The sequence below is a fragment of the Scyliorhinus canicula genome, chromosome 1, assembly GCF_902713615.1.
Source record: "Scyliorhinus canicula chromosome 1, sScyCan1.1, whole genome shotgun sequence".
In the NCBI taxonomy this organism is placed as follows: Eukaryota; Metazoa; Chordata; class Chondrichthyes; order Carcharhiniformes; family Scyliorhinidae; genus Scyliorhinus; species Scyliorhinus canicula.
In genome coordinates, this window is record NC_052146.1 from 126,551,204 (window position 1) to 126,685,993 (window position 134,790).

Consider the following 134,790-nt stretch of genomic DNA (forward strand, 5'->3'; position numbering starts at 1 on the left):
GCAGCAAGGTTCGGCTCCTGGCACCAGTCGCGACTCAGGTCTGAGAAGAAGCCCAACGAACGAGCAAAGGGGCCTGATATTTATACTGTGAAGTAAATAAGTCTAATAGATAAGATAAGCAGATAGGAAAGTCAACAAGATACATAAGAATGCCTGAGTCTGGACATCTGGTGCCTCATGTTCCAGTAAACATCCTGGCCCTGGAAGGCTGCCAAGTATCCTCACAGCAAGCAGAATTAACCCAGCCCTAGGGCAGCACGGTGGCGCAGTGGGCTAGCCCTGCTGCCTCACGGCGCCGAGGTCCCAGGTTCAATCCCGGCTCTGGGTCACTGTCTGTGTGGAGTTTGCACATTCTCCCCGTGTTTGCGTGGGTTTTGAAAATGAAAATGAAATGAAAATCGCTTATTGTCATGAGTAGGCTTCAATGAAGTTACTGTGAAAAGCCCCTAGTCGCCAAATTCCGGCACCTGTCCGGGGAGGCTGGTACGGGAATCGAACCGTGCTGCTGGCCTGCTTGGTCTGCTCTAAAAGCCAGCGATTTAGCCGAGTGAGCTAAACCAGCCCCTGGTCTCAAATGTCTAATTCTTTGGCTCTGTTACCAGTCTGTCTCTGCTATCCTTTACCTGCGCTATTTCCCTCGTGGCTCCCTGCTTTCTCAGCTGGTGAGCCAGTAGGTAACCAACCTTGTCTCCAAGTTCGTAAAAGGTAGTCACTGCACACATAATTCATCTTCACACGGACGTAAAACCCCCAATGTCATTCTACGCATTCTTGAACCGTTTGTGATCTTATCAAAGGTCTCAAAGTTGTTGCTTATCTCTCCACGTATGGTCTTGATGCCTTGGGTGGTGGCCAGAGTATCAGACTTAAATAAAAGCATAGGCAGAACACAAGCATTACCGAGAAAGTATATCAATTTACTAGTCCCCTCTCGACTTTCTCTTTCATATTAATGCCAGATTAAAATATTCAATTGAATTGCACCCAATATTCCAATTCCCATTTCCTGTTTTGATTTCCTGTTTCAATTGTCTCCCCTCAATTACTTAATCCTACCCAACCATAAACCCTGGAGAACTCTTGCAGTCCAATAAAATTTCTTCATGTTTAAACCCAAAACCAAACATTTCCATTTGATTCCAGGCAGTAACATTGTGATCGCTTGTTCTTTGTCTTAAATTACATCATTTGTAATGTAACTTGCTAAATTTCATTTGCTGTCTAGCATTGTCCCAAATTCAAACAACAGTGTTGTTGGCTTTCAAATTTTTATTAATGTCCAGTTCATCTCTTCTTTGTCTTAAGTTGTAGAATCTCTTCTTCAAAAGAGGCTTTGTCCTTATGTCCATAGATACCAGCTAAGTCCACTTGCTTAGTAAAGCACAAAAGACCCATTCTGCTTGGGGCAAAATGGGTTAATTAATCAGTCCATATCTGACAATTCAAACTTAAAATTTGTAATTCCCAATTCCTGTTAAAAATATGAATACATCTTCAGCTGTTAACAGGCAAGGATTAACTCTCTGCTCGTTTGAAATAGCGGGAAGTAAAAGTTTTCAACTGGATGCCATTATGTCACCACCTCTCTTTGTTTTGGCCTAAGAGAAAACATGATCCTTCCTTAACAATCACTACTTTACACTCTGATCTCCGAATTTTATGTCTTTCTTCTTGTGTCAGTTATGTCAGGAATAATAATTTTTTTGAACCTGACAAGAAGTTTTAACTCAAGATCAATCCAACAGAGGATTGGCTACGATCGTTTTAGACATCCCAAATTCCAATAAACCCCATTAAATTAAAATTATCTCTCTCTTAAATGTGTGAATTTGTATTTGGATTAAAATTCCCACATGTTGATCAAAATTATCCAGGAATCATGCCCCTGTTCTGAAAAACATCACTCCAGTTTTTTTTAGCTGTTTGCTCAAAGATTTCAATTTCGACAGACAACATCAACACTTGAAACAGACACACATGAATCTAATTCACAAACAAGCAGCGAAACATATGATCCTTAATGATAATGTGACTGTACAATACCCACATATTCATTTGCACGTAACGTTCAAACAGTTAATCATTTCTGCTTTAACTGCCGTCATTGAGTTCCTCTCAAGCAACACTTAAACCTGATATCAAGTAATTGAGACACACATTTCTGGGCAATTTAAAAATCAATTAATTTCATGCTGAAATAGTTAACTTCTGTGCTCAAATTTTATTTTCCGAACAGAAGTCTTAACATTTCACATGTAACTTATTTTGGGAGAATTCAAATTGAATCACTGCCAAACTGCATCCTGACAATGACCAGACAACACAAGATGATTTCTCTGTCAGGATCTGTTTGCGTATTATTTTCAGTTCCCAGACGCTTTTAATATTTTTCAAGGGTTTCCCACCTGATTTCTACTCCTAAATAATATTTCTAACCCCCAGACCTGGCGGTCGCAGATCACTTCATAAAGAGAACTAGGGAGTCACGGTCACAGATCTGCAGGTCTATCATCCCGCTACTACCAATCCATTCTTTCCTGAGCTTTCATCATGGTCTCTGCTAATGTTAGCTTTTGTTGTTCTACCTACAAGGACAGTGACCTGTGTCAACATATTAGCTATTAGCCGAGACCTGAGACCACCACGTTCCAACCTGGAACACAGTAGGTCTCAGGTTCAGGCTCCTTAGGTGTCTGTCCATTTCTGTTAAACATTGCTACTAAATCCTGCCAACTACGACAAATATGTCTTGGGTTACTCCAAGGGTTCTTTATGAATTGGACACAATGTAACAAAGAGAACAGCAACAGAAGTTTGTCTACTCTACTATATAAGCAAAGAATAATACAAATAAGAATGTAATATAAAAATAATATAAAATAAGAAGATAATTCAAAAATCTCACACCCATCTGTTCGCCGGGGACCCCGGGGTCGATGGCAGCTGCAAGATTCGGCTCCTGGCAGCTGTTGAGACTCAGGTCTGAGGTGAAGTCCAACGAATGAGCAAAGGGTCCTGAAATTTATACAGTGAAGTAAATAAGTCTAATAGATAAGCAAACAGTTTAGAAAGTCAGCAAGATACATGAGAACACCTGAGTTTGGACATCCTGGCCCTGAAAGGCTGCCAAGTATCCTCACAGTGAGCAAAATTAACCCATCCCTTACAGGTATCACATTGAAAGAAAATGCATACAAAGTGGCAAAGATTAGTGGGAAACTAAAGGATTGGGAAATCTTTAAAGGTCACCAGAACCAGGGGCTGGTTTAGCTCACTCAGCTAAATCGCTGGCTTTTAAAGCAGACCAAGCAGGCCAGCAGCATGGTTCGATTCCCGTACCAGCCTCCCCGGACAGGCGCCGGAATGTGGCGACTAGGGGCTTTTCACAGTAACTTCATTGAAGCCTACTCGTGACAATAAAGCGATTTTCATTTCAGAAAGCCGCGAAAAAAGCTATAAAGAAAAGTAAGATAGATTATGAGAGTAAACTAGTTCAGAATATAAAAACAGACAGCAAATGTTTCTACAAATATATAAAATGAAAAAGAGTAGCTAAGGTAAACATTCGTCCTTTAGTGGATGAGATGGGGGATTTAATAATGGGAAATGAGGAAATAGCCAAGGCATTGAACAGGTATTTTGTGTCAGTCTGCACAGTGGAGGACACAAAATGGTGGCAGTGGAAATAGCAAATTACTCTGGGTAATTTACCAAAATTCTCTGGACTCTGTGGCTGTTCAGGCAGATTGGAAAACAGCAAACGTGATGCCACTCTTAAAAGAGGAGGTGAACAAAAGGCAGGTAACTATAGGCTGGTTAGCTTAACTTCTGTGGTGGGGAAAATGCTTGCATCTATCATTAAGGAAGAAATAGCGAGACATCTGGTTAGAAATTGTCCCATTGGGCAGATGCAGCATGGGTTCATGAAAGGCAGGTCATATTTGACTAATGTAGTATAATATAGTGGACTAATTTAGTGGCATTCTTTGAGGACATTTCGAGCATGGTGGACACCAGGGAACTGGTGGATGTGATGTATCTGAATTTCCAGAAGGCATTCGACAAGGTGCCACAAAAGGCTGCCGCATCAGATAAAGGTGCATGGCATTACGGGTAATGAATTAGCATGGGTAGAGGATTGGTTAACTGACAAAAAGTAAGAGTGGGGATAAATGGATGTTTTTCTGTTTGGCGATCAATGGCTTGAGATGTTCCTCAGTCATCAGTGTTGGAGTTGGGGACCAAGTGTAATGTGATAAAATTTGCACATGATATTAAGATAAGTGGGAGAGCCAAGTGTGCAAGGACACTGAAAGTCTGAAGAGGGATATAGATAGTTTAAGTGAGTGGGCAAGGATCTAGTAGATGGAGTACAATGTTGGTAAATGTGAGGGCATCTATTTTGGTAGGAACAGCAAAAGGGACTATTATTTAAATGGTAAAAAATTGCAGCATGCTGCTGTGCAGAGGGACCTGGGTGCCCTTGTGCATGAATCACAAAAGTTTGGTTTGTAGGTGCAGCAAGTAATTAAGAAGGCAAATGGAATTTTGTCCTTCATTGCTAATGGGATGGAGTTTGAAAGAAGGGAGATTATGTTGCAGCTGTATAGGGTGATGGTGGAGCCATAGCTGGTGTACTGTGTTCAGTTTTGGTCTCCTTACTTGAGAAAGAATGTACTGGCACTGGACGGTGTGCAGAGGAGATTCATTAGGTTGATTCTGGACTTGCGATGATTAGTTTATGAGGAGAGACTAATCAGACTGGAATTATACGCATTGGAATTTAGAAGAATGAGGGGGAGATCTGATAGAAACATATAAAATTCTGAAGAGAATAGGTAGAAGCAGGGAGGTTGTTTCCACTGGCGGGTGAAACTAGGGGCTTAGCCTCAAAATAAGGGGGAGTAGATTTAGGACTGAATTGAGGAGGAATTTCTTCACCCAAAGGGTCGTGAATCTATGGAATTCTCTGCCCAGGTGAGGCTACCTCGTTAAATGTCTTTAAGGCAAAGGTAGATAGGTTTTGAACGGTAAAGGAATAAAAGGTTACAGTGAGTGGGCGGGTAAGTGGAGCTGAGTCCACAAAAAGATCAGCCATGATTTTATTGAATGGCGAGGCAGGCTCGAGGGGTCAGAAGGCCTACTCCTGCTTCTAGTTCTTATGTTCTTCTGTGAGGGGTTACGAGCCGGGTAGATCCCGGGAGCAGGATCTCCCGCCTTTCAACAGCCACGCTGTGCCACACTGAGCTGCTTTTCGGGCACAGCGTGGCCATTGGATCGTGCTCTATACTTCTGCAGAAATACTGGAACATTTACTTTATGCCAACAAAGGTTTTGTGAGTCAAACGTCAGGTGAACCTGGACTAGTCTTGACCCTGGGCTGCCATTGCCCTTGACTCAACACTACAACATCGTTGTCAGCGGTATGCAAGCTCACTTGCAGTCTGTTCACTCCATAATGCTATTTAACTATTGAAAAGATCAGGGGATGCGATGTTTAACAATGAGTTACGATCGGAAATGCACAACCTGAAAGGGTGTGTGGAGGAAAATTCAGCAGTAACTATCAAAAGAGAATGAGCTGTGCTCTTGATATTCACTTGAAAATGAAAATGAAAATGAAAATTTCAAGGCTTTTGGGAAAAGAGCAGGGGTGTGGAACAAATTGAAAGCTCTTTCAAATTGCTCCTTTAAATGAGCCAGCAAAGGCATATTGGGCCAAATGGCCTCTTTCTGTGTTGAAATATTCGATGAAATGACAATGCAGGCTAACACAGTGCTGCATTGGGTAAAATGATTGAGGTGGTCAGATGCATTTGAAAATATTCTCGGCTCAAGCCAACAGTAACACGAATAATAAAATTCAAATTTATCTGCAAACGGTCGCCTTTTGGTCAAAGTTCATTTGTTAGAGCTTGAAGCTCTATAAATGAAGAACAAGTTTCGCCCACAATGCCGTTAAAGCAAACAAGCGGTATGATTGATCTTTTTCTGGGTATCTTCTGCTTCACTATTTATATTGAGTATTTCTTTTGAGGGGACATCGTTCGTAGATCTGAAGCGATGCGTACAAAAGCTTTTCAGAACTTCAGAAACTTGAGAATAATATTTTTTAATGTACTGTGCAGTAGGAGTCGTAGACTAGTGAATTAGACAATATGTACCCTGTGGTGAACGCTGTGGTTGTACAAAAATACCTTCTCTGATAAATAAGGGTGTTTCCTTACTAATTTTCCATTTCTGTGTTCTTGTTCATTTACGATTGGAATGATTTGTAATTTTAATACAATTTTAATTCAACATTATTGTTCCTTAAGTATCTTATCCACCTGCTGAATTTACTTATCTATTTTTGTTACTATATGAGTATAACATATTTGCATACTTTTAACCTTGATTATTTAGTCTACATATGAATTTCTTGATGTATATGGCACTGCAATTCAACCTTCGGGTTTTGACTGTAAAGCAACTTAAATGATCTGAGCTGTGTGGGACTCAGATCCACAGAAATGTGGTTGACTCTCTTTGAAGTAGCCAGCAAGTCAATCAATTTTAGCAAAACTTCCATAAAGTATACTAAGAATAAAAGCATTCCTGGATTGATCTGGCTTCTTTCAGAGGGTCAGTAATATAATTCTCTTCTCCAGTGAGCAGTGGAGGCTGGGTCACTCTGTATATTTAAGGCTGAATTAGACAGATTTTTGATTGGCAAGGAAGTCAAGGGTTATTGAGGGCAGGCAGGAAAGTAAAGCGAAGGCCACAATCAAATCAGCCAAGATCTTATTGAATGGTGGAACAGGCTCAAGGGGCTGAGTGGCCTACTCCTGCTCCTCTTTCTTATGTTCTCAGGTTCTAATGCACATAGCAGAAAGCTCATCTCTAAGAGCCTAAGACATAAGAGCCATTCAGCCTATCGAATCTTCTCCGACATTCAGTGAGTTCCTGACTGATCTAGCCATCCCTGTTAAGTCCCCCTTGCAAACATCTGGTGACTTATGCAAAAACTGGGAGAAATGTCCCTGCTATTTAAGCTACAGGTTAAAATAGTCATACCCACAGATTCATGCCTTTCATCTAATGTCTCAAACTCCTCTGTTACTATCTCTGGCTATGTTCTGCCCCACAGGCAGGACAGATCCACAGAGGTGGAAGCTCACTGTTGTACGGTGCAGCAGAGTAGTTCTAGGCACCGTCCACATTGACTCTGGACCCCATGAAATATAGCATCAGAACAAATATGTGTAGAAAACCTTCTGATAGTTAATAAAGATGTGTTGTGAACATACAGAAGACTGCAAAGACGTATTCAACAGGCACGTTCTGCAACATACATCATCTCAACATGATGGCAGCAGTGAGATCCAAATGCATGCTTCCACGGAAACTGGAAGACAAGAAAAAGGACATCTTCACAGATTCTGAACTGAAAGAAGTTTCCAACTGAAGCTACAGATGCTGAGAAAATTCATCAGAAAGAACGCCAGAGAGAAAAACATGTCAGCTAAGCCAGAGGTTTTACTGCAGCAGGCGATGTTATATAAATTCCCTTGGAAGTTCAGATTTAGCATGCAGAGTTTATAGCCTGCAAGGGTGAGCTAAATTCTTTGTATTTCCAGGCTGCAGTCAGTCCTGAGAAGTCCTTCTCGAATTCAGCCAGAAGCGCCTTTTGAATGAAACCTGCCACTAATCCTGATTCCCCAACTCCAACCTCAAAACATGGCCTCGAACTTGAACAGAAAAAAACAAATTAATAATGAACTTAATCAACTCCCAGGAACCTCATGACCATCCCAAATCATAAACAGCAAACCTACGGTTCATTCAAACATCTCACTACTTATAATAATAATCTTTATTGTCACAAGTACGCTTACATAAACACTGCAATGAAGTTACTGTGAAAATCCCCCAGTCGCCACATTCCGGCGCCTGTTCGGGTACACAGAGGGAGAATTCAGAATGTCCAAATTACCTAACAGCACGTCTTTTGGGACTTGTGGGAGGAAACCGGAACACCCAGAGGAAACCCACACAGACACGGGGAGAACATGCAGACTCCGCACAGACAGTGACCCAAGCCAGGAATCGAGTTGTGAAACAACGCACTACCCACTTTGCTACCGTGCTGTCCTTATGTACTTGCAACATCGTATCACTGATTAAGTCAAGTTCACGGACCCTTGCAGCGACTGTTGAAAATCTTTATTCCTTTAGTACACTGCCACCATTTTACTGGCAAGCATGGGAAATCCATTGTTCTGCATTGAATGGCCACGCCACCTTGGAAGCGTATAAGCTCTTAAAGCTGTACTCACACTTTTAAAATCTTCAACATGGATCACAACTCCACACTTGCAACTCTACTGGGACTCAATGAAGGCCCAGGCCAGCTATAAAATTCAAGTCTTTGAATGGATTTTCTTAATGTGACAGCATTGCCTGACTTAGCAAAACATCTGCAGACGTACCCAAAACAAGGCAATTCAGCAACATGCACACACAAGGCAATCCTAAAGGAAGAGAATACAACATGGGTCAGAAACCAAACCATAGTCGATCATATCAGGTCACAAAGGTGCAGGGACATTCCAAATCAGGGAAAGAAATTACCAAACTGCCCAGCAGAGAAACCTTGCCAATGCTGTGGTTCAAAGCGCCCTCATAGAAGAGATCAGAGTACAGCCCAATGCTTCATCAGGGATCAGGGGTTTTGAGAGAAGGCAGGAGAATGGAGATGAAAAAAATATCAGCCATGATTGAATGGCGGAGCAGACTCGATGGACCAAGTGGCCTAATTTTGCTCCTATGACTTATGGTCTTCCACTGCAATAGACAGGGACATTTTGGCAAACTGCGGAAATCAAAATCCCAGCATTGCACATATAGCCCAAAGGTAATCTGCAAAGTCGAAACTGAATACCCAGAAGACTTCTTGGGTGAGATCAAAGATTGTCGTTCTTCATTTTGGAATGCTTAAGTCCTGGCAAATGGTCAAATAACAAATTTGATATTAGATTCAGGTGCCAGCATGACAGTCCTGTAACGAAGGGGAATCATGGCTCAAAGGCCTCTGGCTTCGAACAACGGATACTCCATTGTATGGAGCAGGGGGAGTTCGACTCCCAGTCATCAGCATGATCCTGCAACTACTGAGGATCGGAAGCAAACAAACCTTTGAGCTGATGTACATCATCCATAATCAGCCTTTCTCTCATATGAGCAGGGATGCAAGTGTAACCCGAGAACTCCTCAAGACGGCAGAGCATGTAAAGACGTCCGCTGTTGTTAGCCAGCCAGAACAGCACAGTTCTGAGCGCTCAAATACAGAAAACCATTCATATTGGGATTTCACCTTCAATTTCTCTGCAGAGCAGATTTGTCTATTATCATTTCAGGTCCAGGGTGGCACTGCTGCCTCACGACACCGAGGACCCGGGTTCTATCCCGGCCACAGATCACTGTCCATGTGGAGTGTGTGCATGGGTCTCACTCACACAACCCAAAGATGTGCCGGGTAGGTGGATTGACCACGCTAAATTGCCCTTTATGGGGAAAAAAAGAATTATCATTCCAGTTCCTAGAAAATTATCAATGGTCAGACCAACCTACCATCCATGAGATTACTATGGCACTTCTGGTGGAAGTCGTAAGAGAATGATCAGCAGCCTGAAGTGAGGGACTAAGACCTCACACTGTATGTATATATTTATAAATATGTAGAGATATGCTCTTTGCTATCTCTGGATCTATGTCTGTCTGTGATCTCGAACAAAAGAAGCTCCTTGGAAGTATCAGGGAAATTTGTATCTTGTTATCCCTGAAGAGCTACTAATGACCCCCTGCGGGATGCACAGACTACATTCAAAGAAAGCCCTTTAAAGACCACCTGCATATCATAACCCAGGCTGACCAACAGGAGTCTGCTCGTCTGCTAAGCCAAAGAACCCTACAAACTCCCTTTCAATTCTTAATGGTTAAACATTTAACAGCATTGGGAAACCTTTTGAGGGATACCCATCCTTTGTCAAGGACAGTGTGAAGAGGTGGGAGTCATGTGAAATGGGCCTCTGGCTTGTGGAGACAGCCATGTTGCCTTGCTGAACTGCAAAGATGCAGTCTGATTTTGTAATCATCTGATCAATAGCCTCATAGACAGGAACTCTGGCCCAGGTTGCACACCAGGCCAGGGCTAACCTGCTTTTGCTGGAAATTCAGTATCGTCACCAATAAGATTGCTTAATCGCTGTATGCTTACTCATTATATGAAGTCAACATCACTGGAAAAGTGAATTATCCAGCATCAGTTTTCAGATTACTGACTTTCGTGATGGAATATCTCAATGGTCTTGATCCTGAACTCTGGAACGCACGTGAAACAGTATTATGTTTCTCTGTGGTCTCTGCAATGTGAAGCTTTCTTTTCTCTATCCCTCTTTTGCTGTATGAGTGCAAACAAAGCAAAGTTGCCACCCCCTCCCCCCTGCATTTTGAGTGTATGAAAATACACTAACCCTTTGAGTTGATCCTATCTCAAGTTTGCTGTGGGCCTATTAATAGAATATTGGATCACACCCAATTTCACTGGCTATTGGGTTGGGAAATGTGCCATTGCTTAGAAATGGGGAAGCAAGTCAAAAACATCTTTTTGTTTATGGGTGGATAATGAGAGGAGAAATTAGTGCTGTTTAAATTAACCTCTTTCCTGTCCATTACACTGAGGAGACTTTACCACCAATGCTCCAGCTGTTTGATACATCAGCTACAGCACATGCACTGCAACTTCCAGCAAGCATGCCACAACCACATGGTTTGCAGAAACCGGATAGCAGTCTATCACCATCAACAACATAAAGCAGTGCTAAGCATTCCACTCAATCTTATTCTCATCACAAGAACACTCTTCCTCAGTCTCAGAGAACTTCCAGTTGGCCCACAGGGAAGAAAATGAAGAAAAAGCAGTGCCGAGAGGACGACTACCATCTTTGTCTGCCTCACAGGAAAGAATGGAGAGTGACAGCAACAATGGCTCAATGCAACAGCTGAAACAACCAGGCATGGTTCAACTATAAAGCAATGGAAGAAAAGAATGAAAGCTTACCCAAATACCAGTCCAACCTCCAAGCCAACAACACAAACTAGAAGCAACAGAATCTGACACTCCTAACAGACGGTGAGATGTGGAGGAGTTATAAGGCCTCCAGATCTGAACCTCTAACTTCAAGAACTTGAAGGGGGCATAAGGTACTGAGAATGTTGTCAATGTTAATACTGTATCGCAATAATGTTGAAATAGCATTAACGTTGTACCAATAAGAGAAATACATGAGGTTTATAACATCATAATACTTACAGTAAACTAAAATAATTATATCCTTTGGATAAATGCACGAGGGAGGTATAGTAGAAGGGTCTGGTACATACAGGGTTACTGTGGGCCTAAATACAGTACTGCCCACATGACCTAGACCGAGGGTTAGTAAGGTTTTGGCCAGAGATGTGTTAAGGCCCAGTATAGAGATAGATCCTTGCCTGTACTTTTCACTGTATATTTTCATATATCGTTAAAAGTAGTTCATAAAGACCTGCTGTTAACATACAGAAGATTACGAAGACTTCTTTCCCAGACACATTGTGCAACCAACACCATTCCAATAAGTGGTACCCATTACTAACTGAGCCCTGAAAGACATATCTACCAGACTGGAACGGCACAGGCGATAAGTGAGCCAACATGAGGGGAAATTTACTTGATCACTTGGATATCAAGTCCTGTATTTATACTGAAGACACACTGCACTGAGTTGTGTGCCACTGCCACTGCATTAAATCGGATTGATTCGGAACAGAACAAATCCACAAGGTGCTGAGGGTCATCAGTAGAGGCAGATCTTTTATTTCACCACAAGCTGTAATCTCATCCCTTACCACCAAGTGCAGGAATCAACTACCCCAATGAGGGGTGCCGGAGAGCATCCATACCTAAAAATAAGGTGCCCCCTTTGGGGAAGTTATAACAAAAGATATCAACCAGCATTTGTTCAAGGGTGACATCAAGAATCCCAAGTAAAATGGAAGTCAGTGGAAATCAGGGGTAACTCTCCACAGGCTGGCATCATACCTTGCACAAAGGAAACTGGTCCAGATTGTTGAAGGCCAATCACTGCAGTCTCAGGAGATCACTGCATGTGTTCCGCTGGACACTGTCTTCGGCACAATCATCTTCAATTAATGACATCCCCTCCATCATCAGATTAAATGTAGGGATGTTCACTGATGATGAGACAGTGTTCAGTACCATTTGCAACTCCTCAGATACTGAAACAGCCCATGACCACTTACAGCAAGGCTTTGACAGCATTCTTGCTTGCTAATAAGTGGCAGGTAACATTGGCACCTCACAAATGACTATCCTCAAAAGAAGGAAGTCTAACCTTCTACTGTCTCATGCAATGGCATTACAATCATCAAAACCCCCACTATCAATGTCCTGTGGGGTTATCATTCACCAGAAGATGAACTGGACCACCCATAAAAATGCTGTGGCTACTAGAACAGGTCAACAGCTGGGTATTCTGCAGTGAGTAACTTGCTTCCTCATTCCCTACTCCAGTCCATCGTCTACAAGATACAAGCCAGAAGTGTTATGTTATGCTCTCTATTGCCTGAATGACTGTAGTTTCGACAATACTCATGGAACTTGACATCTTAAGCATTCACTCCCTCCACTGCAATTGCATTGGGCTGAATTAGACAGGGATTCATAGAATTTACAGTGCAGAAGGAGGCCATTCGGCCCATCGAGTCAGCACCGGCTCTTGGAAAGAGCACCCTACCCAAGGTCAACAGCTCCACCCTATCCCCATAACCCAGTAACCCCACCCAACACTAAGGGCAATTTTGGACACTAAGGGCAATTTATCATGGCCAATCCACCGAACCTGCAGATCTTTGGACTGTGGGAGGAAACCGGAGCACCCGGAGGAAACCCACGCACACACGGGGAGGATGTGCAGACTCCGCACAGACAGTGACCCAAGCCGGAATCGAACCTGGAACCCTGGAGCTGTGAAGCCATTGTACTATCCACAATGCGTGAGAAATGGCATACCACTTGCCCCCGCCAGAAACTATGTTGGCTCTGCACCAGCCCACCCACAGTCATAAAGCGCCGCAGGGCAGATTAATGAGTCTGAGAGGGACTCACGTCCTCTGTAGCGAGAGAATACCGCCCTCTGCAGTTGCTGGCCAATCGGATTGGAGCTGCTGCCGGGACTTCAGCAGACGAAGAAGATCAAGGTTCAGAGCAGCTCAGCCTAGGGTCTTAGGCCAGATGAGTTTGGGTAGGTTAGGGAAAAGGGTGAAGTCTGTGAAGGCCTCATCTTGAATTCAAGTGGTTATCTCTGTATTCTGAGGATTGCAATGCCACATTTTAACTTGAAGGTAGTCTTGAAGAACATAAAGTACAGAATGAGGAATGGATTTTTGGTCCGTCAAGTCCACTCTTTCAACAAGTCATTTACAAATTCTATATCATGGACTCTACCCAATGCAGCCATTGGCGCCGGCAAGCCAATGTGTATCCGTGCCGATACTCAGTCTGGATAAATGCGATGGGTGAGCAGCAGGAACGGCTGTAAATTCACCTGTCAAATCCAAAAATTATGATTGATATGAAGATGATCAGTTTACATTGTGGCGACTCACTGGGTGGTATGGGGAAATGTGAAACAGGAACCAATTAACCACATATCATGGACTCTACCCAAATAATTTCATTTGGGTATTTTTGAATTCAATTTTTGAAGGGCAGCAGGGTAGCATGGTGGTTAGCATAAATGCTTCACAGCTCCAGGGTCCCAGGTTCGATTCCCGGCTGGGTCACTGTCTGTGTGGAGTCTGCACGTCCTCCCCAAGTGTGCGTGGGTTTCCCCCGGGTGCTCCGGTTTCCTCCCACAGTCCAAAGATGTGCGGGTTAGGTGGATTGGCCATGCTAAATTGCCCGTAGTGTCCTAATAAAAAGTAAGGTTAAGGGGGGGTTGTTGGGTTACGGGTATAGGGTGGATACGTGGGTTTGAGCAGGGTGATCATGGCTCGGCACAACATTGAGGGCCGAAGGGCCTGTTCTGTGCTGTACTGTTCTATGTTCTATGTTCTATGATGTCACATCAGGGATTGTTCCAAAATCCCTAAACCTCGAAATCGTTGTTGTAAAACACACTTTAACGGGTGATGACTCAAATACATCAGTAACTATACAGAATCCTTTTTCTGAGGCTTAGAATATATCTGCCTTGCCTTTAAATGGTGAGAGAATACAGCCATTTTGTCAGCCGAAAACAAAATATCACTTTGTCATTTAAGATGACAGATTGGAATAATGCAGTATTTTTATTTTCAAGGCATCAATTGTAGAATGGTGTCTTAACTTTCCACTGCTTCCAGCACCATTTGCATGCCAATAATGGCTTTGAAAATAGATGGGGAGCTCTTGGTAGAGTTCAACAATAATGGTCATCTTCAATAGGAACAATGGACGCTTTTTAAAGGAATTGTTTCTGTACCATCAAGGTGAATTCCTATGAGCGGGAAAGGTTGGACAAACAAAACCAGAACTCCCTGGAATATGAAAGAGATAGATGGCGGAATTGTCTGCTCAATACGCCGTGTGTTTTGCAGTGGTGAAGGTGGTCCACCATTGGCTGGTAGAGGAATCACCTGGTCCCGCCGTTGTCAACACGGTTTCCCGGCCAGAGAGTAAGATGAAGCAGAAAAAGGATGTGAATGAAAGGTTGGTGATACACATGAGAACCGGGCTGAATGTAAAACGTTCAGAGGGGGAAAGTGCAACAAGAGGAGCAAAGAGAAAGAATGATAAGAGATTAGCAGCTAACTTAAAAGGAATCCAAAAGTCTTCGATTGGTACATAAATAGCAAAACGGACAGTAAGAGGAGAGATGGGGCTGGTAGGAATCAAAAAAGAATTTGCAGATGCAGGCAGAGGACATGGCTGAGGTACTAAATGAGTATTTCACATTTGTCTTTACCGAACGAGACAATGCTGCCAAATTCATAATGAAAGTGGAGATAGTTGAGACACTGGATGGTTAAAAATTGACAAAGAGGAAGTACTGGAAAGAATGCCTCTACTTAATACTGCTAAATTACCAGGATTGGATGAGATCCATCAGGGATACTTTTTTCTTATTTATTTGTTCACAGGATGTGACATTGCAGGCTAGGCCAGCATTATTGCCCAACCCTTATTGCCCTTGAGAAGGTAGCGATGAGCTACCTTCTTGAACTGCCACAGTATGTGTGATGTAAGTACACCCACAGTGTTGTTAGGAAGGGAGTTCCAGGAATTTGACCCAGTAGCAGTGAAGGAGTAGCAAAACAACTCCAAGTCAGGATGGTGTGCAGTTTGGAGGGAAATTTGCAGGTAGTGGTGTTTCCGTGCATCTGCTTAATTTTGGTAGAAGTCAGTATGGAAATTACATTAGTGGTAGTAACAATCTCCAATCCTTGTTAGATAGAGGGCTGGTGCTAGAAGACCGGCCAATTGCACATTAAAAAAAAGATAGAAGGGTAAGTCCAGCAACCCAGGCTGGTCAGATTAAGCACAGTCATGGGAAATGTTTCAGAAACAATAATTCAGGACAAAATTGACAGTCACCTGGAGATTTTTTAAGGAAAGGCAGCAAAAATTGGTTAAAGGCACATTGTTAAATTTAATTTGTTAAAGACTTTTCTAGATCTCTATTAATCACTTAGGGTTGGATTTTTCCGGCCGTTCTTGCCAGCGGGATCATCTGGTCCTCCTGCTGACGTTCTCTATCGAGGGTCCTCCAGCGGTGGGGGTTTGCAAAGGACAGGGAACCCCGTTGACAGCAGCAGGACCGCAAGATCTTGCCACTACCCGATGGCAGGCTGCCTCTGCAAAATGTGCCATGTTGGTGGGGGGGGCAAAGTCCCACCATTACACTTGGGTGTGCAGGGCACAATTTCAAAATTTGCACATGGTATCCTGACCTTTATAAATGGAAACATATAGCTTGAAAGTTACAAAGCAACTAGTTCAGATCTGGAATGTGTTGTCTGCGATTTTGGTGGAGGGCGAGTCAATCATGTTTTCAAAAGGGAATTGAATAATTGTTAAAAGCCAAAAGAAATTGCAGGGCTGCAAAGAAAGGGCACGGAAATGGAACTAGCTGAGTTGCTCTTGTAGAGAGCTGGCAGGGACAAAAAGGGCTGAACGGCCTTTAAATTCAAGATGATTCTATGATTAAACAAGCCACATTATTTCCTAAAAAGGAAAGATATGTGTTTCATATATTATGTTTATGAATTTGCTTTAACTCGACATACCTTTCAAAATTAATCAGGATTTTCTTGTTTCTCTTTTAGTTAGTGTAAGCATGTAGACCACATGTGGGCGAATCTGAGCCAAACAAATGGAGAACTACTGCCTCTGAGAAGGCAAAAGTTCTGGATTCGAACACGAGTCATTTGACTGCTGCGACGTGAAGTTGTGGGGGTGGAATGATGTTGTTGTCTCCATAGAAGAATAATTGGATGGGTTGAAAGTCTCCTTCACCTTCATTGATTTTGGTGGCAACATCTGAAAGCATAGCATTAGTCATTAATTTTCACCTATGTTGGTGATACTCCGTTCTACCCCACCAATATGTCTCTTCCATTGTCACTAAATTATCAGACAACTTGTCCGACATGTAGGACTGGAGCAGAAATTTCCTCCAATTAAGTATTGGGAAGACTGAGGCAACCCCCTTGAGCAACCCCCCCACCTCTCCAAACACAGATTCCTAGCCACTGACTCCATCCTTCACCTTGCAACCATCTGAGACTACATTTGACTGTTTGCAACCTTGGTGCCATTCTTGACCCTCAGAGGTGCTTCTGCCCACATAACTGCCTCATGTATTGAGACCGCCTATTTTCACGTCCCAATAAACATCTGAGTTTGCCTCTGCCTCATCTGTTGCTGAATTCCTCGTTCATTGTTACCTCTAAACTTGACTATTCCACTAACACCTGGCTGATGTTTTTGCATTCTACATCCATAAACTTGAAGTCATTCAGAACCCTGCAGCCTTATTCGTACCAAGTCCATTCCCCTTTCACCCTTGAGTTCGCTGACCCACACTGGCTCTGGTCAAGAATCTATAGAATCCATAGAATTCCTACAGTTCAGAAGGAGGTCACTTGGCCCATCATGTCTGCACCAACCCTCTGAAAGAGCACCCTACCTAGGGGCCACTTCCCCCACCTTATCCCCAAAACCTCACCCAGTCTGCAGAATTTGGACATTAAGGGACAATTTTAACATGTCAAATCCACCTAACCTGCACATCTTTGGTCTGTGGGAGGAAACCGGAGCACCTAGAGGAAGCCCACACAGACAGGGGGAGAACGTGAAAACTCCACAGTCAACCAAGGCCGGAATGGAATCCCTGTCACTCTGATACAGCAGTGCTAACCACAGTGCCACCATAGCACCCCTCAAGCAACACCTCAATTGTAAAATTTGCATCCATGGTTCCAATCCCTCCTTGGCCTTGCCCCTTCCTTACCTTCGTAATCTCCTCGACCCCCACAACTCTAGGAGATATCTGTCTTCATATGATTCTGGCCCTTATGTGGATCCCTGATTTTAATTGTTCAGCATTGGTGACAATGTCTTCAGCTTCAAGGTCTAAGCTTTGGAATTGCCTTTCTAAACCTTTCAGCCTCTCTACTTCTTTTAAGAGATTTCTTAAAGCCTAACCTTTTGATTAATTTTTGGATCATCTCTAATATCTCCTGATTTTATGTCTAACTTTGCTTTATAACACTCCTGTGCAGCACCTTGGGGTGTTTTGGGGACAACCTTGAGCCCACACTCCCAGCCCGTGAGAAACTGGGCATGGGCTCAAAATCTGGAGAAAGTTGAAAAACACCATTCCCTCCGGCATGATTGGGTTTTGAAATTATCATCCTCCAGTGGAGTCATGTGAATTGTACTGCCGGAGTCCGGCAACCCCTTTTTAATACATTAGCAGGTCATTAGCGAGAACCCTCTCCAGACCTACCCCTCACGGAATATTCACCGGCGCTGGTGTGGCGTCATACCAGCATAATCTATTTGGCCAACCGTGAGGTAGTCGAGGGTATCCCTCCAGGTTGCTGTGGTAAGTATAGCCTCCGAAGGGCAGCACGGTGGCGCAGTGGTAGCACTGCAGTCTCACGGCGCCGAGGTCCCAGGTTCGATCCCGGCTCTGGGTCACTGTCCGCGTGGAGTTTGCACATTCTCCCTGTGTTTGCGTGGGTTTCACCCCCACAGCCCAAAGATGTGCAAGGTAGGTGGATTGAACACACTAAATTGCCCCTTAATTGGAAAAAATTAACTGGGTACTCTAAATTTATTTTTTAAAAGTATAGCCTCCAAGGTGTTAGAAGTACATGCCTGGGCAATGCCAGCATGGGGTGGAGCGTGGACATTGAGGGAGCATGGAGGCGTGTTGTATATATGTATAGTGGGTGGGGGAGAGGGGTGTGTGGAGAGTGGACATTGAGGAGAGGGGGATGCCTGTGTTCAATGTCGGTGGTGGGGGGGGGGGGGTTTCCCACGATGAATGTTTGGAGGAGAGTCTCCGAGACCTCCGTGATGTGGGTTGGGGCCGTTAGACTGCTGCGCTGGTCTGGTTGGCATTCAAAGAGTTTCCATGAGAAATCGCACCACTTTCCTCACCGGTGCTTACACATTGCCATTTTGTGTTAACGCTCAGCCCCAGATAAATATAACCAGTTGTTGTTGATGATCTTTGTGAACAGCATGAAGTTTCTCGAACTGAACCAGTTCATGTCACCAGCAGAAAATCTGTTCATAACATTTTCTGGAGAACTTTGCAATGTGTTAGGCGTCTGCAGGTTTGTTTCTTATTGTAACCAAATGATTGAAGCGTCGAAAGCAATCTACATAAAAGCATATTTGATTCAAACATATCACAGATCCCGGGCTGGATTCTCTGCACCCTGATTCCGGAGCGGCGCCGGGGCGGAAAATACATTTCGCCGCACAAAATCGGGACCGGCACCAGTTCCCCTATTCTCCGGGCCCCGAAAAATGGCATGCTCTAAAAGTACGTTGCGCCGCATATCACCTTCCTGCGGCTATTGCTGGAGGCCCGCCCCGCCATTCTCCATGCCTGAATGGCCAAAATCTCGCCGGCGTGGATTTAGCATGGTCCTGACGGTCGGACACTAGCGTGGCAGCTGTGGACTCAGTCTGTGGCCATCCTGGTCGGGTGGGGGCCGATTGGAGGGCAGCAGGAGCCTTTTATGCGGCCGGGGAATGGGCGGGCGGTTAGGGCAGGGGCCCGGCCGATCCGGTGCACTATGTTCAGGGTCCAGCTCCGCGGTCTCAGTCCGCCATGGAGCATGGTGCGGTGCCCATGCGCAGCCTCCTCTCTGGAAGTGCAGGAGCCCGTATCTGCAGCAAAAGCTGCTAGATTTACGCTGGTTCCCTTCTAGCCCTCTGCAGGGCTCGGAATATGTGGCCCTTGCATGGCCATTTTTCTGGCAGGCATGTCCACAGTTTTGACAATGGCGTGGGTCATTGTCCCAAAAACAGAGAATCCAGCACCCCATTCCTTCATTTTCATTCTGTAGAATACCGAAGTCAAGAAGAACATTCACCTTCAAACTTCCGGTCCATACAGTGAAAGATTCCCCACAAATCATTTTTAATATTCTTCAATTAACTGCAATAAATCAACTTGTGCCATCTTGTTGTCCCATATTCTGCAAGTTTAAAAATGGTACTGTTGAACGTTTTTGGCTTAAATTCCATTGCCAAATGAATGATTAAATAACTGTGGTACAATACAAAGATTTCAATATTGATTATTCTTTTCTTACATTTTGAATAAAGCCAACTCAAGTATTCATTGCCAAGATATTCCAATTTTATTTTTTAAATTGTGATGTATTATTTTCCATACAATATGTTTCAGCAATTTCCTTCAAATTTCCAACTCTTTCCTCCTGATAGATGACTGCCAGTTTTCTAGTACCTTGTGCAAGTGACCATTCTTCACATTTAAGCCTGCATAGTGAGCTCCAGCAGACCTGAACCATAGGAGAGAGGGGGCATCAATTCTGCTGACTTTATGTCCATGTTTTTCAGACAGGATTCACTGAATGAGAAATAGAAAAAGGTGTCTGCTATGGAAATAAGAACAGGAGGAGAACATTCGGATCCCCAAACCTGTTTCACTATTCAATTAGATAATAGCTGATCTGTATGCTCACTTATTATCTTTCTTGGCTCTATATTCTTTTACCCACTTGTCCAGTTAAAAATTATCAATATGCGTTTTAAGATTATTAATTGAGCTAATATCTACTGCATTCTGTGGGAGAGAGATCCTCACTTGTGTGGGGAAGTGTTTGGTTTATTTCTCCTTCCCTTCATAAATTGTAGAAAACTTGAACATTTGATGAGCACTAGAAATGCCATAGCATACAATGCTGCGGATCAAAAGCTGGAAAATGGGGTTAGAATAGATAGGTGCTTGATGGCTGGCACAGTACAATAACCCACAATTTTCTCATGAATTCGCTCACCGCCCTCAATCTGGTCGTGAATAGGGATTCTCCGGCCAATCGCCAAACGTGATTTCGTCGTCAGCAACCGGAGAATCCCGCCCAATGGATCACTTGAATCATCTTATGCATTCCCTGACAAGTTTAAATCTGAATGGGACCACATGACTCAGCCAGGTGTGAGTGTATCCCTTGGAGTCCGGGCTAACAGCATTTTACTTCAGTCTGTTTAACCCTTACATTGTCTGCTGCACATTGGACCCCATTTCTGGACCCAAGTTTCTAATATCTCCCACATCTTGACATTACAATGACTTATTGTCATGCAATAAATGTGTTGGTTCAGCATTCTCAGTTTATGATATGGCTTACAATGATGGTAACAGTACTTCATCAGAACTTGGAAACAACAGTAAATGGTGGTCCGATCCAGTTACTTATAGCCAAGCAGTGGTTTGTAAACAGTCGTGTGATGTGCACACATGGATGTTCGTCAGGCATACCCGGAGGAGCACCTAAGACAGCCTTTAGGCCTATCACTTTTCCTAGTCTTGTGACACCAGCTCCCATCTGACCCTAGTTTGGACCTCCTGAATGCTATTGTCTGTTTGCTGGATTTTTGGTGAGTGGAGATGGTAATCACCACCTTATTATTTCCTATCAATCATTCTCCCTAAGTGTGGGGGTGCTGTAGGTCACCACCCATTTGGTCAATACATTATTTATCATGAGATCTTCCTCGAGTTCTGTAAAGTAGACTGTCCATTTTCTGCTCAGTTAGAATGCAATTCCTAATCCCCACATTGAGCATACCTGTGATTTTGTATTAAAGACATGCAGTTGCTTTGGTTAAGGTGTTGAACTATGATTATTATGTATGCGTTCTGGTTCATTGATCAACATGCATGCCGAATGTCATAATTAAAAAACATTGCAATCCCATGTCCTTGCTCATATGGTGAATATGGTCCAATCTACAGATGTCTATGTGGAAATCATTGAACTACTAGTAAATGTGGTTAAGCTAGAGAGACAGAGACCAATGGTAACTTCTGAGCTGTCAAAAAGACTCATGCAAAGAGTAAACAGGATAAGGGCAGCTCCCTCCACATTTCCTGAGATATGCAAGGTGAGGGGAACTGACTATAAAGTCAGATGGACAATAGCAGATTGGTCCTGAATTCCTGAGCTTCAATATAGTGATATGCATCACGTAGCCCACCAACAGAAAAATAGGGAGACACGTCAAAATAGCGATTAATAGTTTCAATTAATTTACAGCTTGAGACTGTGACACACACTACATATTATTCCTTAATATTCTGAGAAGGATCTAAGACTGAAAGGTCTGAGCAAACTTTTCCTACTCTCGAACCAGCGACTTTATTCATTTTGGCAATTTGGAAAACTATTTTGGTGGTATGAAACTAGTGGTAGATTTTAGTCAACTGCTAGATTTTTGAAAGCCCTGAAATCATTGTATTGGCTAACATTTCTCGTGGTTTACTCTGAATTTGATCTTATGACTGTCTATACTCATACGGAAATGTTCCCAGGGGGTTGGTGATTCAATCTCAGCTGACATCAACCATGTGACCACAGTGAAGGGAGTTTGAGGGGAGGGGAAGGGTTGGTGTTTAATCCACAAGTTCCCTTTCCTGGTTTAATTGGGTGCAAAATACTAATATATGTCCCCTCTGTGCCGTGACTGGGTTTGATAGATTGCTAAAAATTAATGGAAGTGAATGTATGGGCTGATCCTCCTCATTGTGACAGACTTTCAATGTACAGAACCTCCACTCATCACTTATTCACTCACTCCTGGTCCAGGCTCATCCTGCAAGGCAGGATCCTAGTGAGATTTGTGCTGTCGACAAGGAGCTTACTGGTGCAAAGGCTGATAATCCCCTTCATGCAGCATACATCAAAAGAAACAAGCCTTGGAGCAGAATCATTCCAAAGATTTGATTGAAGACTCTGCCTCTTGAAACCCTCAGGTAAATCCAAAGTACTCAGCAGGTAAGCCTCTGAGCTCTGCAAACTATAGAGTGTAAGTTACCAAGGCTTTCAGGGGAGATCCAAGACTTTACTGTTGCTTTCTAAGGCCTGCTGCAATGTTCCGCATGGCAACCCAAGGAAATGGCCGGAATAGAAAAGGCAGGGCACCCTGACCTCAGATTGCACCATTACTTGTATGTGGCAGACTGGATGGTGTGACCAGCAGCAGTTCAGGAGTGGAAGGCCTCAACTCCCAAATTCTTACACCATTTTCCAACATGATCCCATCCAACATCAGCTGGGAGTTTTCCCTTGACAACGGAAACAGTAAGAAATAAAACTTACACCTTTATAATATATGTCTAATAGTCATTTGAGGTGAAATTGCCAGTGATTAGTGTTATGATTAGTACCAGATTCAAGTCTCAGTGGCCAAAACTTGAACACACTATCTAGGTTGGAACCCCAGTGGAATACTGAGGGTATGCTTCATTGATTCAGATAAAACATTAAACCAAGCTTCATTTGTCTTTTCAAGTACCAAAGTGTAATTTGAAGAGAGGGGAGTATCTTAGTCAACAATCTTCCCTTAACCTAGATCACAAAAGTGTATTAACTGGTCATTCAACGCATGAGCTGTTTACAAAAGCCTTTCCCTGCAGACGTTTGGTCCCATATTGGGAAAACTGGAATGGTGACAACCATTAATAAGTGAGGTGGAATAACCCCTAGAATCTTACTGTCAGATTGGATTTTAACTGGCTGTTCTCAGAAAGCGCACAGGACATTGGTGGGAGCATGATGAGCAGGAACGCACTTCTGGGCCTGCCCTTCCCCATGCTGCACACACTCACTAGCCAGCCCATCAACAATTGCTGACTAATCTCTGATCCACAGTACTTGGAACTATTCCAGTGTCCTGCCACCCAAAATCCATTCCTGCCCACCAGCCAGGCAGTGGCTCTGACCAGATGATCGACTAACAGTTAAGGCCAGCTGGCCTATTGCGCTGATAACAGCAGACAAGGCCACCAGCCACCTCGGATCCTCCTTCTCAACGATCCCGCAAATGGATTTATGATTGAACCCCCTCTGTATTGGAATTCCCATGCATACTGTGCATTATTTTGCAAACCATTATAAGATTTTCTTAGTGTGTGCTAAACATCAGAGAATTATATCTCACAAGTAATTCATTGGCTTTGAAGCAATTTGAAACTGCACAGTAATGTGAAGGTGCTATATCAATGCATCGCTCATGTCATGTAAAGATGATGTCAAAATTCAAAGTAAGTTGCTTGATGCTGCATCATACTAAACCACCTCCACTGGGTCACCCATGGAAAACTCGGGTTTTAATGGAGTCTCAAACACCTGCTACTATCCTTTGTATATGGGTGTATGTGGGGGGGGGGGGGGGCAGTGGAGACAGGCAGGTTGGTGTGAGAGGCAGGAACTTCCAACCCTCTGTCAGATCACTGTGCTGGGTGAAGGAATGGCTTCTCTCCTTTAAAAGGAGGACTCAACATCTGCTCCAGATTCACTGGTCCCAGCAGTGCCCCCATCTCTCACACATATTAACATTCTTCATGTATGAGCCCAAGCTGAGATGGCCTGCCTTGCTAAAGAGCTAATATGAAAGAAAGACAGAGCTTGTATTTGATTAGTGCCTTTCATGGCCTCTGAATATCCTAAAGTACTTTACAGCCATTGCAGTATTTTTGAAATGTGTTGTAAGGTCAATTTGTGTACAGTCAGTTCCCACAAGCAACAATGATAATTAATCTGTTTTAGTTATCCGGGTCAAGGAATAAATATTAGCCAGGATGCTGGGAGAATGCCTTTGCTCTTCTACAAATAGTTCCATTTGATCTTTTATCTCTACCCGATGTAGTTTAATGTCTCTTTGAAAGGAGGCATTTCCAAGAGTGCTGTACTCTCTCAGTGTCAGCCTAGATTATGTGGTTAAGTCTCTGGTGTGGAACCTGGAACCACAGCCTCTGACTCAGGTAAGAGTGCTGCCAATTGAGTCACAGAAATTGGCATGGTGGCCTCCATTTGCCTGACCAGGCCGCTGCATACCATGAGAACATTTTCAGGGTTCAGATTGAGTTCACAGGAAAGGACCCATGTCGGGCAACCAGTCTTGAAGGGGAGTGGCGAGAGGAAAATGGCAGCTGATACAACAATGCTGGACACTAGTACCTTGTTAATATCCCTTGCATTCTGTGTTGCCATGACAGTAATTACACAATTTCATCCCATCAGAACGGTCCATTATGTGTAGACTGGTCCATATTTTTATAAATGTATTTATTATTCAGTGTTGCATCCAACAGAAAAACGTGACAACCTTGCCAATAACTTTCTGTCCGTCTCCATTTGAGATTCTCCCCAAATCAAGTGAAAAGTCAGAGGGATATCAGGCAAAGTTTCAGGAGGGATACCTGACTGTGAAGGGAATTGCAGCTGAGCTCAATTCTATCACTCGCTGCTGGGTCACTAGATAGTCATCAACTAGAAGAGCCAAGCTGCTTTTTAAGCAGTGGTCTTCTCCACTGCTGAGCAACCCATCTGGTGAGCAGAGATTGGACCTGCTCTACACATGTCACCACTACTTCAGTGGCCGTAAAATGCTTTGGGAGAAGTCCTAAGATTGTAAAAGGTGCCTTGTAAATGCAAGTCTTTCTTTTTTTTTCTTTGTCAAATAATGCATTTAATTACTAAATTGTCAGAGAGTTCTTCAGTTCCCAGTCAAAGTAGATTTTAGTGAGAACTGATATGCAAATAACCAGCTTGGATTACTCATTTATTAAGTACACCCCCCTTCTGTCTTTGTTGCCTGTGGCTTATGTGGTGATGCTGTTTATTGAATATTTTTGGCATCTATTATGTTCACTGCTCCAGTCGTTGGCTTAATCATAGGTTATTCTCCTGGTTTCACAAATAGTTCCCTGTAAATGCTTTAAAAAGAAACTAGTGTGCGGGGGGTGGGTGGGGGGATTGGATAAGGCCTGAAATTGGTGTAAAATTTGTGCTGCCTGTTAACTAAATGGTACTGACATGCAGGCCAATGTTCAATGTGTTGCTGAATGACTGCATGCCTCAGCAGGGGTCCCAGGTAATGTAAGGCTAGTGTCAGTTAAAGCTCACCTGAATGACTTAAAGTCACCTTTCAAAGGCATTTTGACATAATCAGGCATCGAACGTGACAGGCGAAAACAGTCGGACCTGCAAAAGAGTGGAAATGGCGAAGTGTGTGTGTGTCACAAACGGGTTAACATCGGGAGCACAGGATGCTAATGTAGTGATGGTGTACCACCACATGACTCAGTAACAGATCTGGAGGCAGCAAGCCTTCTCATCTCGTGCAGAAATCCCAACAGTAGCTGAAAATAAAGTGTAATGGTTTTAACAAACTACAGTCCCGAGCAGTTTACTTTGGGAGAATAGACAAACCCCAAAGAACCCCATTTATACCTCAAAAACAGGACAAAACAGCTCACTGTTCTCTGATACAGCACTGGAGGCCATGGTGAAGACGGTGAAATAGGAAAGATATGTCCTTTTTCTACGAGGGGCGAGGAGACCCTCTGGGCAGACATGAGAAAGCAGTGAAAAGCCATCACTGTCAATGCCAGCAGCATAGTCCCGAGGGCATGGATGCAATGCAGAAAACAGAATTTCCTCAGGTGAGGGGATCAAGGACAGAGAATACATAAAACGCCGTACCCTCACAAATCAGTCAAGAGCTTCAAACATTGTTCTGTTCACCCAACAATATTCTCTATCAAATATGACTCATACGAAACATGCTTAGTTTTAACTCACTCTCACATAGTTGGCTTTGCTGCAATCCCCACATCGACTTCTCACGCTTTAATGCACTGCCAGCTATTCAACTAACAGGCACATTACCGAGGTACATAGCACCACACTCACTGACATTCTTCCCTCCCTCTCACAGGACAGGATGGTACATAACTGCAGCCAACAGAACTGTACCAGCGGGGGACAGGCTTGGCTGCAATTCCTTACCCTGATGGCAAAGACTATGATTTTTTTTTCCAATCTTTTTATTGGCATTTTCAACATTATGTACATTGACGTTCGTGTTAATTTATTGCACAGTGCGACGCAAAAAGGCTTTTGTCTTACTTTACTTTATTTGCAGATTGCTGCCGTCTAGTTTGGCGTGTCCTGCCCCCCCCCCCCCCCCCCCCCCCCCCCCCCCCCCGCCCCGGCCCCCTTCCCTAATCCCTCCCCATCTTCCCCTCCCACCCCCCTTGCTATCCTCCTTGGTCGATAAGGGCGGATTTCCCCTCTCTTTTGGTTGGTGAGAGGGATAGCGGATTCCCCCCTCCACCTGTGATGTCCCTCTTTGCCCATCTCAGACTCTCTGCCCCTTCCCCCCCCCTCCCCCCCATTCCCACTGGGTTGTGCATCCCTCGTGTTGCTCCTTGTCTTTTTTTCCCCCTCTCTACTCCTTCCAGTTCTCCCTCTATTGGTTGTTGTTGGCCTCAAACAGGTTTTGGAACAGACTGCCAAATTGCCCCCATGCAGTAAGGAAGCCTTCCTCCAACCGTTGGATGACGTATTTTATCTTCTCCAGGTGGAGAAATTCCGAGAGGTCAGTGAGCCAGTTTGCAGCTGTGGGTGGTGCTGCCGATCGCCAGCCGAGCAGGATTCTCTGGCGTGCGATGAGGGAAACAAAATCAAGTTTGTCGGCCCTCTTCCCCATGTGTAGCTCTGGCTGCTCCAATACCCCGAAGGTTGCCACTATTGGGCATTGCTTCACCCTCACCCCACAATCTTGGACATTGCCTCGGAGAAGGCTGTCCAGAATCCAGCAAGTTTAGGACATGCCCAGAACATGTGGGTGTGGTTGGCCGGGCCCGTCTGGCACCGTTCTCATTTATCCTCCACCTCCGGGAAGAACCTGCTCATTCGGGTTCTGGTCAGGTGCGCTCTGTGCACCACTTTGAACTGCATTAGGCTTAGCCTTGCGCAGGAGGAGGTGGTGCTCACCCTGCTCAGTGCTTCGCTCCAGAGTCCCCACCCCACTTCTGTCCCCAGTTTGTCCTTCCATTTCCATCTAGTGTCGTCCAGTGGTATTCGAGCTCTGTCCAGTAGTTGTCCGTATATTTTCCCACAGAATCTTCTGTCCGTGGTCATCAGGTCCTCTAATAGTGTAGTCTCCGGGGCCCTGGGGTACCTACTGTCTCTTTGCAGAGAAAATGTTTTATTTGTAACTGTCTCATTTCCTGTCCTGTTGGCAATTCCCATTCCTCCAACAGTTCGTTCAGCGTCGCTAGTCTGTGCCCTACGTAGAAGTCCCGAACTGTCAGTGTTCCCCCATCCTGTCTCCATTTTTTAAACGTTGCGTCTAGCATGGCTGGTGGGAACTGTGGTTACCGCAGATGAGAGTGGACATCACGGTTAGCCCGAAATGTTGTCTTAGTTTTCAGTGTGGCCATTACCACTGGGTTTGATGTGTATTTTGCTGAGGGGGATGGGAGTGCTGCCGTGGCCAGGGCCCGGAGGGTCGTTCCCTTGCAGGAGGCCTCCTCCATCTGTACCGAGTTGGGCTCGTGCACCCATCCCCACACCCTTTCTGCTGCAGCTGCCCAGTGGTACTATTGCAGGTTTGGCAGGACCAGGCCTCCTTTAATGTTCCTCCTTTGCAGTGTTACTTTGGGGACTCTTGGATTCTTGACCACCCCCTCCCCTCCCCACCCCCACCCCCACCCCCACCCCCACACACACAGACACACCCAAACACCATAATTAAACTATCTAGGTTCTGGAAGAAGGTTTTGGGCATGAAAATTGGTATGGTCCTAAACAGGAAGAGGAACCTCGGCAGCACATTCATTTTGATCAACTGCACTCTCCCCGCCAGGGAGAATGGGAGTGGGTCCCACCTCTGTAGGTCCTTTTTGACTTCCTCACCAGGCTGGTCAGGTTACATTTGTGGATCTGAGTCCAGTCTCTGGGTATTTGGATCCCCAGGTATCGGAATTTGTTTTGGACTACTTTGAATGGGAATCCCTCCAGCTCTGTCCCTCCCCCGTTTGGATTCACTGGGAATGCCTCACCTTTGCCCAGGTTGAGTTTATAACCTGAGAAGGTTCCGAACTCTTTCAGGATCCGCATGATTGCTTTCAGTCCTTCCTGTGGCTTTGAGACATACAGGAGCAGGTCATCCGCATAGAGCGAGACTCTGTCTCCTCTTTGGAGCCCTTCCAGTTTTACACACCCTGTAGGGCTATCGGCAGGGGTTCAATTGCTAATACAAACAGGAGCGGGGACAGTGGGCATCCTTGCCTTGTGCCTCTTTGTAGCTGGAAGTATTCAGAGCTGGTGGTGTTAGTTTGGACGCTCGCTTTGGGAGCGTTGTACAGCAGTCTCATCCAGGTGGTGAATCCTGCTCTTAGCCCAAACTGTTCCAGTACCTCGAGGAGGTACTTCCATTCGACTCTGTCAAAGGCCTTTTCTGCGTCCAGGGAGACGATCACCTGTGGTGTTCTCTCCACAGAGGGGGTCATTACTGCACCCATCAGCCGCCTGATGTTCGTAGTGAGTTGTCTACCCTTGACAAAGCCCGTCTGGTCCTCTGTGACCACCTCCGGTACAGCGTTCTTCGACCTTTTGGCCAGGACCTTTGCAAGTATTCTCGCATCCACGTTCAGCAGTGAAATGGGTCTGTATGATCCACATTCCATCGGCTCTTTGTCTTTTTTGGCTATCAGTGAGATTGTGGCCTGCGCTAGCGTAGGAGACAAAGTGCTCCTTGCCAGCGAGTCTGTAACCATGTCCCTTAGATGTGGGGCCAGGGTCGGTGCAAATGTTTTGTAGAAGTCCGCTGGGAACCCTTCAGATCCTGGCACCTTCCCCGTCTCCATGGAACTGATGCTCTCTATGATTTCTCCCAGATCTATTGGTGCCTCCAGCTCGCCTCATCTGTCCTCCCCCACAACCGGTATTTCCAATCCGTCGATAAACTGTTTAATCCCCACATGTCCATCGGAGGGTTCGGAGGTGTACAATCCTCGGTACAAAGTCTGCAATGCTTGATTCACCTCTTTTGGTTCCTCTACCAGTCTGCCTCTGCTATTCTTTGCCTGGGCTATTTCCCTCGTGGCTGCCTGCTTTCTCAGCTGGTGGCCAGTAGACGGCCAGCCTTTCACTGTCTTCGTAAAAGGTGACCCGTGTCTGGCGGAGTTGGTACTCTGCTTTCCTGGTGGACAGCAGGTTAAACTCCATTTGTAGCTTTTTCCTTCCCGCCAGCAGCTCTACGGTCGAGGCCTTGGATATGCGAAGACTATGATTGACCATTATTGGAGCAGTCACCACTGAGGCCATAGCCAGCAGCGGGGCTGGGACCATAAAAGATGATGGTATGTGTAATGACATGCATGTGACATGGTTGAGGTTCATCCAGCTGGGGATGATTGTTTCCTTGTCCTGATTGGACCGGAAATTAACCAGCATTTGTATAACAGGTCGGCTTCTGTAGTCGCCGACAGAAAAGGAGTAAGGACCCGGTAATGTGTAACCGGGCCCTATGTATTTGCTGCTGTAAAGCTGAATAAACATCTCCCTGTGAACTCGCCAGACGCCTCTTGTACCAGCCTCCCCGAACAGGTGCCGGAATGTGGCGACTAGGGGCTTTTCACAGTAACTTCATTGAAGCCTACTCGTGACAATAAGCGATTTTCATTTTCATTTCGTTACTATAGTGTACTTATACCTAATTCACCCTTTTAAATCCCACTTCCCTCTCACCTTGTAATGAAATCTTATTTATAAGCCATAGATGGTTTGAGCATGCACTTCTTACTTTCTCCCCATTCCCTCACTACAACACAACCCTTGGGCGGGATTCTCCCCTACCCGGCGGGGCGGAGGGTCCCGGCGTAGCGGAGTGGCACCAACCACTCCGGCGTCGCGCCTCCCCAAAGGTGCGGAATTCTCCGCACCTTTGGGGGCCAAGTCCTCACATTGAGGGGCAGCCCACGCCGGAGTGGTTGGCGCCAAGCCGACTGGCGCCAAAACCGGCACCAATGGCCTCTGACGCCCATCGCCCAGCGTCGGGGCTGGCCGAAAGGCCTTTGCCGGTTCGCGCATGCGCCGGTGCGTCAGCAGCCGCTGACGTCACCAGCCGCTGACGTCACCACCGGCGCATGCGCGGTAGGGGGGGTAGGAGTGCCCCCACGGCACTGGCCTGCCCGCCGATCGGTGGGCCCTGATCGCGGCCAGGCCACCGTGGGGGCACCCCCCGGGGTCTGATCATCCCCCCCCCAGGACCTCGGGAGCCCGCTCGCGCCGCCAATCCGCCGCCACCAGAGGTGGTTGAAACCACATCGGCGGGATTGGCCTCTCAGTGGCGGGGCTTTGGCCCATCGCGGGCCGGAGAATCACCCCGGGGGTCACGCCGATCGGCGCGGCGTGATTCCCGCTCACGCTGATTCCCGGGTGGCGGAGAATTCCGGCCACGGCGGGGGCGGGATTTACGCCGGCCCCGGGCGATTCTCCGACCCTGCCGGGGGGGGGGGGGGGGGGGGGGGGGGGGGTCGTAGAATTCCGCCCCTTGTGTCTTTTCCCTATTAGGTAGAAAATCTGCAGTCACGGTTGGCAACATTGTGAGAAGCAAGAGATTGATGATAATGAAACAGCATCACTTAATCATATATTCGCAGCCACCTGCTCCAACGCTGGCACCATGCGTACCTTGGAGAGTAAGTAGAGGCTGTGGTTCAGTGGGGCAGCGTAGGGAGAAACGCTGATGGATATGCAAAATAAAATGCCTGGGTCATTGGCAGGCCTGGCAGAAAGCCTGTGGCCAATGTCAAGGAGCAGGAAGGAATACAGCATCAATTTGGCACAGGGCTTTATGTAGAATGTGGAGCCCATTCTTTCCAACCTGTGAGTGGTGACAAGTCCCAAGAGAACACTTGATGACACAATCATGAGCATCTGATGCCCAATCTCTCTGCTTCCATTTCAGTTCCAATAGAAATATCTCACTCTTTGAGAGTAGCAGTGGGACCTCATAAAGAGGTCATGTAATCTTAGCTTATGCCACGCAGGCTCAAGTGGCAGCCATCATGGCTATGGAGCTTGGTAGGCAATAATGCTTGCAAAATCTCACAGCATTCTTGCAAGCTGACCTCCAGCAGATCACTAAAATTGATCAAGTGCTGTTCCAGGGGAATAATAATGTCTCGGTGGAGCATGAGCCTGCTGTCCACCCTTGGGATGACAGTATTCGCCCTCTCATCACAGTTGCACTGCCTGTGACCTTGCTTGTCAGTCAGTCAATTCGGACTGTTGCCACCCATGCCAAGATGGAGCCATCTGAAACGAGGCCTTCGAATGTCAGAGCTGCTCTAGATAAACCTCCAGGGCCACCTGCTGTTTCAGCAGCCTTCCACCAGCCATGCTGCAGCCACAGGAGGAGCACTACATCGGAACACTAGGCCATACAAAGACACTTGCAAGACCGGCACAAAGTGAATACACAAGGTAAATAGTTGGATATTATGCCACGCTCAGTGAAGGCATGTCATATTCATAAATATGACATGTAATTCTTTGTATTCAGTATATCCTGTATTCATAGTATTCAGTAACGCATTTTTCTGAGACTGCCTTTTATTTTTAACATGGGCATTAAAAGGCTGCTCAGGTGTCTGCTGAGGGTCAGGTGCACCTCGCAATTTCTGCATATACTCAGAAGTATCTCAACTCTCCAAGAAGTTCCTAACCTAATGCCCATGAAGGTGGAGTGCCGCCCCATCCCCCACCACTGAATGGACATTCCACGATGAAGTAATTTGTGGAATCTACACCTCCTATTGTTTGTGGACTTATCAAACATTTAAAATCTATGAACTCATTCTGCAAACAAAACAGAAATAAACAGTAGCCACAGCAATGGCTTAAAACAGAAGGCTGCAACATTGCAATGTCTAAAGCCTATTTCTTTTCCAGTCCAAGAGAACACAAACTAGTCATTTAGTGATAAGACTCCAATCAACCAACTGTGAGACCTTCTCAAAATCCACCTCTGTAAGGGAAACTGTAATGACTTTGATACATGATTTTGTTTATTGAATTCACCTAGCTACACTTCAAGAATGGAAAATATTGATTTCTCACCAGGCCTGTACTGAAACAGGCCAATATGACTTACAAAATGTTCCTTTGTTTGTAACTTGTAAAAGTGCACTATCCTCGTTAACTGTATTTTCCTCTTGATGGCTAGCTAAGGCCCAAAACCAAACTGTAAATAAATGCCAATAAACATGTGCCTCGGCCATATTGGGGAATGTAAAATATGTATGCTGGCTAAAGGGGGGAGGCCACAGTTATTATTACGAAGATGCTTACCTGTAAATATATATGTTAATTTTTGCGTGTTCTTTTTCTTTTCTCTCTCTCTCTAACAATTTGTAATTTGTTCAATATAAAACATGAAAACTGAATAAAGAACATTTATTAAAAAAAAACTGTATTTTCCTCGAGTGTGCATGTGTGAATGGTGAGCGAGTGATATAGCGTTAGATTTATGGAATGAACGAGTCAATAAATACCCCTCATTATTTGAACTAATGAAAGATTGCTGCTGGCTAATCAAATTGACCATACAATCAGGATTAAGAAACGCATACATCTTCCTTTCCAAAATGCACACATATTACAGGAGATTCAGTTCCCTCTCATCCCTGCCTGTAATAATTGTATGATACAACAGATGCTTTGTTGGATTAAAAATGATTTGGAATGGTTGTTTTGAGGTGGCTTTTACTTCAGCACTGTGGTGAAGAGGACACAGAAATGGTCAGTGACAGAGGGAAGGTAAATTGTGAGATTATTAGTGAGTGGGAAATTAGAATTGTTTGCAATGGAAATGCAGTTGAATGAGGCTTCACATACAGCCCGGCTGGAAGGGGGATATGTAGGTTGCCTTCTTCCTTTTGCTTGCTCCTCGCTTTTCTCCGTATCCTTGGTGGCAGTGGCTGTGCCTTCATGGTTGTAAGGTTATGTAGGGCTCAGCAGAGCAGGAGGAATTGGGACACAGACCCTGGAGTGTTTTCCATGGCTCCTCTAGATTGGTCTAGGCAGAGGAGTACCCCAGTGGTCTACTTGGTGATGTTTTGTGTGGCAACATGGGTCTCATTATAGAGCCACGAGCAGGATGTTAAATGGAGAGGCTTGTCACGCTTTGGTTGGATATTGTGGCTCAATTACAGAGGGAACAGTGGACTGTCACAAAATGAAGGCATCATGACTGCTTTCACGAGAGTCAACTTCCATCTATATAATATGTTGAGCATGTCTCGATAAAGCCGGATACACACTCTGCTTCCTTCTCATTGGTCAAAGAGAACACAGTGTACTCATCTATCCTGGCATAAAACGTGTCAGTCACCTATCTCATGTCTTTGAATCTTTGAATTTGTCTATATAAATGTTTCTGGAATATACCTCTTCATTCCCCTGAGGAAGGAGCAGTGCTCCAAAAGCTACTGTTTGAAACAAACATGTTGGACTTTAACCTGGTGTTGTAAGACTTCTCACTGTACACATCTCATGCAGCAGTGGTTGGCGAACTGGTGTATTTCACGAGCATCACCTACTTCAACCTGGAAGGACCGCAATGTGAAGAAATTAATGGCTGCGGTCACCTACACAGTCGCTGGTAACCCAGTCCTCGCCTTGTTCTGAGGCTGCGAGTCTACCTGCAAGACCTAGCAAATTTCAAAGAGCATAGCCCTCAAAAGGTTGAAATGTCACACACTCTGTTCCTGGCTTAGATTGAGTTAAGAAGCGTGGATGATATCTCTTGCTGAGACCCCCTTCTTCCCCTCCTCCTTCTTCCTTTGTGAGCAGCTTGATCTTTTCTGTGCTTTCTCGCTCTTTCATGCTGCGGCCGAAGATGGATGGCAACACTACAGCACAATGACTGGAAGCTAGTGCCCTGATCAGACCACTGAAGTCAGAACTAGGGCCTTCACCACCATGTGTAGCACCACTTCATTTAACTTCGAAAAGCATTAGAAAACTCACAACACTTCTACAAACCCAGACTCAGCCAGTTCCTCAGTGTTGTTGGGTCAAAATCCTGGAACTGTCTCCCAAACAGCGCTGTGGGCGTACCTATGCCACTTGGCCTGAAGCAGTTCAAGAATGAAGATCCCCACCGCCTTCTCCAGGGAAATTAATTCTGGCCCAGCCAATTACATCAACATCTCAAGAGTTAATTTTGAAAAAGTAAAAATCAATCAGCAACTAACCTGAAAGTAATTGGTCTCTTTAAATAGTGCTGGTGAGGGATCCTCCTGCTGCTGACCTCATGTTTAGCTGTGGGTGTTTAAGAGAGGGGATTGGCTGGAATGCTAATGTTAAAACATGGCAGGGCTGGTGTGCAATCTGTATTACCGGCTGGAATGGCATCATGATCTGTTACCTTGGGTACTTCCAGCACATGCTCCCAATGCCCAAGCTGATGTCCCCCACCAAAATGGAATCTGCTATAGGTTGTGATTGAGGTACACATCAACATCTTGATCACTACATTAATGTCTGGGTTTTCCTGTAATGATAATCATAGAATTTACAGTGCAGAAGGAGGCCATTCGGCCCATCGAGTCTGCACCGGCTCTTGGAAAGAGCACCTTACCCAAGCCCACACCTCCATATCCCTATAACCCAGTAACCCCACCTAACACTAAGGGAAATTTTGGTCACTAAGGGCAATTTAGCATGGCCAATCCACCTAACCTGCACATCTTTGGACTGTGGGAGGAAACCGGAGCATCCGGAGAAAACCCACGCGCACACGGGGAGAACGTGCAGACTCCACACAGACAGTGACCCAAGCCGGGAATTGAACCTGTGACCCTGGAGCTGTGAATCAACTGTGCTAACCACTATGCTACCGTGCTGAGAACTACTGAAGCTCTCAGAGTTCATCATTATTACAGGGTAAATATGACAGAAGCTTCCGACATCTGCACACATGCAGACAAGCACAACAATCCCAAAGCCCTTTTCAGAGATACCTTGTTCCTGCATTGGGTGCACTTTTGCACTCCTCTCCAACAGCTCCAGTATAGAAATCAATACAATGGTGTGAACTTGGGCTAGCCACCCACTAATTCCACAATGCATATGGTTAAAATGGTTAAAGCTGGTCCATTTAGGAGGGAGTGAGCTTTCAATGGTGTAAGGAGTGATAATTACTATTGAGCAACCTCTCTACTCCTGATTAGTTAATTTTATAAAGTGTGAAGTCTTCCGAAGAATATTAATGTTGGAGATTTACAAAACAAAAGATATTAGAACATTTATTTTTAAATGTTATTGACTCTCTTTTATCTCTCTCTCTTATTCCCATCTGTATTTCCACATCTTTATTTTACTTCCTGTACGGTATTTAAATGTAATTTATACTTCCTCTTTTTTACTTCCTGGTTTAGTCTCCATGCTGTTCAGTGAAGATTCGTCAATCTGATTGGTTGAAGAGCTTGACTTTTGCTTGTCCTATATATAGACACCACAGCCCCCCTGTAGAGGGAGCCAAGCTGAAATGGATGATGGGAAATTGGCATTGACAACTAAAGGAAAAGTCTCAAGGCATTTACAGATGAAATGAAAGGCAAAAGCCATTCCTTCGCCACTGAGAGGAAAATTTGAGCTATTATCAATAATATATTTTCAAGTTGTTGAGAAATGGCTGCAGTAGTGGTTAACCAGTCTGGGGATAATTTAATTCACCATCAGCCACACATTTGGTCACAGATGCATTGAATATTTTTCTTTCCACAAGTTTTCTGTGAGGAACACAGAAGTTCATCACGGTGAGGTATGAATTCTTTTCTTTTCCATTTTGTAGTCACCGATCTTCAAATGCCACATAGAAATCTTGAGGTAGCACACAGGTGGAACCAATGGAGATTCAATTTTACCTTCAGATAGAAGAATCTTAAAAATAAATCCATCAAAAGCATCTTCTCTTGCAGATGTCTGAAGGAGGCCTAACATAAAATTGTTTACGTAGCTTTGCCTCATGGGAATGAGCAGGAGCAAATTATTAACAAGTAGTGCTAATCTTGGGTTCTGAATGATGCATGCACTGAACAGAATTATCCATTCATGCCAACATGTACTCAGTTTTGCAATTGAGTGGCATCAAAACCACACAGGGTGCTTCTATACCTCCCCTTGCACAAATCCTCCTCATCCATTAAAACGCAGGCATGAACTACATTTATATGTGTCTGTATTTAGGTTATGATGAAATGCCAATTCTGCCTTCCACCTCTGAGTATTAATAACTGCTGGGGAGTTTTGATCGAATGATTTTATGTAGTTCTCCTGCATTATGATGAATTTTGACAGGAGCTTGGTTTTTGCATTGTATTCTTTGCATGGGCTCCATATTTGGTGATAAGGGTGATATGATAATTTGCCCCTGCTCATTCCCATGAGGCAAAGCGACGTAAACTATTTTACGTTAGGCCTCCTTCAGACATCTGCAAGAGAAGATTTTAATTTTGTTGGTTATTATCAACTTCTAGCTTAGTCCCAGAGATGAAAAAAAACAATTTGATAATCATCAAATCACCTCATCCTTCCCAAGTAAGTCCATTAATTTTTTTCTATTCATTCGAAGATTGGGGCTTTGCTGGCTGGGCCATCATTTATTGCCCATACCAAAATGATCTTGAGAAAGTGATGTTGAACTGCCTTCTTGAACCGTTGCAGTCCATGTGGTGTAGGTACATCCACTGTGCTGTTAGGGAGAGAATGCAAAGTTTTTGACCCAGCAACAGTGAAGGAATGGCAATATATTTCTGAGTCAGGATGGTGAGTGATCTGGAGGGGTACATCAAGTTGGTGGTGTTTCTGTATACCTTCTGCCCTTGTCCTTCTAGATGGTAGCAGTTGTAAGTTTGGAAGGTGCTGTCTAAGTATTACGATCCTGGACCAGACCCCAACAGTGGCTAGGTTAGTAGATCGAAAGCCTAATGTCTTGGTTTATTTAGACAGTGGTGAAAGAATGATTCTCTCCGAGAGCAGGAAAAATAGGGCGCAGTTACTTTTAATTTATTAGTTTATTAACTTTATTAAGTAAATTAAACTTCTTAACTTCACCCCTGAAAAGAACAGCTTGCAATGACCCCTTGAACATTACTGCTCAATTTCCCATTAAACATCAAGAAAAGAAATATAACAGTCCTCAATCTATCTTACTCTGGGAAAACTGTGGACTCAGCATCAGGCAGATCAGAATTCAACTCCTCTCTCCAAAGATTTCTCCAAACACTGCCTCTCTAAAGCTTCTCAAAATGTCTTGCTGCATTCCCTGGCTCCACCCAGGAATGACAAATTACCTCTGCAGGCTGCAATGCATATAACTCAGCAGGGACTTCCCTGTCAAATTACATACTATTAGTCCAGAATGAAAAACACACTCCTTTGTTAATTTCACCTTCTGCTGCGAAACGCACCCAGGCTCTACAAAACAGAATTATTTTTTGAAAAAAACATGACCACTTCAGTCAAGCACGCTCAAACCCCAGGCTTTTAACCTTTAAATTGTCCAATACGTATAGTCTAATATTCCTAACGTCTTCCAGTTGTCAGACAAGTCATCAATGATCTTCCTTCCATCAAAAGATCAGAAGTGGAGATGTCTGCTGATTATTATGCAATGTTCATTCATGATTCCTCAGACACTGGAGCAGTCATGGCCTTGGAGAGTTCCTGAACTGTAGCTTGCAGATGGTAGATACTGCAGCTTGCAGATGGTAGATACTGCAGCTACTATGTTTCAGTTGTGGAGGGAGTGAATGTTTGTGGAAGGAATGTCAATCAAGTGGGCTGCTTTGTCCTGGATGGTATAAATCATCTTGAGTGTCATTGGATCTGTACTCATCCTGGTAAGTGAAGAGTATTCCATCACACTCCTGATTTGTGCCTTATAGATTGTGGACAGACTTTGTGGGATCAGGAGGTGAGCCATGGATTCCTAGCTTCTGACTTTCTCTTGTAGCTACAGTATTTATATGGCTAGTCCAGTTGAGTTTCTGGTCAATGATAATCCCCAGGATGTTAATTGTGGGGGATTCAGCGATGCTAATGATATTGAATGGCAAGGGTCAATGATTAGATTCTCTCTTATTGGAGATGGTGTTGTCTCACACTTGTGTGGTGCACATTACCTGCCACTTGTCAGCCCAAGCCTGGATATTGTCCAAGTCCTGTTGCATTTGGGCATGACTGCTTCAGTGTCTGGGGAGTCATAAATATTGCTGAACATCGTGTAATCATCAGCAAACATCCCCACTTCTGATAGAAGGAATCTTATTGATGAAGTAGCTGAAAATAATTGGGCCCAGGACACTTTCCTGAGGAACTCCTGGAGTGGTGTTATGGAACTGTGATGACTAACTCCAATCAACCACAAACATCTTCCTTTGTGTCAGACATGACACCAACCAGCAGAGAGTTTTCCCCCTGATTCCCATTGACACCAGTTTTGCTAAGGCTCTTTGGTATCACACTCGGTCAAATTCAGCCTTGATATTAAGGGCAGTCACTCTCACCACATCTCTGGAGTTCAGCTATTTAGCTGTTTGAACCAAGCTGCAATGAGGTCAGGAACTGAGTGGCCCTGGTGGAATCCAAACAGAGTGTCAGTGAGCAGGTTACTACTAAGCAAGTACCACTTGATTGCACTGTTGAAGACCCTTTCCATCACTTGAGAGTAGACAGATGGTGAGGTAATTGGGTTTGTCTTGCTATTTGCTTACAGGTCATACCTGGGAAATTTTCTACATTGCTGGGTTGATGTCAGTATTGCAGCTGTACTGGGACAGCTTGACTATGGGCATTTCATGTTCTGGAGTGCAATTCTTCAGTACTTTTTCCAGAATATAGTCAGGGTCCATAGATTTGCAGTATCTACTGTTTTCAGCCATATCTTGATGCAATGTGGAGTGAATCAAATTGGCTGAAGACTAACACCTGTGATGCTGGAGACCTTGGGAGGAGACCAAGATGGATCATCCATTCGACATTTCCAGCTGAAGCGTGTCGCAGAAGCCTCAGCCTTAATCTTGGCGCTGATTTGCTGGGCTCCCCGATCATTGACGATTGGGATATTTGTGGAGCCTCCTCCTCCAGTGAGTTCTTTAATTGTCCACCACCATTCATGCCAGAGTTTAGATCGGATCCATTTGGTTTTTATGAAAAATGAAAAATGAAAATCGCTTATTGTCACGAGTAGGCTTCAAATGAAGTTACTGTGAAAAGCCCCTAGTCGCCAAATTCCGGCGCCTGTTCGGTTTAGATCACTTACTTCTGTCTATCCCTTGCTGCTTATGCTGTTGGCACACATGTAATTGTATGTTGTAACATCACCAGGTTGTCATTTTATTTTTAGGTATCCCTGGTGATCCCCTGGCTTGGTGGTAATGGTAGGGTAGGGGAATACACCAGACCATGAGGTTACAAATTGTGGTTGAGTACAATTCTATTGCTGCTAATGGCTCACAGCACCTCATGGATGCCCAGTTTTGAGTTGCTAGATCTGTTTGAAATCTATCCATTTATTATGGTGGTAATGTCACACAACACAATGTGACGATGAGACTTTATTTCCACAAGGACTGTGCAATGGTCACTCTTACCAATACTGTCATGGACAGAGGCAGACAGGTTGGTGAGGATCAGGTCAAGTATGTTTTTCCCTCTTATTGGTTCTCTCATCACCTGCCGCAGACTCATCTAGTAGCTATGTCCTTTAGGACCCAGCCAACTTGGTATGTAGCGGTGCTAACAAGCCAGTCTTGATGATGGACATTGAAGTCCCCCACCTAGAGTACATCCTTGCCACCCTCAGTGCTTCCTCCAAGTGGTGTTCAACATGGAGGAGTACTGATTCATCAGCTGAGGGTAGATGATAAATGGTAACCAGCAGGAGGTTTCCTTGCCTCATGTTTGATCTGATGCCAGAGACTTCATGGGATTCAGAGTTGATGTTGAGGATTCCCAAGGCATTTCCCTTCCAACTGTATACCACTGTACCACCACCTCTGCTATGTCTGTCCTGCTGGTGAGACAGGACATTCCCAGGAATGGTGATGGTGGTGTCTGGGACACTGTCTCTAAGGTATGATTCAGTCAGCCAGGCTGTATCTTGACTAGTCTGTGAGACAGCTCTCCCAATTTTGGCACAAGCTCCCAAATGTTAGGAAGGAGGATTTTGCCGGGTTGACAGAGCTGGATTTGCTGTTGTCCTTTCTCGTGCCTCGGTTGATGCTGAGTGGCCCGTATGGTTTAGCTTTCTTTTGTAGACTTGGTAGTGATTGGATACAACTGAGTGGCTTGCTAGGTCATTTCAGAGGGTATTTTAGTCAACCACTTTGCTATGGGTCTGGAGTCACATGTAGGTCAGACCAGGTAAGGATGGCAGATGTCCTTTCCTAAAGGACATTAGTGAACCAGTTGGGTTTTTACAACAATCAAAAATGGTTTCATGGTCATCAGAGTTCTGTGATGATAGATATACAGACAACTTAGTGTCACAACATGTTGGCATTCTCACATTTGAGGCACAGAGTGGCTTGGCTAGGTTTGTATTCGCATTTCTTATGTCATAAATTCCCCTAGCCTCAGTGATGTGGTAAACTCAATCCCTTGAGGAAACAAGGAAAAATAAGATCCGAGAGGAGATGAGTGTTTGTCTTGTACATCTTCTAAGACCAGCTGCGGAGTGGCTTTGGTGGAAGTTTGTTATTGGCCATTTACTCAGGAGGTGAAATGGCATGCAGGATATTTTGTATGTGAGAAGAAAATAGATGGGAGGAGACCGAAGATCCTAAGAGCTCTTCTAAAAGTGGTATGTCTGTTTCGATCTGTCAATCTGCTACACTAAACTGCTGAGCTGCTCTCGTAGTTTCAGCTGATGAGGTGACTTGAGTAGAACAGACCCTGATGGTAACAAAATGCATGTTTCTGACTGTTGCCTCCAAATTAGCTGATTAAAAATATTCTGACATTTAAAAAAAATCAGTATTGTCACTTATAATTAGTGACTTAAAAATTAGAACCGTTCCCTCAAATGTTTTCATTTAGGTTCACACTTTTTTCAACATCCTTTCTCACGCATTGATATTAGTCTGCAGCACGGTCATGGCGATGTGAGAGAAGTTGAAAACCACTCTGATGGCCATCAAAAACCAATGACTTCCTTATCCCCATTAGACACTTCCGTTTCAGCAGCAGAATAGACGCTTTTGGCTTTCGAAAGCCTCCTTTACGTGAGAACTACTCTGATTTCTGAAAGTTCTTGCCTGCTCTCTGCTCCCAAGAAAAGTGGAGCTTGCAGCTAAAAAAAAATTCTTACTTCTGCAGTTCACATGAGGAAGAGATGTTCTCTAGTGCCCTTGAACTAAGTTAACCAAAAAAGGAACTGTTTGTACAGGAACTGTTTGTATAACAGATGAGTTTTCTGATGGTGAACAACTTAAAAACAAAACGTGTACAAATTAAGAGCAGCTGTGCTGGTAAAGGTGCGTCTTCCTCATAATGATTCCAGAATGTACTTTTTCCTGACCTAGCAATTCTGTTGCAATTACTCCACTGATAAGTCTTAAAGTATATCTAGTTTATGATTTATTTTCTCATAGGGACATATTTTGCTCATTCATTTTCTGGGCCATTGTTCGATTCAATGGCGAATATTTTACAATATTCAAGTTGCAATGTTTTAGATCATAGCAGCCCATTATGTTTGCTTTGTCCACAATGCTTAATATTAAAGAGCTGTACTGCACAGAAAATGATCTTGTGGTTAAGGATGATGAATCTCATTCTGCATCATAACTGCTAATTGAACCTGTGAGTCACACAAAATGGGTTTTATCAGTTCCTTGGTGGGCTGTCTTATGGAAGTGGTTCTTCTATTGGGATGAAGCCAGCTTTATCTACCTGGCCCGCAAAGGAGTGTTTTCTCATCAGCTGAAGACAGAACTACACAGAAGTCTGAATTATAAAGGATCATGTCATCTGTCCAAATGAGGGGGGATATAAATGTATAAATGTGAATATATTGTGTCCAGGATTGCAAGCAGCTGCATTCGGAGAAGGACGTCTCCTGAATTTTGAGACTTAGCTTGGAGAGCGGTGAGCTAGAGGGGTAAGGGGCGTGATGGGAGGTTAATGAGTGTTTCAGCACAGAGATGGAGGGAAACACATGGTGAGTCATTACAAGGTCCAATGTGTAACCAACAAACAAATTGCTGCAGAGACTTAGATCTGCAATGAAATTCCTATCTAGCCTCTCAAACACTGCTTAAACGTGGGAAAAGTCAACTACCCTTCCACACTGAAAATGTAACTCAAAATAATAAAACAAATTGGAAAAGAAAATTAAATTATCTTGCCTCTCTTGTTTTAATCAAATGGGCCCGAGAATCACCGCAACCGCGACACGACGCACCGACGCCACGTGCAATTCTTCGAGGTGCGGAGAATCTGTGCCATTTGCGCTGGCGCGTTTGACGCGGCGCCGGCCGCGGGCCGCTTGAATCGGCAGGGCCGCCGATTCTCTGGCCCAGATGGGCTGAGCGGCCGCGTGGATACAGCAGAATCCCGCTGGCGCCGTTCACCCCTGGTTGCTACCGCCGGGAACTCTGCACGAAGGGTCGGGGGGGGCGGCCTGTGGGGTGGGGAAAAGCGCTTCTTTGCCGGGGAGGGGGCTCTGATGGGGTCTGGCCCGTGATCGGGGCCCAACGTTCGGTGGGCCGGCCTCTTCCCCCCCTCCCCGGGCCAACTTTGTTGCGCGGCCGGCCCCTGAACCCTGATGCCATGTTGAGTCGGGCCAACATGCTGAACCAACGAACCAACTGCGCATGCACGGGTTGGTGCGGCACCCATTTGGGCCGGGAAGGGAGGCTGGAGCGGCGTAAACCATTCCAGCGCTGTGCTGGCCCCCTGTGGGGGATAGAATCAGTCATCCCAGTGCCTGTTTCGCGTCGTCGTGAAACGCGACGGTGTTCATGACGGCGCGAACACTTGGCCTCCATTTTGGAGAATCGCCCCCACTAAGTTATGAAATTTTGAAGAAGAGTCTCACGGATTCAAAATATTAACTCTATTTCTCTCTCCAGAGATGCTGCCAGACCTGTTGAGTTTTTCCAGTATTTTCTGCTTTTGTTATGAAGTATGAGGTTTTATTGAACCAGAAGGATTGAATGAGCTGAACTGGTCTTCTCCATAATAATCATCAGTGCTACTCCCTGAAACACTTTACCTTTAAAATATTTGTAAACAATTTCTTCTGAAATTTACCATATTTTAGAGACAGTCTCAGTCCATTTCTTTCAAAAAGTTTAACTACTGAAAGAGAACATTCCAACGAACACATTTGTATTCAAAGTGCATTTGTGCACAACTATCTAATAGCAAAATTAGAATGCTCTCATTTCTTCCTCTTTCAGGATGATGCATTTGTAAAAAAACTTCATCTTTCAGTCTTCATATAAACTGACAATGTTCAATCCTAACAGTGCCTTGGACTTTATCATGGGCATTCTGCTTGAGACACAGGTCTCCTGTAGTCTCTTAAAAATGATCCTGTTCAAAATAATGGATCATTGCCTGAACATTCTCAGAGATGTGACATTGAAAAAGGAGCCTGTAAGGTGCTGTTCACATTTTGCATTGCTCCTATCATAGTACATAGTTATAAGTTCCCCAATGTAATGTTCATCAGTTACAGTTTTATTTGTGACTGCTACCAGCTTATTGAAGTACAGTTTGTGTGTACGACAGTTAAAGACAGCATCAAATTAAGATATGATGGTCGCAGCTAGTGAAAATCCCACTGGTTCTTAGAGTCCATATGTCCAGTTCAACAATGGCTATTGATATCCATGGATTTGTACCCCCGGATGAGTCACTGTGGTAGATCTTGACTTTGTGTGATAGTGTAAACCAGATTATAGGAAGTTGGGAACCTGTTTACATCTCTTTTGACTTTTATTTTCACCGGTTTAAATGGAAAAGACAAAATCTACATTGTTGACTTCAGGAAGAGAAATTGTGTGACCATTGGAGGACAAAGTTAGAAGTGGCCAAGTATCGAACTCATCACTTCCCTACAGCCTAATTGTAATATAGCTGCGAAGATAGCAATTAATCTCAGTTTTTCAAAGATTGTGGTGAATTTATATATTCTTGTTTCAATTGTTATGTCCATTCCAGGCAGACCCAATATACTATTTTAATCATTTGTATTGTGAAGAAAACATCAACTAAATAATTTAGAAAAGCAACTCCTAACTTTTCTGGGGAAGTACCATATGTAACTCCAGGGAGTATGTCACATGCACCTATTCTGAATGATTACATTATTTGGCACAATTAGAATTCAACTTGACCAATCAACAGTATTATGAGAGGAGTATATGATTTGTTATGTGGTCCAATTTTAAAAACATTAAAATATATTAAAATATTGTACACACTATGCATTTCCTGTAAGTGTCACACTTTCTCCCAACACACTTTGTTGATAACACCCTATCTTCCCACTCATGATGAGCAACCCATGGATGATCTTCTAATATGTTTTTTTATTGCCTTTTTGGTGCTGCAAAGAGAATAAATAAGAAATTGGTTCTTCTCTTAATGTTAAAACTGACTGCCAATCTTGAATAACCTGCTCCTTCAATAATTCAAGCCCCCCAGCTCGAGAGAATACCAATGCTACAAATGGAATAAATTAAACACATTCTTTCTCCATGGTCTCTTGTATTTGTGTGGCCAGACACAGAACGAGAGAAATCAATAAAAAAAAGTAATTAAACAGCAGGATGGACCCTTGTTACAGATTTCTGTATGGGCTTGCAGATGATCTGAAGGGAAGCATATTGTAGTATGGCTAGGTGGAAGGTGATGTGAGAATGGGTTGGGGTTGAGGGTTGGAATGAAGAACTGAAAATACAAATGCAAAAACTGATAGCATCTTTCACAAGAAGTACCCTCATACTCTATCCGATCGCATGATCTGCTCAATGATATATCAGAAATATCAGTAAGAGACATTTTTTTAACACAGATTTTTAAATATCTCTGGGGGGGAAAATTCCTAGCCTTTGAAGAACAGAAAAACCAAGTCTGCTGGTAAATTGCTTGAACGTACTTCTGAAACCACATCCTTATTTCAGCTTAAAAGCAACATTGACAGCATGTGAGTAACTCTGTGAAAAAAGAACCTAAAGTGAACAAATTCCTTTAGAACAAACAGAAATGATCGTAAAATCTGGGTCTTAGATATTTCCTGTTCTCCTAACTAAGTCTCAAGCGCTTTTTTTTTGTTGATCCTTTTATGAAACTTCATCTGTAGTGGAAGCCAATTTGATATAAATGCTTTAGTCTCTGAAGTTATATTGGGCTAAACACAGATCATAAAATTGGTAGATCAAAGAGCCATTAGTCTTTTCTTCGTAGTACTAGTAAATCAACAGGGGTGTTGATTATAGTTAGCCATGGACACGAAGTACAGCCATCAAATCTGAGCTGATATCGCCTTCTCCTTTGTCTAAGTCTTACCTCTTTAGGCTTTACTTTTCTATCAAGAAGATTTGAGGGCGAAGACCGTAAGTCTGTGGACTGAAGACTGACTGGTTTTACTGATGTTGCTTAATTCTTGGGCAGCTTCAACAAAAGATCTGATGAGAAAAACCATCCAAAAATGCCAATTTACGTTCCACTTCAGATATTTATAGAACATGGAATACAGTGCAGAAGGAGGCCATTCGGCCCATTGTGTCTGATTCGCCCCACTTAAGCCCTCACTTCCACCCTATCCCCGTAACCCAATAACCTCTCCTAACCTTTTTGGTCTCTAAAGACAATTTATCATGGCCAATCCGCCTAACCTGCATGTCTTTGGACTGTGGGAGGAAACCGGAGCATCCAGAGGAAACCCATGCAGACACGGGGAGAAGATGCAGGCTCCGCACAGACAGTGACCCAGCGGGGAATCGAATCTGTGACCCTGGCGCTGTGAAGCCACAGTGATATCCACTTGTGCTACCGTGCTACCCATTAATAGACCCACTCTACAATTTCAGTTTTTAATTTTAAACTTCCAACATCTACAAGGGTTCCTCTTTTTTCTTTCACCTTTAAATTTTATTTCTTGTTTCTGATATTAGGGAGGGATTCTCCGGCAGTTCGCTGATGGCGGGATTTTCTGGTCCTGCCGGCAGCACATCCCTTCCGAGGGTTTCCTGGCAACGTGAGGTGATGTCAATGGGAAATCCCATTGGCAAGCGGCAGAAGTAGAGAATCCTGCCGCCAGGGAATGGCACGGCCAAATTCGCCTTCCTCTCTAGCAGCGGTAGCAGGGTGGACTCAGAACGGAGAATCCAGCCCATAGACTATGAGTGCAGCACACAGAACAGGAATATCAGCTGTAAATCACTATACATTTTGGGACCAAAATGAGTCTCCTGCCTTTCTTAAAATGGGGAGTTGAGTAATTTGATCATGGAAATGTTACTGGTATCACACAATATGATTTCAACCTGTTTGTGCTTCGGCATGGATGTCAGCTCCCTCATTGGTGACCAATCAGATTGCAGGAACAGAAGGAAAACAGCAATGACAGTGCAGGTAATTGTAACAGTTGGCTTGGTTAGTAATGGCTGAGTTTCTATGCTGTGACTCCAAAGTGAGAGGCAGGTTAATCACAGAATTGTGTAGAAAGAGACCGTTCAAACCATCGTGTCTGCACTAGCTTTTCAATTGAACATTATGACTTAATGCCATTCTCCTTCCTGCCTTTCTCCTGTACCCATGCGCATTGTTTCTACTCAAATAATTATCTAGTGCCCTCTTGAATGTCTCAATTGAAGCTGCCTCCACCACATTTCCAGGCAGGGCATTCCAGACCTAAACCACTCATGGGGTGAAAAAGTTTGTTCTCATATCACGTTTGCCTCTTTTATTCTGTGTCCTCTCACTCTCAATCCTTTTGTAAGCGAGTACAATTTTTCCTGATCTTCTCTGTCCATCCCCCTCATGTTTTTTAACACCTATATCAAATTTCCTCTTAGCCTTCTCCTCTCCAGGCAAGGGGAGGGGGTCATTGGTGGGGAGGGGGGGGGGGGGGGGGTGGAATGGGGACAGCTGAATGGCTATCAGTATTCTCCACTGTTATCTCTTATTTTCCAGAATGTCAGTTGGCGAAACATAGTACTGGAGCCAATCTTTACTCAGCCTGATATTTATTTACAGAGTTAAATATTTCAAGCATACACCTCCTAATCCAACCACATTCAGTTTCAGTGAGTGTCTCTTTATTTGCATTGGAGTGAAAACCCCAATCAATGGCCTCCACCTGCATGTAATTAAACACAATTGATTTCCAAGTAACATTGTCGACATCAGAAACTGCACTCTAGTTCTCAAAATTCCGCATGTGAAATCTGTCGTTGTTTCAAAACATTTTTTCAAACTGCAAACAAAAGAAAACATTGTCTATTTCACCACAAACAAACCAACGACCATCATAAGCTATGAAGGAAGCACATGAGTACCGCACACTGACTCAGTGAAAAGGACAGGGAATTTCACTTCTGAAGTGTCACCATTTTATAAGGTGCTCCATCAGCTTTTGTAAGATAATTTGCATTCTGTTTGTTTCTGGTTTATTAACCAAGAAATATTTCTAAGCAGAACTAGGTTTCTGTTTCACAGTTCAGGTTGGAAGGGCTCCTTAGCCCTTGATATTAGATTATATTCTAAAAAAAAGTAGTTGATTGAAGATGAAAGCTGTTGAATATTCTAAGTGCAGCAGCAGCATAAATGCACTTAAGTAGAATCCAAAGCATACAAGGTTCATTCAGGCGATACCACCAGTTTAGGATTCTATGTGGTTGTAAATGCTCCCTAATTCTGCTTCATAACATTCAACCTTGGAAAAATGAAGAAAACCGCTTACATGTTACAACATCCAGTTAAAATGATTAGAGTTTAATTTTAGGGTTGGTTACAACTTTCCATGAGAGGAAGAATTACGCCCCTTGCAGAGTACCTGTAGAAGGATCAATTTTTAAATCAATATTGTAGTTTTCAACTTTTAAAGAAGATTATAGTAATAAAGTGGATGATTTTATTAGAAGTTAATTCACAATCTATACTTTACTGGGTTATGAAAATGATTTTCTGGTTAATTGTTACATTTTTAACCCACAATGGAGAGAAGGCTTTTGAACTTAATTCATTTATTAAGCTTTTTAAAATAATATTCCAGAAGAATGCCTTGTCATTTATTAAAATAATACAATGAGATATAGACAGACTTTAATGTTGTGCAGCCACTTCTCAGGAGGGATTTGTACTCGCACACAGTATGGTACACACTGAAATGTTCTGTTGCGGCATGTCACTGTGCCTCACATATAAATAGCAATCATTTACAGAACTTCAGATTCTTGTTGTTAAACTCTTGTTTATATTCTGTAGAAAATATAAAGTTTGAATTTCATATTATTTTGAAATGTGACTGCAGGTAACAATGGAGAAACCGCACCAAATGGTAGTGCAAATCTGTAACTCTCTCCGACCGCCAAGCATACAGTGGCTGTGAAATGGGAGAGAATAGTCACATGGATCCTTTTTGTACTGTGGATTATTATTTGGTGTTCATTTGAATCTTAACTTCCTAACCCATGTCCTCTCCATCACCAAGACCATTTACTTCCACCTCCACAATGCAAACTTGAACTCATCCAAAACAAATTGCCTGTATCCTAACTCAAACCAAAGTCCCGATCAACTATCACCTCTTGGCTCCCAGTTCAGCCATGTCTCGATATTAACATTCTCATCTTTCTGTTTAAACCCCTCATGGCCTCAACACCTCCTCTGTAATCTCCTCCAGCCCTTCAACCTTCAGATCTCTGTGCTCCTCCAATTCTGACTTCTCACGTGTCCTCGATCTGTAGCAGGCCATTATTGGTAACACCACCTTCAGCAGTCTAGATCCTTTTTATTCTTTTTCTTTTGGTTTTTCCCATTTTACCTGGCATCACTGCAATGTTGCTGGACCACCTTCCTCCATCTCCACTTGTCAGTTGCATGTTCCTCTTCCAATTGACTGCATCTTTGCACCTCTCTTTTGGGCTGCCTTCTTTAGCCGTCCTTATCCATTGGATGACAACCATTGGCCATTCCTCACAGGGTTTGTGCACGGACTCTTTTGGGCACTTACAGGGTATGTCCTAACATGGGTCAATTTCCATTCACATCAACCGCCATTTGTATTTGTATGGATGGTTTTACTGCTAACCCTCCCCATTTATCTGGACCTGGGACTGGCACCAATACACACTCACTTGTCTACGCTCGTGGCAGGGTTCAGTTATAGAAACATAGAAAATAGAAGCAGGATGAAGCCATTTGGCCCTTCGAGCCTGCTCCGCCATTCATTATCATGGCCGATCATCACGTTCAATACCCTAGTCCCACCTTCCGCCCATATCCCTTGATCCCTTTAGCTAAGTGCTATATCTAATTCATTCTTGAAGTTACACAACGTTTTAGTCTCAACTACTTTCTGTGGTAGTGAATTCCACAGATTCACCACTCTCTGGGGAAAACTTTTCTCCTCACTTCAGTCCTCAAAGGTTTACCCCCTATCTTCCAACTATGACCCTGGTTCTGGACTCCCCCACCATCGGGAACAAGCTTTCTGAATCTACCCTGTCTAACACTGTTAGAATTTTGTAATTTTCTAAGAGCTCCCCTTTCACTTTTCTAAACTCCAATGAATATAATCCTAACCGATTTAGTCTCTCCTCATGTGACTGTCCCGCCATCCCAGGAATCAGCCTGGTAAACCTGTCCAGCACTCCCTCCATAGCAAGAACATCCTTCTTCCTATATGGACACCAAAACTGCACACAATACTCCAGGTGTGGCCTCACCAATGCCCTTTACAAGTTCAGTAAAACATCTCTAGTCCTGTACTCAAATCCTCTCTCTTTGAAGGCCAACATACCATTTCCTTCTTTACTGCCTGCTGTACCTGCATGCTTACTTACAGTGACTGATGTCCGAGGATACCAGGGTCTCGCTGAGTGTTCATGTTTCTCAATTTACACCCATTCAGATAATAATCTGCCTTCTTATTTTTCCTACTGAAGTGTATAACCTCACATTGATCCAGATAATTTTTGTTTTAATTTTAGAGTACCCCAATTCTTTTTTCAATTAAGGGCGATTTAGCCTGGCCAATCCGCCTACTCTGCACATCTTTGGGTTGTGGGGGTGAGACCCACACAGACACAGAGATAATGTGCAAACTCCACACAGACAGTGACCCGGTGCCGGGATCGAACCTGGGTCCTCAGTGCGTGAGGCAGCAGTGCTAACCACCGCACCACCATGCCGCCCAATATTTATCCACATTCTACTGCATCTGCCATGCATGTGCCCACTCACTCAGCCTGTCCAAAACCCACTGAAGCATCTCTGTATCCGCCTCACGGCTCACTCTCCCACCCAACTTTGTGTCATCTGCAAATTTAGAGGTAATACATTTATTTCCCTCATCCAAGTTATTAATATATAATGTGAACATTGGGGTCCTAGCACAGATCCCTGCAGTGCTCCTATAGTCACTGCCTGCCAATCATAAAAAGACCCATTTATTCTCTGCTAACCAACTTTTTAACCATCTCAAGCCATTACCCATAATCCCATGCACTTTAACTTTACATATTAATCTGCTATGTGAGACCTTGTCAAAAGCCTTCTGAAAGTCTAAATAAATCACACCCAATGTTCTCCCTGGTCAACTCTACTAGTTACATCTTCAAAGAATTCTATTAGATTGTCAAGCATGATTTCGCTTTTGTAAATCCATGCTGACTTTGTCTGATTGCACCACTGGTTTCCAAATGCTGTGCTATGAAACCCTTGATAATGGACTTCAGAAACGTCCCTACTACCACCATTAGGCTCACTGGTTTATACTTCCCTATTTTCTCTCTATCTCCCTTTTCAAATAGTGGAGCCAGATTCGCTACCCTCCAATCTGTCGGAACTATTTCCAACGACTAAAGAATTTTGGAAAATGAACACCAATGGATCTACTATTTTGAGGGCCACTTCTGGGATGAAGATTATCGGGCCCTGGAGATTTGTCCACTTTAAATCCCATTCATTTTCTCAAAACCATTTCTTTACTAATACTAATTTCCTTCAGTTTCCTACTAAAACATGTTTTTCTCAGAACTTTTGGTACATTATTCATGTCTTCCTTTGTTAAGACAGAAGCAATGTACAAATTTAGTTCCTCAGCCACTTTGTTCCCTGTTATGAATTCCCCTGTTTCTGACTGTAAGGGGCCTACATTAGTTTTTATTAACCTTTTTCTCTTTACATACCTATAGAAGCTTTTACAGTCAGTTTTTATGTTCCCCGTTAGTTTACTTTCAAATTGTAATTTCCCCTTCTTAATTAATCCCTTGGTCTGCCTTTGCTGAATTTTAAACTATTTCCAATCCTCAGGTCTATTGTTTTTTCTTGCTAATTTGTATGCCTCTTCTTTGAATCTAATACTTTCTCTAATTTCCCTTATAAGCCTTGGTTTGGTCAAAATTGCCTTTCTACTCTTGTGCCAAATAGGAATAAACAACATTTGGAGTTCAACTATTCATTTCTTGGATACCTGCCATTGCCTGTCCACTATCCTTCCTTTTAGTAATGTTTTGTAGTCCGTCATTGCCAGCTCATGCCTCATACCATTATAGCTACCTTTATTGAGGTTCAAGATCAACTACCTCACTATTCACCTTGACAAGGAATTCTACCATATTATGGTCACTCATCCCCAAAGGTTCTCTCACAACTTGATTAGCAACAAATCCTTTCTCATTGCACAACACCCAGTTCAAGATGCCCTGTTCCATTGTTGGTTCCTCAACATACTGGTTCGGAAAACTATCCCATATATACTCCAGAAATTCCTCCTCTTTTGTACTGTGACTAAGTTGAGTCACCAAATCTATATGCAGATTAAAGTCAACCATAATCACAGATGTTCCTTTATCACATGCAGCTCTGATTTCCTGTCTAATGCTATTCCCAATATTACCACGGGAATTTGTTGGTCTGTATAACAACCCTATGAATGTTTTTTGCCCTTTGATGTTTCTTAACTCCACTCAGCCAGATTCCACATCAACTGTACTAATATCTTTCCTCAATATTGTATCAATATCTTCCTTAATCAACAATGCAACTCCACCACCTTTTCCTTTCTGTCTGTTCTTCCTAAAAACCGAACAATCCTCAATGTTTAGTTTCCATTCTTGGTCACCTTGGAACCATATCTCCGTAATCTCAACTATAATCATATCCCTTTACATCTATCTGCGCAACTAATTCATCCATTTTATTTTGAATGTTCCATGCATTCAGGTAGAAAACCTTAAGGCTAGTCCTTTTAGCATACCTTGTCCCTTCCCTACTGTTTACATAGATAGAATTTACAGTGCAGAAGGAGGCCATTCAGCCCATCGAGTCTGCACCGGCTCTTGGAAAGAGCACCCTATCCAAGGTCAACACCTCCACCCTATCCCCATAACCCAGTAACCCCACCTAACTCTAAGGGCAATTTTGGACACTAAGGGCAATTTATCATGGCCAATCCACCTAACCTGCACATCTTTGGACTGTGGGAGGAAACCGGAGGAACCCCACGCACACACGGGGAGGATGTGCAGACTCCGCACAGACAGTGACCCAAGCCGGAATCGAAGCTGTGAAGCAATTATGCTATCCATAATGCTACCGTGCTGCCCATTTCTTGCAGTGTTATTATTTGATATAGGCCTTTGATTTCTCTGCCTATCACTTTTCTTATTCTCCTTTCTGTCTTTTTCTCTTGTTCTTGATTCCCCCCCTCTGAATCTTTACATTGGTTCCCATCCCGCTGCCATATTAGTTTAGGACCTCCCTAACCGCTCTAGCAAGTACCCCCACAAGGACATCAGTCCCAATCCTGCCCAGGTGTAACCCATCCAGTTTGTACAGGTCCCACCTCCCTCAGAAATAGTCCCAATGCTCCAGGAATCTGAAATCTTCCTCCTCACACCATCTCTTCAGCTGCGTATTCATCCGATACATCCTACTATTTCTACTCTGACTAGCACGTGACATTGGTCGTAATGTTGAGGTCTCTACCTTTGAGGTCCGACTTCTCAACTTTCTTCCCAACTCCCTATATTCTGCTTTCAGACCCCATCCCTTTATTTACCTATGTCGTTGGTACCGATGTGTACCACGACCACTGGCTGTTCACCCTCCCCCTCCATAATGACCTGTAACCGCTCCGAGACATTCTTGACCCTAGCACCAGGGAGGCAACATACCATCCTGGAGTCTCATTTGCGGCCACAAAAACGCCTATCTTCTCCTTACAATCGAATCCCCTATAACGATTGCATTCCCACACTTTTTCCTCCTTCCCTCTGCAGCACAACCAACAATGAATGAATTGCACCCAGCAATGAATTTGGCTATTGCTGCTCTCCCCTCAGAGGTCATACCCCTCAACAGTATCCAAAACGCTATATCTGTTATGCAGGGGAATGATCTTGAGCACTGAAATTTCTTCACTAAATCTCTCTGACTCTCTCTTTAGGCTGTTCTTTAAAATCTTCTTATTTGACCAAGGTTTTGGTCACTTGTCCGAATACCTCACTGTGTGGTAGCTGTAAAATGTTGTTTGCTATCACTCCTGTGAACTGCTTTTGGGTGTTCATATAGAGGATCTTGATGAACATGTACATGTTTCAAAATCTTATGTTCTGGGATTGATAGTGAGTTTCATTCTCAGTAGTCTGAAAAAAACCCAGATGACTACAAGGTGATATCTTTTTCTACGTTTCTATATTTCCCTCCCTGTCCAGACCTTCACAAGCGAATGGAGTGAAATGAAAGCCATTCAAGAAGGAGAAAGCAAAGCAGAAAGATTGGGGGAAGGTGGAAAAGAACAAATGAAAAGAAAAGTTTGGAGAGGCTTTTGAAAGCAGGTTGAGAGTTCCAAAAGACTGGCATTGTGCATGAAAGAATGGCTGGGAGAGCAAAATGAGCTGGAATGAGTGGAGGATTGGAGGAGTATCTGGTGAGTTTGGCAATGTATGGCTGGAGGAGACAACTAAGGGACAGTGCGCCCATAAAGAGATTTGAAAGCCAAGATCATGAAATCGATTTACTAGGCACAGGGATCCTTACATTCTGCTTAATATTTTGTTATGTAATTTGTGAGTAGAAATAATCTTTAGGGAAAGTGAGTTGACAAAGTCATTGAACATAATTATAAGTGAGAGTCAAATAGATATATATACCTGTAAGTGGAAATACAGTTATTGCCATATTGAGCAGCTCGACCTCAAATGTTACTGGAAGTCTTTTGTCAGATATAAATTACCCATCTTGGGTAGTGTCAGAAGAGTAACTTGGTTGTTGTTAAAATGCATATATATAAAGAAGGAAATGTGTAAACCAATTTACATCCAATTTTGTAAACAAAATATCGATGACAAAGTTTACATTTTAAAATATTCAAGTGTCCTTTCTCAACAATTGAAAGAAAATAGTGTACAATTATGTTTCCTAAAGCCTTTTCTTTCTTGGGACAGTGTTTATCATTGAAGTACTACACGGTTCATTTTAATAACATTGTACATCTATTTTCTAAAGGACAATCCAATGTGGATCAAATGCAGAATAGATAGCTGCAGATGAAGGGCACCCATTAATGATCCTGAAGTCCATTCAGAATGGACTCTGGTAGAATCACTAGATTGATGGTAAAGAGTTTCATTGAATATACCAGAACTGCTGTTTGACCATTAATTACCCATTTTGAGCTGGGCCAGAGAGTAACTTGGTAGTTGTTAAGACAAATATATATTTGTAAGTTCTTGAAATGTGTTCCGAGTGAACCCTTTGGATGAAATAACTCCAGATGTCAGTTCTGTTGCTGATAACCCCATTGTATTTAGAAACAGGAGATTATGGAATAAATTGGCTGGAAGGTGAGTGGACTTTTGTGGAGTTAGCTACAATTTTGTTTGGTGCAGAGGATTGAGATCAGTTCAAAATCTTCCAAGTAGGTGATATCTTGGATCTGTTCAAAAGTATTTCTGACACATACGCCCTTATTTTCCTTTAAAGCAAAAACAGATTACAGCAGAGATTTAGAGATAACTTGATCGTTGAGCATCAATTTAGAAAATTGCAAAAACTAACCATAGCCCTGTGCCAGTTGGGCATCACTGCATCATGCACATACTTGCTAATGCAATGCATGCAAAATTTACTTGTTTATATCACACTGTCTCACTAACATCCTCACCCAGCACATTAAATTTGTTTTTCCAATGTAGTGTTACAGATGCCAGTCTTGCACATTTGCATTTAAACCTTATCACTGGAACTCACCGATATGGTGTTAATTATTTCAGCTGACAGACAGATTTGACCAGTAATTGCTATCTCTGTTGCATTCAACGCCATTGGAACTAATTTGTCCATCTTATATTTCTATATAAAAGCAGCATTTTGCTGCATGTCTTCAGCAGAGAGATGGTACTCATCTCTAGTACTATAGAGTTTCATCTTGTGTGGGTTAAGGGTGCTGATGCAAATATAATGCTACCCCTCAATTACACTGTATGCTATTTTGATAATTATTGCTGCTGTGTTGCTGAGTTACATCATTTAATGGTATAAATCTGGCAACATGCCATTTTTCCAGAGGTAGAGGAGGAATGTTTGGCCACAATGGGAATACATTTGGGGAATATTATTTCCTTGTTGTTTAAGATTAACCAACATTAAGGTTCACCCCATCATTCTCCCCGTGCCTGCATGGGTTTCCTCCGGGTGCTCCAGTTTCCTCCCACAAGTCCCGAAAGGTGTGCTTGTTCGGTGAATTGGACATTCTGAATTCTCCCTCAGTGTACCCAAACAGGCGCTGTAGTGTGATGCCTAGGGGCATTTCACAGTAACTTCATTGCAGTGTTAATGTAAGCCTACTTGTGACAATTTTTAAAAAATGGCAAGTTATTATTTTGCCCATTTCCAACACAATGCACGAAACAGCAATTTTACACTCCCATTTGGGAGATGCAATCGGACTGAACAAAGGTCAGAGAGAGGACTACAACATTCTAATGCGAAATGGAGGATCCATGCTCTCTTCAAGTGGAGCTCCCTGTTGTGAGTGAGGGATTGCTTTATTTATTATCCTTTAACTCATTTGTTAACACCTACCTCTTTAACCAAACACTTTGTCATTTGTCCTAATACTTCCTTATGTGGCTCAGTGTCAAATCTACTTTGATAACACTCCTACAAAATGCTTTGGGACATTTAATTACATTAACGGCACCATATAAATGCTAGTTGTTATAAACTAACTTTATCTTGTGACCTTCCTGAAAGCTTGAGTGAGCTATGATGTACTAAAATAAATACACAATTAAGTGGCCAATCCAAAGTGTACTGCAACGATGTTGCCAAACAGCCAATCAAACAATATACATAACACTAATCCAACTAGGGATTCTCCAAAGATATGGTAGGACAATGATAAAGGCATAAAATAAGATTAGCCAAGAATGATGATTTCCAGGTGTGAGGCCACAGTGAGTTCCTTGCTCCATTTGAGAGGGAGCAGCTTACCCAGTTCCTATAAGATAAAACAGGTGTGGCTAGCTACTGTTCTGAATGTCAATACATGGCTACGTACCAAGGGAAACTGGAAGCATATGCATAAGAGAATGTCAAACTTGGAGGAAAGTGCCACGGTAAGGATGATCAAGAACAATCATAGGCAGCTGCATATCAACACTCTGTATGAAACCACTGACTTCAAAGTAAGCAAAGATCGCATGAAAAATAAGAAATAACAGGAGTAGATCTTAAGGCCCCTCGAGCCTGCTCTGCCATTCCATCTTATCAGGGGTGATCTTCTATCTCAACTCTGCTTTCCTGCCTGCACCCCCTCGATTCCACAAGAGATCATAATTCTAACTACTTCAGCCTTAAAGATACTAAACGATGAAGTAGACAATCCAAAGATTCATAGCTTTTTGAATGAACACCTCAGTCCGAAATGATCGGTCAGTTATCCAGAGACTGTGTTCCCACATTCTGGATTCCACAGCAAAGGCAATCAAGCTCTTAGTGTCTACCCCATCAAGCCACTTCAGAATTTATACATATTTCAATTAGATCACTTCCCGTTCTTCTGAACTCCAGAGAGTACAGGCCCAATTTACTTAGTCTCTCATTACAGGACAACCCTCTCATCCCGAGAAACAATCTAGTGAACAATCCTTGTGCCACCTTCAAAGTAAGTATATCCTTGGAGACCCAAAATGCGCACAGTATTCCAGATGTGGGTCGGAGTTTTCCAGCCATTCGCTGGCAGTGGAATTCTCTGGTCCCGCCGGCAGCGCACCCATACCCACGGGTTTCCTGGTGGTGGGAGTGACTTCAATGGGAATTCCCATTAACAGTGGCGGGAGCAGAGAATCCAGCCACCAGCGAACAGCGCACTGTCTCTTGCCACTGAGAAACACGTGGCTGGAAGGCCGGAGAATCCCTTCTGTAGTCTCACCAAAACGCGCTACAATTAGAGCAAGACCTGTACTCCAATCCCCTTGCAATAAAAGCCAACATACCATTTGCCTTTCTAATTATTTATTGTACCTGCATGCTAACTTTCTGTGTTCCTTCAGAGTACGTCCAAGTCCCTTTGCGTCAACTTTTACAAGTTTCACACCTTTTGAAAAATATTCAGCTTTTCTATTCTTACTGGAAAAGTGAGTAACCACAAACTACCCATAATATACTCCAGTTGCCAACTCATTGCCCACTCCATCTGCCACCTCACTGCCCACTCACCTAAACTGTCTGTAATCTCTCCTAATGAAGTCACGCCATTCACTATGTTTCCAGCTCTTGCAAGCCCCATAAAACCTCCTCCATGATTTCACTTCAATGTAACCATGTTGAAGTCTCAGATATGTTTGTCTATTTGAGTATTTTGACATATTTAACAGTAATTGCCAATACTACAATGCTAATGGGAAGTCAGCAATGTGATAGTTTAGCCCAGCAGAAAAACCCTGATTTAGGAAGATTCAACTGAGAAGGATTGAAGAGCCATTGTAATTATGCACACATGGTTGTTGACAATCATGATATCACTCAGTTGCTGAACAGCCGATAGTCAAAAAGCTTTATTGATATTTAAAATATCTGCTTATTGTCTTTTCTATACAATGGCCGTATTCAACATAAGACACTTCCATCAATGGTGTGGTATGGTTGATGTTGTTAAATATTGGGAAGGTTGGGGGCAGCATGGTGGCACAGTGGTTAGCATTGCTGCTTCACGGCGTCGAGGTCCCAGGTTCGATCCCAGCTCTGGGTCACTGTCCGTGTGGAATTTGCGCATTCTCCCCATGTTTGCGTGGGTTTTTCCCCCACAACCCAAAGATGTTTAGGGTAGGTGGAATGGCCATGCTAAATTGCCCCTTAATTGGAAAAATGAATTGGGCACTCTAAATTTTTTTTTAAATATTGGGAAGGTTGAAAATATTGAGTGGAATTTTCCCCCAAAATTGCTAAGGGAGCAATCCAGCGACCATGCTAGGCCCGAAGAGCATCGTGGTGCATTGTGGCCGATAAAAGCCGGGAAACCCCACTCCCAGCATCTACCTGACTCGTCACGCCTCGCATGATCTAATGTGATCTCGTGAAATGGTGCGATCTAAATCCCACACATTGTGCTAGGCATCACTTTTACAGGTACTCATGGGGGTCTCCCAAGGGAGCAGAGGCCCCCAGGTGCATGCCCTCTGGGCAGGGTGGTGCCACCTGGCACCTTGGCAATGCCAGCTTGGCATTTTTGCATTTGTGCGATGAGGCCGGGGTTGCTCTGTGTGGGTGTTGGGGCGGCCAAGGCCAGGAACCCTCCCATAGTGCGTTCGGGCTGGGCGGTGTCGGGGGTTGCTTCAGGGGACTCGGAGATTGGGCCGCCATTTAAAAATAGCATCCCTATCTCTTGCACTGGGGAGTTCCAGTGAGCGGAGGTCCTCAGTGTACAAAACGGGATTATGTGTGGCCCCGGCTGCATGTTCCCCGCAAAGGCCCCTTAAATAATGCGAGTCACGTTGTAAAGCCATGTGTTTCGCGGTGCTGAGAGCACCTGAAAGCACACGACTAAACATGCTTGCTATGGGACTTTGTTCCCAATTAGTTAAGTCACACCCTGTGTCATTTTGGATTGGAAAACTGGTGAGGGTCCAACCGGCTGTCCTGCCTTGATACCCATCGCAAATGCACCCACAGTTAGTCATTGATTTGGAGCTCGGGGCGATTCCTGCTGGGAAACAGATCTGCAGGACTAAAGAAACTGGCCGTTTTTAAACATCGCTCTGATCTCCAGACAACCCTACAGCCCCCTTCCCCCGTCTCACCAGCAGAGACCACACGCCCTCACTCATAGGCATCAGGCCACCCACCCCACTCCACCTCCTGTTGGTGGTACCAGTAGCCACCCCACTCCAAGTGATCGACAACCTGCTATGGGGTCGTCAATGGCCTCCCTCATGCCCCCCTTAGGCCCCCCCCTTCATGCCACCACTGGAATTCCCTGCTTTTCAGGGCCATGTCCTCTCTCAGGCCCTGCCCCTTGTCAGTGCCCTTTGGCATCCTGACACTGCCCCAGTACACTGGCATGCTGGAAGTGCCCCTAGCACCCTGGCAGTGCCAAACCAGCAGTGATAGAGAGCAGTAGTGTTTCGCACCATCCTCACGCTGTGCTGGCGGGGATGTTGAATCCCCGTGGCTGGGAGACACTGGCTAAAACCCGGATATGCATATTTGAATAAGTTTAAAAACGAATTTAAATATGCAAGTCTGGTTCATGCCAAGCGAAGGTGTGGACCAGATTGCGTCCGGTGCCGCGGGCTAGGAGGATCGTATTACATTTGGTGCCTGGCGCGAACCCAGTTTTGAGGTTCTCCTGCTATTCTCCAGGAATAACAGGAGATGTGCTGAGTGCAATGTGGGGGCAGAATAGCATCCATTTCATCGGTCCCTGTTAGAACATTTGTTCCCCAGTCACCAACTGCATCTATCTCCTTGGTAACTGTGGTTGAACCAGGCTGTTCGCAACCTTAGTGTCAGTTATGGCCCCATGATAAGCTCCAACAGCATCACTAAGATCACCTATTTCCACCTCGATAACATTGCTCGACTTTGTCTGTCAGCCCATCCTCTACTTAAACCCTCATCCGTGCTTTTCATACCTCTCGACTTGACAATTTCCTTGCTGGCCTTCACATTCTACCCTCTGTAAAGTTGAGATAATCCAAACCTCTACCTCCCATGTACATATTTGCACCCAGTCCCATTCCACCCACCATCCCTGTGCATGTCAACTTAATCTGGTTTGCGGTTAAGCAATGCCTCAATTTTTAAATTCTCAGCCTTGTTTTCAAAACTCTCCGTAGCTTCACCCCCCTATCTCCAACCCCTCAACTCTTCAAAGTCTCTGTTCCTCTAATTTTAGCTTCTTGTGTATCAATTACTCTGCCAGTGCCCCTAAACCTCTTCCCATCTTTATTTGCTCTCTGCCCATTTAAGACATCCCTTACAAAGCAAGTTCATGACTAAGCTACTGGTCATTCTCCCTGATATGTTCTTGTGGTTCCTGGTTCAGAGGCGGGGCCACTATCCTCTGCGCCACAAGACCACCTTTCCTGTAAAGTGTTTTAGGTTTATTACCTTAAAGGTGTCTGAATGCAAATTGGTAGTGTTGTAGTTCAACAATCTTTGAACAGTTAATTAAATTATTATTGTTATATTAAAAAAAATGATAAATCACCGGTTGGGATCCAGTACGTGCACAAACCTGGGAGAGAAACACTGTGTTCCTTGTACTACTATGATCATATAGGTTATCTGTATAAATGTCTGTCAGTAAGTGTAAAACACTGATTGTGCTTTAGCATGAAATAGGTCACATATTCTATGCACCAACTGTGCACATGAACCTATTGAGTGCCTTTTTTTCAATTGCTATTTGTGTCTTAGATCACTTGAGCTAGATGTTGGATCCTTTTTCACTACAAACCATGCCACAGTATTTGGAATCGTCACCACTTAAAGCCATAGCCCTTCCCACCCTGTAGATACTGGTTGCTGCATAAGATAAAGATGCATGGCATTAAGGGTAAAGTAGTGGCATGGATTGAGGATTGGTTAATTAACAGAAAGCAAAGATTGGGGATTAATGGGTGTTTCTCTGGTAGGCAATCAGTAGCTAGTGGTGTCCCTCAGGGATCAGTATTGGGCCCACAATTGTTCACAATTTACATAGATGATTTGGAGTTGGGGACCAAGGGCAATGTGTCCCAGTTTGCAGACGACACTAAGATGAGTAGTAAAGCAAAAAGTGCAGAGGATACTGGAAGTCTGCAGAGGGATTTGGATAGGTTAAGTGAATGGGCTAGGGTCTGGCAGATGGAATACAAAGTTGCCAAATGTGAGGTTATCCATTTTGGTAGGAATAATATCAAATGGGATTATTATTTAAATGATAAAATATTAAAACATGCTGCTGTGCAGAGATACCTGGGTGTGCTAGTGCATGAGTCACAGAAAGTTGGTTTACAGGTGCAACAGGTGATTAAGAAGGCAAATGGAATTTTGTCCTTCATTGCTAGAGGGATGGAGTTTAAGACTAGGGAGGTTATGCTGCAATTGTATAAGGTGTTAGTGAGGCCACACCTGGAGTATTGTGTTCAGTTTTGGTCTCCTTACCTGAGAAAGGACGTACTGGCGCATATGGTCGACGTGGCACCGGTTGGGGGCCATTGAAAGAAGCCCCCGCGGCAATTCTTTGGCGACAACCGGCCGAGTTCCTGCCAGCGTGGTTCACTCATGGTTCCATCCGGCGGAAGCTCAGAGTGGCGGCTACGGAATCAGTCCGTGTTCGCCCTGGTGGGGGGCGGGGGGATCAGGGCACCAGGCTCACGATCGGGGGCTACAGATCAGCGGGCGTGCGCAATCTCAGGAGGGCCTAAATTGTCGTGGCAGGCTTGCTGTGTGGGTCCGCCATTCTGCATGCGACCGCCACCGCAGGAGGGTGTGCAGAGGAGATTCACTAGGTTAATCCCAGAGTTGAGGGGGTTAGATTATGAGGAGAGGTTGAGTAGACTGGGACTGTACTCGTTGGAATTTAGAAGGATGAGGGGGGATCTTATAGAAACATATAAAATTATGAAGGGAATAGATAGGATAGATGCGGGCAAGTTGTTTCCACTGGCGGGTGACAGCAGAACTAGGGGACATAGCCTCAAAATAAGGGGAAGTAGATTTAGGGCTGAGCTTAGGAGGAACTTCTTCACCCAAAGAGTTATGAATCTATGGAATTCCGAGAAGCAGTTGAGGCTCCTTCATTAAATGTTTTTAAGATAGAGATAGATAGTTTTTTGAAGAATAAAGGGATGAAGGGTTATGGTGTTCAGGCCCGAAAGTGGAGCTGAGTCCACAAAAGATCAGCCATGATCTCATTGAATGGTGGAGCAGGCTCGAAGGGCCAGATGGCCTACTCCTGCTCCTAGTTCTTATGTTCTTAAACCTGCAGGATTCAATCTGACATTCGGCATGGAATGTAAAACGAGTTACTTTTCATGGGTGTGGAATGGGTAGAGGTGGTAATGAAGACTTACTAGCTGCTGCTCCGGTCCCCAGAGAATCGCGGGAAGGTGTCGGACCCAACGTGGGTATGACGCCCCATTCTCCGCCCCCGCGGATTGTGGAGCGGAGGCTCGGAGAATCCCGGCCCATATGTAGAGGAACGTAACCCTCAAGCTGCTGCCAGCTGCTTGCTAAGTGACAGAAGAATTTCCCTCATGCAAACAGGACATCCCAGGTGACAGCAATAAAAAAGTCACTGACACACACTGGTTACCCTGCAGGGACACAGAATACTTTGCATCTGATGGAAAAACAAGATGCAGATAGTGGAACGAGGTATTCTCCCAATTATTGTATAGCCAGTCTGTCCCTGGAGAGGCAGAATGGCTTGGACCTGCTATCTGTAAACTAGAAGGGCAACTATATCACAAGTTGGTCCACAGGAAATTTTGTAAGAGGTCTATATTCTACTTCTATCATTTCACTTTGGTGACAGTAGCATTTTGACCTCCAGCTTATCTTTATTATTGTCACAAGTAGGCTTACATTAACACTGCGATGAAGTTACTGTGAAAAGCCCCAAGTCACCACACTCCAGCACCTGTTGAGGTATACTGAGGGAGAATTAAGAATGTCCAAATGACCTAATAGCACATCTTTCGGGACTTGTGGGAGGAAACCAGAGCACCCGGAGGAAACCCACGCAGACATGGGGAGAACGTGCAGACTCCACAAAGATAGGGACCCAGGCCGGAAATCGAACCTGGGACCCAGATACTGTGAAGCAACAGTGCTAACCACTGTGCTACCATGCTGCCCTTTACACATATGTTGCACATAAATTGCATATATTACACATATATTAAAGCCATCATGTCTTTTTTATCCAACTTGATGTATCTGCTTAGTCATGTTGCCAATAATGTTGATGTTTTTCGGTCCCACGGAGCAGCGTCGCCAGTACTGTGGGTATTTCTATTTATCTTAGTGAACCACAAACCTTCCCTTATATCGATCAAAGGACCACGCAACCAGTCAGTTAGTTCAAAAGATGGTTTATTTACATACACAAGAGTTATCTCGACATGCAAACACAATATCTACTATGAGTTAAACTACACCTATCAGCTACAATGACCTATACTTAACTTCAGGGCGACCGGCACTGTGCAAATGGATAAGGCCTTTATCTGGATTTCACTTGGCTGGTTCGAAGAAAGTGGCTCTGTCTCTGCTGGGTTCATCCATCAGGTAGCGATCGTTGGTCTTGAACTTGGCTGGCTGTTCCTGCTACGATTGGGATGACACAGCCCGGATTCAAAAGAGACAGAACACATGGCTGTCTCCTCTTTTATCCCTCTGGGATTTTGCGCTCTTTGGGGTAGTCCTTAACCTTGACCCAATAGTTTGACAGGGCTCTGATCACTGTCTTCGATTTCGGCCAATAAAAGGGTGGGTGCCTTGGTGGCTGGGTGGGTCCTTCGCGGTCATTGACCTTGGCAGTTGGGCTTTCTGAGTAAGGGGAGTGGTGCCGATCAGCCTGTGGCTGTACCGGTTGCTTAATTGGAGTTCTATTGTCCTGGGAAAATGGGCCATTAAAATGCAAATGAGCGGGGGTTTCGATCAGGTCTGGTTACCTGTGTTTCAGATACACATAGGCTCTGTATCTGTCTGAGTCATGGGTTGGCCATAATTCCCATGCCATGGTCCTTTGCAGGTGGCCATCTTAGATGGCTACAGTCAGCAGTAATAAAGATTGATTGTATAAGAAAAGCACTCCCATATAAGAATGTCTAACTAATTATGATACCAGATTTGAAGGAAAGAATGTCCCCATAAATCTGGGTAGCTCATCTTTTAGTGGCTGGTCATCTTCTGCTGGACCTTTTCTTTTTATTCCAAAACCTCCTCTTTTACTTCATGTGACAAACTGCTGCTGCTCTTCAAGGAGATGTAAAACTATCCCACAACTGAATGTAATGTTGTCATCAGCATGCCAGTTAATCCGCACTTTTCATATGTGACTCCATAAATGCTATCTTCAGCTGTGTAGTTTGTTAGTGTAGTCCTGGGTAACAATCATGGCTTTTCTGGTTAAAAAATTGGCTTCAGTAAAGGCGCCGACTTTAGTTTCACTGTGTTCTAGTTATTACAGACCTGGAGTACAGGATAAAGAAAGTTTCCTGAGTGAACCTGTTTAAGATGAAGGAGAATCAGTCCAGTGTGGAATGGTTCAAATGACACTCACATGCTTGTACTTGTGGGGTGAAACACTGGAAACTCCCTACCTCAGACTATATTAAGCGTGGTGCTGCCAAATGGGAGGGTGTGGTGCAGATCAGTAGAGTGCCAGAGAAAGCTCTTACAAGTCTTGAAGATAAAATAATTGTGGATTGGAACTGGCGGTTACACTATAAACTACTCTTCATTTTTTCTAAATGTACTGATGGGAAATATTAATGTCGCAAGGAGTGGTAATGCATAAGACATGGATAATGCTTGATGTACTATGGTTTGATAAAAAGATCTATAGGTCCTTCTTTAAATATCAACTTCGGGAAATTCAGACCAGACTATTATTCAAAAGTATTTTTAAATGGCCAGTTATTTGAAATTGTCATTTTAGTAATCACAGAGCCTGGAAAGGAGAGCAAAACAAATGGGGAGGGATTCTCCATTTCAGAAACTAAGCGCACAATCCACTGTGCCCGAAAAACAGCGTGCCGTAGCACAGCATGGCTGTTGAAAGCAGGGTGGCCCCGCTTCTGGGATCTACCCAGTCAACCGTACCTCGAGAAATAGCGATGTGATTCCAACCCACAATGAACGGGATCACCTTTTGAAAAATCTAATGTGCAGATTCCTGACGTACCTGAGCCTTTGTGATTCATCCCCTATGCCTTGGAGAACTCCCCTCAAATGGCCCCACTGTATGCCCTTTCACCAGCTTGGTGCCCTGGTACTGCTGGTGCTGCCTGAGCACCCTGGCATGAGCACTGCCAGGTAAGCATTTTTTGCGCGTGCGTGATCGGGCCGAGGTGGGTGTTTGGGAGGGCTGGAGGGGACTGTTTTGAGGGCCTCGGAGATTGGGAGGCCATTTAATAATGGCGTCTCGATCTCTCGCTACAATGGGGAGTTCCAGCGAGTGGAGATCCCCACTGTACAAAACGGCCTCGGCCACATGTTCCCAGATCAGGTCCCTTATTCAATGCGAGTCGCATGGATTAGCCATGCGTTTCTTGGCACTGTGAGCACCAGGAAATGCACACACTCACTCGAGAACTTTGTTCCCTTTTGGGAAAACCGAGCCTTAAGTGTTGGCGTCAGGACAAAATCAGTAGATTTCTAGAACAGCAAAATTGGCGCTGCTTCAGGAGCAATTGTTCAACTATTAATGCGTTAGCACCAGCGCCACATGGAGAACAATGGATTCCAATAAAAAACGGTGTCAAATTCGCTGGGATTGATACTCGAGAGGCTGACAAGTTGCAGCTGTATATAAGCACCCCAAAGCGCACTCATCTCAGCAACAAGATGGCATCATGGAGAGCGGCACCCCAGTTTGCAGATGTGGAGACCCTGCTAGATGCCATAGAGGAGAGGCGGGCTACCTTGCATGACGGGGTGGGAAGGAGGCTACTACCTGCTGAAGTACACTGGGCCTGGGTGCAAGTGGCATGGGCGCCGTGGGCCCAACTATTAGTAGCGGACAGCAGTGCCGGAAAAAAATGCACAACCTCCTCTGGGCAGCCAGGGTAAGTAGACAGCACTGCTCCCCTGGCACTAGCCCCCATCCCGCACACCTGTAAACATTCTCCCACCCCCAGCCATGTGCCCTGGCCACGAAGGCCACTAGCTACCCACCGCCTGTGCTGCATGCGTCCAACTGTCTAATACTAAATTTTCTGTCTCCACCACACAACGTAGGCGAAGGCGGATCACAACTGCCAGGGGTGGATGGTCGGACGGCTGCCTGAACCCAGGGACTAGCTGCTGTCCAGATGGGTTTCAGACTTCAGGAAAGGGCAGTCCATCTATAGCGGAGATGCAGTCATAGAGCCAGGGACTGCATGAGGGGTTGTTGGCGAGCATCCAGTGCCTGCAGGTGCAATTGGAGGCGTCCAACCATTTACAGGAGCAGGAGGTGGTGCCAACCATGCCTGCCACCTAGGACAACACCACACGGGGGCGTCTGCGGTGGAGACCTTGGGGGCAAAGGTTTCGGCCATGGGTCAAGATATTCAAGGCCTGGGAACTCTGCTGGTGGTGGCTGAGGCCCAGGGCCCGGCTGTCCTGTCACAGGCAGCCATGTACCAGGGCCACCTGGATATTACAGCGGCGCTCCAGAGCATGGCCAGGTCACAGTGGGTCATGGCTGAGGGCGTCGGTATTGCCCGGACGCTGGCTGATGTAACACAGACCCAAAAGGTGGTGGCACAGTCTCAGGAGGTGGGCCGCTCCCTGTGCTCCAGGGACGCCAGCATTGAGATCCTGGTCGGGACAAGAGTAGGCCTCCAGGACTGGCAGCGCCAGGTGGTGGAGGAGCCTCAGGGATTAGCTCCGCTCGGACCTCCATCGCATGGAATAGCCCGGGGATTATTGGGCATCCCAAGGGAGCGGGATGTGATGGGGCCCATGCCGGTGACTCCTGCAGGGTAGGTGTTGGAACACCTCAGCGCCTCAGACTTCCTCCCTCCTATCCTTGGAGCATCTGATGGGCAGCGGGCAGAACAGTGCGGCACCACGCCAGCTGGACACACGAGCAGAAGCCGGGCACATCCAGGCCCGGTCGCCCCGGACACCGGCTATAGAGCACTCTGGTCACAAGGCGGGAAGTGCAGCAGGCCGCCTCCACTCCTTTTTTGTAATATAAATTTAGAGTATCCAATTATTATTTGCTAATTAAGGGGCAATTTAGAGTGGCCAATCCACCTAACCTGCACATCTTTGTGTTGTGGGGATGAAACCCACGCAAACACAGGGAGAATGTGCAAACTCCACAAGGACAGTGACCCAGGGCCGGGATTCAAACCTGGGTCCTCAGTGCCGTAGTCTCAGTGCTAACCACTGCGCCACGTGCCATCTGATGGCCGCCTCCACTCCTGATGTACCGCCTGGGGATCCACCAAGATGTAGCGTTAGGGCCAGAAAGTTAGACACCAGTTAAGTTGGCAAGGGTGCAGCGCACAGTATCACATTAGGGGGCTAGGACACATACCTATATTTATATGTTCACCGCTGTACAATAAACACCTCTTCACAACGTTTCAACCTGCCTCGGTGCTCTGTCAGATGATCAGGGGGATGGATTAAGCTGGGCTGGCTATGGAGAGGGTGTAATGGATGGGCAAAGAGGATATGGACAGACATTAGGGGTGGGCTTGGGCCTGGGACTCCAGCTCAGCCAGCGCTCACTGCTCCGGTGCCTCACCCCCTATCCTTCACCACCCCATCCCTCCACAATGCCATCCCAAGGGTTTGGTGGGACCGTGTGATGGAATGGCCAGCTCGCATGCAGGAATCACCCAGCTGGTGTTCATGGGAGGGGGTGGTTGGCTGGATGGGGTGTAGAGCTGGGATGGGATGTCCGTGCCAATGACAAGGCTCCTTAGCCGGTGACCTGGAGGCGATTAGAGCACGTTGGCCCTTGCGCACAGATTGCTCCCTGCCTGGGCCCCATGTCCTGCCCATCGTCACCCTCCTCCGCATCCTCCTCATTGGATGGGGCCTGCCGTTCATCCTCGTCCTCCTGCACATCACCCTTCTGCTGCTTGATGTTGTGGAGGACGCAGCAGGCCACCACGATGTGAGAGACACTCCTACTGCTATACTGCAGGGCCCCTCCAGAACGGTCCAGGCACGTGAACCACATCTTCAGGATGCAGAAGCACCACTCGATCATGCCCCTGGTCATGGCATAGGCTTCGTTGTAGTGAGTCTCCGCATCGGTCTGTGGCCTCCAGATAGGCTTCATCAGCCACACCTGCAGTGGACAAACCCTGTCACCGAGGAGCCAACACCTCAGTTGGGGATGCACCTCAAAGAGATCAGGAACTGCCAGGTGTGCCAGGATGAAGGTGTCATGCACACTACCCGGTTGTCAAGCACCGACATGCATGATGTGTATCTCATGGTCACATACCATCTGCACGTTCATCGAGGGGAACGCCTTTCGGTTTGTGAAGAAAGACCTGTCATGAGCCAGTACTCGTAGGGGGACATGCATCCCATCGACCACCCCCTGGACACAGGGCATCTCAGCGATGGCGGCGAACCCTATTTCCTGGGCATCCTGGTGGGTTTGATCCACTTTGAATTTGATATACTGTGGTGACTGGGCATTTAGGGCCTCCTAGACAATGCAAATGTACTTGTGCACTGATGTCTGTGAAAGACTGTACAGGTCCCCACTCGGCGCTTAGAAGGACACCGTGATGTACAGGTTCAGGGTGACGGCCACCGGGAGTGGGGGTCATCCCCCATACCGCCTGCGGGGCCTGGCAGATATGTTGCACTGACCCTCTGCTCAGCTGGAGTCTGCGATGGCATGCCCGTTTGATAGGTCCTCGAATGACAGGCACTGCCGGTACACACAAGGCCTCATCCTCCTCGGCCTGACATGTGGCCAGCTCCCCAACCTCCCTCACTGCCTCCTGTTCCTCTGGGGAATGTTTTGCTGCTGCAGGGTCCTCCCCAAGCAGCTCCAGCTCGCAGGGCTGCGGCGACTCGGATGAAGGCCACCATTCCTGGTTGGATTCTGAAGTTCATTGTCTGTAGGGGGTGAAAGTCAGATATGTTAACATGATGCATACTCCTGTGCCCAACCCCTGCCCCCGCATGTCCCCCCGCCCCCCAATCTCCACACCCACCTCCGGCCATTCCCCGTGGCACTCCGCACTCCTGGCCCCGTCGGTGTCTGACACTGTGGGAGCCTCTGGCTCTGGCGCCCATCCATGCTACCAGGGGTACCACTGGCGCCTTTTTCACGATTTTTGAAATCACAAGTGTAACTTGGTAATTCCTCCCAGCGGAAGCGTAGCATCGCAGAGACCCCAGAGAATACTGGGTCAGGCCCGCTAATGATATGCGAATGGTCTTTACTGTATGTGTAGAGTAGAATGCATTGACACCGCTGTCGAGGCACCAGAGCATGGCATTCTGAGAGGCACCCATGGCCAACCAGAATTTTGGCCTCACAACCGATCCTCCACCCAATTGCCTTTCCCGATTTTGGCGTCGGCCGACAGAGAATGCAACCATGGTTTATTACCAAAAGTAAAGTATTTACATGTAACAGCCCCAGTCTCAGTCGGGACTACTCTGCAGCCCGGTTCCTACCTTGGCCAGTTTTATGAAGTCACGGAGTCCACACCAAGTTGTATCAAAGAAACATAGCTTTATTTACACGCTATAATACACAGCCCCCAGTAGTTCCCACCGGGTATAATAGTCGGTGCTGAACTGACGACCTTATATACAATAGAGGTTGAGTTCCCAAAACAATAATCCACCCACAGAAAGTGTTGTAAAAAGCAGTACCAATCTGGTGAAACTATAGTAAAGGATTATATCTGTACTAAATAGTGTACACAGCAAGCTAGAGACCAAGCGAAACAATCCAGAGATTAAATCAAAACTCTGCAGTCTTGCCACATAAAGTCATGAATGTTGTGTGGACAATTAAGCAACTAATGGGAATAGAAGATCCAGGAACACTCCAATCCTCAGTGATGGCGTAGCCCAGTGCGTGGTGCAAGAGTCTGGGCTGAAACCTTCACAACCAGCTTCAGTCAGAATGCTGACATGGAGTCAGCATTTTACAGCACAGAGAGATGCCCTTCGATCCATTGTGTTTATATCGGCCTTCGAGCTAACTATTCTAATCCTATTTTCCAGCACATCTTCCGTAGCCTTGTATGCTATGGTGTTTCAAGTGCTCATCAAAATGCTTCTTAACTGTTGTGAGGATTCCTGCCTCTCCCACAATTTCAGGCAGTGAGTTTCAGATTCCAACCACTATCTGGGTGAAAAAGATTTTCCTCAAATCTCTTCTAAATCTCCTGCCCCTTAGCTCTAATCTATGCCGCCTGGCTATTAACACTTCTACTAAGGGGAATGTTTCTTCCAATCTGCCCTATCTATGTTTCTCATAATTTTATTTACCTCACCCCCTCAACCGTCTCTGCTCCTCTAAGGAAAACAACCGCAGCCTAACCAGCCTCTCGTCATCGCTGAAATGCTCCACCCAGCCAACATCCTGGTAATTCTCCTCTGCACCCTTTCTAATGCAATCAGATTTTTCCCATAGTGTGGCGACCAAAACTGCACACAGGAATGTTTTATACAGCTCCATCAAAACCTCCTTGCTCTTATCTTACACACCTTGGCTAATAAAGGCGAGTCTCCAATGTGCTTCCTTATCAACATATCCCTGCTGCTTGCAGGGATCTTTGGACATGCACTCCCAAGTCCCTCTGGTCGTCTGTACTTCCCAGCATCCCTTGCCTTGTTAGTCCTCCAAAATGCATCACCTCACACTTTTCAGGGTCAAATTCCATTTGCTACCGTTCTGCCCACCTAACCAACCATATGTTGCCCTGCAATCTAAGGGCAGCTCCTTCCTCAGGTGAATGGCAAGGTATGTTCCAGAAACATTTATATGGAACATACCTTGCCATTCACCTGAGGAAGGAGCTGCGCTCCAAAAGCTCATGTTTGAATCAAACCTGTTGGACTTTAACCTGGTGTTGTAAGACTTCTTACTGTGCTCACCCCAGTCCAACGCCGGCATCTCCACATCATGCAATCTAAGGCTTACCTTCTCACTATTTACCACACCACCAATTTTTGTGTCATCTGCAAACTTACTGATCATAACACCCTCATTCACATTTCGATTATTAATGTACACTACAAACAGCAAGTTACTCAACACCATTCCTGTGGCACACCACTGGACACAAGCTTCTAGTTACAAAACCAACCTTTGACCAACACCCTCTACCTCCTGCCATCAGCTATTTTTGGATCCAATTTGCCAAATTGCCCAGGATCCCTTGAACTCTTACCTTTTTGATCAGTCTTGCGTGCGTTTTTTTATCAAACGTCTCACTGAAGTCAAAGTAGATTACGGCAACTGCAATGCCCTCTTCTACATATCTAGACACTCACTCGAAAAATTCAATCAAATTTGTTAGATATGGGGCACAATTTACCCATCACGCTGTGTCCGGCGTGGATCTGGGCACGCCGATTAAATAGCAGGAAAGGCCAAAATCGAATTCCGCGCCAGGTGTGAATCAGTTTGCTATCTAAATGGCCCGCTCCCAATGGCAATTTCCTGATCTCGCCCAAATATGACGAGCATATCATTGACCCCAATTTTCATCAATTTCCATCTCATTAGCAAGATTGAAATCTAATATAACAGCCTCACGGGAATGAACTGGCTCCCCAGTGGGAAATCACACAGGCGTCATTTAGCACTCCTTTTTACAATCGTGAAGCTGCCTCAATGGCAGCTGAGGGGAACTGAGGTGAGTAGCCATTTCCATTTTCAGGCATGCAGCTCAAGGTCACTGGAGCTGCCTCCCTAATGGTCGGGGGAGGGGGGAGTTGGTGGGGGAGTGGGGCCCCTCAGGGTTTGGGCTTGGTCAGAAGGCTGTAGCATTCCAAGTCAGGCATCGCCCTTGGGGCGGGGTTGGGGGGGTGCTGAGGGCTTTTTTTGGCCTTCACCTTGTGGACACCCATAACAGGGACAACTACAGCTGTTGCATGTCTGTCCTACAAAAACCTCCAGGAATAAGCCCATTTCTTGGTTTTATATTGAAGGTCACTTTAACCCCCTTTGACTGTGAGCAGCCTCAAGCTTCACAGCTGAAGGCCATTGCTAATAAGGAATTGGTCTTGTTAGTTGTGAGAGCACTTCATAGCTGCAGGTTGTGTTTGCTGCTTGCTCCTGCTGGTGGCTGCAAATGCCTGGAGGCTGCTGTTGCTGTTTCCTTTTTTTCTGTAGCTGGAAAGAAGGACAATCTTTCTCAGGTACTTGGGTCTTGGAGGACATATAAGACTGGAAGGCAATCACATTTGAAGCAAGAAGATGCTGTGGGACCTGGTGCACAAAAGTAATCCAAATGAGCATCCTGATGAAAATGTTAAAGAAATGCTTTTGCATATTGCTGATGCTTTTGCTGCTGGTGTAGTGAGTGCTGCATGTAACTAGCACATCACCACGGCCTAAACATCCTGCAAAGCAAGGATGTTCAACAGCACCTTGAGCGCCAGTGGAAGATGTGGATGCCAAGATCATTGATTGCCGGTCTCCCTCCTTCTCTAATTCCTTACACATACAAAATGGATGGCGGTGTCAGACCGTAGAGGATGCCCTTGCGGTATTTGTGGCAGCCCAGACGACCAGATGCTGGAGAAGGCAGCAGCGTCAGCTTAGGCTTGAGGTGGCACCCCATACACAGGGGACCACGATATACCCTGAAGGCCCAGCCACCCATCAAGCCGAGGAGAAACCCAGGTGGAAACAAGGTGTACAGGCACCGTTGCTTTTTTGAGGAGATGATCTTTTTTGCTTTTTTGAGCAGTGATGTACCTGTGGAACATGCTCACAGGCTTGGCACCCTCTAGCGGAGGAGGACACCCATTCTCAGTGGCCATAATCTCACCGCAGCCCTGAACCTCTATGCTACCGATTCATTCCAGGGCTCGAGTGGGGACTTTGTGGCATTTCCCAAGCTACAGCCCACAAGTGCATCCATGAAGTCACAGTTTCGCTGAGTGCCCGGGCATCAGACTATACCAACTATACCAACTTTGAGTTAATTGATGGCATACATGTTGCCTTGCAAACATAAGGGCATCAGGGAGTGCCCTTCATTAATAGGTAGGGATTCCACTCCCTAAATGTTCAACTTATGTGTGATCACCACCTCTGGATCATGCATGTGTGTGCATGCTTCCCAGGGAATGTGCATGACAGTTACATCCTGGGACACTTGGAAATGCCTGGCATCTTTGAGGACCACCGAAGGATTCTGGGTTGGCTCTTGGAGGATAACGGGTACCCGCTGAGGTCCAATGTGGAGGCCGGAGACCAAGGCGGAGGCCCAATATAACAAGGCCTATGTTGCCACCCATGCTGTCATTGAGCAGTGCACCGACTCCCCAAAATGTGCTTCCAGTATCTGGACCACTCTGGTGGTGCACTGCAATACAACACCCCGAGGGGCTCCCGCATTGTAGTGGTCAGCTGTGCCTTTCACGGCAGCATGATGGCGCAGTGATTAGCCCCACGGCACCGATGTCCCAAGTTCGATCCCGGCTCTGGGTCACTGTCCATGTGGAATTTGCACATTCTCCCCGTATTCGCGCGGGTTTCTCCCCCACAACCCAAAAGATGTCCAGGGTTGGTGGATTGGCCTCTTAATTGGAAAAAATGAATTGGGTACTCTAAATCTTTTTTAAAAGTTGTGCCTTTCACAACCTGGCGCAGCAGTGGGGTGACATGCTGGAGGAGGAGGAGGAGAGACATGTGGCTTCATCTGAGGAGGAGCTGCCAGATCAGGAGGGGATGGAGGATGAGCCCTGGGAGGAGCCGCAGGAGGAGCAGGGGGGTGGAGGACAGGCGGTGGCAAGAATCCGGCATGACCGAAGTACCAGGGAGATCCTCATCCTCACCCGCTTCTCTCAGGATTAGGTTTTGTCTGTCAGCTCCCCCCCTCTTTCCCCCCCCCCCCCCACCCGCATTACCTTACCCCCGCCCGAACCCTGACTACCCTGTTCCAACCTACAAGGGACTGTGTAACATCACTCCAGTGTGATGGGCCTGTGTCGGTCACTATCTGTAGGTCAATATACAAAGCAGGGGAGTGATGATCACTCACTGTGAGGTAAAATCTGGTGCTCCTCAGTTTATGCCAAAGTCTGACTCCTGTCTTTCTGCTGGCAGCACGCTCCCATACATCCTCTGAATGGGGCCAGTTGATCTTTGACAATTGTGCCTGAGGGGTGTAGATGGCAGAGGGCATTGGGCGTGGGTGTGCAGGCAGGCCCACTGTGAAGATTGACGTGACAGAAGTTTCACCTGTGTCAGGTGCAGCATGTTCTAATAGTGAATATTGGACATTTCCAGTCCCCCGAGTAGTGGCCTACTGTTACGTCTAGGTGTGTCCGCAGGATGCACCTCAGGCAGGAGACAGCCTGCTGCTGTCCACAGCCTGTGGCCATTGAAGCCTGGGCAGACATCCTCTGGAGAGCCTGGAGCCGGAAGGCCCCAGTCAACTTACCAATGTCACTGGCATCACTGTGCAATCTGTTCTGCCCGCTACCCTTGAAATGGGAGGGTGTCAGGAGGGGGGCAATTTGTCATCTCAAGACCAATGTAGTCTCCTTGGTGGCAGGCCCCGGATTGGCCTCCAGCACTTCCTTATCCCTGATGCTCCCCGCTGAGTCCTGGGTGACTCCATGGGACGGAGGTGCAGCTGGAGTGAGCTCTAGAGGCCCCTGCGTAATGTGGCTCTGTCAGTCCTAACGTCTCCATGTTGTCTGCAACATGGTGTCGACGCCCTCAATGATGCTCCTCAGTGACCAGGTCATGCTTTGCAGTACCTCATCAATGCCCACCTAGTCTTGGATTTCTCCAAAGGTTCTTTATGATTTGGACACAATGAAATAAAGAGAACAACTACAGAACTTCATCTACTCTACTTCATTCGCAAAGAATAATACAAACGAGAACATAATACATAAAGAATATAATACAAGAAGTAAATAAGTCTAATCGATAAGATAAGCATTTGGGAAAATCAGCAAGATACATAAGAATGCCTGAGTCTGGATATCTGGTGCCTCATGTTCCAGTAAACATCCTGGCCCTGGAAGGCTGTTAAGTATCCTCACAGAAAGCAGAATTAACCCATCCCTTGTATTCCACGTCCAGGATACTTGGGAGCATTCACAATTGTCTTTGATGGTCCCTTTGTTTTGGAACAACCTTCAACACAGAAATGGGTATTTCTTAGAAAATGGATACAAGCATTTAGAGTTAGTATAAGTAATAGTGAGGGTAAAGAGTTAATAGCAAGGGCCTCTTGACATCTTTTTACAGATACATTTGAGTGTCAGAAATATAAGGTGTGTGTGTGTATATATATATATATACACAGCAAAAATAAGTACCGAGAACATGACCAAGCATTGCACCATTGAGGCTTCCGAAGGAGCCCAATCACCAAACTCCAAAGTGTGATGGTTTTTTCAACCTCACTTTTAATGTGTTTTGGCAAATTTGGAGCTATCTGGCCCAGTAAAATGGAACAAGCTGAGCAAGAAATCTATCAAGTGCAGTGAGGGCACGTTTACTTCTTTGGGCTGATAGTTTGTATCCGTAATTGTTCAACCTTGACATCTCACATCACTGTCTAAAGACCATATGTTCTTTCTGCCTTGTCAATTTTGAGTATCATGCATAGACCGGTACATGGGATGAGCTTTTGATCCGAAATTGACTATAAAATCATACTGAGTTGCCATAAATAGATTATTTGTTAACTAAACTAAAATAAATGTCATTTCAACTTGTGATTATGTTTTGGGCCAGGGTTTAGAGAACCCCAAAGTGTATCATGGAGATCATCTGACCACAACTTTTAATAGATTGTGGTATGGGGAGCAAACGGCCCACTCTACAGGTGTGGTACAGCAGAAATGGAAAAGTATTTTTAAAGAAAAACAATGTTTATTCTATGAACTCAAGTTAATCTTTTTAAAACATACAACAAACATCTTAGCAACCATCAATTCAAATACAACCCCCAAAGAATATAACACTAAGTAATCCTTACTTTCCTTTTAACATCCATAAGACATTAAAAAAAACTTTTAACAGAAGCACATCAGGTTTAAATTCACTACTGAGAACAGTTATCACTCTGAATTCGCCAAATGATCAAGAGATAGTCTTTACATGGCAGAGAGAACAACATTACACATTCTGTTCGCTGGCTGCAGCTCCAACACCATATGAAACCATAAAAACACAGACACACCCATGTTTTTCTCAAAGTGAAACTAAAAAGCAGAGCCAGAACTCAGCTCCACCCACACTCTGACATCACTGCAGTAACTTTAGCAGACTACCATTTCTTATAGTGACATTCTCATGACACCTCCCCCCAAGAAAACAAACCCCATCAACTTCAAGATGGTTTCATTTTTCATATTTTCACCATTCTTCAATAAATGCACACAGTAATATAGCTTTTTAGTTCAAAAAACAACACACGCCAACAGGTACAATAGTATAGTCCTTTTTTTTCTTCCTCCAACTGGAATCCCTCTTGATTGACAGTCTCTTTGAACAAGTAGGTCTCTGCATGATGCATCCATTTCTCTACGCTTTGGCATGTCTCTTAAAGTCAGATACTTTAGTTCAATCAGATCACAGATTCCCTTGTAATTCTACAACACAGGAGCATTGGTTATCACAGCTTCCAGGCAGTGAAATTCCTGTTGAAACTCTGCTGTCCACTGAAATTTTCGACGTTTCTTCAGCAAGTCCATCAGTGGAGCAACCATGCTCCAAAACTTTGGCACAAATGTTTGATCAAATACACTCATGCCAAGAAATCGCATTATTTCCCTTTGTATCGAGGGTATTGGTAACTCCCCAACAACCTTTGGTTTCACATCCCGTGGGACCATGCGACCCTTTCCAATTGTATGGTCAAGGAAAGTGACTTGGGCTTTTCCAAATTCACATTTGGCTAGGTTTACCACCAAACCCGCCTCCTGAAGTTGATTGAATAACTCCATCAGATGTTTTAAATGTTCTGTCCATGTCTGGCTGAAAATTACCAGATCGTCGATGTCTACCGCACAATTGGGTAATCCTGAAACAACTTTGTTAGTTAACCGTTGAAATGTGGCTAGGGTGTTTTTCATGCCAAATGGCATAACTTTGAATTGGTATATATCATCTGGAGCCACAAAAGCTGAAATTTCCTTTGCCCTTTCGGATAAAGGTACCTGCCAGTAACCTTTAAGTAAATCCAGTTTGGAAATGAAAGCTGATTGTCCCACTTTCTCAATGCAATCCTCCAAACGTGGGATAGGATAAGAGTCCGTTCTTGTAACTGCATTAAACTTTCTATTGTCCACACACAACCGTTGGGTACAATCTGGTTTAGGTACCATCACTATGGGTGAGCTCCATTGGCTGCAACCACTTCAATTATGCAATTTTTAAGAATACTCTCAATCTCTTTGTTAACCTGTGCCAATTTTAAAGGGTTAAGTCTATATCGATGTTGTTTGCTTGGAACAGCATTTCCCACATCTACATCATGTATAATCATTTTAGTACTTCCCAATTTATCTCTACACACTTGCCCATGTGACATCAATAACTCTTTCAAGTCAGTCCGTATTTCCTCTGGAAGGCAACTCAACAATTTATCCCAATTTTTAAGAACATCCTCGTTTTCCAATGTAATTTGAGGTATGTCAAATTTACAGTCACCTGGATTTGATTCGTCAATTTGAGTTAGAATCATTAAAACCGCCTCCTTTTTCTCTCCTTCCCTTTCAAAGTACCTTTTAAACACACTTTGACACACTTGGTGAGTTTTCCTCCTATCCGCCGTTTTTACCACATAATTCACCTCACTTAATTTCCTTTCAATCTGATAAGGTCCACAAAACCTAGCATTTAAAGGTTCACCTACCACTGGTAACAATACTAAAACTTTATCTCCACTGGGAAAACTACGAACTTTGGATTTCTTGCCCGCTACCTGTTTCATCGCATGTTGTGCAACTTTTAAATGCTGTCTAGCCAATTTACCTGCTCTATTTAATCGTTCACTAAAATTTAACACGTAATCCAATAATGTAATTTCCGATTTCTCACTCACCACTTTTTCCTTAATCAATTTAAGTGGTCCTCTTACCTCATGACCAAAAATTAGTTCAAAAGGACTAAATTTGGTTAACTCAATAGGTGCACCCCTAATTGCAAACAGTACGATTGGAATTCCTTCATCCTAATCCTCTGGATAATCTTGACAATAAGCCCTCAACATTGGCTTTAATGTCTGATGCCACCTTTCTAATGCTCCCTGTGATTCTGGATGGGACGCAGTTGATTTAAATTGTTTTATTTCTAAGCTATCCATAACTTCCTTGAATAACCTTGAGGTAAAATTTGGTTCTTGATCTGATTGTATTTCTGTGGGTAGTCCATATCTAGTAAAGAATTTAACTAACTCCTCCACAATCTTGATAGCTGTAATATTACATACTGGAATGGCCTCTGGAAACCTAGTAGACACATCCATTATAGTCAAAAGATATCGATTCCCACTTTTTGTTTTCGGAAGCGGTCCTACGCAATCAATTAGGACCCTTGTAAAAGGCTCCTCAAATGCTGGAATGGGTATTAAGGGTGCTGGTTTTATCACTGCTTGAGGTTTCCCTATCACTTGACATGATTGACAAAATTTCACTACATCTTTATGTAGTCCAGGCCAATAAAAATGTTTTTGGATTTTAGCTTGCGTTTTCCGTTCTCCCAAATGACCTCCCACTGGTACCTCATGTGCAATTCGCAACACCTCCTTTCTATTCCCTACCCACAATACTACTTGATGAACTTCTGCCCACTTTTTATGCGCCTGCATATGTACAGGTCACCATTTTTTCATCAAGACATCACTTTTACGGTAAAAACACTCTGGCATACAGTTGGATTTCTCTTCTGCATATGCTTTCTGATACATCCGTTTTATTTCTATATCTTTTTGTTGTACCTCAGCCAAATTTCCTGAACTAAAAATATCCGTCTCATCCTCCACCTGTTCTTGTTCTTTTTCAACCATCTGATCAAAAATCGTTTCTGATAATGGCACTTCAACTTCATCTTCAGTCCTTGATTTCTCCTCTTGTCTTAACCTGTGATTTTGCGACCTTGTTACTACACAGTCTGGAAAAAATCAAGGATACTCGTCCTTCAACACTTCAGTTGTCTGGTTTTCCACTGGCTTATCAGCCACAGTAGGCATCACTCCCACCTGCGATCCAGCTATATCATTACCCAAGATAAACTGTATTCCTGGACAAGATAGTTTCTCTATTATTCCTACTACCACTTCACCACTCTTCACTGGACTTTCCAACCTTACCTTATATAATGGAACACTACTCCTCTCACCCTGAATTCCACATATTGCCACCTTTTCTGGCAACATTCTTCCCAAACTACGTAACTCCTCATCTCTTACCATTAAAGATTGACTAGCTCCCGTATCTCTTAAAATTGTGACTTCTTTACCTGCTCCTCCTGATGCACATGAGTAAACTTTCCCCACACAAGTAAATTCTTTAAAGAGATCTGGCACCTTCTTATCAATCACCTCTTGATCAGGTTGTAAAATCTTTTGCACTTCCTTCGCTTCACTTGGGCTTTCCTTTACCACTTCAACAAACCCCACTGTCTTATCCTTTTTTACCACATCAGCCTTCCCAGTGCTTTTCTTCAACCACCAACACAGTGACTTTACATGGCCCAGTTTATTACAGTGAAAACATGTGAAACTTTTAATCTCTTTTTCACCCTCCTGGATTTCTTTCTTCATCTGAGGTGCACTCTCCTTATTATCTCCCATCAGATCACCTTTGCCTCTACCACTTGAGTATTTCTCATGTCCCCAGTTGCTACCCTCACAGGCTGAAACTGATGTTGTAAACCAAACTTTGATTCATGAACTAATTCATAATCATCTGTCATTTCTGCTGCTAATCTTGCAGTGTTAACACTCTGTTCTTCCACATGAGTTCTCACTACATCGGGAATTGAATTTTTAAACTCTTCCAAAAGTATAATTTCTCTGAGAGCTTCATATGTTTGGTCTATTTTCAAACCCCTGATCCACCTATCAAAATTACTCTGTTTGATCCTTTCAAACTCCATGTATGTTTGACCAAATCCTTTCCTTAAATTTCTAAACCTTTGTCTGTAGGATTCAAGCACTAGTTCAAATGCACCAAAGATGGATTTTGTCACCTCCTCATTTTGCACCTCCTCCGGTAGTGATGCAAACACTTCTCTCGCCCTACCTACCAGCTTTGTTTGAATCAGTAATACCCACATGCCCTGTGGCCATTTCATTTGTTTAGCTACCTTCTCAAATGAAATGAAAAAGGCTTCTACTTCCTTCTTGTCAAACCTTGGCAATGTTTGGACATATTTAAATAGATCCCCACAAAGCCTTCGACTTTGACGCTCTTTCTCTTTATCCTCATCACTATCCTCAAGCCTTTAACTGACTGTCATGTTTCATGGCCATTTTCCGAAGTTCAAACTCTCTCTCTCTCTTTCTTTTTCCTCTCTGTCTCTTTCATATTCAAGCTGCTTTATTTCTTTTTCATGTTCCATTTGTTTAATTGAATTTGTGCCATTTCCAATGTGTCAGACTGTATCTCAGGCAATTTTAAATGCTTAGCCACCGCCTTAATTCCCTCACCTTTTCGCATTTTGTCAGGTAATGTTAACTGCAATGATTTTGCCAAATCTAACAGTCTGCTTTTAGTCTCTGTCCGTAAGGTAGTGTGTGTGACCGTCTCCAACCCCAAAAACTTCAGAGCCTCTGAAAGAGCCATTGTCCACAACACGCTCCCTACTTAAATTGAAATACCACACCTGAAAAGCAACCACAATATGCTCACCCCTCACTGTCTTTAAGTTCACTAAGCCAATCCAATAGATAGACTTTTATCCCCCTCGAGCCTCCAATTTGTTATGGGCCAGGGTTTAGAGAACCCCAAAGTGTATCATGGAGTTCACTTAACCCACAACTTTTAATAGATTGTGGTATGGGGAGCACATGGCCCATTCTACAGGTGTGGTACAGCAGAAATCGACTTTTATCCCCTCGAACCCCCAATTTATTATGGGCCAGGGTTTAGAGAACCCCAAAGCTTACCACGGAGTTCACCTAACCCACAACTTTTAATAGATTGTGGTATGGGGAGCACATGGCCCACTCTACAGGTGTGGTACAGCAGAAATCGAAAGTATCTTTTAAAGCAAAACAGTGTTTATTCAATGAACTCAAGTTAACCTTTTTAAAACATAGTGAACATCTTAGCAACCATCAATTCAAATACAACCCCAAAGAATAAAACACTAAGTAATCCTTACTTTCCTTTTAACATCCATAAGACATTAAAAAAAACCTTATAACAGAAGCAATCAGGTTTAAATTCACTACTGAGAACAGTTGTCACTCTGAATTCACCAAATTATCAAGAGATAGTCTTTACATGGCAGAGAGAACAACATTACACATTCTTTTGGCTGGCTGCAGCTCCAACACTGAAATGAAACCAAAAAAACACAGACACACACAAGCTTTTCTCAAAGTGAAACTAAAAAGCAGAGCCAGAGCTCAGCTCCACCCACACGCTGACATCACTGCAGCAACTTCAGCAGACTACCATTTCTTAAAGTGACATTCTCATGCCAGTAACATACAATGCAGTTCCAGTTTTCACATGTTGAGATCTTACTCTTCCACCCCTTATCTCTGTATGATTCTTGGTCCCTTTCTTTCTCTAGCCCTTGAGTGGGGTGCTCTGTGTAGAGAGAAACTTCACTTCTTTGTTTTTGTTTTTGATTCCAGTTTATTCCAGAATCTATGGCAACTTGACTGTGATCTCCGAATAATTGGATTGATACGCCTTTCTCTGTGACACTCCCCATTTGCAAATCATCTCACTCAAATATGATTCAAAATAGCATTATGCATAGACTTAAAATATTCTCAAGCTCTCCAAATTGTCTGTATCCATCTTGTGGATATTCCTCACCAGGTTTACTTGCTGCCAGGTCCTTACTTGTTCTTATCCAAATAATTTACCCTGTCACTTCAATTGTGCTCATTTCGATAGGTATCAGTGCGTTTGATTCTATCCCAATTATTTTCAAGTAATTTCTGTATGGAATATGTGTCAGTGTCTTGATAACTTAATGATGATGTTTCACTCTGTTGGCCTTATTGACCATTTCCAGCCATGCTGTTTGTCAAGTAGTGTGCATGCATGGGGCCTGCTCTTCAATGCATAATGGCAAGCCTGCCTATTAGTCACTACACACGTAATTCATCTGCACACGCACGCAGTTCCTACAATATCTTGCCACGTATTCTTGAACCATTTGTAATCTTTTCAAAAGATCTCAAAATTGTTGCTTATCACTACACGTATGGTCTCGATGTCTAGCATGGTGGCCAGAGTATCAGCCTTTGTTCTCTTAAATAAAAACATAGACAAGGACACAAGCATTACCAAGAGAAGGTTTATCAATTTGCTAGCCTCCCCTCAACGTTCCCCTTCATATTAATGCCAGATTGAAATATTCCGTTAAATTCCACCCAATATTCCAATCCCCATTTCCTGTTTTGATTTCCTGTCTCAGTTGTCAACCCTCAATTACTTAATCCTATCGCAACATGAGCTCTGGAGAAATCTTGCAGTCAGTAAAATATCTTCATGTTTAAAACAGAAATCATACATTTCAATTTGATTCAAGGCAGTAACATTGTGGTTGCTTGTTCTTTGTATTAAGTTACATTTTATTTTCAGGCAACTTGCGAAATTACATTGTCTGTCTACATCCCAGAATTGTCCCAAATTTGGATAACAGTGTTGTTGGCTTTCAAATTATTATTAATGTCCAGTTCATCTCTTCTTTGTCTTAAGTTGTAGAATCGCTTCTTCAAAAAAGGGACTTTGTCCTTGTGTCCATTGAAACCAGCTAAACTGAAAATCTTGTTCCAATTAGATCAATCCAACACAGGATTGGCTATAATGTGGGCAGCACGGTAGCATTGTGGTTAGCACAATTGCTTCACAGCTCCAGAGTCCCAGGTTGGATTCCGGCTTGGGTCACTGTCTGTGCGGAGTCTGCACTTCCTCCCCGTGTGTGCGTGGGTTTCCTCCGGGTGCTCCGGTTTCCTCCCACAGTCCAAAGATGTACAGGTTAGGTGGATTGCCCATGCTAAAGTGCCCTTAGTATCCAAAATTGCCCTTAGTGTTGGGTGGGGTTACTGGGTTATGGGGATAGGGTGGACGTGTTGACCTCGGGTAGGGTGCTCTTTCCAAGAGCCGGTGCAGACTCGATGGGCCGAGTGGCCTCCTTCTGCACAGTAAATTCTATGAATGTCTATGAATAATCATTTTAGATATTCCAAATTCCAATCAATTATATTGAATTAAAATAATCCCACTCTTACATGCGTGAATTTGTAATCGGAATAAAATTCCTCCATGTTGATCACAAATATCCTGGAAACATGCCTCTGGCCAGAAACATATGACTTCAGTTTTTTGTCAATTGTTTTGACTCAAGTCACTTAAACATGGATCTCAGAGATCACAATTTCAGACAGAAAACATCAACACTTGAAACAGACATACATGAATCTCATTCACAAACAAGCAGCAAAACATATAAACCTTAACAATGACACGACTCTACAACACCCAAATATTCATTTGCTCGTAACATTCAAACAATTAATCATTTCTGCTTTTAACCGTCATCATTGAGTTCCTCTGAAGCAATGCTTAAACCTTACATCAAGTAATTTAGACACAGGTTTCTGGGCAATTTAAAAATCAATTAATTTCCTGCTGAAGTAGTTAACTTCTGTGCTCAAATGTTATTTTCCAAACAGAAATCTTTAACATTTTACTTGTAACTTAATTTGGGAGAATTCAAATTGAATCACTGCCAAACTGCATCCTGAACTTGACCAGACAACATAAGCTGTTTTCTCTTGTCAGGATCTCTTTGTGCAGTATTTTCAGTTCCCAGACCTTTTAATATCTTTGAAGAGTGCTCCAGACAATTTCTACTCCTAATTAGTATTTCTGACCCTTGGGCCTGCCGGTCGCAGATCACATCTTGAAGAGAGCTAGGGAGTCACGGTCACCGATCTGCAGGTTTATCATCCCGCTATTGCCAATCCATTCTTTCCTGAGCTGTCGCCATAGCCTCTGCTAATGTTACCTTTTGTTGGTCTACCTACAAGGGCAGTGACCTGCGACAACAAATTAGCTATTGAGCCAAAACCTGAGCCCACCGCATTCCATCCTGGAACACAGTAGGTCTCAGGTTCAGGCTCCTTAGGTGTCTGTCCACTTCTGTTAAACATTGCTACCAAATCCTGTCGACTACGACAAATATGTCCTGGATTACTCCGAGGGTTCTTTCTGATTCGGACACAATTTAATAAAGAGAACAACGACAGAAGTTCATCTACTCTCCTTTATTAGCAAAGAATAATACAAAAAAGAATATAATATAAAAAGAATATAAATCAAGAAGATAATGCAAGAATCTCACACCAGTCGGCTTGTCGGTGACCCCGGGGTTGACAGCGGCTGGGAGATTCGCTCCTGGAACTTGTCGTGACTCAGGTTCGAGGTGAAGTCCAACGAGACCTGATATTTATACTGTGAAGTAAATACGTCTAATAGATAAGCAGTCAGGAAAGTCAGCAAGATACATGAGAATGCCTGAGTCTGGACATCTGGTGCCTCATGTTCCAGTAAACATCCTGGCCCTGGAAGGCTGCCAAATATCCTCACAGTGGGAAGAATTAACCCAGCCCTTACACACTTGCATCTAGGATATGTCCTCATCGATTGGGATATGCTCTGCAATGCTTCGGCAATGTCCAGCTGCATATGACTCATGTCCCTCAGTGACTGGGACATGATGTTGAGCCCCTCTACTGTCGTCGTCGCAGACTGAGCCAAGCCTTGGACACCACCATTCAAGTCGCTGACCTAGTGCTGCAGGCTTTCCACTGCAGTTGCCACCCTAGCCGCCCTAACAATGTTGCCCTCAGTGCCACGTCTTGTTGGCATCATCTGCAGAGCCAATAGTCTTTGGGACTTTCCAATCAGCTATGCACTAATTGGAATGCCACTGACATGCCTTCCTGAACGTCACCGCCGTGTTCTAGCACCTGCATCAGTTCTGGGATAACCTTGTCCAGAGACTCGGCATCTGACTGAGACTCAACAGAATCCTGGGACCCAGCAGTCCTCCAACTGCTGACTCACTTGGATTGTCCTACCCCCACCTGATAGGCATCAGTAATTGTGTGGTGCTCACCAAATTGTGCCCCAGACGCCTGTCCACCAATGTCGTCCACCGAGGTGTGTGTTTCTGTGCTAGTGGAAGGTGAGGGTGATAGCTGTAACGCCTCAATGGTGGTCTCCTCTAAGGTGGTATCTTGGGTGACGGGGGGGGGGGGGGGGGGGGGGTGGGGGGGGGGGGGGGGGAGACGGGGGGGGACGCCTCCAGATGGCCTGACTCCATCAGATGGAGATCCTGCCAGAGAATGGCCATGTGGTCAGTGAGAGGGAAAGAGCATTTTTTCTGATATGAACAACTTATTTGAGACAGGTCATCTGGGTGAAGGGGCAGTGGATCCTCAACTCTGCGGCGTAGACCAGCCTCGCTGTCGGTGACTTCTCTCTCCTCGGTCAACACCGATCTCCAGGGCAAATTTCTCATTGGGGCTGAGGATTCGGATCTCTGGTATTCTGACTCTGTCTTGGCCCTTTTCCGTTAATTATAGGCTGCCTTCACCTGCAGGGTCAAAGAAAGGGTATTGTGAGCCACAAGCTTGACAGGTCAGCTCCAACAGTGATATCACATCAACTCATTTACGCAAACCTCTGGGATGAGGTTTTAACTCATTTAAAACCTAACTACTTGCCCAAAGTTAAAATTGGAATAATTTCATTTGATCTGCTGGAAGTACTGGGTGGGGTACCTGTAACCTAGTGCACCATCAATAAATTGCACAGCCTTTTAGTAGCAAGGCTGAAATACAGGAAATAAAACAGGAAGCTGAATAATATTGGGGGGCGGGATAGGTCGATGTGACAACCAACCACATCTCACCATCCATCCACACACCCTACCAACCCCCCCGACCCCCCCCCCCCCCCACCCCCCCCCCCCCCCAATCCCGAGAAACACGTTGGCGTGGAACCTCCTCATTGGAGAGCAAAACCTATCCTTTGGAGCTGTCAGCCAGTTGGTTTGGCTGGCAGCTCCTTCAGACCCAGGAGCACCAGGAAGGCATCAGTGCCCACTGCTGGGACTGTGGAAGGAAAAGAAAATCAAGGCCCATGAATCCCTGGAGCAGGTAAGCATAGAATCATAGAATTTACAGTGCAGAAAGAAGCCATTCGGCCCATCAAGTCTGCACTGGCCCTTGGAAAGAACACCCTACTTAAGCCCATGCCTCCACCCTATCCCTAATCCCACCTAACCTTTTGTTCACTACGGGGCAATTTAGCGTGGCCAATCCACCTGACCTGCACATCGTTGAACTGTGGGAGGAAACCGGGGCAGCCGGAGGAAACCCACACAGACACGGGGAAAAGTGCAAACTCCGTACAGTCACCCGAGGCTGGAATTGAACCCAGGGCCCTGAAACTGTGAGGCAGCAACGCTAACCACTGTTACACTGTGCCGCATGGGGTCTTTTCTGGGAGGATTTCGGTGGGGAGTTGAGGCTAGTGGGGGTGGTGATGCTTAAGGGAGGGAGCAGGTAGGAAGGAAGGGGTGGTTTCACTTTAAGAGGCAGCGGCCCTGCAACTGGCTAAAAGCAGCCTTCCCAAAGAGCAACTATCCAGTTTCTTCCCACCCTTTCAGCATTTGAATTAAAAAATTGAGCTTTCCACTCCCACTCCGTTGCCTACACCAAACGTTTTATGGCATGGGCAGTGTGTTTTAAGAACCAGTTTTCTTATTGAAAACAAGCCTAATTGAGCCGAGATTATTTATTTAACTATGACAGGTGGACTGTCAATTTGAGTGCCTACTCGATCCTCTGTCGTATGAGTGTGAGCTCGGGGATGATTGGGAATGTAGTGGGAAGGGCACCGCCCTATTTTCTGTTTCCCTGTGGGAGACATGCGCGCCAGGGCACATGAAATTCAGCCGAAGGATTTTCTTGAGCACTCAACAACTGGGCCACTGCGCGTACTCTTGAGTTGCATTGTTGAGTGACCTCTTAATTGAAACAATTTTTTGGACTTTGTTTATATCCAGTCCTGCTAGCTAGCACTAGGTTCCACTGAGTCCACAGCGAATGTCCAAAACCTTTGTCTCCAAGCCTGATGATAATTCAGGGAGACAGTTCATGAGTTCATAAGACATAGGAGCAGAATTAGGCCATTTGGCCCATCGAGTCTATCCGCCACGGCTGATCTCATCGTGGCTTTAACTCCACTGTCCTGCCTGTTCTCCATAACCTTTCAACCCATTACTAATTGAAAATCTGTCTAACTCCTCCTTAAATTTACTCACTGTGTCAGCACTCGCCACACCCGGGAGTAGCGAATTCCATAGATTCACAACCCTTTGGGAGAAGTAGTTTCCCCATAACTCTGTTTTGAATTTGCTACCTCTCATCCTACAACTATGACTTCTCATTCTAGAATGCTCCACAAGAGGAAGCATCCGCTCCACTTCTACTTTATCCATTTGGGGCAGCATGGTAGCATTGTGGATAGCACAATGGCTTCACAGCTCCAGGGTCCCAGGTTCGATTCCGGCTTGGGTCACTGTCTGTGCGGAGTCTGCACATCCTCCCCGTGTGTGCGTGGGTTTCCTCCGGGTGCTCCGGTTTCCTCCCACAGTCCAAAGATGTGCAGGTTAGGTGGATTGGCCATGATAAATTGCCCTTAGTGTCCAAAATTGGCATTAGTGTTGGGTGGGGTTGCTGGGTTATGGGGATAGGGTGGAGGTGTTAACCTTGGGTAGGGTGCTCTTTCCAAAGCCGGTGCAGACTCGATGGGCTGAATGGCCTCCTTCTGCACTGTAAATTCTATGATTCATACCTTTTATCATCTTGTATACCTCCATTTGATCTCCCCTCATTCTTCTAATCTCTGGTGAGTATAGCCTTCAGATTACCAGGGCATATCATAAGAAGCTCCTGCATTTCCACTGGGATTCAACAACAGCATTCTACAGTCTCCAGTGTTTGCACCGCCGCGCCCCAACCCCATCACCATCCACCCCGCCACCATGTACTTCCTGATCGATAGAAAAATAAATGTTTTTTGTGTCTTCGCTTTCAAAACTCATGCCTTAGGATCATTGAAAATTCTGTTTAGAGTCACCAGCTTTATATAAGGAGCACTTGTATTGCAATAGCTGTTAGTGGAAAAGTGCTGTAAAAGCTTCCTGGAGAAATCATAGTCATTACCACTTGTTTGCAAGTACCCTGGGAATTGTGTCTTTATAAGGCTTCCTATATTACCTATAGAAACTGTGTTGATAGGGGAGTTGGAATGTTAACTTAAAACTTGGGAAAATTATTTTTACATTTTTTTGAAGCATTTTAATTTTTAAATTTAGGAGAACTCTAATTTAAAGTCAATTTAAAATGCAAGATTGGTGATGCTGCAACACATGAATAATTATCAGGATTCTAAACAGCAAGTAGGAGCATTTGTGTGAACACTGGATACTTGTGAAATGAAAATATTTCTGTTAACGCACTTATGAATTTTTCTTCCTTTTTATGCAAACTAAATTTTAAAACAGTATTGTGAAATTACATTTTGCACATGCTTCAGACTTGGGATTCGTAGCTAAACTCTAAAAATAACATAGCTTAATATTCAGATGTGGAAAGTAAGTGATTTTCAAATCTCTACCTGTTGAGTCATTCATGCCAACAACTCGAGAAATTATTCATCTGATATCTATGGGAAGATAGAAACATTTTTCGTTTTCAGTCACATTCAAACATCATTCACTTTTTTCTCATCGCTCTTGTTTCTGAATCTCTTGAACTCAAGCAGCATTGTTCACAAATTCCAATGAACCCTTCAATAAAGAACCCTTCACCTAGAAACAGCTCCAGGTTGAAATTACCCTTCTGTAGGACAGGCCATACTGTACTGGCAGCTCGATTTTAGACCCTTCTTCAATTATCGTACGGCCACGGAAGAGAAAATGGGATGAGATTTAAAATGAGAAACGCATTTGCCGTCACTCATTTTGCATTACTGATCAAGCCCAATTTCATCACCACTTAATTTTCCGTTGAATTCCATCCCTTTTACCCATGCCTCCTAACAGTAGTCGGGCACCCAAAACCTGCATTAGTGGTCATTCACCATCTGCGCGTTGACGAAGTGAACGTCACCATTTTTGACCATGATTACAATTGGGAGCAGGAAACTTGGCTGATACTTTTCTGAGTGCAGGGGTGCCAAGACAGTTACCATACCCCCAGCGCTATTATAATCAGTGGCTTCATCACAGAGTCTGTGAAATTACTGAATCTGTTTTGTTTGTCTCCATGTCACACCACACATTGTACCCACTGCTTGAGACACATGTTTCTCATCAAATATATCAATGGGTGATATTACCTGGCATACACTGTAAGTCTCCACCAAGTTTCGTTGTAATGTGTTTCCATATGCCAGCAAAAGATAAGAGTAAGAGTTTTCACACCTGCGTGAAGCTCTAGAAATGAAATAGACCAAGAGCAGCTGCAGTTGCATAAAGTTTTTTTTAAAATGTGTTTTAAAAGTCAAAAATTCTGGATATAATGAGTGGCGCCTAAACATAATCCCACATTTTAAGTAATACCAGATGGAGCAAGAATTCCATTTTGAGAATTTTCAAAAAGCAATCAAACTCGGTTTTAATTTTCCCCCATTTTGTTTTTATTTACGCATAAAATTTGCTCCCCACCCCAGAAGCCTATCAGTCAAAATTCAAAGTCACTCTGAACTACTTCTGCGACGTTGGTAAGAGGCGATGGTGATTCCTCACCGGAATGTTGGTTTTGGCAAATTTTAACCCCTAGGCCCCAGTTGAATCTGACAGATTGGTTGCCCAGCCATTGTTGACAGACAGTTGGACCTGGCAGGCAGGGCGGAAAAGAAATTGGGTGCCCAGGGGGTTGTCCGTTAACAATGTTAGCTGGGTGCCAACAACGTGGTAAGATGGGGAGAAATGTGGAGCTTCTCGTGATTTTGGCAGGGAATGGGTGGAAACCCTGGGCAGCAAAATACATCCCTGCTGCATCCCACAGGGGCACCCCTACATAACCAGGTAACAATAGGGAATCTTTTTTATTTCGGACTTATCTTTGTCGGTTATTTTTCTTGCCATTTTACCTGGCATGCCAACCTCGGTGGGCATCTAGCTCGGGCGCAGGTTAAAATACGATTTGCAATAATTAATTAGACTCCCACTAGACTGTGGTGGGAGCTTCATCTGCCCCCAAATCAAAAACATTAAAATTGCAGATTTCAACAGGAACAGAGCAGGAATTGGAGACACCCCATTTTAAGTGCTCCACCGACTGGAAGGGAATTACCTCATAGGAGTTCAGACATGTTTATAGGCCACATGTTTCTTTTACAGATACACTGACAACACAGAACCTCTGCAATAGTCGCACCAAATCCCCAGTTCCTCACACACTGACACACACCACATGCTTCTGTGAGACAATTTTTGTCGGAAACGCTGGAACCTGGTGCAAAATACAGTTAGGTTTTGGTGGTTAAGGAGATTAGGCACATACTGCAATTCTCAACAAAGGGGAACTTCAAACAAATTGGTTCATTGCAAACAGAGCTTTGGCTCTTGTAAAGGACCTTTCATTAAATCATTCATCAGACATTTTCTGCCTTGCCAAACAAGGACTGCTTGTTGTTTCTTTCCTGTTACTTTGTTTTTCTCGTGACTCGCGTTTCATCAAACTTAATTCATGGAATACCTACAAGATGTGAAAATGTACTCTATTCACAATAATAAGAAAAGCAAAATGACTCTTTGAGCTACAATATATCTCAAAATTGTTTCCAAGTTTTTGGGAGGTTTTTGTGACCATCTATCCGCAGGAGAAATTTGGAAGTGAATTTCCATTTGAGCAGTGAATTTTAGATTAAAGAGAGTCCAGCTAGATCAGGGAGGAAGGCTAATCTATTGAGGGAAAAATGGCTAACCTCAAGCAGAGCTGGAGGGCTGAACAGGAAATTTAATTAAGCGTGCGATTGGAAATAATGTAACACGTTTTTATACTTTTACTTGATCATAAGGAGTGAGCTCAAACAGTTGGATTAAGGTAATATTTCATGAGATATATTGCCTGCGGTTAAAGAAAGATTCTCTGAATGTGTTCAAAATCAGGAAAGGTTTTGATGGAGTTAATAAGATGGGACACCTTCAGGTGCCGATGGTAGGAGGGTCAGGGACCAGAGCATTTACAGGAATTGGTATGTGGCAATGTGAGGAGAGGTAAAAATGATTCCCCTAATGGACCACTCCAAATCTGACTGTTGCAGAATTTTTTTGTGAACTCAACAAGGATGTGTTTCACCAATACTGCAGGAGTCCCACTGTGTAGACTTTCGGATTACAAAGAATTAGCTGGACAGTTTTTCTGTGTTTAAACAGAGAGCAAGTTAAAAAAAATTTGTACATCACATACATTACCTGTACCCACACATACACACATTAGTACTGATAGTCGAATTGGCTTAAAAGTTTTTACAATTTGTGAAGATGATAACCAGTCAAATAAATATGTTGTTAACTGTTCTTTGGCTGGTCCAAATGCGGTGACTCCATGTTGTGGCTGTTTTGTTCACTTGTCTTCCTGGGCCTAGTTATATGGAGACGATTTCCACATTTGCGGTAGATTTGTCTTCTCAGGATAGTTACTTTTCAAATCGGGCGCAATGCTTTTAGCAGTAGGAGAGAAACAACTCCCTTGCAGCTTTTCAGCACAGCATTTTATTGTGATTGGAGACCACTCCCCAACAGTGGCTAGGATACTGGACGGAAACCTCAATATTTGAGTAATTTATAAGACTGTGTGGGAAGAATGATTTGCTCCAGGAGTGATTACATGAAGAAATAAGCCTTTGGTATTTCTAAAACAAACTTTACTGTGAATATAATATTAACCTTTTTAACATCACATCAGAAAAGAACAGCTTACAATTACTCCTGAACACTACCACTCAATTCCCCATTAAACAATAAGAAAAGAAACATACAGTTCTCGATCTCTTCTAAAATCAGCAGGGCATAGAATAATACTTGCTTTATAAAACAGAGTTGGCTCATACTGGAACCCCTTCAGACTCTGGATGAATATCTTCAAAAAGCTGGTTCCCTGGTGTGTTTCAGCTTCTTCCTTGTCCCCAGACAAGACTTGCTCTGTTTTGCATATTATTACTATTTATAACTATCCCACTATGAGAAGATTGTGGACTCTGGCCAGACAGACCAGAATTCACCTCCTCTCTCCCATAGACTTCTCCAAAACCCAACTGCCTCTCTGCATCCCTTGGCTCCAAGTGCAGGCACAAGGTCGGATAATGCGGAAGCACCTTGATCACATTTGAAGCAGATGGCCAGTTGTATGTAAAATTCCTTGGAAGAGGAAATTAACGATTAAGCCAAATCCGGTGCCCAAAGAGGTGAATACGTTACCCCATGGGGGTCAAGACGCTGAAATGAGAGCGGTTGTAGATACGTATTCTGACATGGAAACTAAGGCGCCAGAGGTCTCCAATGGGGAGCAAGCAGTGCAGCAGCCTCAGACAGTGCATCCACCACGACGTTCCGATCGGAAGCATCATTCCCCATTCAGATATACATCTTCAGATCAAGCACCATGAATGCAGGACACAACCAGGTGCGAAGAGATTCCGATGCCCTCCTACTCCATGGCCTTTCGAAGAGTCTTCGGACTTTGGGAGTGAGGGATGTTATGATTCGCATGAGACTTATGGGGTGGGAGCAATCACTAACCCCGTGAGTCTCGCCAAATATGAGCTTCCCCAGCGAGATTGATCATATTCCATATAAAGTCGGCCAAAAGTGGAACTGACAGGACATACCTGATGTATATTGTAAATACCTTTACGTTACAATAAAGCAAAATAGCCTTTGTCCCAACTCGGTTCAGAATCCTTTGTGATCTACACCAAATCATGCCCGTGTGACTCCCCGCTGGGAGGGGTGGAGATTTGGGCTGTCAGCCCGTTAATCACATTCAAATGAATGTGAAGGATCTGTTTGCATGTTGTTGCCGGCAAGGGTCAGGAATCCCTCTGGAGACTTACTTAAATGAGGCACAGGAAGGCACCTGGGCCTAATTTATCTCCTCACTGTGTAGTCCATTGCAGAGGAAAGAACATTTACCCTATCAATGCATTGAAATGTAATGAAACACCATCAGTCCAGAAATACCAGCCCAATCCTATCCAACTTGATCACGTTTTCGGGCTGACGCAGGATTCTTCACCCGATCGGGATTCCCGATCTTAGTGGCGGGGGATAGAGAATCCTGGTCAATATGCAGGCCAGAGCAGGTAAGGATGGAAAGTTTCCATTAGTGAAACAGATGGGTTTTTACAACACTGGTTTCATGGCCATTATTCGACCTTTAATTCCGGATTTGTATTGAATTCAAATTTCATCATTTGCCATGGTGGGATTCGAACCTGGGTCCCCAAAGGATCACCTGGGGGTCTCCAGATTACTAGTCTAGTGACAATACCACTGCACCAACACCTCCCCTTGCACTCTGTTTCTTCCAGGTCTGTATACACACACACAATGAAATAAAGAGCAACCCTGAAGCAAAAGCTGCAGAGTTGAGCTAGAAGCTCAGTTATTTAAAAAAAAAATCAAATCTGGGGTCTGTGACACAAAATGGGTACAAGCATGTCAGCTCACAAATGAAAACAGATCACAGAATATTGCAGGAAATAGGTGCAGGGCCTAGCCTTTGAATATAGAAATATGTGCCTGTTGTCTACCCGCTTTCCTGCCACACAGCACTGCAGAAAGTACCCTGCTGTTTAAAAGTCTGCCCAGTTGGTTTAATTATAGCATAAGTTTAAATAGCACTTGGTACTGTGACAATAGGTTCTTATTCAAGTTGGATAGGATTGGGCTGGTATTTCTGGACTGATGGTGTTTCATTGCATTTGAATGCATTGATAGGACAAACGTTCTTTCCTCTGCAATGGACTACACAGTGAGGAGATAAATTAGGCCCAGGTGCCTTCCTGTGCCTCATTTAAGTAAGTCCTGTAGTCTCTTGCTGTTCCTGTCAGTGATGTCTAAGCAATTGTTAGTCAGAGGGAATAATGCTAAAAAAAATGTCACGCAATTCAATTAATCTAATTTCCTTAAAAAGAGTAATACATCTGACCAGCTCCTAATTAATGTGAAAAGACATAATTGCATTATTATCCAGTGATAACACGGAGAAAATATTCTTATCATGTAAAACTAATATTATTGTGATCAGCCCAGCCTCTAATTTTGAATCAGATCCCCAATATCAAACGTTATTGCTCACACAGTCATGAAAGCTGTCAGGTAATTCAAGAATGCAGCAGATAATTTACATAAAATGTTACAGGTGAGATCTTCTGGCTGTTCACTCTGGCAGGATCGTCTGGTCTCCCATGGTTGCGGGGTGGATTCAATGGGAAATCTCATTGACAACGACAGGACCAGAAGATCCTGCCTCCGGCTGGCCACCTTCCGCCGCCGAGAAACATGGCATAGGGAGGCCAGAATACCTTGTCCCATAGATATGCATGTACTTATCAAAGAATAAAACATTCAAGGTGTTGCTATTGTTTTCTCAATGTGTTACGGGGGTGCTTATTGGTATGTAGATTCCTGTAGACAATGAGAAAGCTTGTACTTAGACTATTAGACATTGTGCTCATTTGCGTTTTGCCTGACATTCTAAATTCATCACCTTAAAATGTTCCCACCGCTATACTACAACCAGTGATAGACCTTACAACCACCAGAGTTTCACCATACTGTTACCCACTTTAAAATGTTCTCTATTGACAACCCAAGTTTGAAGAGCAAATGATTGTGGTGCTGGATGTTTTTCACAGTTCACGTAGTGTGAACATTTCATACATTGACCATTCTGTTTTACCGAAATCTGAGGTGCAACATTACAAGTTTACGAGCTATTCATTCCTATAGATTTGTTTTCGACAGCCCGCTATTTCGCTCGGTCTCACCTGAAAACCCACATGGTGTATTTGTGAACATTTTTTCCAGCAATGGATGGCCAATGTGTTCCAATGGGGCAAACTGCCTTTAGTTGTGGTGTAATTGCTGTCTCGGATGTAGAAAGAAGGAAATAAAACTAATTGTGGAGCTATTTCAGGTCAATCTTACTGCATACATTCTGAGAGTATATTTTGTATGCTGAATTGTGTGTTGAATTGCATTTCCCTGTATTAGGGCACAGAACTTCTGCCTATCCCACTTCCATTTGTTCACAGAAAATTGGAACTGTTCCCAAGATCCATGTTCACATAACTGATGATAAACTAAACATTTTGAAGGTTGCATATATGAACATACAAACATACTAAATAGGAGCAGAAGTAGACGACTCAACAAGGACATGGCTGATATGTTTGTGGTTCAAGTTCTATATCTACACCTGATAACCTTTGATTCTCTTGCCTCACAAAAATCTATCTACCTCTGCCTTGAAAATATTCAGTGACCCCACTTCTGAGGCATAGAGTTCCAAAATCACAAAACCCTCAGAGAAAAATACAATCTCCTCATCTCTGTCCTTAAAGGGCAACTCATAATATTAAAACTGTGCCCCCTAGTTCTGGCATCACCCACAAGTGGAAACATCCTTTCCATGTTAACCCTGTCAAGACATTTCAGGAACTTATATATTTCAATCAAGTCATGCCTCACTCTTCTAAACTCCAGGAAACAAGCCCAGCCTTCCAACCTATCCACATAAGACAATCTGCTCATTCCAGGTATCAATTTAGCAAACCTCCTCTGAACCATCTCCACTGCATTTACATGCTTCCTTAAATAAGGAGACTAAAATTGCACACAATATTCAAGATGTGGTCTCACCAATGCTCTGTATAACATAGAACATAGAACAGTACAGCACAGAACAGGCCCTTCGGCCCTCAATGTTGTGCCGAGCCATGATCACCCTACTCAAACCCACGTATCCACCCTATACCCATAACCCAACAACCCCCCCCTTAACCTTACTTTTATTAGGACACTACGGGCAATTTAGCATGGCCAATCCACCTAACCCGCACATCTTTGGACTGTGGGAGGAAACCGGAGCACCCGGAGGAAACCCACGCACACAGGGGGAGGACGTGCAGACTCCACACAGACAGTGACCCAGCCGGGAATCGAACCTGGGACCCTGGAGCTGTGAAGCATTTATGCTAACCACCATGCTACCCTGCTGCCCCATAACTGAAGGTACTTTTATGTTCAATTCTTCTCGTAATAAGAGGCAGTATTCTATTAGCCTTCTTAATTACATGTTGCCCCTGTGCACTAACATTTTGTGACCCATGCACTAGAACACCTAGACCCCTCTGCATTTCGGAATTCTGCAGTAATTCTCTGTTAAAGTATTACTCTTTTTTATTGATCCTGCCAAAGTGAACAACTTCACATTTTCCCACACTATATTCCATCTGTCAAATTGTTGTCCACTCACTCAACCCATCTATATCTGCCGGCAATCTCCTCATGCCTTCTTCAAAACATACTTTCCTACCCCACTTTGTGCCATCTGCAAATTTAGCTCCCATGCCTCCACTTCCCTCAGCTAAGTCATTGATGTAAATTGTAAAAAGTTGAGTTTTTCTAAGTGCCCAGCTAATGATTGACTCTGACAACTTCCCCATGACAGACATCAAGCTAACTGGCCTCTTGTTTCCTGTTTTCTGGCTCCCTCTCTTTTTGTTAGAGGGATTATGTTTGCTTTTTGGTTTCAATCTAGTGACTTGTCCTGAATTTGTACCAGACGATCTAATTTCAAAATCATGATTGCAGAACACGCATTGTTTCCCATACAAAATTTAGCAAACTAAGGAAAAAACCATGGGCGGGATTCTCCCCTGGCAGGATTCGCCGTTCCGCCGTCAGCGCACCATGCCCATGGGTTTCCCTGTGATGTGGGGTGGCCACAATAGGAAATCCCATTGGTGGGTGGCAGGATTGGAAATCCCTCTTCCGGCGAGGACGCGCTGCTGAGGAGCACGCGGCTGGTGGACCAGAGAATCCCACCCCACATTCTTTTCAAATTCATAAGGGGACTCTTTCTTATTCCTATTGTCTCTGTGAAAAACTTTTAAAAATGGAATTTAAAATTAAAAGCAGAAATACCGAAATAAGTGGAGACTTTTCGGATAAAATGCAAGCAGTTGCTAACAGAATGCATTTTTTAAGTCTCGAGTGGCAGTGTCTGTATTCAGAATAAGAATGGAATGGTGTTTGTATCGGTAACTTCTGCTAAGGGACACTGTCACTTAAGGCCAAAGCAATTAGAGATAACACTGAAATCACCCCAGTTTCTCTGAACTGATTCAATTCAGATACATTCTTTAATATTTGAACATTGTCACCCTTTCACAGTTGATGTGAAATAGAGTGCAAAACTGCAACACTACTTTCACTGCCTTGCCAAAACATTGGCCCCATCCTGGTCTTCGCCAGATAGTGGCCAAAGTAGCAGAATTACAAGACATGCTGTTGACCCCTGGTGAGCTAGTATGGAAAGTTGATTGCATTTTCAAGTCCCAATGATCAAGTAAGTGACAGCTACATGAGAGTACATGAGCACATTATTTTTTCGCCTTCATCTTGGCCCCAAGTTAGCATCATTTCCACACTTTCTGCAGTCTCCATTGCTTCCTATTTACATTACTCCTCTTCTTGTTCAAGGCATTCTCCGTCGGCCGATGCCAGAAATGAGGAACGCAATTGGGCAGAGAATCGTTTCCAATGCCGAAATCGTGGCGGCCGCCAGTTTCATGGCAAATCGCAATTCTCCGTTATCCCAACAGCGGCGTCAGTGCGTTTGAGACACAGAAAACGGCAATGGCATATCATTAGAGGGCCTGACCGGGTATTCTCCAGAGCAACCCGATTCACTGCCTCCGCTGGGGCGAATTCCCGCCAGCGAGATTCACTTGTGCTTTTAAACATCGCAAAGCTGGATTTGTGGGTGAGGGAGAGGAGGCAGGACACGAAGAGGCGCGACCAAGGACTGTCTAGCTGGACTCCGGCTGGGCTGGCTGGGGTGAAGGGGTTGCCCTGTCAGGGCTGGGGGGATGGGCGTGACGGGAAAAAGGAGCTGTAGAGCCAGGGTGACCACCCATGGGACTGGGGCAATGCCCAGGCACGCAAGCCTGCAAGACAGTCATCTTGCTGTGCACCCCACTGACCACCCACGTTGGCCTTGGTTCTGCAGAGTGATTCCCGTGCACCCCACCCTCCCCCATACCAACCCCCCCCCCCCCCCCCCCCAACCAGCTTCTACCCACCGACGGGGCAACACGCGTCCCGCCCAAGAGCTAACCCACAGTGGCCTCTACAGGGTGGGTGCAGGACGGGGGTTGCCAGCGCACCGCTGGCAAGGGCAATACCAGCCGACGGTACCCCTGGCAGCAGTGATGGGCTCCAGTTCCAGAACTGCCCGCAGTTCCAACCACCGAGGGGGCCAGGGCTGCGGAGAGGAGGTGGGGGGTGACAAGCGGAGCAAAGCCCTCCATACAAACCAGGGCCAACATGTAGCCTGGTGGACCAGGTTGGGCAAGGAGATACGCACCATGCGAGCATGTCGGCCTTTCACCCTCTGCTGACAATGGATATTGGAATTCAACCAGCAATGGTGGCCTTCTTCCTAGTTGTTGCAGCCCTGGGGGATGCCCTGCGGTTGTATGAGCTGGAGCTGCTCGAGGAAGAGAAGTTGCAGCAGCAGAGCATGCAGCAGTAGAATATGCAGTAGCGGAACAGGAGGCAGCCGTTTAGGGTGGAGAGCCGGCTCAGGGGGAGGAAGAGGAGGAGGAATTGCAAAGGAGGAATTGCAGGAGGCCTCACATGTACCAGCCTGCTGAGTAGGTGGGGGTGGGGAGGGGGGGCCAAGTAGGGACCTGTCCGGGATCTCACAGTCCATGCTGTCACGGAGGCCCTATATGCCGAGGCGGATCAGTACATCTATTTCAATCTGGACCGAGCCCACCACGATGCCTGAGCAGCAGGGCTCGCTGCCATCGACGAGATGCCCAGGCCCAGTGGGTGATCGACGGGATGCATGTCGCCCTACGAACAGCTGCAGATGAAAGGACGCTCTACACAAACCAAAAGGGGTTCCACTCGATGAATGTGCAGCTGATATGTGACCATCAGGTGCACATCTGCACCCGATACCCGGGCAGCGCGCACGAGGCCTTCATCTTGGCGCACGAGGCCTTCATCTTGACACACTCGACGGCTCCTGCCCTCTTCAAGGTGCATCGCTGGCTGGATGGTTGGCTCCTAGGCGACAGGGGTTATTCGCTGCAGTCGTAGATGATGACACCTATCCGGAGACCAAAGAGCGATGCGGAGACCCACTACAACGACGCCCAGGCAGCAACCAGGAGCATAATCGAACAGTGCTTCAGCATCCTGAAGGTGCAGTCCAGGTGCTAGGACTGCCCTGGAGGAGCCCTCCACTATGGCGCTGGGAGGATTGCCCGAATCAATGCAGCCTCTATGTCCTCCACAACATCACTCAGCAGAGGGGCAACATGGTAGAGGAGAATGAAGGTCAGTCCTCATCCAATGAGGAGGATACAGGGAGGGCAAGGATGAGCAGGACATGGAGGCCGCACAACGTGTGCCCCAGGGCCAACGTGCACGGGATGGTCTGATCGCCTCCAGATTCACCAACTGTGGTGGGGGGCGCGCCAGGGAAATGGACACTGCATTCCACCCCCTCACCCATCCATTGCCCCCCTGCTACCTCCCGCCTGCAACCCCTCTGTGATACATACTTGCCTCACTATGGGATGCATGCCCTGGGTTGGCAAATAAAGCGGGTTTGGTCCATGGGATGGAGGGTGATGTCAATCCACTCTGCGATGAGAGCTCGTGCTCCGCATCGTTTGACACTGTATGACTCCTGCCCATGGTAGCACTTCCCACTGCCCACCCAGGTGATCCCTGCATGCGAGGTTGTCATTCCATCACATGGTCTGATCAAATCGCTGGGATGGTGGAGGTGGGGATGGTGGGACGGTGGACGAGGTAGATAGGGAATGGGACACCGGAGCAGTGAGCACTGGCTGAACTGTGGTCTCTGAACCCAGCCCACACCCAACATCCGGTGCCTGTTCGGGTACACAGAGGGAGAATTCAAAATGTCCAAATTACCTAACAGCACGTTTTTCGGAACCAGTGGAAGGAAACCGGAGCACCCGGAGGAAACCCACGCAGACATGGGGAGAACATGCAGACTCCGCACAGACAGTGGCCCAAGCCGGGAATCGAACCTGGGACCCTGCTGCTGTGAAGCAACAATGCGCTGTGCTACCGTTTCAAGAAGGAATTAGATATAGCTCTTGGACCAGTGGGATTAAGGGATATGGAGGAAGGTGGGATCAGGGTAGAACGTGATGATCATCCATGATAATAATGAATGGCAAAGTGGGCTTGAAGGGCCAAAAGGCCTCTTCCTGCTTCAATTTCTATGTTTCTAACTTTATGTGAGTGAATAGCACTGCTGGACTTCAGAGAATTTCTTTTTTTTTAAAATAAGTTTAGAGTACCCAATTATTTTTTATCCAATTATTTCTTCCCAATTAAGGGGCATTTAACATGGCCAATCCACCTACCCTGATCATCTTTGGGTTATGGGGGTGAGCACGCACGCAAACATGGGGAGAGTGTACAAACTCCACACAGACAGTGACCCAGGACCGGGATCAAATCCGGATCCTTGTCGCTGTGAGGCAGCAGTGCTAACCACTGCGCCACCATGCCGCCCAACCTCAGAGAAGTTCTAAGGAAGACCGATTGTGTTTTGGGAGACTGATTCATGTTTGTGATGAAGGGAACTCACAAGATATGAATATTAAAAATGAACACAACAGTGAACTGTCCAAATCAGAAGATTGTTGGTGAGGTTAGTGGCCATAAAAAGTGCAAAGAGGAATATACTTCAGCTTAACGATCATGGGCGGGAATCTCCATTTCTGAGACAAAGTGTTGATGCTAGGGCAGGATTCATGGACTTCCATGACAGCAAAACTGGCGCTGCACCTGGATCGATTCAGTGATGGTCAAGGGGCTAGCATTAGCGCCACGTGGAACAGAATTGATCCCAATGAGGAACGGTGTAGAATTCGCCGGATTCGTGATTGCCTCTCAAGAGGCTGGCAAGTTGCAGCCGCATGTACACACTTCACTCCCCGTCTGCACCATCTCAGCCAACAAGATGGCAGCAAGGACAGCGGCCCCAAGATTTACGAACACCGAGCTTGAGATTGTCCTGAATGCTGTGGAGGAGAGGCAGGCCGCCCTGTACCCAAGCCCAGGAAGGCGGCTGCCAGCCGCTGCCATTCGCCGTGCCTGAGCACAGGTGGCAGAGGCTGTCAGCGCCACCACAAGCGCCCATTCACATTCGTTTTCCAGAAGATCAAAACTTTTTCCATGATCTTCATGCTCTAGAGGCAAAAAATCCCAGCTTGTTTAGTCTCTGAAGTCTGTCACCCCATTCCATCATTACCATTTCAGTAAAACAAGGCAACACTGAAAATTTTGAATATCTGAAGTAAAAACAGAAAATGCTGGAAATGCTCAGCAGGTCTGATAGCACCCATAGTAGCTGGTGGCACTTAAAATTAATTTAATAAATGGGTGACATGGTGGTGCAATGGTTAGAACGGTTGTCTCACGACGCTGAGGACCCGGGTGCACAAGGACAAATAGGGATGGCTGCTAAATGCTCACATCCCAACAACAAATACAAAACCCCACTTAAGTAAACAGAAATGTCTCAGTTTAATTTATCATTTGAAAGCTAGGCTCCCAGAATTACACTGAGGTGTCAGCATTAATATATGATCAAGTAGTGTGATCTGAAACCTCCACTGCCTGTCACCGAGGCAAGAATGCTGCCAACTGGTGGATGTTGATTCAGAAAGATTTTCACTCTATTTCTTGGGTGTCCATGACCAGCAGCAAAGGATCATGGGCTGGATTCTCCGTTCCTGAGACTAAGTGTTGACGCCAGGGCAGGTTTCGCGGATTTGCACAACAGCAAAACTGGCGCCACACCTGGACCGATTCAGCAACCTTGGAGGGGCTAGCACCGGCGCCAGTTGGAGCACAATCGATTCCAATGAGAAACATTGTGGGATTCACCAGGTCCATGATTGACACTCGGGAGGCTGACAAGCTGCAGGCGCACATACAAAGGCGCCCTGGAGAATACCGGGTCGGTCCCACTAATGATATGCCAATGCCGTTTATTGTATGTGCATTCTGGAATGCATTGACTGTCAAGGCGATGGCGATGGAGAATTGCGATTTGTCGTGAAACCGGCGTCCGCCACGATTTCGGCATCATAACCGATTCCCCGCCCAATCGCGCTTCCCGATTCCGTCATCAGCCAATGGAGAATTCCGCCCCATGAAAATACCCATCTCCCAGAGAGAACAGACATTTCTTTTATTTTAGGGAAATCCCTTGTGCTTAGTTTATTTGAAGAAGAAGCTAGATTTGAAGCTTGCCCCCAAGGAGACTGACTATACCATACAACACTTAATAAAACAATCGCAGGGATCCATAGACAGAAGTTGCATTGTATAACAAGTCCCAGGATTTCATCCTGATGATAATAGAGCCAATTATTGGCACCATCAATTTCTGCACAGGCCAAAGGACATAGAATTCCTATTGTACAGAAGGAGGCCCTTTGGCTCATCAAGTCAGTGCCAATTCTGTAATAAAGCACCTTACTGAGGCCCACTTCCCCGTAACCCCTCCTAATTCGCACATCTTTGGACTGTGGGAGGAAATCGGCGCACCTGGAGGAAACTCACGCAGACCCGGGGAGGAAGTGCAAACTCCACACAGTCACCCAAGGCTGGAATTGAACCCAGGTCCTTGGCGCTGTGAGGTAACAGTGCTAGCCACTGTGCCACCGTGCTGCGCTATGGTCATCGCCCAGACCAACACTGCACTATCCCGCAGACCACCCAGAGTCACCAAGATCTTCAGTGCCTGTTAAATACTTAACATCTTAGCTATCCAAAGAAGCATAAATATAGAGGAGGGAGAACTCATTAATGGCTAAAGTTAGAGCAGGATAATGTTAACTATCATATCCATTGCACTGCTTTTACATTACTCTGCACCTTTCTCTGTTCCAACGTTTTTAACCTTATCCTCTGAATACAGTTTTCATATGAATGCCAAGCCAACAAAACGAATATTTTACGAACCGTTTCCAAAATTAAAAGGATTCTGATCACCCTTGTTTGAACACGTAAATGATTCAAGAACTGCAACTTGCTTTTAATGACACCTTTAATGTAGAAAAATATCCCAATACATAGAGAAGTATTCAGACAAGAGCAGCTGAGCCAACAAGATAGCTGTTAAAACAGGTTCCGAAAAGCTTGCCCAAAGAAATAAGATTTAATGAGGGTCTTGCAGAAGAATAACAAGGTAGAGAGTCATAGGAGTGAGTTTAGGGAGGAAGTTTCTGAGCAGTGGGGTGAAAGCCTAAGAGGGCAGTAGAATAAACAGAGAGATTTGAGGGGTTGGATGTAGGGCTGGAGGAGATCACAGAAATAGGAAAGAGGAAAGATGTCTACACAATTTAAACATTGGATGAAAATTTCAAAGTTAAGGCATTGGCCAAACTGGGGCCAATGTATTCAGCAAGTAATGGGTGCAGGATAGTGGGTGAGCTGAAGTTAATTCATATTGGACGATGGGAAAAGAGCCAACAATGGTTTGGAAAAGTTGAAATTGAAGATGACAAAGGAATGGATAAAGGTGTCAGCAGCACATGGATTATGGCAGGGCAAAGATGGGCAATGATATTTTTTGTGAACCTTGTGTAGCAAAAGTGACAGGCAAGAGAATGAACAAAATCAGAGATTTGTAACTTATTCATTTTTTAAAATATTCATTCAGAGGATGTGGGCATCTGTGGTTATGCCAGCATGTATTACCCACCCCTAGCTGCCCTTCAGTAGGTGGTGGTGAGTTACACTCTTGACCTGCTGCAGTTCCTGAGGTACAGGTATACCCACTGTGCTGTTAGGAAGCGGGTTCAGGATTTTGACCCAGCAACAGTTAAGGAACAGCGATATATTTCCAAGTAAGGATGGTGAGTGACTTGGAGGGAAACCTCCAGGTGGTGGGATTCCCAGGTATTTGCTGCTCTTGTCCTTCTGGATGGTAGTGGTTGTGAGTCCGGAAGGTGCTAAGAACAAAGAACAAATTACAGCACAGGACCGATTACAGCACCGATCCAGATCCTTTATCTAAACCTGTCACCTATTTTCCAAGGATCTACTTCCCTCTGTTCCCCGCCCGTTCATATATCTGTCTAGATGCATCTTAAATGATGCTATCGTGCCCGCCTCTACCACCTCCTCTGGCAAAGCATTCCTGGCACCCACCACCCTCTGCGTAAAAAGCTTCCCACGCACATCTCCCTTAAACTTTCCCCCTCTGACCTTGAAATCATGACCACCTTGTAATTGACATCCCCACTCTTGGAAAAAGCTTGTTGCTATCACCCTGTCCATACCTCTCATAATTTTGTAGACCTCAATCAGGTCCCCCCTCAACCTCCGTCTTTCCCATGAAAACAATCCTAATCTACTCAACCTTTCTTCGTAGCTAGCACCTTCCATACCAGGCAACATCCTGGTGAACCTCCTCTGCACCCTCTCTAAAGCATCCACATCCTTCTGGTAATGTGGTGACCAGAACTAAACGCAGTATTCCAAATGTGGCCTAACCAAAGTCATATACAACTGTAACATGACCTGCCGACTCTTGTACTCAATACCCCGTCAATAAAGGCAAACGTGCTGTATGCCTTCTTGACCACTCTATCGACCTGCGTTGCCACCTTCAGGGTACAATGGACCTGAACTCCCAGATCTCTCTGTACATCAATTTTCCCAGGACTCTTCCATTGACCGTATAGTCCGCTCTTGAATTAGATCTTCCAAAATGCATCACCGCGCATTTGCCTGGATTGAACTCCATCTGCCATTTCTCTGCCCAACTCTTCAATCTATCTATATTTTGCTGTATTCTCTGACAGTCCTCCTCGCTATCTGCAACTCCACCAATCTTAGTATCATCTGCAAACTTGCTAATCAGACCACCTATACCTTCCTCCAGATCATTTATGTATATCACAAACAACAGTGGTCCGAGCACGGATCCCTGTGGAACACCACTAGTCACCTTTCTTCATTTTGAGACACTCCTTTCCACCACTACTCTGTCTCCTGTTGCCCCGCCAGTTCTTTATCCATCTAGCTAGTACACCCTAAACCCCATACAACTTCACTTTTTCCATCAACCTGCCATGGGAAACTTTATCAAACGCCTTACTGAAGTCCATGTATATGACATCAACAGCCCTTCCCTCATCAATTTACTTTGTCACTTCCTCAAAGAATTCCATTAGGTTTGTAAGGCATGACCTTCCCTGCACAAAACCATGCTGCCTATCACTGATAAGTCTATTTTCTTCCAAATGTGAATAGATTATATCCCTCAGTATCTTGTCCAACAGTTTGCCTACCACTGACGTCAAGCTCACAGGTCTATAATTCCCTGGATTATCCCTGCTACCCTTCTTAAACAAAGGGACAACATTAGCAATTCTCCAGTCCTCCGGGACCTCACCCGTGCCCAAGGATGCTGCAAAGATATTTGTTAAGGCCCCAGCTATTTCGTCCCTCGCTTCCCTCAGTAACCTGGGAGATCCCATCCGGACCTGTCCACCTTAATGACTTTAAGAATACCCAAAACCTCTCCCTTCCTTATGCCAACTTGACCTATAGTATTTAAAAATCCATCCCCAGCCTCAACATCCGTCATGTCCCTCTCCTTGGTGAATACCGATGCAAAGTACTAATTAAGAATCTCACCCATTTCCTCTGACTCCACGCATAAATTCCCTCTTTTGTCTTTGAGTGGGCCAATCTTTTCTCTAGTTACCATCTTGTTCCTTATATACGAATAAAATGCTTTGGGATTTTCCTTAACCCTGTTAGCCAAAGATATTTCATGACCCCTTCTAGCCCTCTTTATTGCGCGTTTGGGATTTGTCCTACTTTCCCGATATTCCTCCAAAGCTTCATCAGTTTTAAGTCACCTAGATCTTATGTATACTTCCCTAATCTTGCCATTTCTATCCCTCATTTTCACAGGGACATGTCTGTCCTGCACTCTAATCAACCTTTCCTGAAAAGACTCCCACATTTCAAATGTGGATTTACCCTTAAACAGCTGCTTCCAATCCACATTCCCTAGCTCCTGCCGACTTTTGTTATACTTGGCCTTTCCCCAGTTCAGCACTCTTCCTTTAGGACCACTCTTGTCTTTGTCCATGAGTATTCTAAAACTTACGGAATTGTGATCGCTCTTCCCAAAGTAATCACCGACTGAAACTTCAACCACCTGGCCGGGATCATTCCCCAATACCAGGTCCAGTATGGCCCCTTCCCGAGTTGGACTATTTACATACTGCTCTAAAAAACTCTCCTGGATGCTCCTTACAAACTCAGCTCCATCTACGCCTCCAACACTACAAGAGTCCCATTCAATGTTGGGGAAGTTAAAATCTCCCATCACAACTACCCTATTGCTCCTACATTTTTCTATAATCTGTCTACATATTTGTACCACTACTTCACGCTCGCTTTTGGGAGGCCTGTAGTTAAAATCCCAACAATGTTACTGCACCCTTCCTATTTCTTAGCTCTATCCATATTGCCTCAGTGCTCGAATCCTCCATCGTGCCCTCCTTAATCACAGCTGTGATATCATCTCTAACCAGTAATGCAACTCCTCCACCCCTTTTACCTCCCTCTCTATCCCTCCTGTAGCATCTATACCCTGGGATATTTAGTAGCATTCATCATCTCTTCCCTGTCTACTCTTCCCCTTAGTCACATTGAGTTTATTATAGTACCTTACTGGCTTTAGTTGCTGCCTCTTTACTGACCTCAAACTTCCTAATCTGGTTCCCATCCCTCTGCCACATTAGTTTAAAACCTCCCCAACAGTGTTAGCAAAAGCACCCTGTAGGACATTGGTTCCAGTCCTGCCCAGGTGTAGACCATCCGATTTGTAATGGTCCCACTGCCCCCAGAACCGGTTCCAATGTCCCAAAAATCTGAACCCCTCCCTCCTTCACCATCTCTCAAGCCACGTATTCATTCTGACTATTCTTGAATTTCTACTCTGACTGTCCCGTGGCACTGGTAGCAATCCTGAGATTACTACCTTTGTGGTCCTACTTTTTAACATATCTCTTAACTCCCTAAATTCTGATTGTAGGACCTCATCCTGTTTTTTTACCTATATCGTTGGTGCCTATATGCACCACAACAACTGGCTGTTCACCCTCCCACTTCAGTATGTCCTGCAGCCAATCTGAGACATCCCTGACCCGTGCACCCGGGAGGCAACATATCATTCGGGTGTCTCGTTTTCGACCACAGAAATGCCTGTCTGCTCCCCTTACGATTGAATCCCCTATGACTATAGACCTGCCAGTCTGTTTCCTGCCCTTCTGTGCAGCAGAGCCAGCCACGGTGCCATGAGCCCGGCTACTACTGCCTTCCCCTGGTGAGTCATCTCCCCCAACAGTATCCTAAACGGTATACCTGTTTTGGAGGGAGATGACCGCAGGGGACACCTGCACTGTCTTCCTGCTCTTTCTCTGCCTTTTGGCCACCCATTCCCTGTCTCCCTCATCAATCCTAATCTGCGGTGTGACCAACTCACTGAACGTGCTATCCACGACCTCCTCAGCATCGCAGATGCTCCAAAGTGAGTCCATCCGCAGCTCCAGAGCCGTCATGCGGTCTAACAGGAGCTGCAGCTGGACACACTTCCTGCACATGAAGGAGTCAGGGGCATCGGCCCCATCCCTGAACTCCCACATTGAGCACGAGGAGCATAACATGGGTCTGGGATCTCCTGCCATTTTTACACTTCACCTTAACTGAGCATAAATATAATATCAAATAATAAATAATGAAAAAGGAATAAAGATTTTACTTACCAATCACAATACTTACCAATACACGAAGGGTTAAATTTCTCCCAGGTACTGCTAATTGGAGCACTTTCCTTACCAGCCAATCAGGTCACTGCTTTGCTCTGATGTCACTCTTATGGACAGACCCCTGGCCACTGCCTCCGACGAAAATCTGAAGGCCGCTTCTCGGGCAGCTGTGTCCCCGCCGCTCTCCTCGCGCTCTTTCACTGTGTCCCCACCGCTTCTCCGGCAGCTGTGTCTCCGCCGCTCTCCTCGCGCTCTTTCACTGTGTCTCCGCCACTCTCCTCGCTCTCACTGTGTCTCCGCCGCTCTCCTTGCGCTCACTGTGTCTCCGCCGCTAAACTCGCGCTCTTTCACTGTGTCTCCGCCGCTCTCCTCGCTCTCACTGTGTCTCCGCCACTCTCCTCGCTCTCACTGTGTCTCCGCCGCTCTCCTCGCGCTCTTTCACTGTGTCTCCGCCGCTCTCCTCGCTCTCACTGTGTCCCCGCCGCTCTCCTTACGCTCTTTCACTGTGTCTCCGCCACTCTCCTCGCGCTCTTTCACTGTGTCTCCGCCGCTCTCCTCACTCTCACTATGTCTCCGCCGCTCTCCTCGCTCTCACTGTGTCGCCGCCGCTCTCCTCGCTCTCACTGTGTCCCCGCTGCTCTCATCGCGCTCTTTCACTGTGTCTCCGCCGCTCTCCTCGCTCTCACTGTGTCCCCGCCGCTCTCCTCGCTCTTACTGTGTCTCCGCCGCTCTCCTCGTGCTCTTTCACTGTGTCTCCGCCGCTCTCCTCACTCTCACTGTGTCTCCGCCGCTCTCCTCGCGCTCTTTCACTGTGTCCCCGCCGCTCTCCTCGCGCTCTTTCACTGTGTCTCCGCCGCTCTCCTCGCGCTCTTTCACTGTGTCTCCGCCGCTCTCCTCGCGCTCTTTCCCTGTGTCCCCGCCGCTCTCCTCGCTCTCACTGTGTCTCCGCCGCTCTCCTCGCGCTCACTGTGTCTCCGCCGCTCTCCTCGCTATCACTGTGTCTCCGCCGCTCTCCTCGCTCTCACTGTGTCCCCGCCGCTCTCCTCGCGCTCTTTCACTGTGCCCCCGCCGCCCTCCTCGCTCTCTTTCACTGTGTCTCCGCCGCTCTCCTCGCGCTCTTTCCCTGTGTCCCCGCCGCTCTCCTCGCTCGCACTGTGTCCCCGCCGCTCTCCTCGCTCTCACTGTGTCCCCGCCGCTCTCCTCGCGCTCTTTCACTGTGTCTCCGCCGCTCTCCTCGCGCTCTTTCAATGTGTCTCCGCCGCTCTCCTCGCGCTCATTCACTGTGTCTCCGCCGCTCAACTCGTGCTCTTTCATTGTGTCTCCGCCGCTCTCCTCGCTCTCACTGTGTCTCTGCCGCTCTCCTCGCGCTCTTTCACTGTGTCTCCGCCGCTCTCCTCGCTCTCACTGTATCTCCGCCGCTCTCCTCGCTCTCACTGCGTCTCCGCCGCTCTCCTCGCTCTCACTGTGTCTCCGCCGCTCTCCTCGCTCTCACTGTGTCTCCGCCGCTCTCCTCGCTCTTTCACTGTGTCTCCGCCGCTCTCCTTGCGCTCACTGTGTCTCCGCCGCTCTCCTTGCGCTCACTGTGTCTCCGCCGCTAAACTCGCGCTCTTTCACTGTGTCTCCGCCGCTAAACTCGCGCTCTTTCACTGTGTCTCCGCCGCTCTCCTCGCTCTCACTGTGTCCGCCGCTCTCCTCGCGCTCTTTCACCGTGTCCCCGCCGCTCTCCTCGCTCTCACTGTGTCCCCGCCGCTCTCCTCGCTCTCACTGTGTCCCCGCCGCTCTCCTCGCTCTCACTGTGTCCCCGCCGCTCTCCTCGCGCTCTTTCACTGTGTCTCCGCCGCTCTCCTCGCGCTCTTTCACTGTGTCTCCGCCGCTCTCCTCGCGCTCTTTCACTATGTCTCCGCCGCTCTCCTCGCGCTCTTTCCCTGTGTCTCCGCCGCTCTCCTCGCTCTCACTGTGTCTCCGCCGCTCTCCATGCTCTCACTGTGTCCCCGCCGCTCTCCTCGCGCTCTTTCACTGTGTCTCCGCCGCTCTCCTCGCTCTCACTCTGTCTCCGCCGCTCTCCTCGCGCTCTTTCCCTGTGTCCCCGCCGCTCTCCTCGCGCTCTTTCACTGTGTCTCCGCCGCTCTCCTCGCGCTCTTTCCCTGTGTCCCCGCCGCTCTCCTCGCTCTCACTGTGTCTCCGCCGCTCTCCTCGCGCTCACTGTGTCCCCGCCGCTCTCCTCGCTCTCACTGTGTCCCCGCCGCTCTCCTCGTGCTCTTTCACTGTGTCCCCGCCGCTCTCCTCGCTCTCACTGTGTCCCCGCCGCTCTCCTCGCTCTCACTGTGTCCCCGCCGCTCTCCTCGCGCTCTTTCACTGTGCCCCCGCCGCCCTCCTCACGCTCTTTCACTGTGTCTCCGCCGCTCTCCTCGCTCTCTTTCCCTGTGTCCCCGCCGCTCTCCTCGCGCTCTTTCACTGTGTCCCCGCCGCTCTCCTCGCACTCTTTCACTGTGTCTCCGCCACTCTCCTCGCGCTCTTTCACTGTGTCTCCGCCGCTCTCCTCGCGCTCTTTCCCTGTGTCCCCGCCGCTATCCTCGCTCTCACTGTGTCTCCGCCGCTCTCCTCGCGCTCATTCACTGTGTCTCCGCCGCTCAACTCGTGCTCTTTCACTGTGTCGCCGCCGCTCTCCTCGCTCTCACTGTGTCTCTGCCGCTCTCCTCGCGCTCTTTCACTGTGTCCGCCGCTCTCCTCGCGCTCTTTCACTGTGTCTCTGCCGCTCTCCTCGCGCTCTTTCACTGTGTCTCCGCCGCTCTCCTCGCTCTCACTGTGTCTCCGCCGCTCTCCTCGCTCTCACTGTGTCCCCGCCGCTCTCCTCACGCTCTTTCACTGTGTCCCCGCCGCTCTCCTCGCTCTCATTGTGTCCCCGCCACGCTCCTCGCGCTCTTTCACTGTGTCCCCGCCGCTCTCCTCGCTCTCACTATGTGTCCGCCGCTCTCCTCGCGCTCTTTCACTGTGTCCCCGCTGCTCTCCTCACACTCTTTCACTGTCTCTCCGCCGCTCTCCTCGCTCTCGCTATGTCTCCGCCGCTCTCCTCGTGCTCTTTCACTGTGTCCCCGCTGCTCTCCTCGTGCTCTTTCACTGTGTCTCCGCCGCTCTCCTCGCGCTCTTTCACTGTGTCTCCGCCGCTCTCCTCGAGCTCTTTCACTGTGTCTCCGCCGCTCTCCTCGCGCTCTTTCACTGTGTCTCCGCCGCTCTCTTCGCTCTCACTGTGTCTCCGCCGCTCTCCTCGCGCTCTTTCACCGTGTCCCCGCCGCTCTCCCCGCGCTCTTTCACTGTGTCTCCGCCGCTCTCCTCGTGCTCTTTCACTATGTCTCCGCCGCTCTCCTCGCGCTCTTTCACTGTGTCTCCGCCGCTCTCCTCGCGCTCTTTCACTGTGTCTCGGCCGCTCAACTCGTGCTCTTTCACTGTGTCTCCGCCGCTCTCCTCGCGCTCTTTCACTGTGTCCCCGCCGCTCTCCTCGCTCTCTTTCACTGTGTCCCCGCCACTCTCCTCGCGCTCTTTCACTGTGTCTCCATCGCTCTCCTCGCGCTCTTTCACTGTGTCTCCGCCGCTCTCCTCGCTCTCACTGTGTCCCCGCCGCTCTCCTCGCTCTCACTGTGTCCCCGCCGCTCTCCTCGCGCTCTTTCACTGTGTCCCCGCCGCTCTCCTCGCTCTCACTATGTCTCCGTCACTCTCCTCGCTCTCTTTCACTGTGTCCCCGCCGCTCTCCTCGCTCTCTTTCACTGTGTCTCCGCCGCTCTCCTCGCTCTCACTGTGTCTCTGCCGCTCTCCTCGCGCTCTTTCACTGTGTCTCTGCCGCTCTCCTCGTGCTCTTTCACTGTGTCTCCGCCGCTCTCCTCGCTCTCACTGTGTCTCCGCCGCTCTCCTCGCTCTCACTGTGTCCCCGCCGCTCTCCTCGCGCTCTTTCACTGTGTCCCCGCCGCTCTCTCGCTCTCATTGTGTCCCCGCCACGCTCCTCGCGCTCTTTCACTGTGTCCCCGCCGCTCTCCTCGCTCTCACTATGTCTCCGCCGCTCTCCTCGCGCTCTTTCACTGTGTCCCCGCTGCTCTCCTCGCACTCTTTCACTGTGGCTCCGCCGCTCTCCTCGCTCTCGCTATGTCTCCGCTGCTCTCCTCGTGATCTTTCACTGTGTCTCCGCCGCTCTCCTCGCTCTCACTATGTCTCCGCCGCTCTCCTCGTGCTCTTTCACTGTGTCCCTGCTGCTCTCCTCGCGCTCTTCACTGTGTCTCCGCCGCTCTCCTCGAGCTCTTTCACTGTGTCTCCGCGCTCCTCGCGCTCTTTCACTGTGTCTCCGCGCTCTTCGCTCTCACGGTGTCTCCGCTCTCCTCGCGCTCTTCACCGGTCCGCCGCTCTCCCGCGCTCTTCACTGTGTCTCCGCCGCTCTCCTCGCTCTCACTGTGTCCCGCGCTGCTTCCTCGCGCTCTTTCACTGTGTCCCCGCCGCTCTCCTCGCTTTCACTGTGTCTCCGCCGCTCTCCTCGCTCTCACTGTGTCCCCGCCGCTCTCCTCGCGCTCTTTCACTGTGTCTCCGCCGCTCTCCTCGCGCTCTTTCACTGTCACTAGGTACTGTCTAAGAAAACTTGGCAAATTCCTGCAGTGCACGTTGTAGATGGTACACACGGCTGCCACTATTCATTGCTGGAAGAGAGATTGTATGTTTGTGGAAAGAGTAACAGTCAATTGGGCTGCTTGGTCCTGGATGGTGCTGAGCTTCTTGAATGTTGGAACTGCGCTCATCCTGACAAGCGGAGAATATTCCATTACACTCCTGACTTGTAGATGGTGGACATGTTTTGGGGGTCAGGAAGTGAGTTACTCGCCATAGGATTCCTAGCCTTTGGCCTGCTCTGGCAACCACAGTATTAATATGGCTAGTCATGTTCAGTTTCTGATCAATAGTAACCCCCAGGATGTTGATTGTGGGGGTTTCAGTGATGGTAATGCCACTGAATGTCAAGGGGTGATGGTTAGATCCTCTCTTGAAGGAAATCGCCATTTCCTGATGCTTGCGTGGCATGAATGCAACTTGCCACTTGTCAGCCCAAGCCTAGATATTATCCAGGTCTTGTGGCTATAAGATCATAAGACCATAAGGCATAGGAGCATTCAGCCCAATGAGTCTGCTCCGCCATTCAATCATGGCTGATATATTTCTCAACCCCATTCTCCTGCCTTCTCCCTATAAGTGGTAGCACAAGTGGATAGCACTGTGGCTTCACAGTGCCAGGGTCCCAGGTCCGATTCCCTGCTGGGTCACTGTCTGTGCGGAGTCTGCACATTCTCCCCATGTCTGCGTGAGTTTCCTCCCACAGTCCAAAGACGTGCAGGTTAGGTGGATTGGCCATGATAAATTGCCCTTAGTGACCAAAAGGGTTAGGAGGGGTTATTGGGTTACGGGGATAGAGTGGATGTGAGGGCTCAAGTGGGTCGGTGCAGACACGATGGGCCAAATGGCCTCCATCTGCACTGTATTTTCTATGTTCTCTAACCCTTAATCTGCTTATTAATCAAGAACCTATCTTTATCTCTCAAAGACACTCAAGTGACCAGGACTCCAACCAGTGGAGAGATTTCATCCTGATTCCTGTTGACTCCAGTTTTTCTATGGCTCCTTGAATCCATACTTGGTCAAATACTGCCTTATTGTCAAGAGCAGTCACTCTCACCTCGCTTCTGGTGTTGAGCTCTTTTGTTCAAGTTTGACTCAGGATTATAATTGGGTCAGGAGATGAGTGACCCAAACTGAGCGTCCATGAGCAGGTTATTGCTGAGTAAATGCCGCTTGATAGCACTGTTGATGACTCCTTCCATCACTTTGCTGATGATGGAGAGCAGACTGAGAGGGCGGTAATTGGCTGGGTTGGCTTTGTCCTGTTTCTTGTGTACAGGACACACCTGGGCAATCTTTCACATTGCTGGGTAGATGCCAGTGTTGTAGCTGTACTGGAACAGCTTGGCTAGGGGTTTGAAAAATTCTAGAGCACCGGTTTTTAGTACGGTTTTCAGGGTAGCATGGTGGTTAGCATAAATGCTTCACAGCTCCAGGGTCCCAGGTTCGATTCCCGGCTGGGTCACTGTTCTGTGTGGAGTCTGCACGTCCTCCCCCCTGTGTGCGTGGGTTTCCTCCGGGTGCTCCGGTTTCCTCCCACAGGTCCAAAGATATGCGGGTTAGGTGGATTGGCCATGCTAAATTGCCCGTAGTGTCCTAATAAAAGTAAGGTTAAGGGGGGGGGGGTTGTTGGGTTACGGTATAGGGTGGATATGTGGGTTTGAGTAGGGTGATCATGGCTCGGCACAACATTGAGGGCCGAAGGGCCTGTTCTGTGCTGTACTGTTCTATGTTCTATGTTCTATTGCTGAAGTATTATCAGGGCCCATAGCCTTTGCAATATCCAGTGTCTTCAGCCATTTCTTGATATCACGTGGAGTGAATCGTATTGGCTGAAACCTGACATCTGTGATGCTGCCGACCTCCGGAGGAGACCGAGATGGATCATTGTCACTTTTGGCTGAAGTTTGTTGCGAATGTGCTGGGCTCCTCCATCATTTAGGATGGGGATACTTGTGGAGCCTCCTCCTTCAGTGAGTTGTTTAATTGTCCACCACCATTTACGACTGGATGTGGCAAGACTGCAGGGCTTAGATCTGATGTGTTGATTGTGGAATCACTTAGTTCTGTCTATTACTTTATGCTTATGCTGTTTGGCGCACAAGTACCAAAGAACCATAGAAAAGTTACAGCACAGAAGAAGGCCATTTGGCCTATCTTGACCATGCCTGTCGGGGGAATCCCAGGTGACCTTTCTGTTTTTATATATTTTAGAGTACCCAATTCATTTTTTTCCAATTAAGGAGCAATTTAGCGTGGTCAATCCACCTAGCCTGCACATCTTTGGGCCGTGGGAGCGAAATCCACGCAAACACGGGAGAATGTGCAAACTCCACACGGACAGTGACCCAGAGCCGGGATCGAACCCAGGACCTCGGCGCCGTGTGGCAGCAGGGATAACCCACTACGTCACCGTGCTGCCCATAGGTGACCTTTCTAATCCCACCTTCCTACACCCAGTCCATAGCCCTATGCTTACAGCACTTAAGATGCCGCAGAAGGCTGTATAGGCTAAATCATTGAGTGTCTTTAAGACAGAGATAGGTTCTTGATTAAAAAGGGGATTAGTGGTTATGGGGAGAAGGCAGGAGAATGGGGATGAGAAAAATATCAGCCATGATTGAATGGCGGAGCAAATTTGATGGGCTGAGTGGCCTAATTTTGCTCCTATGTCTTATGGTCTTATAGTCTAAGATGCAGATCCAGGTACTTTCGAAAAGAGTTTAGGGTCTCTGCCTCACCATCAAATTGGGTAGCGAATTCCAGACTCCCACTACTCTCTGCATAAAAAAGTTCTTCCTCATGTTTCGTCTACACCTTCCGCCACTTATCTTGAATCTATGTTCACTGGTTCTGGAATTCTCAACCAAAGGAGGCAATTTTATTCTGTCCACTCTATCTCTTCCCCTCATAATGTTGTACACATCAATTAAGTCACCCCTCAGCCTTCTTTGTTCCAAAGAAAATAACTCCAACCTATGAAGAAAGGTTGATTTTAGGATTGTTTTTGTTGGAAAGACGGAGGTTGAGGGGGGACCTGATTTAGGTCTACAAATTATGAGAGGTATAGACAGGGTGATAGCAACAAGCTTTTTCCAAGAGTGGGGGTGTCAATTACAAGGTGCTCACGATTTCAAGGTGATAGGGGGAAAGTTTAAGGGACATGTGCGTGGGAAGCTTTTTACGCAGAGGGTGGTGGGTGCCTGGAACGCTTTGCCAGCGGAGATGGTAGAGGCGGGCACGATAGCATCATTTAAGATGCATCTAGACAGATATATGAATGGGCAGGGAGCAAAGGGAAGTAGACTTGGAAAATAGGAGACAGGTTTAGATAAAGGATCTGGATCGACGCAGGCTGGGAGGGCCGAAGGGCCTGTTCCTGTGCTGTAATTTTCTTTGTTCTTTGTTCTTGTCCTTATGCAATTTCTCCTCGTAGTTACATTTTTCTAGCCCTGGCAACATTCTTGTAAACCTCTTCTGCACTCTCTCCAGAGTAATTATGTCCTTTCTATAATGTACTGACCAGAATTACACACAATATTCCAGTTGTGGCCTCACCACTGTTTTATACAATTCTAAAATTATATCCTTACTTTTATATCCAATACCTCTGCCAATGAAGGAGAAAATTGAATATGCTTTCTATGCAACCTTGTTTAATTGTCCCCTTTAGGGACCTGTGTACATGTACGCCAAGATCTCTCACTTTATCTACCTTTCTGAGTATATTCCCATTTTTGGTATGCCTGGTGTTGCTCCAGGCATGCTTTCCTGCACTCCTTATTAACCCAGAGTTGATCCCCTGGCTTAACGGTAATGGTCGTGTGGGGTATATGTTGGGCCATGAGGTTGCAGATTGTGGTTGAGTAAAATTCTGCTGCTGCTGATGGCCCACAGCACCTCATGGATGCCCAGTCTTGAGTTGCTGGATCTGTTTGAAGTCTATCCCATTAGCACGGTGTTAGTGCCACACAACATGATGGAAGGTATCCTCAATGTGATCATATAAATATTAGAAGTGTGTTTGTGTTTAGCAATTGCAGACCACCATTCATTTAATGTTTGTGGGAACATTATCATTGCATACTTGAGGTTTGTTATTTTTAGGGAAACAGGAAGACTATTCCCTTAATGCTCTGGAGTTTTAAACAAGTCTGATTGAAACGTTTAAAATTAATTTTTCTAGAAAGAAATTATGAATAGATCAACCAAATTCCAATGATCAACTATTTGGCATCTCATATCTTTATTGCTTCTGACATACACCTAAAGCTACCAAATTTACACATCTCACAATACACTTCAAACAAATTTCCAATATCTTCTATTTATTGCCACCAGAAGGGGTTCAGAAATATTCGACAGGAATGTCGCCAGAACGGGTTCAGAAATATTCTACAGGAATGTTACTGTTGTTAATAATGGAGAAAGAGCTGAAGAGGTCTTGAAAAGTAACTTTCAATTGTGTTTGTGGGGTGATGAGAGGCAGGAGTACAGCCCATCAGCTCTCTCCTTCCCCCACAGCCTACCCCAAAACCTCAAGACTTACCTTGCTCCATTTCAGAGGGCATTTGAGAGTCAACCACATGAAATGAAATGAAAATGAAAATTGCTTATTGTCACGAGTAGGCTTCAATGAAGTTACTGTGAAAAGCCCCTAGTCGCCACATTCCGGCGCCTGTCCGGGGGAGGCTGGTACGGGAATCGAACCGTGCTGCTGCCCTGTTTGGTCTGCTTCAAAAACCAGCCGATTTAGCCCTGTGAGCTAAACATTGCTGTGGGTCTGGAGTCACATGTAGGCCAGACCAGGTAATGACCAAGGTTTCTTTCCCTAAAGGACATTGGTGAACCATATGGATTTTTATGTGAATTGACAATGTTTCCGTGGTCATCATTAGACTTTCAATTGCAAATTTTCATTGAATCCAAATGTCACCACCTGGCATGGTAGGATTTAAACTCTGTGCCACCAGTCCAGTGACAATAGCACTGCCTCCGACTGCCTGGGCGATACTGTATTGGATTGTCTTCAATCCAAGAAGCTGCAACAGGATGTTGATTTGATGCTCAAAATACCCTGGTTCCGCTTAAATGAAGCCTTCCAGTATCTAAAACCGCTTCATCGCTAAAATGTGTTGACTGCCAACACACCCCACCAGTCGACTGCCCAAAAGTCAAAAGCAACTAGCATGTGGGCCCATTCAACCATTCTTCCTCCTCAGTTATGGAGACTGTTTCTTTAATTGGTTATCACTTTAAATCTCATGGTTGGGTTTACTGATACATTACAGAGATCATTGTGGAAAGATTTAAGCAATGGTTTCAATTTTGTCTTGCTGTTTTGTGTGTTCCTTTGAGGAGAGAGGTTAGACTGGTTGGTGGCTTCATGCCACTGATCCTTTTAACAGGCTGATTGTAAGATACTCCTTTTAACAGCTGTGGCCACATTTCTGCTCACTGGGACTCTGAGGCTTGAGGTTATCTCTATGCCCATACTCTGTGTACATTAGGTTTTACTGTAAGAGCTTGTGTTTAAGCCCTATTCCATGTATCCCCAGTGACAAGAGCTGGTTAAAAGCTTGGATTAGGCAGTCTGCATGGATAGGATATAACACAAAGGTTAATGGCTTTTTTTAAAATTATAAAACCAAAGTGAAGGGCCAAGGCCCATAGTTCAAGACACCATTAAGATTGAAAAGAGTAAAAGAGAAGACAAGGTCAATCAGAAAATAGTGATTAACTAATGCTAAACTCGTATATTTAAAGCTCCAAGACTTAAGGAAAAACAGAGCAAGGCCAATATTCATATAGCTCCTAGCATTGGCGGCAAAACAGGTTTGATTTCTGTTAAAAGGCATGTGCTTGTAATCGTAAAAGAAATAAATTACTACAGAGGGGAATGATTTTTAAAATCATGCATCAATTATATAAGACCATAAGACATAGGAGCAGAATTAGGCCACTCGGCTCATCGAGTCTGCTCCGCCATTCAATCATGGCTGATATTTTCTCATCTCCATTCTCCTGCCTTCTCTCCATAACCCCTGATCCCTTTATTAATCAATTATCTCAACGTCAGGCATAAAGGTAAATCTTCGGGTCCCACCGCCACAGGAATCGTCATGGGCGGGATGGAAAATTTGACGGACCATCGGAAAGGTCCATTGACCTCGGAAAGGAATTTCCGGTCTTGGGATGTGTGCGACCAAAAAAATCCCACCCATACTGTTTAAAAATAAAGGGCCATTCATTTAAGACAGAGACAAGGTAAAAGATTTTCTCTCAGAGGTTTGTGAGACTTTGGAATTCTTTTCCTCAAAGTTGAGGCAGGGTTTTTTTGACTATCTTTGAGGCATAAGTAGATAGATTCCTGATGAGCAGAGATTTGTCAGGGGGTAGTCAGGAATGTGAAGTTGGATTAAAATGAGGTCAGCCATGATCTTACTGAATGGCGGAGCAGGCTTGACAGGCTGAGTGGCCTAATCTTGCTCCTAATTCATATGTTGTATACACAACATAGTAAGATCGAATTTGACCTTTCCTTGAATTATCCTGGCGAGGTGCCTAACCCTCAACCTCAGAAGACCACGGTTCACTCCAGCATTGTAACTTCCAAATTCCCCCACATCCTCTTGTCCTTATGGTTCCTCTGAGGTTGCAACCTTTAACTTTGTGGGTAATTTGTGCTATTGTTCACTTTGCTCTTGGTTTTTGCACAAGATTTGATTCAAACTCATCTCAGGTTTATCTTCCTTCACATTTTCTTTCCTGAATGTGTTGTCTTCTCTTCCTTCAGGTCGCTACTTTGGTTTCAAACAGAAGGTTGGAGTGAAGAGTGAGGGAGTCGCCCTGCTAGCGATGTGTTTCGCATTACGTGGTCATATTTCAAATATATTTAAATAGTACTGTTAAAAACATTTGAATGCTAAGTGACTCTAAATGTACCAGTGATGAATGTAAAGTAATTTGCTATGGAAATGTTATGAAGCAGGGACCTATTGCAAGAACCACAAAGGCACAGTAGCAAGATCTCTGCTGCGATCTACATTAATGCATGTTCATAGAAAGAGGCACTTCCTATTATTTGGGTAATGGAAACTCTATTAAACCTACTTATGAGAGACACAAGGAGATGTTGTTACTATTCAATAAAATAAAGGATTAACTTGACGTCAATGTTCTTAGTGCAAACTTTAGTCTTGTTTATTTATTTTATATGTGTTATTTTGTGCTCGTAATGCTTTCAAGGAAACTAATAAGTAAAGTCACCATAGTTCCAGAAAACCATAGGCTGCTTTCCCCTTTGAGGGGGAGAGCTGAATGTGGGATTTAACTTGAGGATCATCGCACCTCAGAGAAGGAGCAAGGTTGAGAAGGCGGTGGCTTCATGCATAACATCAGCTAGTATGGGAATTGAGTCCACGCTATTGGCTTCACTCTACATTACAAACCAGCCATCCAGCCAACTGAGCTAAATCAACAGCATCTCAGGTTCCTTCCAGTCAAATTTCTAGCATCACTTGCTAGTGGCACCTGAAAACCATGACTATGATGGTATTGCTAGCTCAGGTAGATTTTTTAAAATATAAGATGTCAGAGAAAGCATTTTATTAGTATCTGGCCCAATGAGCACAACAACCAGTCACGTGAGGGAGAGGTGGAGTTATAAGAAACAATGTACGCGGAGCAGTGCCTAGTTCTGAATTCAAATCACTCTTAATGTTGCTCCAAAACAAGGGTGAAAATAACATTAACCTTATTAATGCTATTTACCTTCGAGAAAGGTCCATTTCCATCTGGATTTAGTATAATTTACTTTTTTGTTTATAAATTTAGAGTGCCCAATACATTTTTTCCAATTGAGGGGCAATTTAACCTAGCCAATCCACCTACGCTACACATCTTTGGGTTGTGGGGGCGAAACCCACACAAACACGGGGAGAATGTGCAAACTCCACATGGACAGTGACTCAGAGCCAGGATCAAACCTGGAACCTCGGCGCCGTGAGGCAGCAATGCTAACCACCGCACCACCATGCTGCCCTCAGTATAATTTACTTTAGCTAATTGAACATTAGAATATATATCACATGTCGAAACATCTCCACATAAAAAAGTAGATCTTTAACTTAATTTGAGCTTTGAAACCTGCCCACAGTACCAAAAATGGTTAGGCTGCCACATTGTGGTATTTATTGTGTGCAAATTTTCACATTTTAACATGAGGATGACTAACTGTGTAAAGAAACGATGATCAACTATTTAAAATGCACCCTATTGGCCAGGTCGCATCGATAAAAGTGATGACTCACACTTTGTTACAACTCATACTTTGTTTTCTTGTGTGGGTTATGATAGTCAATTCGAAAAACTTCAAGTTAAAGATTTTGAAAAATGTGCGCTCTAAGGTTGTAATGATGTGCTACCCTTCGGGGAAAGGAAGTACTGCCCCATTTGCAAGTGAGGAATTGGTAAAAATTACCGGGAATAAAAGATTCTGTTTAGTACTTGCAGGTGAGAACTTGACACAGCAGGAGGGCATATCAGATATTCAGACATTGGATTGTGTTTTTTTTCTATTCATTAAAATTGATGGAAAATCACTGGTGCATAAACCTAAGAGGGGATGTGGAATGGGTGGGGTGCAAATAACTTCCTGATATTTACCCTGAGAGAAAACACTTCTGTGGGGAGTTGAGGAGATGAGTATCCATCTTTGCTCACAGGCAAAGAGCCCGGGGATGCTTGGCATGCTGACCCAGTGCTTGGTGGGGGGAGGGGCCCCTCGCCTTGGGGTGGGAACCCCAGCTGGTAGGGGTGTGACCCTCTGCAGGAGTGGTCTGCCATGGGAGGGTGGGGGAGAGACACTGGGGGGGGGGGGGGGGGGGGGGGCAACCACTGGAGGCACCACCATGTCAACCCCTGGATCGTGTATACCTGATCCGGGGGCAACCTTTGCACCTGCCCGCCACCCCACCGACCACCCATAACCCCCGCCGATTGCCGAGTCCACTGGCCATGCGGCCGTATGCTATTGCTTATGGGAGTTGCCAAGCACGGTTAAGTGAGCACTTCACACAAATAGACTTCTATGAGTAGGTGAGCCATGTAGAATGTGGGAATCATTGCGTAACATCCCAAACAGACTGCGATGCCTGGACACTGTGCCTGAACACTGCAGGAAGCAACACCACACACGCAGCAGCCAACATCCGAACACCCAGAGGATAGGACACAATTCTGGCTGCATGTCCATGACTGGAGGGTGTTTGAGTGCAACGGAGACAGGACCAGCAGCCAGTCCAAGTGGCGTTATGAGCGGGTGTCCGGGGTACAGGGCTGGGGTCTGGTGAGGGGGCCCGCTGCGGCCGGGAGTGCGTGGGAATGGTGTTCCGGGTGTGGGGGAGTGGTAGGGAGGAGGGATCAATGGGGGAATGAATGATTCTGGGTAGGAACCACTGCTGTTTGCCAGTCTGACACCCTCTCCTAATGCCTTACAAATATTGAACGCTATATGTGGTATTTTGGACCCCGCTGAATTTTCCCTACTGGCGCTGCTGGTAGGCCGAGTGGCCAGGTGCTGGAGACGATAGCTGTAGCAGCGTAAACAGACGCTCGAGGTGCTGACCCATGTACCGGACCCCGCACCACACCCTGAGGACCCGGCTGTCTGCCAGGCCAGGGGGGGACCTAGAGGGGGAGACCCGTGACGGCCCAGGGTGTACGGGCATCGCTGCTCCTTTGAGCAGATGAGGGACAGCGTGTGCCTCACGAGGCTCCACCTCAACAAGGAGATGGTGCAACACCTGAGCAATGTTCTTCGCAGACTTGGCACTATATAGTGGAGAAGGACACCCACTCCCTGTGGCTGTCAAGGTCACTGCAGCCCTGAACCTTTACAGCTAGGGATCCTTCCAGGGCTCGAGCTGGAACCCGTGTGGCATCTCTCAGGCCACAGCCCACAGGTGCATCCAACAGGTCACGGATACCTTGTTAGCCCAGGCGGAAAACTGTATAAACTTTGACATGGACCAAGCCCAACAGGATGTCCGGGCAGCAGGAGTCTCCATCATCATCGAGATGCCCCAGGTCCAGGGGCTGATAGACTGCACGCATGTCGCCTTGCACTCACCGGGCCATCTGGGAGTGCCCTGCGTTAACTGAAAGGGGTTCCACTCCGTGAACATACAACTCGTGTGTGACCACCACATGAAGATCATGTATGTGTGTGCACACTTCCCAGGGAATGTCCATGACAGTTATATCCTGGGACATTCGGACATCCCTGGCCTCTTCGAGGACCACTCCAGGATGGGCGGCTGGCTCTTTAGGGATCACAGAGGGCACCGGGGGAGGAGTGAGAGGGTCGGAGGGGTAGGTAGGGTAGGTAGACGAGGTTAATGCTGCCAGTATGGAGGCCAGAGACCGAAGCGGAGACCCGGTACAACGAGGCTCATGCGGCCACTCAGGCTGTTATTCAATGGTGCACTGGTCTGCTCAAAATGGGGTTCCAACGCCTCGATCACTGTAGTGCAGAAAACTCCCCGGATGGTCGCCCGCTTTGTGGTGGTCTGCTGTGACCTCCACAAGCTCGCACAGCAGCAGGGCGACTAGCTAGACGGCGGGGATGGGGAACATATGGCCACTTCACATAGGACATGGCCTCGTCCGTCATCGATACCTTACCCACCCCCCCCACCAATATGGCCACTTCCAATGAGGAAGAGGAAGAGGATGATGAGGAGGCGCCGGATCAGCAGGGGCTGGAGGATGAGCTGGATGTAGGGGGTGAGGAACATGTGGCCATCTCCGAGGAGTAGGAGGATGATGAGGTGGCGCTGGATCAGCAGGGGCTTGAGGATGAGCTGGACGTCGGGGATTAGGAGCATGGGGCCACTTCCGAGAAGGAGGAAGATGAGGATGATGAGGCGGCGCTGGACCAGCAGGAGCTGGATACGATTACAGAGAGGAACCGAAGGACCAGCCGGAGGCTGCAGGACAAACGGAAGCAGCAAGATTCAAGCAGCCCCGAGGACCAGAGAGGCCCTCATTCATGCCTGCTTCGCATAGGATGTGGCCTCGTCCATCATCGAAAACCACCCATCACCCCCATTTCCCACCCTTCCAGGGTATGTGTCAGATCTCTCCAGGGTGCTGGGACTGTGTCGGCACTGTCAGTGAGTCACTATCGATGGCAGGGAGTTGATGATAATCCGCAGAGTTGTGCACAAGTGCTCCTCAATCTATGCCATAGTCTGACCCCTGCTAGTCTGTGGAGTGCTTGCTCACACCTATCACCTGCACACGGTATGCCCAGGGAGGGGGGAATACCTGGAGAAATGGGCCAAAGGTTTGGAGTTCAGCCCTCATTGTGGAAGGAAATGACAGAGGCATCATACTGGTTGTGCTCAAGTGCTTTTAATGTGTCACAGGTTTCATACAATTCCCCACTCTCCTGATGGTGCCGCTCCCCACCACCTCCTTATCCACCCCCCCAACTCACCCTCTACCTACCCCTCTAACCGTCTTACTCCTCCCCCTCAGTGATCCTCAATGTGCTTGGCCTTTCTAGCTCTACCGCGACATCTAAGTCCCCAGGATGCGCATCTGAGGTGGAGGCAGCCAACTGCTCATCTCCTCCCACGGTCTTTGATGCCCCTGGTGGGCGTCCCCTGGTGGCTCTAAGGCCGGAGGACCCTGGTGTGCTTCTCGACAGCACATGCACTGCCATGCCACCCTGTCCCATGTGCTGACTACGAGACATGACCTCATCAGAGGGGTGGAACTCAGGGGTGCTGATGTCCACCGTCGCCACTCCATGGGACGGGTCCGGATTGGCACCCAGCACTCCCTCCTCCCGGTCGTTGCCATAGGGCCCTGTGGTTCATCGTGGGATGGAGGTGTAGCTGGTTCGAGCCCCGGCTGCCCCTGTATCATCTGGCTCTGCCAGCCCTGGTGCCTCCCCGATGTCTGCACCATGGTGTCAACCCCCTTGGCGATGCTCCTCAGTGACTGGGCATTGCTCTGCAGTGATTGCCAATGCCCACCTGCGACTGGGACAAGCTCCACAATGACTCGGCCATTCCCATCTGAGAGTGGGACATGTCCTGCAGCACCTCATCAAGGTCAGCCGGCTACTATACAATATCCCCCAGTGAGTTTGCCATTCTGCCGAGACTCTAGCCACAGCTGACACCAACTGCACAACACCTTGGACACTTTCACTAATGGTGCCGAAGTTGTGCACCAGGCTCCCCACTGCAGTCGCCACCCAGTGTTGGCCTCGGTGCCACGCATTACCGGCAACATCTCCTGCACCGCTAGGACTCCTCCAATTGGCTATGGACCTGCTGGAGTGTTGCTGATATTTCCCTCTGAATGTCCTGACCATGGTCTAACGTCTCCATCAGCTGCGGGTAACCCTGTACCAGAGGCTTAGCGTCTAACTGAGACCTAGCTGGGTTCTGAGAGTCAGCAGGCCTCCGACTGCTGTCTTGCCTGGGGTTTCCTTCTTCCACCTGAAATGCATCAGCAGCTGTGAGATGCTCACCAGGTTGTGCCCCAGAAGCCTGCCAAACGTTTCCACCGAGGTGCATGTATCTGCGCTGGTGGACGATGACAGCTGTGAAGCTTCGGTCATGTCTTCCTCGGATCTCCCTCTGAGGTGGTCTCCTGGGAGCCTGGAGAAGGGGCCGCCCAGGGTGGTTTGACGCCGTCTGCTGGAGGACCTGTGGGAGAATGGACAAGTGATCATTGGGAGGGATGGGTCAGTCAGTATGACAATAACAACTCATGTTTTACAGGTCTTGAGGGTGAAGCCCAGTCGATCCTCACCTCTGCCGCTTCCACCAACCCCCGCATTGATGACCACTCTATCCTCAGCCACCCCTGCCACCTCCAGGGCACATTCCTCAACGGTGGTGAGGATTCGTAAGTCTGGCACCCCGCCGCCTGTCTGAACCCTGTCCTGACCATTGGGAGAGAGCTTCTCCTGGGGAGACACAGAATGGGCATTATTAGCTACATGTGTGGTTCACAGTGGTGAGGTCTTGTTGAGTGGACCAATTAATGTTGAACAGCATTGCTGGCCTCACGGGGGCGAGTACCGGGATGCTTGAGGCATTTCCGCTCGCTACCACACTTTGAAATCTTTCCGGAGAATTGCGCCCATAGTCTTCGCCAGAAATTGGCCAATGAGAGGGGGTACCTACATGACCAAAAAGATACTGATCCTCATAGTGTTGAGGATTTCTCAGGACCTTTCCCTTTGCTGTGTGGAAAATTGGATGTGGGTGCAAATCCTGAGGAAACTAAAGAGGCTGGCATCATGACTGACAAACACAGAGAATGTAGATCTCAGATTTCCCATTTTTATGATATACCCATACACAATGTTGATGGAGGCAAGAAGAGAGTGGGGCGGTGCTCTTTAGCAGAGCAAGACACTGGAGCTTGAACCAGTTGCTCAACAAGACTGGTAGGACCTGGCTCTTTAGTTGATACATCTCTTTACCCTTTTACTATTCCAGGTGTCAGTGTTTCATTGTGCACCTGCCAGTTCAGTTGTAAAGAAGCTGACATATGAACGAACACCTCACCCGAGCCCTCACTTATCTCAGGGATTGCACAAAAGGTCATTGAAGACACAATTTACATTGTGGTGGTGAAATTGATCTATTTCAGCAGCCTGAAATAGGTTCATGTTGAACCAGGAGATTGTTTTAAACCACAACAAATCTTCTTCTACATTAATCAGCCACATTTAAAACAATCTACCGAGTCATTCTCTGACTCTGATTTACCCAAACGATGCAGAGCACATTCAGCCCCAGCGTATCCAGAACTTTTTGCATTCCGCTGCCAGAGTTATTGCAGCTGATGGGGAGAACGCTCAAGGAAATTCCTGCTGGTAGTATTTTTGTTATAGAATTTTATAATGTGGTGCCATCTCCAGACCTCCTGCCTGGAGTCAACTGTATAGTATTCATCATAATATTTGTATCAACATAGCTTAATACGAAGTTTCTGTGAGAGTTGCTGATACTTAACTTCTGATGAAAAATTAAAATGAAAATCGCTTATTGTCACGAGTAGGCTTTAAATGAAGTTACTGTGAAAAGCCCCTAGTTGCCACATTCCGGCGCCTGTTCAGGGAGGCTGATACGGGAATTGAACCATGCTGCTGGCCTGACTTGGTCTGCTTTAAAAGCCAGCTATTTAGCCCTGTACTAAACCAGTCCCTTATGTGCACTGATTGGATTATGGAAGGCAAATCTATGTTGAAACTAGGGATTAAAACCTAATTCTTGTTACAGACAATTAATGTTCATGCCGAGTGCAATGTTCCATATACGTGCTTACAATACAGGCAGTTTAATGACTTCAACAGCTCAGCCTTTTAGAAATTGTGCTCACTCCTTGATGAACCAAATAGCCATGATACTTACCATTATGTCCTTCTATACCTTCTTAAATTATGTTTAAAGTATGCGATCAACAACCCTTATGTATGGGAATGTACTGAACACCACGAGCTTTCTCTGGAAATGTTCCTGCATTCACCCTTGCAAGCACTCAGGTCAAATGAATTGTTCCATCGAAAGAAACCACATGATGTGTCATCTCTCGAGCAGTGGGTAGCATGCATCATCATGCTTCGCTCTTCATCTCTCTGTTTCTCACTTTTAGCAACTGTCCACCTCAACCTTTCTTCTATTTTAAGCTGAATCAAAGTTACCATGGTCAGTGTCCTTCTGAATTTTCTGTTTTTTCTTTGTCTAGTTTTCAAAAATGTCAGCCAAATTGATCTCCTGCTCGATATACATCCACCCTGCATTGAAATAAAGACTGATCCTGCATTCCTGCATGTTAATTATTTTTTCCCCAGGACTTCAAAACTACAGGACATAGGTTTTCCCTTTAAGGTTCTTAAAAGCCAAGTTTGCTGTTATCCTATTTTGATTTCCTGATCTGCCTCATCACTTGTCCTTGTTTTCAGCCCTGGTGGTGGTCTGTACTCAACTCTTGCTTTCTCAAGTTAAACAGACACAATCTCATTTGCTCACTCCTTGATGAACAGGCCTGCAATAATCCTCCGAGCGTCCTTGCAAAACAATTCCAACACGTGTAGAATGACGCAAAACTCATTTTGCAGAATAATATTCGTAAAAGCAATGCAATTAAAAGAAAAATATGTTTGGATGCAATAGGTTGAGGGAACAAATGTGACACCTGCCTACAGGACTCACACATAACACCAGCATTCATGTAACATGTGTTCATTGTTGTCTGTGCGATGAGCATAATGGAGTAGAATTTCTAATCTTCCACTGTAACTTCCAGCAGGTCAACATGTTGAAAAGTATATTGAGCCTTTAATGTTTAAATACAGTGGTAAATTGTACTATACTGCAGAATATATTCAAATATGCTGTTGATGGGGGGCAATGCCACTAGTTATATTTAAATTGAGCCCTGGAGCTGCAGCATCAACAAATGTACATCCTCCTGACATGCAATATCTGCAAAAATGTATTGGATTTGGATCCACAGGTTTCCTAACTGGAGTCCCTGATCCTACGGTGCCCAGGAGACAACCAAGCTAGTTTGTGAGACTCTCTTTCTAGTCCTCCTTTAGATTTCTGCACTTTTCTGTATTTCCTGACTCACAAAATAAATTTTTGATGAAAGCACTTTTTTCTAGTCTTGCATTATTTTTCAGATAGAGTCACATGTATTTGAAACATTGGGCACAATCTTCCGCCACGCTACGTCGGAAAGCATCTCGTTGCGGTGCAACATGGCCGGTGAAAGCCGGTGGACCCCGCTCCCAAGATCCACCCGGCTCGCTATGCCTCGCGAGATTCAACGCAAACTCGTGAGACGTTGCGATATAAATCCCACCCACAATGGGTGGGATCACTTTTTGGCAAATCTGCATATTAGAGCGAGCTGTAAGCCTTACTATAATGTGCAGATTTCCAAGGTACCTGAAGCTTTGGGATTCAATCTCTTTGCTTCGGGGAACTTAGATGAGCGTTGTTTGGTACTGGTCCCCACAAACGGGAACCAGATGGAACGGCACTAGTGGGTGTCCCCAAGGGGATCGGAGGCCTACTTTGGGCAGAGTGGTGCCTTGGCACTGCTGGTGCCAGCTGGGTCCCCTGATTACCCTGGTCGTACCACCTTGGCAGTGCCAGTCTGGCATCCTCGCAGTGTCATATGGGTGCCATGTTGGCACTGCCAAGGAGCCAAGCTGGCATTTTTTACATGCGTGCAATTGGGCTGGAATTGGCCACTGTGGGTGTACGTTTGGGCTGGAGGGAGAGGTCGGGGGTTTTCTTGTAGGCCTTTGAAATCAGGATGCCATTTAAAAACGGCGCCCTCATCTCTCACTCCAACAGGGAGTTCCGGTGAGCAGAGCTCCCTGTTGTACAAAATTGGACTATGTGCAACCTCAGCCACGCGTTTCCCATTTAGGCTCCTTATTCAACAGGAGTCGCGTTGAATAGCCACGTGTTTCTCGGCACTGCGAGTGCCGGGAAACATGCGGCTAAACACGCTCGCTAGAGGACTTTGTTCCCTTTTGGGAAGATTGCACCCTGAAACATTGTTTCTCTCTCCACAGATATACCCAAACCTGCGGAGCCTTTCCAGAATTTTCTGTTTTTGGTTCAGATTTCCAGCTATATTGAGGGGGCGGAATTCTCCGCTCCCGCGATAAATCGGGAAGGCCGTCGTGAACTCGGCCGAGTTTCACGACGGCTTCGGAGGCTGCTCCTCTCACCTTATTCACCCCCACCCGGGGGGCTAGGAGCGGCGCTCCGTAACTCTCGGCCGCCGGGCCTTGAATAACGGCGAGCGGCGATTCTTCCGAGCGGGTGGTGGGAGAATCGCAGGGGGCGCCAGGGGGGCGTGTCGTGAGTCGACCGGCCCTCCCGCGATTCTCCCACCCGGCGTGGGGAGCGGAGAATTCCACCTATGGTTCTTTTGACACTTCTCTTGATAGCTATCTTGACAGCTTACTTGAGAATTCTCTTGTCTCATGCAGGAAAGGATTGTCCGAAGCGTGGTACATTGGCGAGACCATGCAGACGCTGCGACAACGGATGAACAGACATCGCGCAACAATCGCCAGGCAGGAATGTTCCGTTCCAGTCGGGGAACATTTCAGCAGTCAAGGGCATTCAGCCTCTGATCTCCGGGTAAGCGTTCTCCAAGGCGGCCTTCAGGACGTGCAACACCGCAAAATCGCCGAGCAGAAACATATAGCCAAGTTCCGCACACATGAGTACGGCTTCAACCGGGACCATGGATTCATGTCGCATTACATTCACCCCCCACCATCTGGCCTGGGCTTGCTAAATCATGCCAACTGTCCTGGTTTGAGACAATTCATATCTCTTTAACCTGGGGTTACCCCTCCCTCTGCATCTGTAAAGACTTAATTACCTGCAAATGCTCGCATTCAAAGCATTGTCTTGCATCTTTGACTTTGTCTATATATATATGTTTCTGGAACATACCTCTCCAAAAGCGAGAGTTTGAAACAAACCTGTTGGACTTTAACCTGATGTTGTAAGACTTCTTACTGTGTTCACCCCAGTCTACGCCAGCATCTCCACATCATGACAATTCTCTTGACATTCCTCCTGACATTCCTCTTGACAGTTCTCTTGATAGTGCTTTCGATAGCTATATTGATGGTTCTTTTAACAGTTCACCTGATAGCTCACTTGACAGATTTGTTTTGTCAGTTCCATTGACAGTTCCAGCTTAATAGTTCCAATGGGTTTATGTACTGTTTAGGCATCCATGTCTACTTTTAATAATTCCAAAGGACATTTTACCTCATCCGTAGGGTACCTCACCTCTCCCAAAGGTGTCCTGGGACCACATTTAAAAGGGTAACCTACCTTGCCAAAAGGGACACCACCTCTTCAAATGGGCACTCTACCTCTTCAAAAGGGTACCCGATCTCTCTGAAAGGATACCCTACACCTCCAATGTGTTGATATGAGCTGAGATCCTCTGAAAACGCAACTAAGTGTTGACGTCGACGTAAACACTGGAGAGTTTCACACCGGTGTCAACTGGTCTCTTTGCCCAGGGATTCTGTTGCCCACAAGGGGCCAGCATAGCGCTGGAGTGCCCAGCGCTGCTCCAGCTGCCGTACGCGGCCCTGCACTGCTCGCCACGGGTCCGTGCATGCGTGCGGCGGTCAGCTGAGGGCCTCTTTCAATGGCCCCCAACCGGCGCCGCGTCGACCACACGCGAGCGGCTGGCGGCGATTCTCCGGTCACCGGAGAATCGGGTCCCGGCGTCGGACTGGCGTCACGGGCAATCTCGCCATCAACGCCGATTCCCCGAGCTGGCACGGGCTCGGAGAATCCAGGCCATGGTGTTTTAGACATACCACTAATCAAATCTGATCTCACTGTGGCAGCTGCCTCCGTGGATCATGGATGTCACATTGGAACCCGCACCTATTCCTACCCAAACCCCTGCAAAAATGGCAGAGGCCAGCCTTAGGGGTGGGCCTTCCAGATCCAGGCCTGCATCTCCATTTTCACTAAGATGGCAAGCCTCTCCATCAGCTCAAAAACTTTGGCCCCTGTTTCTCCTCCACGCACCCTGATCTGTTGAAGGTTTTACAACTTTTTTTTGTTTTATTTAGATTTCCAGCATCCGCAGTATTTTGCTTTGTACGAGGAAATGTAATGCTTTATAAACCATATTCAGAGTTCTCAGCCAAAAGCAGATTAATTGTCTCAAGTTTGCCTCTAAAGATGGTGAACAGTTCACTATTTATCAAACTGACTTGTCTGTGTCTTCTGCTCAACATGTTATGAACTGCGGCAGAAAAAGGTTTAAGAAATGCACAAAACCCAAATATTGTTATACTTCGCCGCTCACTCCCACCCTCATTACCAGGTTTACAGTTATTTCAGTTATTCACTTCCACCCTCTATGACACTCCTCCCTTAATATAAACTCTCGTTTTAACCTCATGTATGAAGACTCCAACACTATTATGACATTTTATTGAGCTTTCAGTTACATTATGGTACATTTTCAATCAGTTGCCCCAATAAATGCAAATAAAATGTCAATGACCGTAATTTCGGGCAGAGATTGTTGACATAGATCCCACCTATTTCGCACCTCAATTAATTTTTGGTTGAATTCACGCGCAGCACTGAAAGCTTCCATTATTTTCCTAGTTGTAATACTTAAAAGAGATTCCAATTATGTCACTTAGACATCCATTGTCAGAATTTGGAATGGAAAAGCATTCTGAATCAATAACCCTCACATATAAATGGATGTATGTGGTTGCTAGTTGTTCTCTGTGCAGATTCTCATTTAAAGAAACATAGAAAATCGGAGCAGGAGTAGGCCATTTGGCCCTTCGGGTCTGTTCTACCATTCATTATGATCATGGCAACGCTTTCAACTCAGTTGCCTGTTCTCGCCTTCTCCCTCTATCCCTATGTGTGACAATAAATCAAATCAAATCAAATCCTTTGATCCATTTTGCCCCAACAGCTACACCTAATTCTGTCTTGAAAACATGGGCGAAATTCACCGCGGACCTACCGCGGACCGCCCATTTTCCAGGGAAAAGAGGGAGGGTTCGGAATTCCTCAGGGGCACTGCATTGAACCACCCCCACCCCCCTCCCAAATAATCCTCCATCTAACCTCATCCATCCCTCTTTTCCCCGCCCCACACCTGGGGTAACACAGAACCTAAACCGCACTGTAAATCTGTGCCAGTGCACAGGGGGATCAAATAGCTCTGGAACAAAGGGCAGGATGAAGAGAATGTGAGAGAGAGAGAGAGGAGAAACGGGGAGAGAGGAGAAAGGGGGAGGGAGGAGAAAGGGGGAGGGAGGAGAAAGGGGGATGGAGGAGAAAGGAGGAGAAAGAGGCCCAGGGGGGTGGGAGGCAGAATTAATCAAATTCCTGCTTATTTCCTCAGAACTCTTCAAAAGGTTGTTTCTCCCCAGGATTAGAAAAGGTGCCTTTATAATTCACAGCGCAGAACCCTTTCTGCGCTGTGAATTATAAAGGCAGAACCCAGAACTTTGCCAAACGTTTTTCCTCTCTCTCCCGCGCTTTTTCTGTTGTTGTGAAACTGACCTGAAATCGCAGAGGCTGAAGCTGAAATAGACAAATCCAGACACATCTCCCCACCCCGGGATCCCAGCATTCCCTCTGCATTCTTACCAGGCAATATTCCTGGGTTAGGCAGATTGCAATATACTCACCAAAGCCCTGCTCTCAGCCAGAGGACGGACGGGACTCCCTCTCTCTCTCTCTCTCTCTCTCTCTCTCCCCACAGTCTAATCCCACTCTCTCTCTCTCTCTCAAACAAGACAAGGCACTGGGAGGAAGGGCCTTGAGGAAGATCTGCTGATGCCCCCATCCAATGGATGCCCGGGGCCAACGCACCGTC

General features: G+C 45.8%; 1 long non-coding RNA gene across 1 annotated transcript; it reads left to right on the plus strand.

The window, feature by feature from the left end:
• Positions 1-54,638: 54,638 nt before the first annotated feature.
• On the plus strand, positions 54,639-121,520 carry LOC119977586. The gene is made up of 2 exons (XR_005463229.1): positions 54,639-54,832; positions 121,127-121,520. It is a non-coding gene; the product is annotated as an uncharacterized LOC119977586 (long non-coding RNA).
• The last annotated feature ends 13,270 nt before the right edge of the window (positions 121,521-134,790 follow it).